The following is a 144179-nucleotide window of genomic DNA, read 5'->3' as shown; positions in this document are numbered from 1 at the left end:
TAAAGCGGAGTTTTAACTAGGATTCCTAGGCCTAGTACTCCGGGCTTATATAGGCGATATTAAATAAGAGCGCTAGGTTAAGGTAAATAATAAGCTCGCGGCGCTTATTAATTAGCGTATAGTAGTTAGTACGCTCGACCTAGTATATCGTTAGGTAGTCGCTAATAAAAAGGTCGGATAAAACTTATAATAGTAGACTTTTATATACTTATAGTCTTTAAGGACTTATAATAGGCTATCTTAGCGGCGTCTAAAGCCTTAGCTAAATACTATACTATAATAGTAAGACGGCGCCGATTAGCCTCCTTAAAAATAAGCACGCTTACGTTTAAGCTATCGTCCTTAGTATCCTTATTACTAGTCTTTAGCTTATTAAGCTCGCATAGGTACTTAATAATAGCGACTATATCGGCCTAGTTATTAGATATAAGAGTAGTAGCCTTAAGAAAGATTAGCTTATTAATTATAATATTTAAAGTTAAGGGGAAACTTACTTAGTTATAGGTCGTAGTATATTTATAGTACTACTTATAGCGTATTAAGGAAACCCCTAAGAAAATATAGCTAATTAAGAGGACCTTAATAGGCTTAGGCTCGGTTATATTATACTCCTTAACGACCGTCTTAAAATAATATATATACTAGAGCTTATAAGGGATAACCTTATAGGCCCTAACTAGGCGGGCTTTAGCCTTAGATTAGGTGCGCTTCTTTATAGGAGCGCGACCGCCTCGTACTACCGCCTAGGTGCCCTTATCTTTAGCGCCGCCGTTCTTAAGTTCGTTAGTAGGAGGAGTTAGATCGCGGCCGTCTTTATTATTACTATTATCGTTATCTTAGCCCTTATTCGGCTAAGTATTAAGATAGTCTTAGCCCTTATTTAGCTAGGCCTTATTATTAATATCGGCCTACTTATTTTAAGGAGCGGCCTAGGCAATAATCTCTTATTAGCTAGAGCTACTTTATTAAGATAAAGTAGCTAGGTTATCGGTACTTACCTAAGAGCGCTTAGGTATAATCTCCTTACTAGTATTAATATCGCTAATAGGGGTAATAGACTTATAAGTTTCTTAGCCTATAAAGGTAAGCTTATCGATAGCTAGAGCTAGGGTATTTAGCGGGGTAATAGGGGCATAACCCTTACTAATATTAGGTCTTAGACTAAAAGTCTCCTAAGACTAGGATTCCCTTATACCTTTCTTAGCTTTCTTCGCTAAGTGGGAACTAGCGTCGCTATAAGACTTTTAGGCCGATCGCTTACGCTTTAAGGGTAAACCTACTACTACCTACTCCTATATATAGTATAGGAAATTAGCGTTATAGTTCTTTATCTTCTTTAGCGTAGAAGGTATTATCGTTAATAAATTATCGATAAAAAGTAATATAAAAAGGTATAAGGGATTAATAAAAAAGGGCGTAAAACTCTATAGTAATTATAAGCGGAAGAGTTAAAAAAGAAAAGAAAATAGAAAAAGTAAGAGATATATATATACGCTCTTTATATTATAGTTACGCGGCCGATATATAGGCGATACTATAATAGTTACTCGGCGGCAACCGCTAGTATAATAACTATTAACGTTATAGAGCGTAGACTAACGTATACTTATATAAGCGTATACGCGCGATATATAACTAAAACTACCTTTCTTCTTAACCGAATATATATAGTATAGTAAAAGCAATATATATTAAAGATATAGCTAAGACGTCTATATAAGAGGGGAGATAATTATAAGAGCGCTACTAAGAGGTAAAGGATAATAAAGTACTTAGATATATAGTACTAATATATTAGTAGGGTATTAGTAGGGAATTATACCTACCCCGCTTATATATTATAGACCTCTCGCTACTCTAACTAAAAAGGAAAAATCCCTCTTTTAGTAAGCTTTAGTCTTATAATAAGGAGAATATAATATATATAGCGTAGTACCTCTAGCTATCTCTACTACCTAACTAATCGTACCGTGATATATATTCCCTTATATATTCCCTCTATACCTTTTTAAAGGACTAGAATTATAAAAAGGTATTATATATATCTAAGGAAGTACTAGAATTAAGGATAGCTAATTTTCGTAAGGGATATTTAGAGGGTCTTAATAGGTAGTCTTACTAATATATAGGGAAGATAAAGGCTAGATTTACTATACTAACGATTTTTCCTTAAATCTATAGCTTAAATAAGGGTAGCGGCATTAGTTACTATTTCTTAGTAACCTTAATCTTATCTATCTTCTTCTATAATAAGGGGTCCTCTTTAAGAGACTATTATATCGTTTCTTATAGCCTCTTTAAAGGGTTAAATCCTTTAGGTCGGTTTTCCTTAAAGACCTACTAGTATTATAATAACCTATAGCCTAGGGGTTTATAGGCTAGGTAGCTATTTTATTTAGTCTTTTATTTCCTTAAGGAATCCTTATCTTAGTCTAAAAGGTCTAGTTAAAAACCCCCCCTTTTTACCCTTTATTACTAATTCTAATAAGGTTTTAATTTAACTAGTTCCCTGATTTTTCGACTAACGGACTAAAAGGTCTATTAGCAGACTATTTAGGCCGGACGGACTAACGGGGCCGGGCCCGGAGCAGTAGGCGGAGCTAGGGCCGGGGTAGTAGTAGTTAAAGGTAGTATTAAAGCTCTTAAAAGAAGAGGAGCCGGAGGGGTAGATATAGTAGTAGCAGTAGTAGGGGCTATAGTAGGAGGGGCTATAGTAGCTATAAGGGCAGGAGGTCGAGCCGTCTAAGTCGAGTACTATCTATAAAGGAATAAGACTACTTATTATTATACTTTAGTAGCCTCTTTATCTAGTTCCTAGCTAGCTTCTCAAAAGATAGTTAAGTAACCGTTACTAATAGGCTTTATTAGTAGAGATATATCCCTTAGCTACTAGCTAGAAAGAGCTTCTATTAAGAAGTATTAGTTAGCTTCCTTAAGGATTTCTTCCTACTTAGCTAGTTATAAAGAGGCTAAAAGGTTCTTAGTAGAAAAGGCTCCGAGGTATACCGTATAGGTCTTCCTAATACGGTTAGTTATATAGCCCCTTAAGAGAGCTATTAAGGTCTCTAGCTTTAAAAGCTACTACCTAGGGGTCTCTTCTTAGCTTGCCCTTACTATAAGGGGGATATAGTATTAAGCGTGTTCGGGGATCTTATAAATCTTAGAGATAGGATCCCTATAATATACTTATTAAGAACGGCATTATAACGCATTTTATCTAATAGGTTTCAATGCTTTTAATTCCAATCTATATATTCTCTCTGGGATTCAGCCTAATGCTAGTAAGGACAGGAACCCGCTATCGGTCGGCCGAGCTTAAACTTCTACTAAGAAGAACTCCATGCAACGACCTCAAGCTTCCAATCCTCTATCAACTAAAGGTCTCATAGCGGCAAAGTATAGGTCTAGGTTCGTCGTTCCTACTAGTATCAGCCGTTATATTAGCGCGCCGCTAACAATCCGCCAACTTGTCCGCTAGATAAAAGCTACTTACTTTCAGTGCTTATTTCGTTTGTTTAATCTTGCATCTGGTCTGTTTGTTCCAACGTTAAATCCATTATCCGCTCCTGGTATATTAAATGCTGGTATTTTTGCTGCGGCTTTATTTGCGTCGTTGATAACTTGGTTGAATTCTGGTCCATTGTTTCGCTCCCCGTTCGGTCCTAAAAAGCCACCTCCTTGCCCATCGAGTCCGTTTGGATCGTTGGTTCCTGCGAGAGTTGGTTGGTCGATAAAGGGGCTAGCGACTACTAAATTCGTCCCAGACAAGCCACAAAGGCTAATATAAATAATCGTTAAGAGCTTCATATTTAGGTATATAGCGTAAGGGAAACAGTAATTTGTAGGATGGTAACTTAGGAAGATTTTTAGGGGGGTGAATGATATCGCATAGTTAAGAGTAGCTATGTTGATTTATATACATATGCCTACGGAACTGCTGAAGCTATTTAACAAGCTAACGTGTAGGTTTAGTATCAAGGGGCACATGCGTTATGTAACTAGTTTGAGAAGTCATGCACATAGGGGTAGGACTGAGACGGTATTAATTTAATAAAAACCTAGGTTGTTACAGAGATGGACATCTTACAAACGGGAACCGAATTAGATAGGTAGATTCAATCTATGCCAAGTATTACGAATGTCAAATGGAATTTCTTAGCGTTCGATTTCATGCAAATCGAGCGGGCCTGGGTCAGATTCGCATCGAATCGTACGCAGTTGGTCTGATTCGAGATTCGATTCCCCCTTACCCCTAATTCAATCTGATGAACTGGTCGACATTCCTCCAAAACTTCGATCTGTAATATTGTCGCTTGAGGCAGAAGCAGTAAGAAACCAGTCTCCGCACAACTATTAGTCTCTTCATTCGTGTTCCGCCTCATTCCTCCTGTTTCTCCGAAATTTGTGAGCTTGCTGCCGGTGGTGTCCTTGCGCAGGACCTCTAAGCCCTGCATTTGTTCTGCGGGGAATCTCGTCATTGTGCATTCGCTCTCGTGGCTGGGTGCCCCGTAACGAGTCTCGAGGATACTGGGAGAGTCATGCTGAGCTGAAGGGGCCGTCGAAGAGGGAGGATGAACTCCATTCAACCAGCTCGCCCTCTACGCTATCAATAGAACCTTCAACCAACGACAACCCACCGTCGGGCGTAGGAGAGCCGCCTCCGAGATCGACCTCGACAGCTCGCCTTTCCGAGGCCTTGCAGGCAGTACCGGGAGGCCTTAAGTAGCAGAAACTCTGGATAGTCTAGCTCAGCACGACCTGTGCTCCGTGCTGCGGATTTGAGCGGCCTGTCGGCAGCTAGACGGAAAATACACACACACAGACACACAAACCTCTGCCCGGTAGCGACCATCGGAGCGAAAAACCCGAAATTTGAGTTCAGCAGGGTAATACTTCTTCCTGTTACTGAAAGACACTCCTTTTAGCATAATAGGATCCTCAATTTTCTGACGGCTCACCTCCGGACTGTCTCGGAGGTCTGCCTTTAGCTGGAGTGTGATAGAATATGCCTAGCGAGGTGACGTGTGAAATGTTGGCATGTACGCTACATACCGTAGCTTAAAGCACTTGTTATGGCCTTTCTGACCAGGGTATCGCCATAGCCAAAGATCTCGACTTCATGCCCACAACTCTCACTCGATTCTTTGTCTGCCCAGGGTGGTCATCGAAGCCTGTGTCCAGTATCGTCCCGATCACCACTTTTAAGTGGGTCACCGAGTGCCTCGGGCGCCACGGGAGCCTCGGGCTCCACGGTATCAGCTATTGTAGTTTATATCCCGCCCAAAAAGAAGCACCGACCCATATTTCTTACGGGTAACCGTTAGCCTACTGGTGCCTCCTAGTACCCTTTTACTTAGTTCAGGCTTTATCAGAACTAGTCGGATGGTTGATGTAGGGAACTATTGCCATTGTGCACGTGTTAACTACTTTAGTTAGTTCTTGCAATAGTGGTCCCTGCAAGGGACTGCCTTCACCTTACCCCTGTCTTAACGTAATTACGAAAGGCTTCTATGCCCCGACCTTACCCTGAGTCTATTAGACAGGCAGCTAGGGCGTTAAGGGATGCCGACATTATGCCGACGCGTTTACCTAGCCTTTGTCGCTCCAATTGATTGACCACTGTGGCATGCAGGCAAAAGTGAGATGACACCTCGACAGGTGCGTGCAAAGGTCGCATTTATTAAAGTGTAACATACCCCCCAATCTTTGGCGGTGCGGAGCCAAAGATGCAAACTAGGCGACCGTTATTAATTGACTCTGGCTGACCCTACGAGCCCTAAATAGAGCGGGACTTGCTGCCTGTTATTAATTGCTTAGGCTAGCTCGAACGTTTGTCCATTGCCTACTAGGTCCGGGCGGCCTCGAATAGAGGCGGTATGCAAAGCGCGACAGCAACGGAAGTTATAGGTCTGGCTTAGCGCCTTCCCTCCCGGACTCACATCCGTCGCACTAATTGATTGACTACTATGGCATGCAGGCAAAAGTAAGGTGATAGCCGAAGAAAAGGAATAGGGTTTTCTATTTAAAGGGCCTCTTATTTTAATTAGGGTTTTCCCTTCTAAGAAGGCCCCCTTTCTTATAGGACTTTCCCCCTCTTTAGGCCCCTATTTCTTAAGTATATCTAAAAGAGCCTAGGGAACCGAAAGGGCCCTTGCTTTCCTTAAGTAAAGGGATAAGTATAGAGCTAAGAACCTTTTCTATACGCTTACTAGCCCGAAGCTATATTAGCTATACCCTTACTATAAGGGTAGGCTATAGCTAAGGGGGTATATCGTAAAGCGTAGCTTAATTTTATAGTTCTTAGAGATATCCCTTAGTAAGAGGGACTAAGGAAGCTAAAAACACTTAGTATAGAAAAAGGAAGAAGGAGCTAAAAAGAGGTATAGAAAGGAGGGTAGGGGTATAAGGGGAAGTAGAAGTAGCGATAGCTTCCTATAGAGGTAGCGAGAGATAAGGATCTATACTAGCAACGGCTAGAAAAGAAGGGAAAAAACTAGTAAAAAGCTTAGTAGTTAAAAAGATATTAGTAGCTTCTTTAAATAGGATCTTCTTTATTAATTAAGATACTATATAGGTATAAAGAGGGGCGTTAAATAAAGGGAAAAAGGATAATTAAGGTAATATAATAATTACTCCCTTACTATAATTACTGCTCTTATAAGAATTAAATATCTTTACCTTACTTATCCGACCTTTTACTTTTACTTTTACCTTTATATATTTTATATATACTTCTTATATCTTTCTTTACGAGAACTATAGCTTCCTAAGAATTAAGAGAAACTTAAGCTAGGGGACTATATATACTATTAATAGCTATAAAATACTATTAACCTCTATAGCTACCTAGGCGATGCCTTTAATAACCACGCTTTTTATTACGGCTAAAGCGCACTTTATATACCTAAGGTAAATCTTCTTTACTAGTAAGTATAGCTTAAGAGCTTTCGCTTTATTAATTATAGCGTAATACTAATAGCTTTTATCTATAAAGGTAAAAAGGAGGTAAATTTAATTAATAATAACTAGTATTAAAGTAGGTTTTTCTTTAAAACGCTTTACTAAGTCCTCTTTATCTAGTATTAACTTACTAAGCTCTAGGGCCTACCTTTATACTAGAGCTAAGCTTTTTCTTCTACCTTATATATAGTAGAGGTTCCCTTATCTCCCTTATCGTTAGATTTTAATAAAGCGCGGGTAACCTATATCTTTACTAGCCTCCTTATTAAGAGGTAAGGGTATAACCTAACTATATATATACTTATACCGTAATATATATAGTAGCCCTCTTTATATTATTTACTAATTTCCTTATCGGGCACTTACTTAGCTATCTTACTAAACTACGCTACTAGTAAAGCGGCTTAGGCCTTACTATTACCCTACCCCTTAAGGTATATAGCTGCTATTTAAACGTCGCTATCTATATTAACTACTAACTTAAGAGCGGGCTTAAGCGTAGATAAGCTAAGTAAAAAAGAACTATCTAGCTTATTAGTCCCGCTTAAAGCTAAGCGCTTATATAGCTTTTAAAAGTATAGCGTTTACTTATATCCTTAATATTACGAGACACCTTATAGTCGATAATCTAGGTACCTATAACGATATCTACTTTACCTAGGGAAGTTAACTTTAACTCCTTAAGGCTCCCTATAAAAGAAGGAACTTAGAAGCTACTAAGTAAACTCTAGGAAATTACCTAGAAATCCTAGAAATAATAACTAAGCGGATTATATAAATATTTTATAGAGGTTTCCCTTAGTAATATATTATATTAGGAATATACTACGATTTCCTAAGTAATAATAGCTCCTTAAGAATTATATTAAGATTTCCTTAAGAAGTTACTATAAGACTATAGTAGGGAAATTATAAAGAAATACCTATGCTTACCTAGGGAAAATACTAAGAAATACCGCTAATACGCTATACTACTATTATATAATTATAAGGTTAAGATATTACTTAGTTAAAGCCCTAAGTAAGGTCTTACGCTTATAATAGTATATATAGAAGATAGAGAACCTATTAGATCTTAAGCGGGTAAAGAAGAATATAAATAGTTATTACTACTCTTACTTTAACTTATAAGACTAGTAGATAGTCTATATTTAACGCGTATAATAATATATAGTAGCTAGTTTATATAATATATTTAATTATATATAGTAGCTAGTTTATTTAGTTACCTATTAGACCTTTATTAGATCTAGGTAGACGGCTAGGTTAAAGTACTAGCCCTATACTAAGGGACTAGTATATAATAAATAGTAGTAATTTTAATTCCCTTAACTATCTATTCTCTTAAGGTCTATATTTAATAGAATAAAAGATAAAGAATAAAGAAAGGGATAAGTTAACCTTAACCTATAAACCTTAATATCTTTTTAAGAAGAAAACTCCTACTTATATACTAATAAATACTAGCTTCTTAATTTCTTTTTATAGAAGAAATACTAAGGGAACTTTAGAAAAAGGTAGAACTTTAATATATTAAAGCTTAAGTAATATAGAGCTTTTATTAGCTATTAAAGAGATACTTATTTCTAAGATATTTCCTATTAAGTTCCTATAAAAACGGAAGATAGCTAGATCGCTTACCTTAGTAGTAGGAATAACGCTTAAAGGAATTAAGAGCGGAACTTTTATAATATAACTTACTAGCTTACTTAAGTAATCGTTAAGGCCTTTAAAAATAGATTAATAACTTAGAATATATTCTAATAATAAAGTAATATTAACTATAAGTAATAAAGCTATATAGAATTTAGTATAGTATAGCTTCCCCCGCCCTACCCTAACTACCTTTATTAAAAAGATAAAGCCTTAGAAGTTCGCTAAACTATAATAACTAAAATAAGAAAGAACCTTTAAATAATACTACCCTTAATAGTATATTCGCTATAATAACCTTAGTAAACTAGCTAGTAAGCTTAATTATAAAAGAAGCTCTTATAAGACTATTAATAAAAGCTATAGTAAGAGAAACTAAGGATAATACTACTATAAACCCTTCTTAAGTACCCTTAGTATATATTAAACTAAAAGATATAAGGAAGTCTAACCTTACTAGCCCTTTTAATATAATATTTAACGTCCTTAAAGAAACTAAGAAAATAATTATATTTAAAAACTTTAATTAATTTATTAATTCCTTAAAGTAGGGAGCTATTTATAGACTAAAATATATTAATAAACTAGCGATATTAATCCTTAGCTTACTTTATAAAACCGCTATTAAATAGTATTTTACCGATCTTAGTAAATCTAACTAAGCTATACTTTATACCTTAGACTAAGGATATACCGCTTAGTATACTAAACTATAAAAACGCTTTACTATTTAGCTAAAAGTAGCTTTAAGATCTTTATAAATAAAACGATTTCCTACCTTAGATATTATAAATAAAGCTAACTTTTATAAATAAATATTATTATTATTATTATTAAGATTACGCTAAGGACCTAGCTAGAGGTATCTAGAACTTTAATATTAAATAGGAGGGAAAAACTAAAGTGCCTAAGGGAAAACCCTCCCCTCTTTTAGTATAGGTCCGCCTTAAATAAAGTCGTAGTAGTAGTATATAGGAAATTTACGCTAGCTACCGCGGGCTCCTCCCGCGAAATCGCGTCTTAGCGCGGGCCCTCTCGGGCCATAGCCGCTACTATCCCGAGCGGCCGCGGCCCGGGCTCGCTAACCCGGGCCTAGGGTTATAGGCAATAGTCTCTCTCCGGGGGCCTAACTTACGGGCGCCTCTATTTACCCTAGCTCCCGCGTCGTAGCCGCGTAGCCGCGGTCGTATTAGCTTATCGGTCCGTTAGTTAGTAAGGTAGGTAATATCCGGTTACCGGGCCGGGCGCTAGTATAGGTCGCTCCTAGGTAGGGCCGGCTAATCGAAATTCGGTTAGCCGGCTCCGCTAATCGTAAATCGGTTCCCGTCTAGCTACGCGACTTCCCGATTAAGGGCGCGGCAGCCTATATTTACCCTCTATCTTATAGTTACTAATTACGCGCGCCCGGCTCGCGCCTATATATACCTACCCTTTTCCCTTAGTTCTATACGTGCCTCCTCCTATCCCTCTATTATCTATCTCTTTTATAGGCCTAACTACTACCTCGCCCGCCTTATTTCTATAACTCTAGGTCTCCTTAATACTATATCTAGTTCGCTTATCGTCGCGTCGTAATATCTAACTAAGAAGCCGACTTAGGTAGTAGCGGCTCGCCTCCTTTAAAACCCCCTCCTTATAAGAAAGTCGCTATAGTAGCGGGATTAAAGCGCTCTATCCTATATTTTACGTATATCGGGCGTCTTACTAGTAAGCTTACCTATAAGTCCTTCGCCGGCTATTAAAACTAGTCTTATACGTATTAATCCTAGCTTTATCTTAGGTCGGTCTTACTTTTAGTATTTTTACTAACTTTAATAGCTATAAAGGCTAAAGTATATATCGCTTACGCTAACTTTAATTAGTTTTATTACTAAGTAAGTAACCCCTTCCCGCTATAGTACTATCTAAGTTTAGTACTAATCTAAGTTCTAAATTACCTTTAAAGGTAAGGAGGCCGCTAATACCCTTTACTAAGTATAGTCTAAGGTTAATAGCCCTTCCCTTATTAAGGGTTTAGTATAAGAGCGCTTTTATCGTACTACTTTAGAAACTTATATTCGCGCTAGTTAGAAGGCCCCTACCGCTAAGGGTAAGGGCGCGTTAGGCGAGTCCGCCCTTAGTCTAGCTATAGTTACTAAGAATATAAAGACGCTTATATTAGCTTTTACCCGTTTTATAAATAATACCTACTATATATATAAGTCCCTAGAAAAGCACTTAGGTAAGTTTAGCGACGCTATTAAGACCCTAGCCTAAGTCGGGCCTAAGTCGCTCTTAGTTACTTAGAAGACTCTTATAGCGGTTAATAATCTCGCTAACTATTTCTATCTTATTACTAGCGATAGCCCTAATATAGAGGATAGCGGCTTTAATCTTACTAGTCTTACTAGGCCCGTTCTAGCCTTAATCCCCGTTAATAAAAGGAAGGGTAAAGGTAAGGGTAAGGCGGTAGCCGCGTCTAAGGCCCTATCTAAGGCTAAGGCTAAGGTATCTATACTAGCGGCCGTCGCGGAGCTAGCTTAAGAGCTAACTATATCTCCCTCTAACGCTAAGCTATAGCTTAGTAGTTCTCTTAGCGCTAAGCCCGCCCTAAAGCGTCCCTATCTTATATTGCCTACTAATCCTACTAACGCTCCTAACTTTATTTAGTAGCGTCTTTATAGCTATCGCGGTTCGGTCCCGGCTAAGATTATTACTAGTCTTAACCTTAATTAGATCTATAGTTATAGTATAGGCCGTAGCAAACGCCTCTATACCGCCGCTAGTATAGGTCTTGCCTTAGTATAGACCCCGGTCGTTACTCTATCTTATAAGCTAGCTATCTAGGCTAGCTCCGGTTTAGGTTTAGGGTTAGGTCTATTCGGTCGTTATTAGGGTTCTTATAGTAGTAGTAGTCCTTATACTCCTTATAAGCCTTAGGTTACTCCCTCCTATACTCCGCGTGCTACCTTAAGGGGGTCTTATTATTCCTACCGCGATAATAAGGTAGACGTTATTACTAACGGGCTAAGCTAGGGTTATAGTTTAGGGGGGGCTAGTTATTAGCTCCGTCTTAGTTCGGTTCTAGGTTAGGTCTTATTTAGTTATAGTCTTTCGATAGTAGGTCTTATTCTATAGCTATTAAGGTTAGTTCGGTTAAGTTATATTAGTTCTATTTAGTCTATAGTTTAATTAGCGAGGTTTACGCTTAGTCTAGGTCCGGTTTAGTTAAAGCTATAGTCCTATAATTATAAGTCCTCTTTCTTTCTAAGTCGCCTTAGTAAGGGAGGTAGTTAGCTAGGGTAGTCTTAGTTAAGGCCGCTTTATCCCTAGCGCGACCCCGGTTCTATTATCCGGTATATCTATATATAGCCTCTAAGCTAGGTTAAACTAGCGGAGCCTACTTAAGCGGAGGAACTATTATGCTAGCGGCGCCGCTATCCTTTTCCCTTAAAGGCCCGCTCTTACGTTACCTACGTCCTAGGCCTATATTAAGAGGGACTCCCTTACCTCTACTATTAGTAAATAGTCGATTATCGTATAGTAAATAGTATCCCGTTTTTATCTATAAGTATATATTAGCGAAACTATACTAAGGACCTATTAGTTAAAGAGGAAGTTATTAAGCCTGATCTTTCCTATATATATTTAGATAATTACTATACTAATATACTTAAGGAGGCCCTTATAATAGTTTAGCGTTATTACTTTATTAAACTAAGGTAGGAAGTTAGCGGGGTAGAGGGTAGTCTAGTATTATTAGATCACGTCTTCCCTAGCGTTCTATTAAGCGGCCTATTCCTTATTTAGCCTTTTAAGCGACTTAGCTTTATCTAGGAGGTTATTTATTCCTATCTAGCTCTAGACCCCCCTTATCTCCTCCGCGAGGGGGGGTCTACCTAAAGGTAGTACCGCTAGGGGTCTACCCTCTCTTTAGCGTCGCCTCCTTTTAAGTATGCCCGCGACCGCGTTAAACGCGCGTTAGATTTAGCCTAGGAGCCCTAAGTCTTCTAGCCTCTAAAGGGTATCTATTATTCTTTAGTTTAAGTAGAGGTCGATTAAGGGCACCTATGCCTCCGCTTTAACTTAGTAGACTAAGGTCGCGCGGTAGGCACCTATTACTACCTAGAGGTAAGCTAACTAGTCTTAGGTAAGGTCCCACGCGATTCTACGTAGTTTCCCCCCTATAGGCGTTATCTTATAGAATATAACTATAGTATAAGAGATTAAGGACCGGATTACCTTACTATAGACTTCCCTAGCGTATAGTAAGGTATAGCCCTACGTAAACGCCGCGAGCTTAGTTAGGGATATAGTCTAGCGCTTTAACTTTACTTAAAGTTATTTTAAGTACGCCTTTTAGTATAGTTTCCGGTATACTTAAACCCTTAGTAGGTAAGCCTCTTAGACCGGGGTTACTACGTTAGCCCTAAGGTAGACTAGCGTTATTATCGCTTATCTCCTTTATATAAAGTATAGTAATTCGCTCTTCGATAGTTTAAAAGTAACCGCGAACTTAGTCGCTTATTCCGCGTATACCCTCTAAGCTTCCTCTAAGCGTGCTACTATAATAGCCTTATTAGGTCTAATACTAACTATATTTATATTATCGGTAAAGCTAACGGTATAAATACTATATATTATACTAAGCCTTTTATATAGGGGGGTTATATAGTATAGAAATAGGATCGGGGATAGGGGGGAGCCTTAAGGGACTCCTATTAGCACTTAAGTTAGCTTTAAGGTCCTCCTATCGAAGTAAAAGGTCGATCTCCTATCGCTTATAAAGCTTTATATTAAGCTTATAAGCTACCTAGGGTATCCCTTAAGCTCTAGTTCCCTTATAAGCTTATTATAGTTAACTATATCGAATACGCCCTTAATATCTAGCTATAGGAATAATATAATGCCCCTTTAGGCCTACGTTACGCGTATTAGTTCCGTTACTAGTAGGATCGCCGCCTTTATAAAGCGTTCCCTCCTATTCCCTATTTATCCGTTTAATAAGATACCGTTTGCCTCTATTACTCCCGCGATCCTTTAGGCTAGTATCTACTTAAATACTTTTCCTATTATAGGTAAGAGGGAGATTAGTCTCTAACCCCCTACTATATAGTAAGTATCTAGCCTCTTACTTAGCGTTTAGATAACTACTATATTTACGCTATAGAACTAACCTAGGAAATATAAAAGTTAGGTATAGGCGTTAAAGATCGTAGCTAGTCGCTAGACTAAGGCTAGGCCGTACTTCTTAATAAACCCTAAGAGGACGCTATCTAGACCTACCGCTTTCTAGCTTACTATCTTACTTAGCGCCCCTATAACGTCGGCTAGCTAGATCTATTAGTTAACTATAAGGGTCGCCTTAGCTATAGGCCGGGGTAGCCCTTAGGTCGTGCCGGCCTCTAGTAGGAAGAACTTAGTAGCTAGTAGCTAGGCCTTCCTTTTAAAGGTTTCCGTTAGTTAGTCCTCGCCTTCCTTAACTAGTAGTAAGATATAGGTTAGTTCCGGTAATAGCTTACTATAGAGTCTTACCTACCTCTTTATATTCTAGAGCTTAGTATTATCGGCGCTAAATTCCTTTAAGAACTCGCGCTAGTAGGCCCTCCTTACCTCGCGGATAGTCTACTTCTAAGCTATAGACGCCTTATATAGGTCTTCTTAGTTCGCCTTATTCCTTTCCTACTTATACTTCCTCCTTACCCTCTTAGCCTCACTTATCGCCCTCTTTACCTCTAGGGTAAACTATATATTGCCCCTAGGTAATACTTACCCCTAGCGCGGAACTATAGCTATCGCGATCTACGCTAAAGTAGCGAAGATATAGTCTAGGTCCTTATCGATATCCTTAAGCGTCTAGAGTATTAGCTAATATAGTCTTAGCCGGGATATAGTCTTAGCTTTAACTAGCTTTACTTCTACTTCTTTTTACTTTAAAGCTAGTTTAGGTACCTAGGCCTAAGTATCGACTTATAGTATAATAGTTTAAGGGATATAGTCTAACCTAGTTAGGTCTAGGTTAGGCTTAGTATACCGTTTTCCGGTCTCTAGCGTTACCTAAGCTAGGTCGATAGTACTATCCCTTTAGCTATAAAAGAATCTTATATACTCCCCTCTTAAGGTAGCGAGTTTAAGTTATAGCCTTATCGCCTCCTATATAAGTTATATCGCGCTATCTAAGGTTCTATCGTATCCGTCTTAGAGCGGGTAATAGATATTAAAGTCCCTTACTATTACTATAAGGTACTCTAGTTCGATTACGCTTAGGTCGCGTAGCGCTCTTACCCTTACGGCCTCTAGTAGTAAGTAAATCGCCTATAGTCTAGTACTATCCCCGAAAATTACCTTACTTTAGTCTAGTCTAGACCGGGGCGACTAAGTCCCTAGCCTAAGCCTTTTATATATATATAGCGCGTACCTCCCCTCCCTATAAACTAGGCTATAAAGCGCCGCTTTAAGGGGGGGGGGGCCGCTTCCTAGTATAGCTTCTACTTCCTATAGTACTATTAAGTTAAAGCTAGCTTAATAGTAAAGCGCTAACTAAGCTAGCTCGTATCTCTTTTATATATTCTAGAATAGTACTTTTAGTTATATATAGGTAGGGTTAAGGTAAAAGAGGTTATCTATATAAGGAGGGAGGCGCTCTATCTCCTAGCGCTTCTTTATCTACTATACCTACGAATATTATTCGTACTTAGTTCGGCCTCCCTAGCCCTACTAGCTAGCGGGTGTCTTAAGCTTAACCTCTTATCCCGGCGCGGTCTACCTAGTCCTTACTTTTAGACTACGGTCGATTTAGGAACGCCCTAGGTTTTAACGGTAGGGAGCACCTATTACTCGGCGTATATCTAGGTATTCGCGAACCGTTAAGGTTAACGTAGGTAGTTTTCCCTCGCCTTTTCCTAGGCTTTATTCGCTATAGGGTAGGTCTAGGTCTACGATAGGTAGTCCCCTTAGTATAAGATATAGTTATAAGGGATTTCGCCCTTCTTAGCCTTATATTTATCCTTACCTCCGTTATATACTATACTCTTATATTAGCTATAAAGTTATATCGATATATATTACCTAGCGATATAGCTATATTTATAGTAGTTATAGTACCTCTATAGTTAGACCGACTTATTATAAGGTTTATATTAAAAGATCTATACTTTAAGGACTAGGCCTAGGTCGTAGAGCCTATTAGCTTCCTCTAAGCTACTAACCTTAATAAGTATAGTCGTCGCCGTCGATATCTTAGATCGGGGGTATAGCGCCCGGGCCTAGAGGACCTTAACTTTATTCGCCTTTATAATCTTATAGAGCAATCGCTCCTTATCTACTATCGCTACCCCTAAGGGGACGTTCTTTACGACTACTATATACGCGCGGTAGGAGATCGTAGCTTCCGGTTTAAACATAGCCTTAACCTAGCCTTAGTCCCTCTAATAGGCTCTCGCCGCGGTATTAAATATAACCGCGATATCTCCGCTTTAGAGGCGCCTCGCCGCTATAGCGCTTATAGCTTTTAGGGCTATATTTACCGCCTTTACTATATCCTTCGGTTCGCGGCTTAGGATTTCGGGCGGTACCCTAGTAGGGACTACGATAATCTCGCGTTTATAGCGCGGTAGGACCTATTTTACCGTAGCTTCGTATTAGGTCGGTCCCTTAGTCTCGGCTACGACCGCGGCCTAGGTTCGCTTAGGGCCCCCCGGGCCTAAAGCGATGCCTAGGCGGAGTTCTTCCTTAACTACCTCCTTAATTATATCCCGGATTATCGTCTTAAAGCTCTTATCCGCGCGAAGTACCGCCGATAACGCGCTGCTAGCGCGGCTCTTTACCTTAGAGAGCCGTTCGACTACTACCTATACCCTACCGAACTATACGCTTAGGATAAAGCCCGCGAGTTCGTTATATATATAAATAAATATTAAAGCTCTACTAAAAATTAAAAGTAGCGCTATACTTAAAAGATTACCTTACTATACTAGTTTATTAATAACTAAATATATTACTATAAAAATTATTCTACTAACTTACTAGTCTAGAATTATTTAATACTTAGATTAATAACTAAAAGTAACTTATCTTATAGTTAGAAACTAAGCTAATAGTTAAGTTATAAGGGAAGATAAGTAATATAGTAAAAGACTATATATAAAGCTGATTATATAAAACTAAGAATAAGACTATAGTAACCTTTACTTTATTTATAGCTAAACTAACTAATTAGAAACTATAGGAATAAGGATAATTTTAATAGAAAGAAAATATAATAACTATATTAAAATAAAATAATCTATACTAAGTAAATATAAGCTTAGTACTAAACTAGTTAATTAGTCCTTAAACTAAACTATAGCTATAGGATTTAAAACTAAAAGAGGGCTCTTAAGAAAACCTAATTATTATTAACCTCGCCCGTTAGCTTTAAGCTATACTAACTAATAACTAAGGCGGGATATATCTTCCCTAGGAAATATAAAACTAGATCTTATTTACCTAGGATAAAGGGCTAGAAGATAAAGATACTACTGCTAACGTAGAAGAAGAAACTAAGAAAATAAAAGATAAGATCTTATTTATTCCTAATATAATAAAAGTAAAACCTATAGGACTAAGTAGTTCGCTTAGAATACTAAGGAACTAGTTAACTATAAGAGCAGCTCTATAAACTAAAATATTAAATCTAATAAAGCTATCTTAGTTTACTTATACTTAGATATCTATCTTTAAGACTAAAAGCCTAAACTAACTATTAAATATATATATAGACTTTAGTATAGCCCGCTTTATAATTAAGGAAGACTAGCTTAACTACTTTAATAATATAACCCTTAATATAACTTAGTAGGTCTTATTATCTAGTATAAGAAAAAGGTAAACTAAGGGTTAGGTAATCTTAATAATTAATATCTTAGGGAAATAAAGAATAGGATTTAAGGTTAAGTAATTTACTATTAGCGCTTAGGTAGTTTAGACTTTATTTATAGGATTATTACTTAAATAAGATTTCTTAGTACTAAATAAAGTTAATATTTTAAACTTTAAGAGAATAATATTTATTAGCTTATATAGTAACTTAATAGTCTTAGCTCGCTTAACTTAATAGGGTTATATAATCTATCGTTAAGTTATATACTAAGCTAACGTTAACGTCTTTATATATAAGATAGAACGCTTATTAGTATAGATTAAGAACGTACTAAGGGATTATAACCTACTATTTTTTCTAAGAGACTTATTATTAGCTTATAACTTAATCTAAGGTATAACTTTAGTTATAGTAGTTAATACTACCGCTTACTATATTAGATTTAAGAAAAGATAGTACTTAGGAATATTAATAGACCTTAGCGATAAAATATAGTTTTTATAAATCGACTTACTTAAGGAAACCCTAGCTAAGGTAACTTTAACTAAAGAGCTAGCTATATAAAAGACTATAGAATATAGTAAACTATACTAAGATAATAACTTATTAGTAGAAACCTTAAAGGATAAGAGCCTTAAGTCTATTAAAAGGAAACTCTTTCTATAAATATATAAATAGACTTTAAACTATAAGATTAGGATTTTATAAGACTATAGCCTCTTAGAGATAACTACTTTAAAGGATATTAAAATCTATAATTAAGACCTTATATTTATAGAAAAGATCTAATATATAGTCGTATTCTTCCTAACCTTATAAAAGGACTAAGGTACTATTAAAGTCTACCTAAGCTACTATATATATATTCTACTAATCGAAAATTAATACTTATAAAAACTAGCTTTTAGAGCTTACTTACTTAGCTAAAAGAATAAGGCGCTAATTAACTAAATATATAAAACCCTATACTAAAAAAGGCGTATAAAATAAGCTATAAAGGTAACCCTATTTACTTACCTTATATTTATAGTTTAAAGAACTATATATAGTAACGAAAAGGGCTAAATAGTAATATACCTTTACGCTCTTAATAGTATAGCTATCTTAGACGCTTACTTAATACTACTTTAAGGAGATATAATTTAAAAGCTATAAGGAAAACGCTTTATTTCTACTATAAACGCTTAGTCTATCTTTTATTAGTTCTTTATCTATAAAGAGTATTAAGAAAGGTTTATAGTAATTAGCTATAAAGGCTTAGAACGACTAATAGTAGCTTTAATAAGATATAAGAACTTACCTATCTACGTTTAATAATTTATAAACTAAATCCTCTAAGAATATATAGAATATTCCTTTAAGTATATCGATAATATTATAATATACTTAAATATAAAAGATAACTATATTTATTACTATTAAGCTATCTTCTAACTCTTTATAAACTATAACCTAGCTTTAATAAGATCGAAATTATTCTTAGGCTACCTATCTATAAAACTATTAGGATTTTAAGTTAATAGTATTAGCTTAATAAATACTAAAGAATAAGTATAAGTATTATAAGATATAAAGTTTCTAAATACCTTATAGGTACTAGAAAGGTAGCTTAGCTTAGTTAACTAACTATAATACTTAGTAGCTTACTTTTCTTAAAGGGAAAAGGCGCTCTAAGTTTAAAAAATAGTAATACTTAAGAAAGTATAAGATAGTTAAGCGCTACTTAAAGGATTAGTAAGGAATAAATATACCTTTAAGGCAACGTACTAACTATCTTTAGTAAAGAAATAAGCCTTTTAAGATATTATAAACGCTCTTATAAAACTAATATAGCTATACTATTTTAACCTATAATAGCTATTATTCTTATAAATTAACGCTAGCCGCGAGCTAGGCTTTATAGTAGTAGCTTTCTACTTAGTACTAAGGGTAGACTAAAACCTAAAAAAAACCCTACCTTAAATAAGTATCTAGCTAATCCTTTACCTTAGTAAACGCTTAACTAGTAAAGAGCTTAAATACTAGCCTACTAAACTTAAAGTCGCTTATCTTTCTTAAGTATATTAAAAGCTCTAGTTATATATTATATTTACCTTACTACTCAAGGTTATTATACTAACTAACTATACTACTATAAGTATAATCTTAAAGTAAATATTATTATTTACTACTAATATAAAGATAAATTATTAGCTTATACTTACTTTATAGTACCTTAGCTAGTTTCCTTTAAAGGTCTACTATATTCTTAGAACTATAAATATCCTTACTAATATACTATCTCGACTACTATCTATAATACCTAGGAAATATAAACCTAGGGAATTAAACTATATTTAAGAAGATAAAGCGCTAGTTAAATATATATATATAGTTATAGAATCCTTTATTTAACCTAACCTATACTAAAAGATCTAAGAAGTATATATAGAAGAACCTAAGTAAGCTAGTATATTAAAGTAGCTTAAAAGCGATAAGTCCTAGGTCGGTCTCTTATTTATCTAGTAGTATAAGTTACTCTACTTAGTTAAGTTTAAAGGTCGTTATTAGCTCTATATTCTTACTACTTATACTATAGAAATTATCGCTAATAACTATACGCGTAAATTTTACCTTAAATAGTAAAGGATATAAGAAGAGTTATCTTTTATATTTACTATTACTAGCCTTAAGAAACTTATTAATAGCTTTATTAATAAGTATAACGCTTATTATAAGAACTAAACTAACTAGTTAAAGGCCCTTAATAAGTTAGTTTTAATTACTTCCTTAGCTTTACCTTTTTATATAATTACTATAGATTTTATTATAAGGCTTTTAAACGTCCTTATAAACTAAACTCTATAAATACTACTTATAGGGGTCTACTATTATATACTACTAATAGTAACTAATAAGTTCTGAAAAATAAAGCTCTTTATCTTAGGCTATAACTAGTTTACTATAAAGGACTAAGCTAAGGTACTATTTACTAAGTTAATATACTATAATTAAGGGATTTTTATTTAAATTATCTTTAACTAAGACCCTAAGTTTCTTTTAGCGTTTTAAAAAGGACTATAAATAGTATATAAGTTTAAGTTATTAATATCTATAGCTTAGTATCCTTAGACTAATAGCTTATTAAAATAATATAACTAAGTAGTTAAATCTATACTTTAGTTTTTTATAACTAACTTCCTATCTTAGTAATAGGTTAACGTATTACTATTACTTTAATTTACTTTTAATAACTCTTACTTCTTAGTAATTAATACCTATCTATATAAGCTATTAACTAGGATATAGATAGACGATAGTAGGTAATACCTTAGAAAAGGCCTCTTATAGATAGATAGGGAGATACTTTAAGACTAAGCTAGGATCTTAATTACTCTAGCTTAAGCGGGAATAAAAAAGCAGTATAATATAAAGTACTAAGCGCTAAAGTTTAAGTTTAGAGACTAAGTATAGCTCTAGCTAAGGAAAGGATATAATATAGCTAATAGATAGGTAGTAAGGTTAATAGAACGCTATATAAGACTATTTAAAGTCCTTAAATAGATCGGCTATTTAGCTTACCGCCTTAACTTAGCTAGATCCTTAAATATTTACGATACTATTTCCGTTATATAGCTATAACTAGCTAAATAACTAGACGCTTAACTTAGCTTAGAACCTAATACTAATTACTAGGAAGTTAAAAGAATCCTTAACTATAGAACTTATAAATATAGCTAAGGGACTACTTATATAGAATACCTTATTAGCTAAAAAGGCTAGCTAAGTAGCTATAATTCTTAGGTAGCTACTAAGGATATTATTACTAAAGACCTTATTAAAGAATTTAATATATAGTAAGGAGCGTTATAAGGTTATATTACCTATACTTAAAAGCTTTACGCGCGCGCTATATAATAGTATAAGCCGTTATAGCTAAGGGAGAAATAATAGTATATAGTATACGCTATTACTATTTATTCTTTTAAAAGTCTAAGGGTAGGTTAACTAGCTAATAAAGTATTAATAAGCTACTTATAATAAACGGTAATTTAATTTTATATTTTAGTACTTATAAAAAGATTTTTTAAGAACTTTATTTCCCTATTTTTTTACGCTTCTTTTTCTATATTAAACTATACCCCTCTTATACTTACTTTTAAGGTTCCTATTATCTAAGGCTATAAGTATTATAGTAAGGACTTTATATTACGCTAGTATTTCTCTAACTAAATTTACCGCTAACTATAGCGCTTAAGCCTTAAGGGATTCTATTAAGTAGTTTAATTATATAAGAATAAGGTAGAGCTCTTTTATAACCTTAAGTCTAATATAGCTATATTTACTAAGTAGAAATAAGATAATTATAGTATATATACTAACTACCGCGACCTCCTTACTAAAAAAGGGTATAATCTTAATATAGGCCTAGTAGAAAATAGTATATATTATACCCCTTTATCTCTTCCTTTATTTAAAGCCCGCGACCTATATAAACGTAACTAGCTATACTTTTCTATACTTTATAGCGCTACTACTTATTATAGTACTACTATAACTCCCGCGACTACTTAAATTAATAGGAATATAATATTAACTATTTAATTATAATAGGTCGGCGCTTCCTATCTCTTTAATCTTAGTACTCTTTTATATATTTACTTTAATAACTATACTTTATCGCTATTAAGCTTTAGTAATCTATTTAGTAACTTACTACTTTTAGTATTAAGTATTATAGGGAAAACCCTTAATACCCCTTATAACGCTTATAGGTAGTTCGCCTTATCGTTTAATAAGGATAAGCTTCTCTTACTTTTATTATATAACTTAGATAAGGCTATCTTTCTTAATAAAACTAAGATAATAACTAGCGCCCTTAAAACCGCTTAGATCGCTACTATCTTAGCTAATATCGTTAATAAGCTCCTATTTAAATAGGTCGCCTTTATAAACGCTAAGATACTTAAGATTATCGCTACTATTACTAGTATAAAGTGCCTCCCTACCTATTTAAAGATATTTAAGGCCGCCGCTATAAAAGAGCGCGAGGTAACTAGTATACTAAGAACCTATAAGTTTAGAGAGAGCCTTAAGTATACCCTAGCTAGGACTAAAGGATCTAATATAGTAGACCTTACCTTTAACGAGCTATTAAGGAACCTATTTACTAGGTGCTTACTTACTACCGCTATAGCCCTACCTTTTACTCCCTTTAAGTAAGCTAACCTATTTACTAAGGAATAGGCCCTAATACTAGTTTAATAAAAGCTTAACCCCTTTTAGGTTCTAAGCTATAAAAAACCTAGACTATTTCTTATTATATTTTTTATAGTATACTATAATAACCTAGCTAATATAGATAGCTATATAAGTATTATTTATTCTAGGTTAAAAGCGCTAGTTTATAAAGCCTTAAATATAGCTATAATCTAAGTAAATCTATTTACTACTATTTATAAGGAGGCTAATACTAACCTCTTACTTAGCTAGTACGCTACCCTTACTAAAGTACCTACTAGCTTTATTTATTAGTTTACCTTTACTACTTACCTCTTAAATAACTCGCCTAAGCTTACTATAATATATTAAAGAGCCGCTTATATTAGCCTTATATATATACTAGTAGCGGCCTACCTTTATATAGCTAATATAATAGCTTATTTTAACTTATTAAACTAGAAGTTTACTAATATATACTTAGGTAGGTTCTAGAACCTAGGCCTAACTATATAGGTACTAATAGTAGTAATTTATAACTAAATTCTAGCCTCTTATAATAAACTAGCTATAATACTCTTAGTAAAACTAGCCTTAAATAACGCTTATAGTATACTTATTTATAAAGCCTTTAATATATAAGATACCCTAGATAATATACTAATAAGCCCTAAGGAACTAATAAAAGAGGAAGCTAAGAAAGAGATTCCCTACCTTACCTTTACCCTTATAGTATAATACGGTCGGTTACTAGTTTAGCTTTATTATATCCCTAGTCTTATTTTCTTTTTTTACTAGCTTAGCTATAAAGCGCCCTTAGTTATAATTAGTTTTCCCTAGCTTAGCTATATTATACTCTTAGCCCTACTTATTTATTACCTTAGTTTAGCTCCTTAGCGCTCTTAGTTTTAATAGTATTTTACTCTTAGCTTAGCCGCCTTATACCCTTAGTATTAGTTATACTAAGTTATATTCTAAATAAAATATAAGTTATCCCTTATACTAACCTTAGAAATCTATATAACTTTATTATAATTCTTTATTAGCGCGACTCTTACTTAAATACTATAAGAGATTAATAAGGACGTCGGTTAATTCTTTTACCTTAGGTATTTATTATAAGATACCTTATAGTTAATATTCTAGGTACCTATAATAATATTTACTTTACTTAGGGAAGTTAACTTTAACTCCTTAAGGCTCCCTATAAAATAAAGAACTTAAAAGCTACTAAGTAAACTCTAAGAAATTACTTAGAAATCTAAGAAATAATAACTAAGTAGATTATATAGATATTTTATAAAGATTTCGCTTAAGGATATACTATATAGGGAATATACTACGATTTCCTAAGTAATAATAGCTTTTTAGGGATTATACTAAGATTTCCTTAAAAAGTTATTATAAGACTATAGTAAGGAAATTATAAAGAAATACCTATACCTACTTAAGGAAAATACTAGGAAATACTATTAATATACTATACTATTATCGTACGATTATAAGGTTAAGATATTACTTAGTTAAAGCCCTAAGTAAGGTCTTATACTTACTATAATATATATAAAAGATAAAGAACCTATTAAATCTTAGGTAAGTAAAGAAGAATATAAATAGTTATTACTACTTTTACTTTAACTTATAAAAGTAATAGCTAGTCTATATTTTACGCGCGTAATAATATATAGTAGCTAGTCTATATAATATATTTAATTATATATAGTAGCTAGTTTATTTAATTACTTATTAGACCTATACTATAATAACTAGTATTATTCTTAAAGGATAAACTTATTAAAGGGTTTATATTAATAGATATAATAAGGCGTAGTCTAAGTAATAATAAGTATATTATATTAATAATAAGTTAAAAGTTATAAACTATAGACTATAACTAAGTAATTAAGTAATTAAAATTAAAGATAAGATTATTATAGAGATTATAATAATTATAGTATTAAAAGCTATTAAGCTATCTATTTAAAGGAGTATTTTATTCCTTCCTTATATACCTTAAGAGCTTCCTTAGATCGCCGAGAGTACTAGGTAATCCTATAGCCTAAGAGCGTAAAAGTATTAGAGCGATCCTATAATCCTAGCTATAGAGCGTTAAAGCGCTAGAGTAACCTATTACTCTAAACTTAATTAGCCCGTTAGTCTATCCTATATTCCTTACTTCTTACGTTATATACCCTTATAACTTATATTAGTCCCTACGGTTTACTAAACTATAATTATAATAAGATACCTCCCTTTCTTTTAGTCTTACCTTTAAGACCTACTACCTTAGCCGCTATATATAAATATACCTTTATCGCGTTATATATAAGTATATTATTCCTTATTCTTTTATCCTTTTAGGATATACTACTAATAGTATATCTAGTTATATTTAAAAATCCTATTCTTATAATTCTAATAAATCGCGTTAATAATCAGAGCTAGCGTCTTAGACCGAGATCTATAGTATTAAAATTAAACCTTACTCCTATTATTTTTAGTTAGGCCTAACTTATAAGGTCGGCGAGCGTTTTAATCGGTGTTTTAAATATACCTTTATAGGCCGTTCTTATAATAGTTATAATATAGCGTCCGCTTATTTATTTTATCCCTTTCCTTCCTTATTATTCTTTTTACTAATATTCTTTTTTATCTAGTTTATTATATTATAAATTAATAGTAAAAGATTAATTTAAACGAATAGAAAGTAAAAGAAGCGTTAAAGGAAGTAATAGCTCGCTTAGCTTAGATTAAGAAATAAAAGCGTTTCTTAAATGACTAAGGTAGTAAGTTATCTTAGCGGGGTATATAAGCTATTAATAAAGATAATAGTATAACGCGTTCTCCTTAAGTTAAATTAGTTTATTTATTAAATAAGGAAACTATTACTATTAGTAAGGTTTAATTATTTAATACCTTAGATATATTAAACTAAGATACTATTCTTAATAACCTTATATTTCTAAGTAAGGGTTTACTTAATAGAACTATTAAAGTAAAGAACTATAGTAAGTTAAATACTTAAGTAGCTCTTAGGTATTTTCCTTTAGTCTATATCCTTTTTATTTAATAAGGTATTCTTATTACTAACCTTATTTTCTTATATTTAGTATTTATTTTATTTTATATTCTTAATTATTATTAACTTCGATTTTTTCCTATAGTTTAGTATTTTATAGCGCTAGTTTTAATAAAAAGATATAGAATATTAGGTATATCTATATTATTATTAGTAGCGTAAGTTTATAGTTAACTTTTAAAATAGTTTTCTTAACCTTAAATAGTCTAAGTTTCTTAAAATTTAATTTATTACTTAGTTATTTTATTTTAATATTTTATTATATAAGGTAAACTATATCTCCCTCTTAAATAATTAGTCCTTATAGTCTTTTCTATTTATAGTAAGTAGATATTTATTCTTTAATAAATTAAAGTTCTTATTATATTTATTTATATAATTTTTATAGCTAATCTACTTATTATATTATTTATTTTACTTATAGTCCTTATTAATTAACCTTAAATACCTTTAGGTTATATCTATAATTAGCGTATACTAGTAAGAGCTTAGTTATTTCTATAACTAAGCTATTATAAGCTAGTTACGCTATTAGTAGCTATTTAACTTAATTATTTTATTTATAATTAATATAGTACTTTAAATATTATTTAAGCGTTTAAATAAGTCGTTTTATTTATCTATTTATTTATAGGTAATAAGCTATACTAAGCTTATATTTCGTCCTTAATTATATTATAAGAGCTTACTAAAACTTAGTTATAAATATACTTCCTTTATTAAAGATAATCTTATTTAATAGATTATACTTACTAATAATTATTTATAGGAATATATATACTAGCTCTTTTATATTACTTACTTCTTTATATAGTAAGAAGTATTTATACTTTATTAATTAGTTAGTAATAATAAATATACTATTATACTTAACGTTAGTTATAGGTTCTTTTAATAGTAGTAGCTTTATAATATAATTAAAAGCTATTAAATCCTATAGTTTCTCTAGTACTAGTAGCAGTTATAATTCTCTATATAGCTTATATCGTTTAGCTTTACTTTATATATAAAGTTTATATTTTTTAATAACTTATTATACTACTTCCTTAAGCTATAAAAAGTTATATTATTATTTAATCCGTTTTATTATTCTTTAGATTCCTTAGTACCTATATATTAGATATTTATATATATCTTATATAACTTTATCTTATAACGCTAGTAGTATCTAGATTTTATTCTTATATATTAAAACTTCTAAATATTCTATATTATATTCCTTTAGTACTTTATATTCTTTTACTTATTTTAGGATCTTTTAATATATTAAGTTATTAAGTTATACTTTAAATATTATATTTAGCTATTATTACTAGTAGTTTCCGTTTTTATTAATTTCTAGGAGCTATTCTTTTATTATAAGTACTCTTATATTATAGTTACTTTATTAACTAAGAGTATTAGCTTAACTAAATTTTATTCCTTTTCTATAGATTATTTTATAGTTAAATTCTAATAAATATTTAGCTTATTAAATCTATCGTTCGTTTAACTATTATATTATTATAAAGTATAAGATATTCTTATAACTTATATAAACGTTAACTTTATACTTACTTTTAAGGAAGTAATATTAAAATTCCTTAAAAGCTTAAATAATTATAAGGAATTCTTTATTATAAATAGGATAATTAAGTTCTATACTATATAGCTTTTTTAAGTAGAATATAATTAGTTATAGTCTTTCTTTATTATTCTTTTATTTAATTTATACTCTTAAAGTAAAGTCTAATATATTAGTTTTAAGTTCGATTTATTATTTTAAATTAAAGGTAGTTAAGACTAGTTTTTATATAATTATAGTCTTAATATATTCGAAAGCTTTATTAACTTTATCGTTTTATATAAACCCTTTTCCCTTCTTTATTAAGTTATATAATAGTATTATAATCTTTCCGAACTCTTTAATAAATCGTTAATAGTAATTTATAAATCCTAGGAAACTTTATATATCCTTAACGTTCTTTAGCGTTAGCTATTCTTTAACTAAGTTAATTTTATCTTATTATATTTATATCTCTCTTAGTAAGATTATATATCTAAGAAGGTCTACTTCTTATATATAGAACTTACTTTTCTTTAGTTTAACTAGTAACTTTATATTCTAAAGTATATAAAGTACCTTATAGATATATTCCTTATATTCTTCTAAGGTATCTAAGAAGATTAAGATATTATCTAAGTATATTATTATAAAGATATTTAAGTATTTATATAGGATATAATTAATTATTTATTAAAAGGTAGCTAGTATATTTATAAGTTTAAATAGTATTACTAGATATTTAAATAGTTTAAATTTCGTTTTAAAGGCTATTATTTATTTATATCCTTTTTTTATATATATTAAGTTATAAGCGCCTTTAAGATTAAAGGCTATAAACTAATTTTTACTATATAGTCGATCTTATAGTTCTAATATAAGTAGTAATAGTATTTAGTCCTTTATTATAATATAGTTTAAGCGTTTATAGTTAATAACTAGTTATAGCTTACTATTTTTCTTTAAAATAAATATAACTAGATAGCTTACTTTAGATATTAATATTTATATATATCCTTTTTATAGATTCTTATTAAGGTAGCTATATAGTATTTATAGTTATATTTTATTTAAGTTATAGATTTTATAAAACGTCGGCGTTATTTTATCCTTAAGATAAATTTTATAGTCTTATTAGCTATATTTAAGTAACCTTATCTTAAGTTCTTCTTTAAAGAGTTTATTATATTTCCGGTATTCTTAAAGGATATTCTTTATTTTATTTTATAAGCTTTATTCTTTCTTTTAAGAGCTAGTTTCTCTTAACTTAAGCTCTTTATTAATTTATATAAGGTCTTTCCTTAAAGTAATAATAACTCTTTAGATCTTTATATTATATCCTTTATTATATTTATATTAAATACTAGGTTATATAGCTATATTAGTTAGTATATAGGTCTTATTAATCGATTTTATTATATCTATTAGTTTAGTTACTATTTTCGTTTATACTACTAAAGCTTATAATAATTTACTTAAACGGTTATCCCTTTTATCTTATTTAATAGCTAAATTATTATAAAATTTTACTTTCTTTTATATTTATTAGTCTTAAAAACTTATATCTTCATTTTAATATAGCTAGCTAGTTTTCTAGTTAATTAATAGGTTACTCTCTTATAGCTATAAAAGTCTTAATATAAGGTTATATTCTTTAATATCTAGAATATTAAAGTTAACTTATTTATTATAGCCTTAGATATTAATATTAAGGTAATTAATCTCTATATTAATAATTTTATTATTATAGTTAAAGGCCTCTTTTTTAATATTTATAAGTTTATATAAATCTATCTTATATCTCTATATAAGTTAGTAACGATTAATAACTTTAAGTAAAATATAATTACTTATCGCGCTATAGTTTAAAAGTATATATATATAATATCCTATAATTTAGATATTTAATACTATTTAGTTACTATAGCTTACCGTTACTATATATAAGGTCCTTAGATCTTATTATATCGTGCTAGTCTATAGCCCTTTTATAGATAGTATACCTTATTTTTTACTTAGTCTTTATTTATTTTATTTAAGTATTCTTCTTTAATTTATTATTAATATCGTTTCTTTATATTTTTATTATATAGTATTATATTAAGGCTTAAAAGACTAATTTCTTATAGCTAATTAAAGATTTCTTATTTCTTAACGCTATATTATTTATATTATACTACTTTATAGTTAATTATATACTATACTTTATAAATTTATTTATTTTTATACTAAAGGTTAAGTTTTCGTTTAGCGTCTTTTTATTTTTTATATAGTATTTTTATATTAATTTATCCTTAGTTAAATATAGCTTATAGCCTTTATATATATTACTAATAATCTTTTAATATACTATTATATTATTTATACTATACTTATACTTTTTTATATTTATAAACTCTATAGTTTAAGTATATATATTTATTATAATCTTATTTATTATATTTAATATATTATATAACTCTTTAAAGGATTAAGGGTTTAAATACTTTAAAGTAAGTAGTATTACGACTATAGCTACTAAGCCGCTAACGGTCGACCGCGTTAAGCACGTAATATAGTCTAATAGATAAATAGTTAGTATAACTATCTAATAGATATAAGATTAAGGGGATTATAGAGATCTAAGTAATCTAAGATTAATAGGATTACTATACTCTATATAATCTAACGTTAAGGATTATAGCTAGGCCTATAATCTAAGGATAGTCTCTATAAGTATATATAGCTACCTACTTTTACTCCTTTAAATAGATAGCTCTTTAGCTTTTAATATAGATCTTTATTATAATTTTATTTCTAATTTTAATTACCTAGTTATAGTCTATAGTCTATAACCTTAGACTTATTGCTAACGTAATATACTTATTATTACTTAGACTACGCCCTATTATATCTACTAATATAAACCCCTTAATAGGTTTATCCGTTAAGAATAATATTAGTTATTATACGTTAAAAGCTTTTATTTAGTATAATACCGCGTTACTTTAAGTAATATTATAACTATTAATATACCTATATAGTAAGCTAGATTAACTAACTCTAGAGCTACTATATCGCCTTAGGATATAATACGTAAGATTATTACCCTTTAATATAAGGTATAGTTACTTAAGAATAAAGGAGGTAATAGATAAGTTAGGGACCTTAGAGAAGTAGTTAAACTAAAATAGCTAGGACTATTCGACGGTACTTATAGTACGCTTTAAGACTTTCTTACTTAACTTAAGGCCTATTACTAGTTTTACCCTATAAAACTCTTAGACTTAGTCGAAAAGGTACTCTATATAGGAAATTATTTATCTAGAATAGTACTCGCTTAGTTTAGACTTATTATAAGGGATTTTCTTAATAACTAACTAGCGCGACGAGATAATAAGATAAACAAAGTCTTTATTAGTTTCTAAGGATTTAAAGAAGCTATTATAAAGGTATTTAGAATAACTAATAAGGAATAAGAAGCTAAATAAAAACTTTAAGAACTTTAATAAAGGATCTTAATATTAGATTATACTATAAAGTTCCGTTAAGTTACCTTAAAGCTTAATTAAGATAACGAACCCTTTATATTACGATTCTATAATAGGCTTAAAAAAGAAGTTAAGGACGATCTCTATATAATAAATAGAAACTAAAGTATAAACTCCTTAGTTAAACTATATACTACGACGATAAATATATAGTATACTTAAGCGATAAGAATAGTACTAGATAGTTCCTAAAGCTACTAAAGAAAACCCTTATAATAATATAATAAAGGGATCCTAAAATATAAAAATAAGTTAAATTCGTAGAACTAAAATACCCTTATCTTAAAGGAGTCTCTTAAGACTAGATTAAGAAAAACAGTAAACGATTCTAAGAAGATTTATAAAATAAAAATCGATAATAATAATAGGTAGTTTATAAGCAATATAATAAAGAAGATATAGATATAGCCCTTATACTTATAAAACTTAGATAAGAACTTAAAGAGGAATAATAAAGTATCGATAATATAAGCTTTAAAGAATAAGAAATACCTAGAGAAATAAAAGATAAGAGCGAACTTATACTACTACCCTTACTATTAAAGGAAAATACTACGATTAAAGAATACGCTCTATACTTTAAAGAATTTAAAGAAATACTTAAAATTAGAACTTAATAAATACCTTAAATTTATATAGAAAACTAATAGGCTATATTAATTCGATATTAACTAGCACTATATAAAGGAGACTATACTATAGCTATTACTATAGTTAATACCTTTATAGCTCTATAACGAGAATAGTAACTATAAAGAGAATTTAAAGATAATCTATAAATACTACTTACTTATAAGTACTATAAGTATATTTTATAGATATTATATATCTACTTAGATTATATAATATACTTCTAGTTAAAGGTATAATACGATGCCTTCCTAGTTAGGTTTAAAGGATAAGTACTTTTAAAACCCTACCTAAGTATAGAACTAAATTACTAGAAAACTAATTAACGCTACTTAAACGACTAAGTTATATTATTAAAACCTAATTATAGTATACTACTTAAATACTATAATAATTATAGTTTATTAATAAGATATCTTTTAGAGATATATAAAATCTATAAATACGCTAAAATAAAAGAATAGTATAACGCTACTCGCTTTAAGGTATCTAAACCCTTAATCTTTTAAAGACTTATATAATAAGTTAAATATAATAAGGAAGATTATAACGAATATATATACCTAAACTATAGAGTTTATAAATACGAAAAAGTATAAGTATAGTATAAATAATATAATAGTATACTAAAAGATTATTAGTAATATATATAAAGGCTATAAGCTATATTTAACTAAGGGAGAATTAATATAAAAATACTATATATAAAATAAAAAGATATAGAACGAAAACTTAACCTTTAGTATAAAAATAAATAGAATTATAAAGTATAGTATATAATTAACTATAAAGTAATATAATATAAATAATATAGTATTAAGAAATAAGAAATCTTTAATTAGCTATAAGAAATTAGTCTCTTAAGCCCTAATATAATACTATGCGACGAAAATATAAAGAAATAATATAAATAATAAATCGAAGAAGAATACCTAAATAAAATAAATAAGGACTAAGTAAAAAATAAGGTATACTATCTATAAAAGAGCTATAGACTAGTATAATATAATAAGATCTAAGGACCTTATATATAGTAATAGTAAGCTATAGTAACTAAATAGTATTAAATATCTAAATCGCGGGATATTATATATATATACTTTTAGATTATAGCGTAATAGGTAATTATATTTTACTTAGAGTTATTAATTATTACCGACTTATATAAAGATATAAGAAAGATCTATATAAACTTATAAATATTAAAGGAAAAGCCTTTAATTATAATAACGGAATTATTAATATAGAGATTAATTACCTTAATATTAATATCTAAGGCTATAATAAATAAGTTAACTTTAATATTATAGATATTAAAGAATACGACCTTATATTAAGGCTTCTATAGCTATAGGAGAGTAACCTACTAATTAACTAGAAAACTAGCTAGCTATATTAAGATAAAGATATAAGTTTTTAAGACTAATAAATATAAAAGAAAGTAAAATTTTATAATAATTTAGCTATTAAATAAGATAAAAGGGATAACCGTTTAAGTAAATTATTATAAGCTTTAGTAGTATAAACGAAAATAGTAACTAAACTAATAGATATAATAAAATCGACTAATAAGACATATATACTAACTAATATAGCTATATAACCTAGTATTTAATATAAATATAATAAAGGATATAATATAAAGATCTAAAGAGTTATTATTACTTTAAGGAAAGACCTTATATAAATTAATAAAGAGCTTAAGTTAAGAGAAACTAGCTCTTAAAAGAAAGAATAAAGCTTATAAGATAAAATAAAGAATATCCCCTAGGAATACCGGAAATATAATAAACTCTTTAAGGAAGAACTTAAGATAAGGTTACTTAAATATAGCTAATAGGACTATAAAATTTATCTTAAGGATAAAATAACGCTAACGTTCTATAAGATCTATAACTTAAACGAAAATAACTATAAACGCTATACGACTACCTTAACGAGAATCTATAAAAGGGATATATATAAACGTTAATATCTAAAGTAAGCTACCTAGTTATATTTATTTTAAAGAAAAATAGTAAGCTATAACTAGTTATCGACTATAGACGCTTAAACGATATTATAATAAAAGACCGAATACTATTACCGCTTATATCGGAACTATAAGATCGATTATATAGTAAAAAATAGTTTATAGCCCTTAACCTTAAAGGCGCCTATAACTTAATATATATAAAAAAGGGATATAAATAGATAATAGCCTTTAAAATAAAATTCAGACTATTTAAATATCTAGTAATACTATTTAGACTTATAAATATACTAGCTACCTTTTAATAGATAATTAATAATATCCTACGCGAATACTTAGATATCTTTATAGTAGTATACCTAGATAATATCCTAATCTTCTTAGATACCTTAAAAGAATATAAAGAATACGTTTATAAGGTACTCTATATACTTTAGAATATAAAGTTACTAGTTAAACTAAAGAAAAGTAAGTTCTATATATAGGAAGTAAACTTCCTTAGATATATAGTCTTATTAAAAGAGATATAAATATAATAAGATAAAATTAACTTAGTTTAAGAATAGCTAACGCTAAAGAACGTTAAAGATATATAAAGTTTCCTAGGATTTATAAATTACTACTAATAATTTATTAAAGATTTTAGAAAGATCGTAGTATTATTATATAACTTAATAAAGAAAGAAAAAGAATTTATATAGGACGATAAAGCTAATAAAGCTTTTAAATATATTAAAACTATAATTATATAAGAACTAGTCTTAATTACCTTTAATTTAAAACGATAAATCGAACTTAAAACTAATATATTAGACTTTACTTTAAGAGTATAAATCGGATAAATAGATAATAAAAGAAGACTATAACTAATTATATTCTATTTAAAGAAGCTATATAGCGTAGAACTTAATTACCTTATCTATAATAAAGAATTCCTTATAATTATTTAAGCTTTTAAGGAATTTTAATACTACCTTCTTAAAAGTAAATATAAAGTTAAGGTCTATATAGATTATAAGAATATCTTATACTTTATAACTATATAATAGTTAAACGGATAATAGATCTAATAAGCCGAATATTTATTAGAATTCGATTATAAAATAATCTATAGAAAAGGAATAGAAAATAGTCGAGCTAATACCCTTAGTCGACGAAGTAACTACGATATAGGGGCACTTATAGTAAAAGGATAGCTCCTAGAAATTAACGAAAATAAGAACTATTAATAATAATAGCTAAATATAATATTTAAAGTATAACCTAACGACTTAATATACTAAAAGATCCTAAAATAGATAAAAGAATATAAAGTACTAAAAGGATATAATATAGAATATTTAGAAATTCTAATATATAAAAATAAAATCTAGATACTATTAGTATTATAAGATAAAGTTATATAAGATATATATAAATACTTAATATATAGATACTAAGGAATCTAAAGAATAGTAGAACGGATTAAATAATAATATAACTTCTTATAGCTTAAAGAAGTAGTATAATAAGTTATTAAAGAATACGAACTTTACGTATAAAGTAAAGCTAAACGATATAAGCTATATAGAGAATTATAACCGCTACTAGTACTAGAGAAACTATAGGATTCGATAGCTTTTAACTATATTATAAAGCTACTACTATTAAAAGAACTTATAACTAATATTAAATATAATAGTATATTTATTATTACCGATAGATTAATAAAGTATAGATACTTTTTACTATATAAAAAAGTAAGTAATATAGAAGAACTAGTATTTATATTCCTATAAACTATTATTAGTAATTACGGACTACTAAATAAGATTATCTTTAATAGAAGAAGTACGTTTATAGCTAAGCTTTAGTAAGCTCTTATAGTATAATTAAGGACGAAAGATAAGCTTAGTATAGCTTATTACTTATAAATAGATAGATAAATAAAACGACTTAACTAAACGCTTAAATAATATTTATAATACTATATTAGCTATAAATAAAACGATTAAGTTAAATAGCTACTAATAGTATAACTAGCTTATAATAGCTTAGTTATAGAAATAACTAAGCTCTTACTAGTATACGCTAATTATAGATATAACCTAGAAGTATTTAAGGTTACTTAATAAGGACTATAAGTAAAATAAGTAATACTATAAGTAGATTAGCTATAAAAATTATATAAAGAAATATAATAAGAACTTTAATTCGTTAAAGAATAAATATCTACTTACTATAATCGGAAAAGATTATAAGGACTAATCTTTTAAGAGGGAGATATAGTCTACCTTATATAACGAAATATTAAAATAAAACGACTAAGTAATAAATTAGATTTTAAGAAACTTAGACCGTTTAAGGTTAAGAAAACTATTTTAAAAGTTAACTATAAACTTTCGCTACTAATAATAATATAGATATACTTAATATTTTATATCTTATTATTAGAACTAGCGCTATAAAATACTAAACTATAGGAAAACATTAAAGTTAATAACGATTAAGAATATAAAGTAGAATAAATACTAAATATAAGAAAATAAGGTTAGTAATAAGAATACCTTATTAAGTAGAAGGGATATAGACTAGAGGAAAATACCTAAGAACTACTTAAGCACTTAACCTACTATAGCTCTTTACTTTAATAATTTTACTAGAAGGTTTAGGAGGGATTAAAGGACTAAGATCTATAAACTCCTTACTAATACTAAATAAGGACTAATTCGCCTTATTAAGAACGCCTAACGATTATAAATTATTTACTACCTAATACTTATACGTATTAAGCGTAGGTAAAATACTATCCTTAGTATCTACTTCTTAAATACTATAACGAAATAACTTAGAACTCTTTTCCTTTATATAATTCTAAATCTTTTAGATATAAGCTAAATAATTAACGGTAATAGATATTTACGATTAAAGGTTTATAAGCTATACCTAAAGCTTTAATAAGGCTTCCTTAGCTTCCTCCTCTTTAGAATATAGCCTACGCTACTCTACTAATAATTTAGTTACTAAAGGAAATACGTTAGCTACTATATATAGAAAGAATTAAAAGATACCTATAAGAAGAAGCTACTAAAATACTATTATAATAAGGACGACTACTAGTAATATAATTATTATAGCGCGAAGAATTTTTAGCTATCTAATAATTCGTCTTTTTTGCCTTAAAGTATTAAGTATATAGTATACTAGTAGGATCTCTACTTAAGTTAATATATTTAATAAGAGTAGCGCGCTCGGAGGCTTTTCGGGAACGATTTTTTAGTATACGACTAGATATACTATTAGTAGTATATCCTAAAAAGATAAAGAAATAAGGAACGATATACTTACGTATAATATAATAAGGGTATATTTATATATAGCGGCTAAGGTAGCTATAATAGGTCTTATAGATAAGACTAAAAGGAGGGGAGATATCGTATTACGACTACGGCTACTAGGCCGCTAACGGTCGACCGCGTTAAGCACGTAATATAGTTTAACGGATAAATAGTCGGCACGACTATCTAATAGATATAGGATTAAGGGGATCGTAGAGATCTAAGTAATCTAGGATTAATAGGATTACTACGCTCTATACGATCTAACGTTAGGGATTATAGCTAGGCCTATAATCTAAGGATAGTCTTTATAGGTATATATAGCTACCTACTTTTACTCCTTTAGATAGATAGCTCTTTAGCTTTTAATATAGATCTTTATTATAATTTTATTTTTAATTTTAATTACTTAGTTATAGTCTACGGTCTATAACCTCTAACTTATTACTAACGTAATATACTTATTATTACTTAGACTACGCCTTATTATATCTACTAATATTAACCCCTTAATAGGTTTATCCCTTAGGAATAATACCGGTTATTATAAGTAGCGTTATACTATTCCTTTATTTTAGTATATTTATAGATTTTATATATCTTTAAAAGATATCTTATTAATAAACTATAATTATTATAGTATTTAAATAGCATGCTATAATTAAGTTTTAATAATATAACTTAGTCGTTTAGGTAGTATTAATCGATTTTCTAGTAGTTTAGTTTTATACTTAAGTAAGGTTTTAAAAGTACTTATCTTTTAAACCTAACTAAGAAGGCGTTATATTATACTTTTATCTAGAAGTATATTATATAATCTAGGTAGATATATAATATCTATAAAATATACTTATAGTACTTATAAGTAAGTAATATTTATAGATTATCTTTAAATTCTCTTTATAGTTACTATTCTTATTATAAAGCTATAAAGGTATTAACTATAGTAATAGCTATAATATAGTCTCCTTTATATAGTACTAGTTAATATTAAATTAATATAGCTTATTAGTTTTCTATAATAATTTAAGGTATTTATTAGGTTTTAATTTTAAGTATTTCTTTAAATTCTTTAAAGTATAAAGTATATTCTTTAATTATAGTATTTTCCCTTAGTAATAAAAGTAGTAATATAAGTTTATTCTTATCTTTTATTTCTTTAAGTATTTCTTACTTTTTAAAACTTATATCGTTAATACTTTATTATTCCTCTTTAGGTTATTATCTAAGTCTTATAAGTATAAAGGCTATATTTATATCTTCTTTATTATATTATTTATAAACTACCTATTATTATTATCGATTTTTATTTTATATATCTTCTTAGAATCGTTTACTATTCTTCTTAATCTAGTTTTAAGAGACTCTTTTAAGATAAAGGTATTTTAGTTCTATAAATTTAACTTATTTCTATATTTTAGGATCCCTTTATTATATTATTATAAGGGTTTTCTTTAATAGCTTTAAGAACTATTTAGTACTATTCTTATTACTTAGGTATACTATATATTCGTTATTATAGTATATAGTCTAACTAAGGAGTTTATACTTTAGTTCCTATCTATTAATAGCGTTTAGGTATTTCTTACCTTTTAAGGCTAGTACTTAGTAAGTTTTCTTCTCCTTATAAGGTTATTTATATTCTTTAAAGTAATATCTAAGTTTCCTATAATTAAAATACTTTCTTTTACCTTTTTATATTATACTTAAATCTATTAGTCTAGGATTTATTATATATACCTAGGCTATTTATATTTCGCGCTTTTTCTTATAGTTAGCGTATTAGCTAAAGTTATTTTTATAGGAAGGGTCTTAGTTTCCTCTTTCTTATTTCTTTTCTTAGTATCGCGTATACTATCTATTATTAATTTATACTACTATAGTAATATAGTCTAAGAGGTTATTAGGTTAATTTTCCTTATAGAGCTCGTCCTTAACTTCTTTTTTAAGCCTATTATAGAATCGTAATATAAAGGGTTCGTTATCTTAATTAAGCTTTAAGGTAACTTAACGGAACTTTATAGTATAATCTAATACTAAAATCCTTTATTAAAGTTCTTAAAGTTTTTATTTAGCTTCTTATTCCTTATTAGTTATTCTAAATACCTTTATAATAGCTTCTTTAAATCCTTAGAAACTAATAAAGACTTTATCTATCTTATTATCTTATTATACTAGTTAGTTATTAAGAAAATCCCTTATAATAGGTTTAAACTAAGCGAGTACTATTCTAAATAAATAATTTCTTATATAGAGTACCTTTTTAACTAAGTCTAAGAGTTTAGTAGGGTAAAACTAATAGTAGGCCTTAAGTTAGGTAAGAAAGTCTTAAAGTATACTATAAGTACTATTAAATAGTCCTAGCTATTTTAGTTTAACTACTTCTCTAAGGTTCTTAACTTATCTATTACCTCCTCTATTCCTAAGTAACTATACCTTATATTAAAGGGTAATAATCTCGCGTATTATATCCTAAAGCGATATAGTAGCTTTAGAGTTAGTTAATCTAGCTTACTATATAGGTATATTAATAGTTATAATATTACTTAAAGTAGCGCGGTATTATATTAAATAAAAGCTTTTAATATATAATAACTAGTATTATTCTTAAGGGATAAACCTATTAAAGGGTTTATATTAATAGATATAATAAGGCGTAGTTTAAGTAATAATAAGTAAATTATACTAGTAATAAGTTAGAGGTTATAGACTATAGACTATAACTAAGTAATTAAGTAATTATAATTAAAGATAAGATCGTAATAAAGATTATAATAATTATAATATTAAAAGCTATTAAGCTATTTATTTAAAGGAGTATTTTATTCCTTCCTTATATACCTCGAGAGCTTTCTTAGATCGCCGAGAGCACTAGGTAATCCTATAGCCTAAGAGCGCTAGAGCGCTAGAGCGATCCTATAATCCTAGCTATAAAGTATTAGAGCGCTAAAGTAACCCGTCGCTCTAAACTTAATTAGCCTATCGGTCCGTCTTATATTCCTTACTCCCTATATTACGTACCCTCGTAACCTATACTAGTCCCCGCGGTTCGCTAGACCGTAGTTATAATATATACTAGATCTAAGTAAACGGCTAGGTTAAAGTACCGGCCTTATACTAAGGGACTAGTATATAATACCTAATCTACCTTTATAAGGCGGGCTATATAGCCCTTATAAGTAAAGGGTATTATAATAAGGATAAGTAGCTCTTAAAGTACTAAGGAGATTAAGTTCTATAGCTAGGTAAGCTTAGCGCTATCCTTTTAAGCGGTATTACCTACTACCTAAGTTAAGGCCTCTTTAAATTTTAGTAAGAACTCTTTAAAGGACTACCCCTTTTATAAAGTAAAGGTCTATAGCCTATCTTATACCTTCTTTTACTCTTATATATTATTAAAGGTATAGACTAAGTAGTTAAAAAATACTTAAGGGTCTTTTATCTTTTTAGGCCTGCCCTACTCTTAGAAGCCCGCTACTCGCTATATCTAGGGCTCCGGTAGTATATAAAGGAGCGAGAACTAAGCTATCTCCTTATAGCCGTTAAGGCCTTATTTCTTATTAATATAGTATTTCGCTATTAAGCGGTTAAAGAAGAAGTAAAAGGTCTTAAGCTTACTATCCTAAGTAAGCTATAGTAGCGGCTTCCGTCTATTAAGGGCCGCCTCGCGCTCTAACGTCCTAGTAGTAGGGGGCGTAGCTATTAAAGCTAGCGTTAAGAGGGTATTAAGGATCTAGCGTAAGGTTACTTATTAGTCTAAGTCTAATAATATCTAGTAAAATAGCTTTATAAATCGCGCTTATTTAACTTATTACTACTAAGCCTCTTTTTATAGGTATTACTAATATAGCTCTTTTACTTATTACTATAGCTATTAGTACTAAGCTTCTTCCTATAATAGCTACTACTACTACTACCTTAGCTAGTACTACTAAGGTTTTAATATTAAGTCTAATATATTAATAGCTTATATTATTATAGGGTAGGTAGAGGGATATACTATAAGTGCCTTTTATTATATTATAATAATAAGCTATATAAGATCTAACTATATACTACGCTTACTACTATTAAATATATATTTATATATATAGCTTACCTTACCCTATAACGCTATCTACTAAGGTCTAAGCTAATACCTAGACCTATACTAAGGGGAAATACCCTTATATATATTAAGCTTATATTTTATTATATTTATAAGGGTTCCTAAGGAAGGGGGCTTATAAGAGTCTAGGCTTTACCTAGATAGTTAATACCTATATAGTTAATAAGTATAGTTAATTAATAAGCTAGGTAGCTTAGTTAATTCGTTACCTTTTATCGCGTACGTATATACGCTATATATAGTAAAGAAGGGGTAGTTACGTAACTATAGCCTATACCCTCCTAGGTCTACTCTATAATAAGGCTCTATATAATTATATTACTTAGTAGTTATATATTTAATAATAAAAGGGGTCTAAAAGAGACTATAGCTATACTTATAATTTAGGTTCCTTAAAGCTATAGCTATATAATTAGTTACTATATTAAAATATAAGATAGGTTAGAAATAAAAGTTACTATTTTTTTCTATTATTACTTATATATAGCCTTTAAGGCTATAGTAAGGCTAATAATAGCCTAGCGCCTTATTAGTAGTTATAGCTAGCTTTAAAGCTTAGGGGCTTATAACTAATTAAGGAAAGGTAGCTATAATAGTAAAGATAAAAAAAAGGTTTATTTAGTTCCTCTTACGCGGTATTTCCCCCCCCTAAGGGCCTTAGGGCCCCTAGGTTACTCCTTTTTAAGCTACTTAGCTATTTATATCTCTATTTTAGCTAAGAAGGTAAGAAGGGCTTCCCTTCCTTCCTTAGAGCTATAGAGAAAAGGTAGGCTAAGGGCCTCCTTCCGTCCCTTAAAGGACTAATAAAGGACCCCTCTTTCCCTCCTATAGTTTAGGCACCTTAAGATAAGGTGCCTAGCTATATACCTTCCTTAGCTATAGCGGTAGTCGTCTCGGTCTACCTTATTAGTCCTTTTTAGGATAGAAAATAAGAAGCCGCCCCTAAAGAAGAGCTAGTAAAAGGCCGAAAGGGTCGGCCTAGGCCTCCCTATAAGGTCCTTTTCCGGGCTAAAGGCTAGGCGGGGGGTCTTTCGAATAGATATATAGTATTTACCTAGGCCCTTAGCCCTAAGGCCTTTATCTACCTCGGTAGCCTAGAGGCTTATAGAAGTCGCTATTAAAGAAGTATAACTAAAAGGAGGCTTAAAGTTAGAATAACAGTTTTATTCTTAGAATTAAGTGCTATCGTTTACTTAACTGCCCTTAAACCTACGCCTGGTTATTATATCGAGTCCTAAGATTAAATTGTTAAATATGGGTGGTGGTTAGTCCCTCTGTTGCAATTACTTGTTTCTTATCTTTCTTTCTTTTTTGTTTCCTGGCTGACACTCGGCTTCTCGGCTCTCCGATTTGCGTCGTGTGTCCAAGTTCTGAGCACTGCACGGGTCAAACCAGAACCTAGGCCGGCGCCCTCTTTGGTTTTGGTGAAATAATAAGGCCCAATGATGTAGACAGCGCATATCCGCGTCTTTCCAGCCCGTCCTCTCGCACTAATCGTCCTCGGCCAGCGTGCTGCATCTCAGCCGCAGTTGCGTTGTTGACCCAGCGGGGTCCCTCGATGTTTGTCCAGCTCTATCTAACTTGCCAACTTCCTACAACCATAATTGCTTGGTGGTACGCACAATGACATGGTCAACGGCAGTAAAAGTTTTCGTTTACCAACAATCGTGCGCAGTTTCCTGCATTACGAAGCCATCCAAGCTGCATATGCATGTGGCGTGACGTGGCAACGCAGAGATTGCGTCTTTTCTGCCATAGAAATATGACATGGTCAACCGCAGTAAAAGTTTTCGTTTACCAACAATCGTGCGCAGTTTCCTGCATTACGAAGCCATCCAAGCTGCATATGCATGTGGCGTGACGTGGCAACGCAGAGATTGCGTCTTTTCTGCCATAGAAATATATAATCCGTAGTCTGTGCTTAGTTACAAATATATCCGTACGTCCGCCGCGTTTCACCTGTCACACGCTGGTCAATTTTTCCTACATAAACCGCCTGTAGGAAGAATCCATTGGACCAATCTCCGCAATTTTTGCCGTCATTCAAATATGTCGGAACAAACGTACGTAAACGTGACCGGCAACAAGGCAGAGATCTCCTTCGGAGAAAAATGGACAGGCCTGAATCTCAGGATCAAAACAAATTCCAAGGTCGTCCAACGTGTCGAGGTCAAGGCCGGGGAGGAGTCATTCGAGGCCACTGGCTCCGGCGAAGGCAACAACATGATCCTCCAGCGCAAATTTGATTCCCTTCAAAAAGCCGTCGCCACTTTCACGTATGAGTCTGACGGCTCATTCAAGCCCTCTAAACTGAGATCAGGAGGCCCTTACGATATCGGCACGTACCGCCTGCTGGTGGTTGTTGCCGAGAACGGAGACGATGCGGATTTCAACGACATCGTTTTCGAGTTCTCGGGCCATGGGCAGAAGTAGGAGTAATCCCCATCTCAGCCTGTCATGATGATGTCCTGCCAGGAGAAGGGTATTGGGGCGTGCGAGGGTTCATCTAGTAATTTTAGCATCCTGGTTATCCGAGACAGTTGCGGTTCGGGGGCCTGGGCCCTGGGTTGCGAACAAATGAATAGTTTCCAAATATATTCAAATCGAGTTAAGATTTAGCCAAATCAAATCAAATCAAATCAAGTGAGTTATACCTAAAGAGGTAGAATACAAAGCTTTACTAAGAGCCTTGTTTCTTACTGCCCCTTTCCTCCCTCATACAGGGGAAATTGCTGTCTTACCTCTCTATGTGACTTTATGCGTATTCTGTTATATGGCCGATAAACGCCCTATGCTTAGTGTTCTAACATTAACCTGGTTGAGAGTCGGGGGCGACTGTCTCCGGCAAGCTTCACTTTTACACACTCACACAAGAAATGCAGGTTAGCTGCGTAGAGGCTGGAGACGCAGAAAAAATATGACCTCGCCAGTGAATGAGGGTGGCCAGGCCCTTTAGCTAAGAATTTATATAATGACAGTCTGGACAGATTGAGAGGGAAGGGAAAGAGGACATAAACAAGGGGCCTTGCCAAAGAAAAGAAGGGAGATTAGAGCAGATGATAACGAGCAAACAACAGCTAAAGCCCACTTCACGTCTTCTATGCCCTATTTGCATGCCCTGTTCGCGAGACTTCAGCCACCTCACCCCCCTTTCCCCCCAACTCTTCCAGAGAAGCATTACAGCACTCTTTAATTGATCTCGCCGTCGAACGCCAAATCGTCCTTCACGGTCGTCTCCAGAGATTGTCACATTGCAGATATCGCATTATCGCGTGCAGTGAGACCAGAAGTTTTGGCCAGTAGCAACTATAAGAGCTCGCTAGGACAAGTTTAATGGGAGCACCGAGGAGTTTAAGCAGCGATGGCAGCCAGCCTTTTATATACCTAAACGTCTCCCCCCCGCTGCGGCCCGTACAGGATGAGTTACGGACCCTTCGAGCTTATCCGCTTCGTCCTGTTGCTTTATTACCCGCATTAGGATTTTGGACTCAGCCCTAAACACTAGTAACGGGTAGTGAAGAGAAATACCAATGCGAAACCTGGTCGCCGGCCGGCTCTCGGCCGACTAGATTTCACCTACCGACACAAGTGCGTTAAGCCATTAGTTATCACCGAGGCTAAGCAGCGGCAGTGAAGGTGTGTATCTATCAGCTTTACTTTATAATCGAATGCATCGAGACACCGCGAGCAGCTCCCTCCTCACCCAGTTTCTCAATGGCATCGTCTTTCCTATACTACTTAGACCATGTCACAACGACTAAGATGTTCCTCGGTGTTCTCCAACGTACTGAATCCTTTCCTGTATAATTATTGTTACAAAGCATCGTAGGCAATGCACTCCCGGAGCCTAAACTGTTTGCGCTGAGGGGAAAATTAGAAGGGAAAATGCCAACCTAACGGTATGGACTGACACGTAACTTAAGAGTGATATTCATAAGCCCATTCTCTATCCAAGACCACATGGAAGAAGTAGGATACCGAGCCACCGTTGGTGGCAGGCATCTTTCCACGGTGCTCATCAATTGTTAAACGGAGAAACCGCGTTAAATGAGTCGTGAGTGTTTGGTTCTTCGGAGAGCAGACACCACACCGGACATGGTTCCCCTAATCTACACGTAACACCCGCCCCCAGCCCCGTGGTTTGACCAAGATTGGTGCTGCTAATACTGGAAAAAAAAGACATAAGAAGCAAGATGAAAACGGCATAAGCCGAGAGACGGATAGCATTGTAGGAAAGAATCCGAAAGCATACGCGCCACGCCAAGTCTGCACTCCCTCCAGATACATCAGAAAGCCTAGGCCGCCAAAAAAAATCCTCACGCAACGACCATCTTGTCCAAGATCTTCAAAATGCTCTCTGAACGGCCCTGCCCGGCGTCCATCTCTAGCGCCATAGTGCGGGCTTTGTCTATATGAGTGTTGATGACGGCGCAGGTATAGGCGAAGCTACCGGTGCCCTCCATGTAAGAGATGGCGTAACGCTTCACTTCTACATCAGACGTCCGTTGCTTAATAATATTGACGAGTTGTAGACTTGTAGGGTCGGAACGAATACTGTGAATCACTGGGAAAGAAAACTTGCCCTCGGTTAAATCCTCGCACATGCCCTTATTATCCGTATACTCGGACGAGAGGTTGAGGAGGTCATCGCGGATTTGGAAAATCAGACCAACTAGATTGACAAGAGGCACGCAGTCGACAGCAGCAGTCGATTCGGACTGCATTAGCTTGATTCCGAGGCGGAAGAGGCCACCCGTTTTGTTGCCAACCATCTCGAGGTAGTCCTCCTCGGTAGGGCACGTGAGAGTATCGCGCCAAAAGAGCTCCATGCCTTGGCCACGATAAAGATTTAGAATCTCTTCGGCGTATATTGAGACGCATTCGGGGCTTTTCAGCCTCTGGAGCTCCTGTAGGGCAACGTGGCACATATAATTGGCCGAGTTGATAGTCTGGGGGACGCCGAAAATGCTATGCGCCACGGGATATCCGCGACGCAGCGCCGAAGAGTCCTGGACATCATCCAAGAGAAGTGAAGATTCATGCAGCATGCCGATGACCTTTGTGATGATCTGGAGGCTGGCCGGCGGGACCTGGAGCCAGGCATCGAAGGCCGCGATAAGTTGACGCCGGAAGTCTTTACCCGGGTGACTAGCGACATAGTCAAAGGGCGCCCTGACCACATTCTCTTTATCTTGTGTCCATTTGGGTGTGTAGTTGAGGTCGTCGTGCGCGTACGTGTCAACACTTAGCGGCTGCCGGGTCGGGTCCTCCTGCTGGAGTTTGTAGGGCTGCTGGAGCTGAGATGGCAGTTGCTGCGGCAGTTGCTGCACGAGGGCCATTGTGGCGGCGATGGCCATGATTTCCTACTCCTTGCGGTTGAAATAAGTCGACCCTGGAGATAGGATGGACGAAGTAGGAGGGCAATGTAAATGGTTGAGAGAAGCAGCTTAAACTTTGTTTTCGCCCTGACCTTGTTGGCTCGAAATCGCGAATGCAAATGCCGAAGCCGGGTGTTTGTAAGGATATAGGTTCAGGACAGGCCTAAAGGTCGATATAGGCAACAGCGAAGACGTTGTAATCGATATGGGGATCAGTCTCGCTAATGCTGCATAGGCGTGACGGGGACAAGCTAGAGCAGCAAATACAAGATCTCCATGCCGGTTAGCGATGAGAAAACAAGCCCAGTGCACCTTCAGGTGTCGATGGGAGGCTGAGAGTAGGACGTGTCCGGTAGTGAGCAGGTTGAACGAGCCTGCTTCTGGAGACCCATTAGATTAGGCGAGAGATATGGGGGGGCAGGAGGAGGCTCGGAGACAAGAGCAGTGTCAGATGTCAGCCCGCAAAGGGTGAACCAAGATCTTCCCCGACATGTGATGTCGACAAGATGGTTAGCTGTCGTGACGTCTGCGACATGCAGGTATACGACTGTGGAAGCGGGAACCGACCCGCCTGGCGCTTTCATGTGCCTTCGTGTAAGCCGGCTTCCCACGCCGGCCTCGCCACAAGTGGAGAGTCAGCTTTTTGTGGAGGACGCTGTAACTCTACGGTCGTCATGCATGTCCTAGACCCCAGCCCGTGTGTACAGCAAATGGTCTCTGCATTCTGTAACCGAGAAATCTCTCCTAATTTTGGGTCCGGATGCTCATGCAGGAGAGAAGTCACTGTTCCGTTGAGTGTTTGGCGTGCATGGTGGCGGCAGACACAATCACGCCGGAGGCCGGGCGGCCTCGCTTGCACCGTGTGCAGCAGATGCTACCTGGGCATTCTCGGAGACTGCATCGGGTAATGGCTGCTTGTAGAACCTTCTAATGATGATATCGACTCCTGCATGTGAACTCAAGACCGTGGCTTGCACGATTGACGTTGGTGGAAGCTTCCTTCAAGATGGCAGACGAAGTACACATTGTGCCTCATCCTGAAGTGTTCAAAGCACGGAGACTATCGAGTCCCCGCAAGGCAAATTTGGGAACGGTGCCAGCGGCTACATGTGGACAGTGGCCGAGATTTGGGAAATTGACAGCTTTTGCGGCGAGTTGAGGGCTCCCAGAACAACCAATGCATCAAGGAACAACACGGGGAGCTACCGCGCAGAGGATCCAAACTCTGATTACTTATGCCGTATACAGTAATGATTGAATGGTTCCCCCGGTCCAAATGAAATTTGTAAAAACCAGTTCATCCCCCTTGACGAGGGGGTGAATTTGAAAAGACAAACGTAGCATCTACAGTCGAACTACATCTCATCTCCTCCAACTGCACACCTAGTCCCTTGAAGCGGCATGCTGCTCACTAACATGCCCGAGCTCGCCTTAAGCCCCTGAGCTCTTTCATGACTCTATCAATCTAGCTAACGGCTATGATGCACCATGGCTTCTTTCTTGTCCCGCTTTGATAGGAGTTTCCGTGATACATCATACGCCCTGTAGTTGGTGAGCGCGGACTGACGTGCAGCATGTCCAAATATTCCATGAACGAACTATTGCTCTGCATTGTTCATTGAGCTTTACTGCACAACATGCGCTTCCCTCTCCCGCATGGTGAATCGTAGGACGCGGAAACTTGCCACTTTGTCTCCAGTCTATGCGGCTCAAGAATTCATCAGGTCGCCCCGCTACAGCCTTACAGGTAGATCGAAGGATCGTTCCATAAGGAACCTCATTATTCTTTTATATGGTCCATAATAGCATCGTGGTTTTCTTGACCTTGGTTAGTTACAGCCAAAGTAAGAGAGCAATATCAATGAAGTTCTCGGCGCCGAGAGCTACGCCCACCAGAATGATTCCGTTCGCGCATCATACCCTCTATCCGTTTCTTAACGTTTCCGAATGTAGCCGAACGAAGCAGTTAGCCTTTTCTTGTGCCAGCTTCTACTATCGCAGCCTCTTGCGCTGCCCCCTTGAAGAGCTACGTCTCTATTACGCCTTTCGTGCGGTCCGTCTTCTTGGCACCTTCGACCGTGTTTTACGTTTTTTTTCAATGTGTATCTCGTTCAGCATGTTCACCTGCGCGTTGCCTTTATCCAGAGGTCTCATTCTCGGGCAATGAGGGTGCCTGTTATGGACTGTGTTGTGTTCCCAATATCAGGCTAACAAGCATGAACCCATTGGCCAACGGCATTCACCACCGTCCTAGATTAGACTCTAGCCACATTTGCGGCCCTGGTAAGGTTGCCTCGAGTGTGATCTTCGTCCTATTGGATATTGTAATGCTATTTAGGTCATCGCTATTCGGCGGGAATTTGGCCGAGCTCTGCGTAAACGGGTTGACTTTTATCTAAGACAGGAAGGTCATACGTACTGATCGAAGAGCATTAGGACTAGGGGTTGGGACTAGCGATAATTGTCGTACGAGAACGCATTCATATATGTTTGGTTACCAATCAAGATGAGAATGTCCAAATCGACTCGACTTCAATAGAGTCCAGCTTTCAGCAAGGCTCGCACGCAAAACTCAGTGTCTGGATTTAGCACTATCAGCCAGAATCGTATGAGGCATAAATAGACGCTCTGCTTCGTCTCTCGGATCTATTGTCTGCCCAGCCTATGGCAAGAAGCATCGAGATAACGTCATCATTAATACATAGCTTGTCTCACAAATTGGCTTTGAGATGCGTTTCTGCCAGCTTTAACCCTTACGGCTACGGCGATGACCATCGCAGCTATCTATAAAGACAACATGCCAAGAGCACAGCCGCTCGAGGAAGATTCCAAGACTCACTTCTCCACGATTTTTAGCTACACAATGTAGGTGATAGAAACGGAGAAAAACAATCTAGCCATAGAAACAGCAGGCCACAGTGGCTGTCAGAGATTCAGCCATCGCTGCGGCGCTAATCACACGTACCCGCGTGAGAGGGTCCTTGAATCACCGACCCTTGATGGCATATTTCTCCGATGATCTGGTCGTCGGGAATTTGCACCCCCACGCGGGATTCTAGAAGACTATGCCCAAATAAATACGCCGAAAAAGAGTTCCAGACTCATAATACGACGCCATTAGAAGACTGGGAATCCTTAATGAATGAACCGTAGTGGTTTCGGAGAAAGAAAAATGACGATGGAGCTCATCAGTAAGCTAAACAAAGCAGTCCCTGTTTAAGTCAAGCTCTAAAATGAAGTGGTGCTGATTGTCAGGGCCAACACGACTGGTCTCGACGTCAAGAGGAATCTGTTGTTCAGAGACATCGAGGCCTTTCGATAGCTGATATCGATTAACGCCCAAATGCACTACCCGTCCCCGTATGTTCCATATGTGGCTCAGCCTCGAGTGAGGAGACTGACCAAAGGAAAAGGCAGACAGATTTGCATTGGAGTTTAAAAAGGGTTGAATGATTCGATATGGAAATTGGGAAAATCCTCCAAAGCTGGCCGCCGCTCCCTTAACCTGACCGCACTGAATGCCACCGATGATCCCCTGTTAATTACCTTCTGGACATTTCTGATCTGTTCCTTGCAAGTCGCCAGTTTTCAGGTACCCTCTGCCACAAGTACTTAAAGCGGCTTGTTTTTTTGTGATGGCCCTTTGAATTGGTTGAATTGCGCTAGAACATCCTCGATCCTAAAAGTAGTCTTTCGTCAGCCTATTTTTTTCTCCATCAGGCCTTCGAATTGAACTGCTCTTAGTCTTGGCGTTCATTATGCTGCACTGTGCCACTGATGGGTTATTTAGCACCGCCCAGAGCATACACGTTCGGGGGTGGACAAATACTGGAACTCGCTCAGGGTTACCAATTGGAACTACACACCGTCTGGGCATAGTTGAGCAAGGGGAAGGAGGCTGGTATACTCCAAGCCACTCTATTAGAGTCCGTGACGACTCAGCTATTGGTGTCCCGCTCTTGATGTAAGCCAATCAGCACTCACTTCAAGGAAGCTATTATCCAATCTATTGATAACCAAGAAATTGAGGCTGTATATGCATCCATCTTCCGTAGCTTGAAAGACCCGTTTTGCCTTGAAGGTGTGCCGTAGAAATAGTCGACTCAAGTTACTGTCCAGAGAGATGCCCCTGCAACAGAACACAGAGTCAGGTAGCAGCACCGTCTATTGCAACTAAATGATGCATGATGTACGGAATCGTCGCAGGGAGACCTGGATACGCAAGCAGGGTGCAGCAGCGGCATGTCGACGAGTGCAACCAAAAGCAGAGCCAACGTCAAATCCATCACTGCGACTTCAAGGGCTTCCTTGCCAGACTTTCGGCCCTAGACACGAAATACAAGCAAACCCCGTAAGTCGCATCAATCAGCAGAAACGCTGCAAGGCTCCAGAGGACCAGCGGACTTCCTAGCCACCCAAATGCCTCGGGCCAGAATTTCCACCGGAGCGAGGCAAAGCCCACGGTACAGCTGGAACCGAGAAATCGGCTTAGCCTGCATAGATCATATGTTAGGCTTCCATTATGTATCTTGACGACCTGTCACATACCATAGAGTCCATGACGTGCCCCTTGTGCTGTTTCTCTGCAGCAACTGGCAGAGCCCGCCGAGGCTCAACACGATTTGACATATGACAGCGCCCCAGGAATAGGCCAAGGCGGGTCCAATCTCAGCCGCCAAAGCGAGATGACCAGCAAAGCACATGAGAGTTCCTGCCAGAAAGATAAGGGGTGTGTGACGGGCAACCAAAGGCGAATGGCTCCACTCCGTCTTCGCCGCGCGGGTCGCGGCGACCATGATGATGACGTTGAGAGTGACACCGGCCGCGAAGACCGCCACCTCTACCCGGTTTGACGACGGGTAGACGAGTGTGTACACGAGCTCCCATCCAATATTATTGCAGAGCGGGATGATGGCCATGCTGTAGGTCTCGCCCTTGTATGAGTGCCAGATCATGCCCGCATAATTGATAAGCCAGCCGACGCCCATGAAAAAGACCAGAGTGTCGGCCAGCCATTGAATCTCCTCGTAAGCCTGAGGCGGCTGCAGATCAGTAAAGCCATCCATCGTGGTATCGCGGTGCCGCTTTGCCGTCTAATGGCAGCTGGCCCAGTAGGAAGCGAGAAAGAATATTGCCTTGCTTTTATAAGCACTCAGGGGCAAGCGGCTTGCGAGTGTGCGTATAGTGGGCGTGCGAGTAGGCTGCAAACAAGATGGACTTAATTTGCATACTTAGTCCGGTCTGAACACAAAAGGACCACGAATCGGCCACAGTGAGTAAAAGCATAAAACTGAAGGTGTCACGGGAGACCACAGTACACATGCGTATCGGTGTGTGCCGTCCATTGAGCTGCTAAGGAAAGACATATCAAGGCTTGATCTTGTTGCTGTTATACAGTCTCCTCAGAATACACTTCCATTATAATGATTTGAAACCAAGATATCTGTATCTGGGACCTGAACATGTGAAAGAGCATCCCGTCAAGGAAAAGAGTCCGAATCCAACCTGCATTTCTCTACGTCAATATATTGCTCGGTGAATAATGCGCGAGAACCCGGGGAGCCAATACGGGGCAATAACGAAATACACGATGCACGTGGATGTACTGTACGCATTTAAACCGGAACGTTTCCTTGCATAGCGTTGCGTTGCATATAAGCAGGCCCTCAGTAATTACTGTATGTGTGTCATGTCCGAACCATCCCATTGAAGGCCCAAAGGCTGCAATGGTGCATCTGTCAGGCATCGCAGCAACTTAGAACCGCACGCTTAGCAGTACAGTATATTGATTGCCGCCAAATCCACACCGTGGCAGACGTTTCCCGATCCTCGCCACTTACATGGCACACAACCGCTCTGGTAAGACAAATATTAAAGTATCTCCCCAAGTATATCGATATATATAGGGGGCATTTGGGAGCGAGTACTTACTTGCAGCCTTCGGACCTTCAATGGGATAGCCGATGCTATCGGACCTTTGGTCCTTTAAGGGGAGTCGGCTACTCCATAGAGCGAATTTGGCACAACACGTGCTTTCGACCGGGCGTACAACATATGCTATGAAGCCCATGGCTTTTTTAAAATTGGTCTAGATAGATATCGATGAATCACTGCTCGGGTAGCCGTTTGGGGTCATGTAAAAGGGCGGCTACAAGTGTAAATCCCCGGGGCAAACCTTCGGTAAAAAAGAAGCACGGCTACTAGAGGCGGCGGCGCCTCGAATTGCGATGCGACGCTGGTTCCGATCAGACGCACTTAATGCGTCAAAGATGTAACATGCAGTACATAGAATGCAGAGAGAGTGGGTCGAATCGCATCATTCATGTCATTCATGCACAGCGGTGCGGTCAGGCAAATGTCCGACCGGTCGAGGTTCTCAATATTCCATGGATCTCTCCGGAGCCTCATGTATGCGGACACTTTAGGCGCGCACACATGATGCACAAACGGAGGAAATGCCGCACTGGTTGAGCGCACCCGTTGATTAGAGAGATTGCTTTACACCTCAGGGAACTTGGGAAGATGCCCCCCCTAAACATGCAGGCAAGACGACATGTGGGAGCATTGCATACGTGGACGAAGTACCTCGTAGAGCGTAAGGTAGCATGTAGGTCGAAGAGACGGAAAGAGAGTGGCTCTCGAATTCACAGCCTGAGCTCTGGGGCGCCCATCCAGAGCGTGCTTGAGCATCACTGCGACATATTCAATCGGCAGCACCTCAGGCACTTCCAGTAAACCCTTGCCCCTGTCTTTCTGCTAGATGGCTGGGACCTGGAGCAAGGTACAATATGTTTCAACTCATCTAGGAAGACGCCTGACGATTTGGACACCGATGGCTTTGAAGCATGAAGCTATGGCTTCCCAAAGGAAAATGTGCCGGATGGACAAAGTAGAATACTGTGAACCCTTGCACAATATGTCCCCAGCCCTCTTGTTACGAGAGGCCTTTCGCTCTGTCTTGAGCACGAATAGGGGTTGAGGATCGAATGAAAACTACAAGCCCCACGTCATTGAATTTCTCCAGGTCATCAATTAAGCATAACAAATAGCAACCTTGGGGGGATCAAGCATTGGTTGAAGGCCTGGGGAGCCGGAGCCGGGTGACATTTGATGACTTCGAAATACAAAGCCATGCAAAACAACATAATTCCTCCACGTTCCCCGGGGTTCTCTCTCTGCAGTTCCGCCTCCGTCCAAAAAACAACCGCAGCTGCGAAAAAAAACCAAGATATCAACCCAAGGAGCCTGTCTGCATCTGTTCACGCCGTCCCCAGAGTCCGACAAACTTGTCTAATCCACGACCTGCTTCTTTGAGTGCTTTCAAACAAGCTTCCCTCACCCGCTCCGTCTGCAAGGCGTCCAAGGCTGCCTCGATGTCCTTTTCGGTGTGGCTTTCAAGTGCCCTCTGCATGATTGGTCCGCAGTCTTCTTCGTTGAGTGCCACGACAATGGGAAATGATAACTCTCCATTCCGCACGTCCTCTGCCACGGCACCTTTACTGGTCACATACTCGGTCGAATAGATGTTCTTGCAATCGTTCTGGAGCTGTGCGTACCATCTAAAACCACGAGTTAGTGCGTTCCGTCCAAGCATGGGAATTTGTGCGCCGATTTCGCTGGGAGCCCGCGTGGCAATGGGAGGTCTGATCAAAGAAGGACATACCCGAATCGCGTCATCAGATCATCCAGCTCCTCCCCGCCATCATTCAATAACCTCCCCAAGAGTATGAATAGAGTGCCCGTTTTCAGCAGGGCCATGTTCTTGTAAGCCCTAATCCGTTCATCGCCTTGGTATTGAAAGGACTCCAACCCATCCCGGCGCCAGACGAGAGACATGTCTTGGCCCTGGAGGATGTTCTCCAAGGCTTTCATGAGCTCGACCCCGAGAACTGGACGCTCACGTAGAGCGCGATTGATGACTGTCGTCAGCACCAGATAAGCCCTGTTTGCCGTTTCGCTGGCCCCATAGATCAGATGGGCCGTGGGTTGATTCTTGCGCTGACGGCTGTTGTCGGAAATGTCGTCGACCAAAATCAAAGCGAAATGAACCGCGTCCATGATGTCAAGAATCAGCGTGTACTTGACCGGGTCTTCCTTTTCCAGTGCAGGCCGAAACTCCCTGACAAAGGGCTCGAAATGATGTTTTCCATAAAGCTTGACGAGGTATTCGTAAGGACATTCAGTGTCCTCTGGCTTGCTTCGCTTGGCGGGCAGCTCTTTGCAGTATCCAAACTGCTCGACAGGCTGGGTCGAAGCAGGCTTCAGCTTGGCCGAGCCTTTGGCCAGGAAGCCTATGGAGAAGGCGACGAACAGCGTGGCAACATCGCTGATACCGATGCGGTCCTTGATGACGTCCATCATCTTCAAGAAAGGAGGCGGCATGCTGTCAAAGGGCCGAGGGGAACGTCAGAGTGAGGATGTCGAGATCTGGGTGCGAAGGAGTCGAGGTACGATCAGCCAGACGTCGCTGGGTTCCAGCGCTGACCAGTTATGCAATTTTATCAATACCAGCCTCTTCGGCATAGGCAGCAACGAAATCGGCTCTATTCTTACACCCAACAAAGGTCCTTCTCCTAGCCACTGCATGAAAGCCCTTGAGCCGATTGTTGCGGCCACAGCAATAACGTCTCCACATGGAAGCATTGATAAGCATTATTCGACGCTGGCCTCCCAGTGGCTGCAGCTCTGTTCGCCCAGACGGATGTTGGTTACAGCAGCCGCACCGCTACTGGTAAGATATCCGGCTCCGGCACGAATGCGGCAACGCATGTCGCTTATATACGCGGGTAATATGTGGCCAGTGGCGTATTTGAGAGTCGCTGTCATGCATTCATCCACATGTATGCGACAGGTGCCGGGCATTGATGATGATGCCCAGAGTCTGCCGACCGGTACGGGAAAGGTACTGGATCAGGAGCAGCAGACCAACAACTGTCACGGACCGAGGTGTAGGGATAGCTTAAGCCTTGACTAACAGACACACGGGATTGCCTAAACAGCGACACAAAAGTGGATAGCTCATGGGCTCAACATCATAGGTTAACGGTGACGGAAGCAGCCGGAGGCGCCGACGCCAGCAGTCAACGGTTAGACATCTATTTTCGGCGTATTCGATGAAGTTATATCAGCTGACTCCTTCTTTCGGGGAGATCAGTACAATCCATACAGTCACTTTTCAATGCAAGCCCCACATGGCTCAACAACCCTTGTTTTGTGCTACGGACCAAGGCGTAGGGATAATTTGTAGACTCAACGCCATGGGGTATGCCTACAGGTGGGAGGATAACGGTGCCGAAAGCGGTCAAAGGCTTCAAAACCGGCAGTCCATATATGGTTCTGGATATTTATCTATTACAGCCTCCTTTGCGAGGAATCTAGATAGTCTGGGCACATGCATACATCTAGTCACATCGGCTGACCTTCTCTTTTAGAGAGGTCAGCCCATTCCACACGGTTACTTTCTAGTGTAAGGTCCACATAACTAGCAACAGTCTTGCTACGTTAAATTCCCAAAACGAGCATACCCCACAATAGGGCTTCTTGGTAGTAGTTGTATACAGTCTAGGATCATAAAGGCACTGCTGCTATAAACCCTATAGGCATAATTTTTGTTGGCTATATCAGACCTACCGACTCCTTTCCAGTAAATTAGTAGCCGAAATACCGCCTTCTTGATTGAGAGGAGAGATCCTATATCATAGAGAAAATGGATATTTTCCCCAATACTAAGATATAACCCTATTTCTCTAGCTTTCAACTGAATTATTGTCCAGGTGCCTCTTTCCAACGACAAAATTGCTATTCTTAAAGACTCAGATGCCTGCCAACGGTCATAACAGCCTATTTGAAGCAGGCGGCGGCGTTGGTGCCTTAAAAAACAGCCGAGGGGAGATATACCATGACTGGAACTTAAGCCTAGAAAGCGACCACAGTCGTAGCCCGACGAGGGCATCGCCAATGCCAATTCGCTAGAGAAGTCATCGCTAGAGCTCTCTTCAAGAGCTACAGCAGCCAATGCAGGACAACCAGCAGGCAAAAGAGTCGGAATTTAAGCCCCACCCAATTATACTGATTGAAACCACTCTTATATCGCTATGGCACTAGGCTTTACAATAGGCCAAGTTGTAAGGGGCATTTACACTCTACTTGTACTATAAAGAAGCAAGCATCAAGACAGCTCTCTTGTAGACTGATATTTCTATAAGGTAAAGGAGTTTGTAGCTACCAATTATGATATTTATTGGAAGGATTTCCGAATCTTGACACCTGGCTTTAAGGGCACTACATTTATATCTATTATGCAAGCAATAAAGTAACTGAGCTACTAATAGCACCAGAAGAAGAGACAACTAAAGGCTAGCATAGCTATCTGGCAGAAGAGGGTCACAATGGTATAGCCCTACTCCAAGAGAGACTAAACCGAGAAGATTAGGCCAACGGCCTAATCCTCTTTTCGACGAGATATAGGTATTAAATTCAGCAATAGGCCTTAAATGGGCTATAATCTGTAAGACAGAAGACCCTGATTCCTTGGGAACTGTTACGTTACACTTCCAAAAGGAGTATGCTCCGTAATAGAGCTTCTTGGTGGTAGTTATATACTGTGACTATTCTGCCATCCCACCGGCCTTGGTGTTGTGGTGACAGCAGGGGGGGGGGGTGGGGAGGTCTGCCGGTCTGGGCCTCGGCCCTTCCACTATTGGAGTGTCGGGTATCGTCGAGAATCAAGGCCACACATGATCCCTGCGAAAGCTTGGGTTGGGGGTGTTGGCTAAGTGACGACCTTTTGTCACTTTACGACGGGCTGGCCTGTTCGTGCCAGGGCAGATATCCTGATCACAGCCGCCAACTTCCATTATAGGTCGCGTTGCCTTTAAAAGCCTTGATGCTTTTCAGCTTGACTTAGACCAGTGGTCAGAAATCCACTAAACTCCACTAGAATTAATGATGTAAGTAGGCGTGAGGGCGTAGTTGACGGGCTGCGGTCTTCAATGGCCGGAAAAGCATCCAGTGTCACCAGCCTTTCAAGTCAATAATACACCGCAGCAGGCCAACTTGGTATCTTGAGTCCACTAGTCTATACGCATTTACTGTGCCTTGGTGTTTTCCCTCGGGCCCTTTTCATCCCCCAAGATGTAGTCCAGAAGGAGTAAAACAGCCGCACCGCCAGCTGCGGGACCAGCGATCAAGCTGACAAGAAACATCCATATCAGCAGCTCCGGAGTCACATGCCGACCTCGGGATTCAAGCCCGCACCAGAGGAGCCCCGCTGCCAGGAAGAATCCGCTCGATGTCCCTGTCATCTCGTTGATGTGTCTCAGCCGAGCCTGCCTGACAATGGTGCTCGGGAGTTCGGAATAGGCAGGCGCAGGCACATCAAGTAGGCTGTTCATGATATGCAGTGGCCCGATAGCTTGAGTGGCAAACAGGGATGGTGCCCAGGTCGCGACAAGGGCCACCGAGAAGGCGCCAATGTGCGTGACCGTCGAGAAGAGCAGTAGAGACCCAAGGATTGCCCTCTGATGGGTTCTGGAGGCGCCTCGAGGTCGCAAAAGTCGGCGCCTGTGAAGAATCCACAAGGAAACGACCGGCATAGCCGTTGAAAACCCGCAGAGGGATGATAGCCCACCAAGCATTGCAACAATTCTTCCATGTCACATGTCAATTTCATGCACGGTCGCGTCATTGGCAATCCCACGTACCTCAGGGAGCTCCACGGTCTTGTTTCTAGTGGTGATTCAACCATGATGATGATGATGATGAACGGAATGAGTTGGCCGACGTAGAGAAATAGGTGAAGCGAGAACCACGGCCAATAATCTCTCAGCGCTTCTATAGGTATGCCTACCAGAACCTCGAGCCAGAGAGCTGGCCATTGGCGGCCAGTTTCCTCGCTTGTCGACTTGAAAAGACGTAAAGCGTTTGTTACGTCCAAAGGGGGGAAGCCTTCCTGCCATTTCCAGGCTATGCCGGCAAGGGCAAGAAACGCCTGGAGAAGGCTCATGAGCTTGATTGAGGACATGACCAAGCTTCGAAAAATAAAATGATTGGAGGAGTATGCTTGGGTTGAAGGAATTGAGCGGCAGAATTCAGTGCAATACTATGACCAACATGAAGCTGCCACGATTTCAGATCTCTCCCGCGGCCCAAGACTTTCCACAAGTTCACTAATCAGGAGGCCCTTGGTTATTTGCGGGTTCACGTTCAATAGCCAGGCAGTCTTCCAGGATTTCGATTCTGGCATCCCAGTTGACATTCCTAGCTGACATTGTGCTCCCGATAACCGGTGAACCCGGCTTCACAATTCCAGCAATTTGCAATGATATGTATCGCAGCAACTCGATGCAAGCACTTCTCAGCCGCGGCCGAGGCCCTCAGCCGAGGATTACCTGTTACCCACATGAAAGTGTGCAGTAGCGCTGCTTGTTTGTCCTCAACAGCTTCATGTTCTCCCTCGCGTAATTCCAATTGCCGTCATACAGCGCGAACAGCATCCGGAGGCGACTGGGGCCCCTGCCTTCGCTTGACGTGATGCTGATCGCTTATTTTTATGCGGCAGGCTAAAGTTCCCGGTTGTCCCTGCCATCCCGGACATGACGCCTTAGCCGGGCCACCAGGCGGCCGGTAGAGGCGGCTCCTTGTGACTAGTAAGAGCAAACAGCCCGTAGATCCATGCAGCCCGGGAACTCGGCGAGAGCAGCCCGTCATGACCTCTGTCATATGCACGATTGTACGTGCATGCATTTTACCGCCCCGTCAACGCTCCCCAAGGCACGCCGACGGCACCAGACATGGGACGGACTTTGAAACTTGGTTCAGGCGCGGCCGATGTCCGAGACTGGTAACGAGTAGGGAAAAGGGCGGCCAGCATTGAGCTGAAGGGAGGGGATATCAAAGATAAGGCTAGATTTCTGGCTTGTGACTGGTTCAAGTACTCCTCGGACGAAGTCAACACTGTGTAGGTAAAGGAAAGAAGCTGCAATGTCCAGATGGTCCGGTAATAACTCCGAAGTGAGCAAAGTCCAAGCAGGACTGGTTGCTACGCGAATGACTGGGCAAGATTCGGGCAACAAAGTGTTTTGCTTCGCTATACATGTACAAGAGCACTGTTATTACAGATGAAGCATCGAATAAGGGCTTTGGATCGTGGAAGCCGGGACACGAAGCTTCAGTGTATCATGGGATAGTGTACGGCTACCAATAAACCGTGACAAGTAAGGAAGACCTCGGTAGTATAATTTCAACTGCATCACCGGCACACTATAACGTAGAAACTCCCTAGCTGCGAAGTCATTGACAGATCTGGTCGGACAGACTGTCCTCCAAACTTTCAAAGCGCAGAGCTAGCCCCTGTGGACTCAGCCTGATTCGCCTTCTTCAACCACACCTTCGCACCCATATCCGGCAGCATGAATTTTCCAAAGGCCACGTTCTTTGGCCGCGGACCAAAGTTCTCTATGGCGAAGTCAAAGTTCAGGAGAAGATGGATCATGACGAGCTTGACCTCATCCGAGACCATGAATCGTCCAGGGCAAGCATGGCGTCCTATGCCAAAGTGCATGCTTTGCTCGCTTGTTGCTGTCAGGGGGCACGAGGCCTTGAGCTTGGAGTCGTCCCGCATCCGGGCGAAGCGAAAGCCGTCGAAGCGCGTGGGATCTTCATAAAAGCGCTCGTCCTGCAGGAGAGGTGAGTTTGGTGTGAAGATGTAGGTGCCCTCCGGGACGTGCAGGCCGTTGGAAAAGGTATAAGGCTTTAGAACGAGTCGAGCAAGGGCAGCTGAGCGCCGGTCAATAGGCATTCCAACTGGAGCTTCAGGGAGGGAGTCGAGAATCCAAGATATACGTACAGGCGTCGAGAGCATTGAACCTCTGAGTTTCCTTGATGAAGCTATCCATCTTGTGCATGGAATCAATGGCCTCTTTGCTACCCTCTCCGTGCGTAGCAAAGCGCTCCTTGATTTCCTCTCGGAGTGGCGCCACGTATTCGGGACGAGCGGCGAGCTCAAAGATGGTATGGACCACCAACTAAGACTTGTGTCAGCCCTCCTTCAGACTCGATGATAAGACGAAGCATATACCTGACTCGATGTATGCAAGGCGGCGAAGACGGTATTGGTCATCATGTCGGTGATGTGCCAGTCTTCCCAAGGATCTTTTTGCTGCTCGTCGACCCAGTTGATCGAGAAGTCGAGAAGATCCTGCCGGCAGACGTTTGAGCGTGCAGAAAAAATAAGTGGCGACAATTGCAGCACTCACTCTCATGGGATTCTTAATCCGCGAGTCTCTTCTCGATTTGATCTCGTCAAGTATCACATTCTGCAAGTGCTTTACGCGTCGTGGGGCTCGTAAGAACTTGGCAAGGTAACTGGAGGTGCTCAAGTCAACCCCCCATCCATGTGCGCCAGGATTACGACTTACGGCCTTGCGAATGCGGGAATACAGCGAAGGAGGAGAGCTACCCGGGGTACCGAGTCTCCAACCTCGCAACACAAATCAAGAAAGACGGGGTCTCTGCACAGAGGCTCCCCGAAGAGGGACTTTGTGGTGAGACGGGCAATGACCTTCAACGCCATCGGGAAGCAAGGAACTGCCATCCAGTCTGCGCTTCCAGGCTTGACGGAGTCGTTCGCATGGGAGAAGAATGGCAGACCAGATGACTTGGGAAGCCCTCCAAATGCCTGTAGCTCTTGTTCGAAGCCGTGCAGAAACTCGGTGGAGAACTCTTTGAAGAAGGGATCGGTAGGGTTGCTTGCTCGAGTCCTCTGCCAACTCAACGCCTTGGCTATTACTGAGTTTGGGATCCTGCGAATGTTGTGCTGCTGCCCGGGTAGCGAATATTTGAATTGGAACTCCTATGCCCTTGTCAGCCGTACCGCTTTCGCCTCTTCGAATCGCGAGGCATTTACCTCGGACATGACGGCCTGAAATGACATATGCTCTTCGTCGAGGGAGTAGTATTCCCTCGTCATCGCCCGGTCGCAAAGAAAGACATCCATCCGCGTCATCGTGGGTATCTGGAAAGCATAGTTGCGGTGCTGTTTCCATTGCTAGTTGGTAAATAAACCTCCACAACGGGCTCAAGATGACTTGCCTTGAAATAGCCTTCATGGACAGACTCGCGGGCACCCCATACGTTGCGCACGGCGGCAACCCATTTGGTCAAGCCGACTCCGGGGCCAACAACGGGTACATTAACCTCGAAGATCTCAGTCAGCCATGATAGCTCCATCTCGGAAAAAGCAAGCCCAGCTAACCTTTTTGTCGTAGTTGAAATACCTGATCAGTAGAAGGGCGAACACGAGGAGGCCAGCGACCGCGACCTTGGGCCACACCGGCCACATGGAGGTAAGATGTTCTGTCAACATGGCTACAAGTGAATCACAATGTTTGTAGAGTCGTCAGCTGCAACGGTGACCAAAGACAATTAGACTGAGCCACAGTTCCAACGCTGTGTCATTCTGGTGACGACCACACCGGTTATCATTCCCCACCGCCCCAGACAGCGGGCTTCACGTATGACGTGAGTCCAAGGCCAGAAGGAAACAGACCGTCAACGGTGACTTGACCTCGGGACTAGTCCACTCCCATACCGAGTCCTTGCAGCCGAGGCACGGCGCTGCGTGGCAAATGAGAGCACGAGGCTTACGCATCTTGTGTCAAGCATGTAGTCAAATACTAGGACAGCATCAATTTCCGATGTGCATGCTGCTTATCGCCTATGTCCACGTACATACATGTATGTACATGACATTCTCAAGTGGAGTGATTGCGTCCTCCTAAACGATGACATCCATCCCATGTTCAGATCCGTAATACCCACCAGATCGCCAAGGCCATGGTGCCGAGTAAGGCGGACACATGAGGCTTGGGCGCAAACGCGGAGAGAATCTTGACAAAGGTCCACCAAGGGTTCTGTTGGGCTGCTCGCGCAGGGAGGTCCACAAATGCAAGCCGCTGCTTGCCTCCGAGGACTGCAGCCGAGGAGCCCGCAGGTATGTCATGCAAAGCCGGGAGCACGTATCTGCCAAGCAGTCGCTTCACTAGCCCGTCGTTTGCCTGCAGGCGGGTAAGGAACTCTGACTGCTTGCAGACGCTTTGCGTGCGGGCCAGCCGAGTCGCGCTCACGATGCTCAGCAGGTCCTCCATGGCGGCCGTGTCCGCCATGGCCTTGTGGAGGTTGCCTTTCCACAGGGCGTTGACGAGAACCGCAACGTCCTCGATGGCCATGTTGGCACCCTGGCCAATGTTGGGTGTCATCTGCGCCGTTGCCGTCTGTCAATATTTGTGGCCCGCATGAGGGCATCAGGGGTTGAGGCTTGCCTTGCGCACTGCGTCTCCTACGCAGACCATGCGGCCAGAATGCCACGTCTTAAAACAGCCTTCCTCGAGCGGGGTCATGGTGAAGACATCACACTTGTCCCAAATGGCGCCGAATTCCAACGCCGAGTCGAGTTTCTTGGACCTGAGGCCATCGCAGATCTTTCGCGCCTCCTGGGGAACAAACTTGGGCCTGTCGACGTAGGCGTATGGTTTATCCGTCTTCACAATGACAAACCAAAAGGCTTTCTGGTCCTTGCCGTTGAAGACGTGGATTGTAAGGTCTTGGTCTAGGAGGCTCAGCTGGACCCCATCCTCCACCCCGGGAACTCTAGAGGAAATGCCATAAATGCAGGCATAGTCGACCCTTAGACCTGGTGCTGTTAGCCGATGAAAACAACTCTAGGACACCGGATCGTCTTACTCGATTTTTCCGCGTCCGTAATCTTGCTGGGCTCGGCTTCTTTCGCGTGTCGCCAGATCTCGGACCTCACGACGCTGTGCACACCGTCGGCTCCAACAACCAGATGCCCCCAGTGTTCCTTGCCATCGGCGGTTATAGCAACTGCGCGGTCTCCGCGATCCTCAATACGCACGACCTTTTGTCCCATGTGCACCCGATCTTTGCCATCAAGTTTATTATACAGGATTGCAAGGAACTTCTGGCGTTCAAGAAACGACAGCGGATATCCAAAACGGGATCGAAGCACAGAGGGATATTGGCTTTCGAAGAAGAAGCCGTCTGCAAAACGAATCCTTGCAAACGTCAAGGGCTCTATGGCTTTCTCGACGGCACTGAAGAGACCGAGCTGGTCTAGGATGAGAGCTCCGTTGGGAAGGATGCCTATCGACGCTCCAACCTGGGGGCTGATTTCCTCACCCTGCTCAAGGATATCGAAAGAGATGCCCAGTTTGTCCAGGCAGTGGGCCAGCGTGAGGCCCGCTATAGATCCGCCAATGATCAACACCTTGAACGACATTTTGGCTGTAAAGTTTGGCGTGGTTCAATGCGAGGCTTGATAGGAAAGTAGCCGGCGAAATCGAATCGACTCGGCTGTTTGAGGCCTCAACGATACGAGCACTGTAGCTTCTCTCGTAATTCTCTCCAGAGGCAGGGGTCGTTGGGGCATGTGTGATGTACGGATATGTACGCGGGCTTTTAAAGAACACTGTGTGTCGCACCCGGAAAGCCTGAGCAAGGTGAGGACGCAGCAGAGTATCATCGCGCTTGCTCCTGATCCAACCGTAGCGTAATGATCCTTGATGACAGAGCTGCTTTGATTGGGCCGGTTGCTTTCTCCATTAACATTAATCTGTACTCCCTGTCTCGCTGCGCAAAGCATGTGCTGCATGTGCATGCGGCCTGCGGAGCTTGATATCTGCGGGACTACTCCGTGATACCGGGCATCTTTATGCAGCCAGCCCCGTGTTAAGCTATCTTATTAGTCGGATGAAGCCTACCTTCTTGCTCCACAAGTGGATGGTGACATTGGTGGCCGTGGTGGGACGAGCCGCACAGCCGGCCGCTGCTATACGTTTCTTGTAGCGAGCAGACGGTTTCTCAACCCGAGGTCGGATGGCGTGAAGAACATGAGGTGAATTACGTCAAATGAGAGCGATTGAGGTCTTCCGGGGGCAGCCGTCGAGGCTGACTTCTACATGTACTTGCAACTTTCTGTTGCTGACCTTGGAGTAAATCTCACTCAACAATTGATCCATCGTCGCCTCTCTACGAGGCATCAAGAGCCGCAATCATGCCGTCGAATCTCCTGCTGATCCAAGCCCCCATCGTGTGCGCCTGGTTCTTCGTACTGTTTATGATTGACCGTAGACGCAAGAAGGGCGGCATTCCAACGGTCAGGCGTTGGCCAGCATTGTTCCCAGAGTTTCTCGACCGACTAAGTTACAATGGAAACGCCGTCGAGCTGGTCAAGAAAGGATATCGCAAGGTTGGATCTCCAAAGAGAACCACCTCTCTGCACCCGGCTCTCCCAAGCTGACCGCTATTGTAGTACAAAGACCGTCCGTTCAGGCTGCTCAAGATGGATATGGACCTGGTGGTCATCCCTTTAAAGTACGCTGCAGAATTACGCGCTGTCACGAGCGACAAGCTGGACCCCCTGACAGCAAGTTTCGACGACAATGCTGGGAATCTCACGGGCATCTTGCTGGGGAGCGAACTGCATTCCGACGCCATCCACCGGCGTCTGACCCCTGGACTTCGTAAGTTCTGGACGACGGCCGAGATTGACACACGGAATTTGAAGAATCGCTTGGGTCCTGACACGCCGCTCAGCACGTATCATTCCCGTCGTCGTAGACGAGCTCAAATTTGCGTTTGACCACGTTTTACCGCAGAGCGGCGATGCAGGTGAGTCCAAGTTGATGAGAGACTAGATGCAATCGTCCGAGACTGGAGCTTCGCTAATCTCCATGATGCCAACCATGAAGGCTCATGGATCCCGATTAACCCGTACGACATGGTGCTGGATCTGTCGACTCGTGCTGCGGCTAGAGTCTTTGTTGGTGAGCCGCTCTGCCGAGACGAAATCTTCCTCCAAACATCCGCCTCTTTCAGCCGCAACACCTTCAACACAATCGCCACCTTCCGCAACCTCGGCAACATTGTTGGCTTTTTTCTCAGACCCATGGTTTCGAGCGTGACAGATGCGCGCGAACAGCTAGCCTATGTGCAGCAGCTCCTTGGCTCCGAAGTGGAGAGAAGACGAGCTTCCCCCGACGAGAAGCACGAAGACTTTCTCCAGTGGTGCATGGACCTTGCGCGAACCGAAGACGAGTCAAAGCCGGAGGCCATCGCGCATCGCACCCTCGGCATCTTGAGCATGGCGGTCGTGCACACAACGGCCATGGCTACCACTCACATGCTTTTCGACCTCATCGCCAATCCTGAACTGCTGAAGGCACTGAAGCAGGAGCAGCAAGACGTCTTGAATTCAGGCTGGGATGGAATCAGCCAGAAAGCGATGCTTGATATGAGACTTCTGGACAGTCTTATGAGAGAATCTCAGCGTTTCAACCCAGTTGGTGAATGTGAGCTACGCCATTCCTGAGTCTAAAATGCGAAGACTACTGACATGACGTATAGTCACCTTCAGGCGAATCGTGAGAAAGCCAATTACCTTGTCCGATGGCTACAAGCTGCAGCCAGGGCAACAGATTGGCGTGTCAGCGAGAAACATCAACATGGACGAGAACGTGATGGGTGTTGCCGAGGCCTTCGATCCGACTCGATGGGCGGATGAAAAGCAGGCATCCGCATCGTTTGCTCACAGCAGCTCAACCAATCTTCACTTTGGGCTCGGTCGATATGCCTGCCCAGGACGCTTCTTTGCTTCTGTGAGTTGCTACCTTGCTCCGTGTTCCACTGTCATGACAAGACTTTGCTGCATGATCTCCACATACCTTGTCTAACGTGAGACTATCATCGTAGTATATGATCAAGGCCGTGGTCAGTCGAATCCTGCTCGATTACGAGTTCAAACTTCAAGGTAGCTATGAGCATCGTCGTCCTCCAAATATTATCTCAGGCGACAAGATCCTCCCGAATCGGGACGCAGTCGTTCTCTTCCGTCGTCGTGGCATTTAGAAAGTTTGAAGGCTCCCTCAACTGCTTGAAGACCACTGTCCTGTTCCAAGGCATTCACATGAGAGAGGGTTGTCGCGTCGTAGCGGGTTGGCTACGGCAAAGACACGATGTTGCTTTGGATATGTGATATGGATGGTTGGATGGTACGGCGCGTGCTATTTGAAGGTCTTGGGTTTCTTTTGTCGGGTCTCATGCTCACCGAAGACATTGCTATTGGTTCGATCATCGCAACATACTTTAATATGTACGTACAAAGTCGACGCCAACGCAAGGCTGAAGCTATGATCGAAGTAGTAGCTTGCATTATGCTGGAAATTTATAGTATTCATATGCAGTGGCTAATGTCAGAGTACGAAGCAGGACGTGGACACCCATCTACACGTTTTGAGATACTACATGTCGGTTGTAGTTGACTTTCCCCATCGAGTTATTTCACAGTTTTAGGATAAAAGGCGTTTTGCTTCCTCTCGTGATTCGTCGAGAAGAAGTCTGGCGCTGTCAATGGTATTGCTATTCGAGATGTCCAAACACCAATCCAGTCAAGAGCGAGACGCTCTACGACCCAAGGACTGGCGCTCGTCAAACAATGGAAATGTGGCAGGGTGAATTAAGGAGCTACCGTGGTCATCCAGGCCTCCCAAGGTACCAAGAAACACGGACAATCAACCGGCAGTCAGATGCAAAAGATGCTCGCCCTCGGAAGCGAGGAGATCGCCGCGACCCGTTCCAAGTAAAGCGTACCAGTCCGGGACCGGCCCGAACCTGGCAGATCACTCGTTAATGTGACATGATAATCTGCAGTATGCACGTTTTAGCCCCATGACCCTTTCCCGAGAACCGCGCCGTGGTCGCGAGCAGGCCGCCTGCGCCAGTGGCAATGCCGCATGCGGATCTGTGCATCGTCGGGTGCATTACTTTGGGAAGTGCTCCGGACCTCGTAACGCGCTGTGTTCTAGTTACGTTTTATGTAGCTTGCCTAAAGCACAATGGTACACTCAAACTTGATTATGCCGCTTGAAGGTCTGTCAACATGGCCGGGCCGCCACCTTGAAAGATCACGTTAAGCACATGTATTAGCCGGGGTACACCGTCTTTGGTCAAAGATACTGAAGAATGGGCGTGTCCCTAACGTACCCCTTGTGTCAGTCAACGAGTCTTAGACCTCTCTAAGCGAGGTAAGAAAGCACCTGGAACGGTATCAAAGCGTATGCTCTCCATATCGCTCCGCTCTCGCTTGCATGTCATGTATATCAGAGTACGAGGGGCCTGTCATTCTGGGCTTGATGGAGGCCCTCATGGACAGGGTGAAACAAGGAACGAGATCCACAGGCAGCATCCGCGTCCGGAGCCAGATTCATGAAGGCAACACAAGCTACAGGTACGCGAAGCTCCATGACACTCGGCATGATGACATTGACCCGAGTCATGCAGCAAGAGCATCATAGGCACTTCATCGTCAGCACTCGTCTCCCATAGATTAACGAAATGCTTACGGCCTTCATCTGTGCCCGGGAGACAACCACCTCTTGCTTCGGGTACAGCCGTTCTCCGTCTTAATGCATAGATTGCCCGAACTCATTACCCACGCTCTAGCTTATTCATGTGCGATATCTTGTCGTAGGTATCTCTTCACATGGTCTGCCGCTTCATCCCAGGTATATAATCACGTGTGGCATTTCCTAAAGCGCCGGTCGGTCGTTTGCCGGCTCTCGTCGAGGATCATCCAAGCTGCAACCCGCCCCTTGGCAAGTCATCTTACTCTTGTTCACACCCTCTCTCGCACATCCCCAATCCTCAGTAGAACGTCGAGGTTCTGCATCGCACCAGACGACAATGGCTACCAAAGTAATGACAGCCACCGCCCGCAATGGCGAGTCTGTGGCTGCCGACGCCGACTACACGTACTGGGAGAAGCACTGCGCCCCTATTCTGAGTTCTCTGCTGAAGTCTACTGGGAGTTACTCGCCCGCGGAGGAAGAGGCGCAACTCCGCCTACTGTCTGACTATGTGCTGCCGCACCTTGGTCCGCGGCCCTCAAAAGCCCACACCAAGTCTCACTTGACACAGAGCGGCTCTCCTTTCCAACCATCGATCAACTTCAGCGCCGTCAAACCGCGCGCGCGCTACTGCTGGGAGCCTCTGGGACCCCATGGCGGCAGCGAAAGCGACCCGTTTGCAGTCCAGGCAGGCCAAGAGATAATATCTTCCCTCTTCAAGACTTTTGGGTTCTACTCTGGATGGAAGGATTCGTTCATGACGACCTTTGCTCCGTCGCCCGACGAAGTCCAGGCGACTCAAGCCAAGCTGTCAGGATGGATAGCGGAGCAGCTGCCGCCAGGAGCAAGTTTCCCTCCTCTGGACAGAGTTCCCTTTACTTTTGTTGCTTTTGAATTGAAGGGCGCCGGGGCCGCTGTCAAAGCGTATTTCAACCCCAAGACAAAGGAAATCGCGACCGGCATATCGCCGAACGAGATGACTTGGAATTTGCTTCGCAACTTGAAGCCCGCCCTCAATCCAGCTTCATTGGACATGGTAGCGGAGTAAGTCTGACTCTGCTTGGGCCGATTGATCTTCTATAGACATCACCGCTGACCACTATGTACGAGACAGTTTCCTCACGAATCGCCCAGTGCCCTCGGCCATCGAGCTGCTGGGCATCGATTGCGTCGACGAAGCCAACATGGCAGACGCGCGCGTCAAGCTCTACGTCCACACCAGGAACAACTCGTTCAACACGGTCCGCGACTACTTGACCTTGGGCGGCCGTCTCCAAGACAAGCGCACCTTGGACGGGCTCGACGCCTTGCGGAAAATCTGGCACCTGCTCCTCCAGGAGCCGGAAGGCATCACCGACGACGACTATGACAAGCCTCTCTACAGTGGCTCCGTCTTCTACCAGAAGGCATATTTCAGCTTTGAGCTGAGGCCGAACAGCGAGCTCCCAGAGGTGAAAACCTACTTGCCGACGTGGCACTACGTACGAAGCGACGAGGAGACGGTACAAAACTACGAGGAAATCTTTCGCCTGTGCGGGCAAGAATGGGGACAGGACGGGAGGTACAAGATGGTCTTTGAAGATGCTTTGTACGTGCTATCCCCTTGTTGTGGATCCGTTCTCGCGCCGACCCTTCCCCCTCGTTCGTCATATCATTGGGAGATTGGATAAGTCAAGACTAACGTTGTTCTTAGCGGCCCCGTGAAGCACAACCGCCCAACGCCGGTCCATTGCGATGCGTCGTTTCTATACTCCGAGGAGAAGGGCATATACCAGACACTGTACTACAGCCCGCCACTCGAAGCCGAGAATTAGGGTTAGAGAGATAGTCCAGCTACCTATCTTGTGTTCGTAGTGCGCCGCCTACAAGCATTGTGTTGATAATACGTAGTTCGAAACAATGGTTCGTCTAATAGTTGAATTATATATCAAAGCAATGCCTTTAATAGTTGATGTTAAAAACGTACACATGCTGGACGTGAATGCACTCGATTTGGCAGCATTCGCAGGATCTGACTGGCAATCGGGATTTCATCATCTATTCTAGACAGCGGCATGGAAACCTGCACATTTCCAGTTCAGACCGGGAACGACTAACACTGGCGGCTTTACTTTCGACCCCTTGTGCAGTTTATCGTGTGAACAGGCCTCACAGTTGCGAGCCAAACGTGCTGTTAGATCAGTAATGTGGTGCAATCAATGCCGGGACTCTTTCCGATGCAGAGATATTCACATGCCTCGAGATGCAGGGTATTGTCCCGAAAGCAAACAGTAGAGTGAAAACAATCGGCCAAGAGGAGAGTCTCGTCTCGGCAGGCAAACTCTCAACTCTTCAGATGTGAGTTTTCAAGGGTACACTTACCGAGCACAGCATTGCATCTGCTCAAGAAGGGATGAGATAATGTCCAAGAATCGGTAACCGATCCAATCACGCAACAGCATGCCGGCTGCCGCCGGCCCATGGTTCCTATCGCGGCAGGGGCTTTGGCGTAATAATCGTTGGTTCTTCAGTTCTGCAAGTGTGGTCGCATCCGCTCATGCAGACCCCCCTGAATGACGGCACGAGCTTGCCTACTTGGGGACCTCCCGGCTGCGCCGTCTCCGAGTTTACAAAGCCCAGAGAACCTCCTTGCCCAACCTTCAAGGGCATGGGCAGGCCCTTGTCTTTGCCGCCATCTTTCTGCTCTTCCTTGCCCAGCCGCATTTCGGTACATGTCGATCACCTCATCCAAGGCTCGGCATAAACTATACAACAAGTGCCCATACTTGCCAGAGCGTGGCCGCTTCTCAATCCTGTTCAAAATGAACACTAGCAATACGCCTGGACCAACTCCGGGCGAGACCTTGCCTGGATTCCTTCAGACTGGCGTCGCCGGGCTCCCTTGGGGCCCGGTGCTTGTTGCTCTCCTCGTTCTCACCATCTGCACTTGGCGTTTCTTCCCCTCTTCTGACCGCGTCTCAGCTCCGTTTGCCGGGTTTCGCTCATCGCTTGAGCCAGGCTTCATTACTCGGCTGCGTTTCGCAACGGGGGCGTCTGGCATCATCGGCGAGGGATACTCCAAAGTATGTGCTCCGATCCTCTTGTCAAGCTCTCTAACCGCTCATCCCGCGCAGTGGAAGGACTCGAGGTTCCGAATCTCGCGGACCGATGGCGACTTGCTTGTTGTATCGCGCAAGTATCTAGATGAACTGCACAACATGCCGCTTGACCGGTTGAGTTCGATCAAGGGGTTGGTCAAAGTCAGCCAGCTGCCCAGTCTTCTCCGCAACAATCGAGAGCTAATGGAATCTCCGACGCATGCAGAACTTTGGCGGTCACTACAGCGGGATTGGACTTCTTGCTGAGAGTGATATTGGAACCCGCGCTCTTCAGGTACAGAAAGGGGAAGAAGTCTGTCGGCGCATCGTCCAACTGCTTACTCGTCCTCGATCAAGTCGAAAATCACGCCCAACTTGGCTAAGTTATCCGACGCCATGAGAGAAGAGCTCGAATACGCGCTGCAGAAAGAGGTCCCTAGCTGCGCAGGTAACTCTTCCCCTCTATTCTTCGCAGTTGGAGATTTGCGTCGTCCGATGTTAATGCCTGGCTGCGAACTCGCGTGTAGACTGGACATCGGTCTCCATTCAGCCAATGCTGCTGAATATTGCTGTCCAAATCTCGCAGCGCGTCTTGATAGGACTGCCGCTCTGTCGTAATCGGGAATGGCTCGACGCGGCCTCGACGCATTCGCACAACGGTAAGCGCTCGCCTCTGTCTCGATACGTGTTGCCTGTGGTCTTGAAAAGGGCATTGGTTAAACTGGTTGGTAGTGACCATGACGCAAATGGCGATGCGCACCGTTCCCCCAGTCCTGCGACCGCTCCTCGACCTCGTGCTTCCGACAGCTTGGAGATACAAGGCCGCTGTGCGCCGTGGCAAGGAAATCATCATCCCGGAGATCCAACGCCGGCGACAACTCGAGGAGACTGACACCGGCTACGTGAAGCCGGTTGACCTGCTGCAAGGAATGATGGACTTGGCCGCACCAGGCGACAAAGAAAGTGAGGCCGAGAACCTGGCCCATCGACAGCTCCTCGTGACTCTGGTCGCCGGCCACAGTACCGCGGCGGCTGGCTCGCACGCCCTGCTTGATGCCGTTGCGCAGCCTCACTATTTGAACGAGTTGCGCAGCGAGGCTCTCCAGGTCTTGCAGGAGGAGGGCGGCGAGTGGAAGAGACAGTCGGTGAGCAAGTTGTGGAAGATGGACAGCTTCCTCCGAGAGTCAGTATCTCCCGACGTCGTTGGCTTTGCACGTTGATGTCAGACATTACACGTACCTGCAAGCCCGTAGCTAACTCGTGGCTCTAGATCTCAAAGACTGAGCCCGCCCAGTCTGTGTAAGTCACCGCCCAAGAGCTTCCTCTCCCAGATGCTAACAGGAACAAGTGGGCTTCCACCGCGTCGTCCAGGACCCAACGGGCATCACCCTCCACGACGGCGTCCACCTCCCCCACGGCACGCACATCTGCATGGCGCCACACTCCGTCTCGAGCGACCCAGCCATCGTCCCCAAGCCCGACGTCTTCGACGGGCTCCGCTACTACGAGCGGCGGCGGAAGAACCCCGACGAGGCGACGAGGCACCAGCACGCCACCGCCGACAAGGACCACCTGCACTTTGGGTACGGCACGTGGTCCTGCCCGGGCCGCTTCCTCGCCTCGGCCGAGCTCAAGATGATTCTCGTCGAGCTGCTGCTGCGGTACGAGTTCAAGTATCCCAAGGGCAGCAGCCGGCCCAAGAACCGGAATATCGAGGAGTTTCCATACGTGGACACGGACACGCCGTTGCTGATGAGGCGCCGCGGGCAGGTGGAGGACGAAGAAGGGCTGCTGATGGCTGCTCGGGGGAAGAAGTGAGGTCAGCTCTGGGCGTGCATTAGGCCGTAACCGTTGGGCGGCATTGCAATACTCATTCCCTGTTCCAATTCATCCAGTATTCTATGTTACTGTACTTGAATCACCAATCCGCAATCTAAGTGCATCCCGGGGCCGGGAGCCAACCCGGATCATGCTTGAGACTCGGATGTAAGTGCATCCAGCCGCAGCAATATGATGGCGACTCACCTCTTTTTTGACCCTCGACATTTCAACTTGCCGCACAGCTTCATGTATCCTGCATGCGTTTCTCGCGTCGTTCAGAAATTCTACTGCCGAGCGAGACAGACCACCGCATTGATATAAGTCAATCGAAGCCTGATTACCAGCATGAGAACATGGCAACATGAGAACTCCGCTTCCCTTGTACGCAATAAACAAACATCCATCATGAAAATGCCAGGCACTCTGCAGCATGACAATGAAGCACTTGAATTCAACCTCGAGACATCAAATCCCAACCCACTACTCCCGAATGGCGGCACCGCTGCTCCTCCCCCTGGCTTCAGCCCCAGATGCCTGCCAGCTATCAGCTCTCAGTGGAGGAACACCACCTGCAGCAGTACTTTTCACTCCGTTCTTCATACTTTCCCCTCTCACCACCCACACCAGAGTTGCGTGGCGTCAGCCGCCTTCAGCTCACGGGATTCCGTGAGAATTAATGAATGTGGGGTCGATGATTCATCCGTCAGCTCCATTGCCCCTCAAGCTTCGCAGCCGGCAACGTGTTGTTTGAGTTTCAGTCTTCACACATCCGAGTGGCCTCCGGCATCCCCGTCGGACGGAAGCATCGTCGTGACTTGCGGCCGAACCCAACGCCAACGCCGAGATCGAGCTTGAGCCTAATCTGGAGGGGCCCGGATCCAGCAGAGAATATTGGTGAGCCGCCGAGCAGCTGCTCACGCCGCCATCGCCATCGCCATGGCGTTTACGATGCATTCCCACTCGGGCCAATTCTGCCCCGGACACGCCGTTGACCAGCTCGAGGACATTGTCCGCCATGCCGTCTCCGTGGGCTTCAAGACCATGGGCCTGACCGAGCACATGCCTCGGTACGAGGAGCGCGATCTCTATCCCGAAGAGGTGCGTGGGCGTTTCCTTGACCATCGCACCCTCCCAAGCGCAGGGCTGGTCTTCAAAGATGCCCGCTTACACACGCCCCATCTTCTGTCTCTCTGTGGTTTACATGCTCTGCTGTCGTCCCTCACTCCCATCTCCCAAGTCCATCATCTGGCACAAACCCACGCACGTATATACACAGCAAGTAAGAGAGTAGGTAGTAGGTAAGAGAGTAGCTTACACCATCTTCACAACCCCCGTTCACCCCCTAGAGAGACGACCCCCAGAAGAGCCTCGACGCCCTCCCCCCCCGGCATGAAGCCTACCTCGCCGAGGCCCAGCGCCTACAGGCCAAATACGCCTCCTCGATCCACATCCTCATTGGCTTCGAGGCCGAGTTCATCCGGCCCGACTTTGCCCCCCGCGTCCGCGCCCTCGCCGCCCCGTCCTGCGTTGACTACTTCATCGGCTCCGTCCACCACGTCCACGGCCTCCCCATCGACTACGACGCGCCCACCTACGCCGCCGCCGTCGCCGCCGCCGGTGGCTCCGAGGAGCGCCTCTTCGAGAACTACTATGACCTGCAGCACGACATGTTGCTGGCACTTGAGCCCCGCGTCGTCGGCCACTTTGACCTTGTTCGCCTCTTGAGCCAGAGGCCTGGTAGAGACGTGAGGCAGTGGGAGGGCGTGTGGGCCAAGGTCAAGCGCAATCTCGAGCTTGTCGCCCGTCAAGGCGGCTGGCTCGAGTGCAACACAGCAGCGCTCAGAAAGGGCCTCGACGAGCCGTACCCGTGCCGCGCCATTGCCGACGTCAGAGGCCCCCGATGGCGCTGAGAGGCTCGTTTGTACGCTGACGCTGTCCAGGAATGGCTCAAACTGGGCGGCAGGTTCACACTGTCCGACGACAGCCACGGCATCGCCCACATCGCGACCAACTACGCCCGCGGCATCGCCTACCTCGAGAGCCTGGGCGTCGAGCACGTCTGGACCTTTCGGCGCTGCCCGCCCCCGGAAGTCGAAAGCTCGACGACAGCGGCGACCCTGGAGGAGACGGCAGTGTCCCTTGGAGAGTTCAGGAAACACTTCAACTAAGGTGATCCTGCCCGTGGCCAGCCCCCTCGCACCACGAGACGTGACAGCATGTAAGGCATGTGGAGGGCATAGCCACGGCGTCCAAATAGCAAACACATGTATATACCGTGTCGATTCAGGTCAAGGGCAAGTGGGTATCATACAGCAAATCCATCGCCTCAAAGTAAACAAACAACTTTCACCTCAGCTCTATGCCGGGGTGAAGGAGCCAATTCGTACCGCCGGAATGTGTTAGGACTCCATTTGCCTCACTCCCTGATCCTACTCCCAATATCCCATCGCGGAGCGAATAAGCTCATCTCTGAGGCGTTTCGGGCACTTCCCAAACCGAAGACAGGCCCTGATCTGCCCCCGTTCTGTCCGTCTGGGCTGTGCTCGCCGGATCATCCACTGCCGGCCGTGTCGCGTCCGACTCCAGTCGCGGCGCGAACGGGATGCCGGACGTGTAGTGGAACAAGGCGTCCTGCCTCTTGGCTGGGCTGGGCGTTGCCACCGGCGTGTTGGCAGTGGGCGTTGGCACGTTGGGGGGCATCCATTTCAACGGCTCCTGCTGAGAAACCGCCACCGGCGTCGACCCTTCGGGCTGATAGGGAATAAACATGGCACCCCCATTGCCAGATTGCTGCGTGTTCCTGCGTAGCACGTCCAGAGGGCTCTCGGGCTGGGCCGGTTCACGTTGTCGAGGATCGGGTGTGGCCATGGGTGGCGGGGAGGATTCTTCAATCGGAGACTGGAGACTGGGAGACGACATCGCCTGATGCGACAATGGCGCAGTTGCTGGTGCTGGTTCTGCCACACCGCCAGCCCCGTTCGCAATAGAGACCGATGGGATGTCGTCGTTTTCGGCCTTTGGACCGGCCAGGGGCGGCTGGCCTGTCGATGCAGCAATCGAAAGGCTGTCACTGCTAGCCGCCGACGCGGCCTTCTCGGCTTCGAGCCGCGCCTTTTCCTTGGCCTCCCGTTGGGACTGCGTGATGAGGTTGATCCTAATCTTCTTCATCCCTGTTGTGATGCCGTCCATGGCCCCGGCGAGATCATCCGACGGCGCATCGGGACCTGTCGAGGGTCTGGAAGCCTGAGCAGATGCAGCCTCTGCACCGCCATTTCTCGCTGGAGAGGAAGACTTCTTGGGGGCGCGAGAGGCCTTGGGCGCAGCTTCTTTGCGAGAGGCGGCCGTGGTTCGGGTCCTCTTCACCGTCAGCTTGCCGATGCCCTGGGACCGCGAGCTCGTTGCCGAAGCCGGACGATCGACGTTGCTGACTGTCTCCAGCTGGGGTGACTCCTGGCTGGCCGCCTTGACGGAAGTCGATGACACACTAAGACGTCGATTGACAGTCTTGGACGGAAACTCATTGGAGAGGGAGGATTGTGCGCGAGCCAAAGGCTGACGCAGGGTAAAATTAGTCTCGTCACGTCTACTTGGCCTTGGGATCCTACCTCGTCTTGGGAGGCCATGGGTACCCCAACGGTTTTCCGGCGCGACTTTGGCCGCTGCTCAACGGCCTCTTCATCGATGGGAATGATTATTTTGGGCTTTCGCCCGCGCAGAGCCATCCTCGATGTAGGTCGGCTCGATGGCTCAGGGGGCGGCGGCGGCAGGATGCCCATGAGGATCGACTGGCGATCTCGCCGAGCCCTGGTGGCTTCCGCGTTGAGGTCTTCGGGTCTGCAGCTGTCGGTCTGGCGTCCGGCTGGGATGATGAGCTTGGAAAGCTCATGAGCTGCCACCACCCATGGGACTTCGGGGGGCGGGGGCGAAGGCGGGCGCGAGACCGGCCTGGCGGTGGACAGTCCTGACAAGCTTCGTCGCATCTTATCAGGATCCACCACCTTTGCCGTTGACGCCTGCGTGGGCGACGAGTATGTCGGCGGCGTTGAGTTGCGCGGCTTGCGCGGAGGCGAAGGCGGTTCTGGAGGTCGTTCCAGCTTATCAAGTTCTGCGCTCGCCCACCACGCAGGATCGTGGCGATGGACCGTCGCTGCAAAACACTCCCTGTCAAATCCGGCGTCGGCTTCGGCCACAGCACTGTTTCCCGGGTCCGTTCCCGAGGCGGCTCTTCCAGGCGTCCGCACCGGGTCGCCGACGAGCCCGCTTAGGTGGCTAAAGATGCCCGAAAAGAGGGCTCTGTCGCTGTAGCCGCCCTCGAGGACGCTGATGATGCGCCCGTCCACGTGCAGGTCCTCTTCGGCCGCAAGTTTGACCACGTCCCGGCTGAGTCTGGCGTAGAAATCGGTGGGAACGTTGACTTGGTGGCGCTGCATCCCCACGCTCTCCCATTCGCTCGCGTCGAAGCCAGCCGAGAAGAAGATGGCGGCTTTGGGGGTCTGATTGGAGGCCCTCAGTCGGTCGGCCTGCTGCCGGAGGTATTTGCGCGTCTTTTCGAGAAGGACAGTGTACTTGGAATCGTACAGGCGCCAGAACTCGTCATCACTCTTCCACGACTCGAGGTGAACGTTCCAGACCGACTGGCCATGGGCGTTGTCGATGCAGAGGCTGGCGTTTTTGACCTTTTCGTCGTCGCCCATCTCACATGGGTACGAGTTGATGTCGTGGATGCTAAAGTAGCCTATCGACGTCTTCTTCCAGGCCGAGGCGTTCTTCGAGGCCGTCACGGCTCGGGAGTTGTGCTGCCAGGCGATTGCTTGGGAGCCGTCGCCGTGGTGGAGGTCAAAGTCGATAATGGCGGCATGCGTGAGGCCGTGGGCCAGCACCGCGTGCATGATGCCGACGTGAACGTTGTTGACCCAGCAGAAGCCAGACGGATGCGAGGCCGAGCAGTGGTGCCCGGGCGGTCTCACGCCGACAAATGCCCGCCGATGGCCCGAGGTGAAGACTGCGTCTACAGCGTCACAGACGGCGCCGAGCGCGCCCTCAATGGCCTCGAGGGTCTCAGCGCAAAGATAGAGATCGCCTTCGTGGAGCTTCTGTGCAGGCCCCGCGTCTGAGCCTCGGTTCGACTCTGGACGCTGGAGTTCCTTGCCGCCCATGGCAAGCTTGGATTCGGCTGAGTCGCACATGAGCTTGAGGTCCTCCATCCACTTGGTTCCGTGGACGTTGGTGACGGCGGGGGATGCGAGTGGCAGTTTGCGGTCTGTCTTGCAGATGCGAAAGGGTATGCTCGGCACCGAACGCACGTCCGCCTTAGGATGAATAGGCAGCATACCGTGGCTGTGACGGCCGCCAAGGCGCACGTAGGCCGTCGAGATGCCCAGAACGCTCGCTTTTATCCTTTCGGGCCGCTCGACAATTGTGCTCAGGGCGCTGCGCGAGGTTCGTGGGCGGGAGAATCGGTGGCCGTAGACGGCGTCGTTGAGGATGACGATGGTCTCGGTCGAGAGGGTGGACTCTGGGCCATGGAGGGCTTCGAGCTCGGCTATGAAATGGTTTCTCGCTATCGAATGCGCAGTGGGCCGTGGTTTCCCATCCTCTTGGGCCGTCATTACCGCCCTGGTTGTCGGAGACATGACTCGGGCGGAGCTCGAGCGGCGCGAGGCCGACAGCGTCGCCGCGGGGCCATTTGCCGTGTGCAACGAGTTCACCGACGCCTTGCGAATGAGGGTAGGCGTGCCGTTGCGAGGCGTGCCGTTGCGCGACGCGCGAGAGTCTCGCCCATTCGAAGGGCTACGCGAGGGCAGTTGAGAGCGAGCCGACGTGGTCGAGGAGCGTCGCGAGGATGACGGCTGCAGGGGAGACGAGGCAGTCTGCAGACGGGGGGATTTGTCCGGGTTGGCCGTCTGCGAGGCGAGAGACAGCTCTCTGAGCGACTGCGTCAGGCCGCCGTCGTCGTCATCGTCGTCTTTGGTGACGTTTGCAGCCGACTGGCGCCGCGTCGCTTGAGAAGGGGACAGCATTTGGAGGGCGCGCGGTGGTTCATGGGTCGAGCGCCGTTTACTCCGCGGTTTGCGACGGCAGGGGCAAGATGGAGGCCAAAGATGTGCGCGGGCGTCTGCTCATGTATCGGTGTTCTTTGTGTTCTTTGCAGAGGTCGTTGGGCATTACGATGGTGCGGCGCGCATAAACAAGTGCCGAGTTTAAGGGGTCCACGCCAGTCTAGCGCGCGTCTCCAGCTGCCGTCGCGTGGCGTTGCGCTGTCACGTGACGGCGCCCTTGTCCTCCGTCCCTCTGCGAACCGTCTCTCAAACTTCAGTCCTCAGAAATGCCTCCGCATAGACACCGCCTCGCGCTTCCTTTTCTTCTGTTCGAATCTCTTCAGTGAAGATCCAATGGCTATCGTCACCTGCGCCGGCTTGGTAGCATATACGCGGCACATCTCGTTGGCACGCAGCTTCAACTGTTCCCCAGCTTGCCCAGTCACAGGTTAATCGGTCTACGGACTACGTTGAGAGGTTTTCTTTACTGAATCCCGCTGCCCATCGTCAGGAATCATCATCGCAGTTACATGTTTGCAGACACCAAGTGTTTCCGGAATGACGCATCTCCACGACTCAAGCGAGGCAGAACCCTGAACTCGACAGCTACAGTACTGCGCCCTCTCAAATTCGACCATTTCACAATGCACGTGGCCGTCAAGACAGAGCATGATCCAATAGACCAGGCTAAATTCCACGTCGACGTACTGACGCCCCATGGCAGGGTAACGGCGTGCGAGACGTCGTCACGCGGGACCGCCAAAGTTGAGCCAAGTTTTCGGTTCCAAAGGAGACGAAGAGAAGCAGGAAGCAAAACCCAATAGATAGTAGCGTCGTCCATCATGTTGTCTGTGTTGGTGCGGCGCGCAGCAGAACATCAGTGATTGCGGAAGAAAGTAGAGACGATTCGATTGCACTTGATGGAGGACGTGAGACCCGTCTCCTCGCCGCTCTCGGCGGTGGGTGTGAGCAGGGCGAGAGTGGTGTTGGACACTGAATTTCCTTGTCTTGGTCTGCAAGCTCCTAGAGTCCTAGCAGCCTTACCGCAGTTCACAAGTCCACGGCCGACATGGGTATACCTCAACGGCGGCTCTCCACGTCATTGTTGCATCTCGGGCAGAGCGGCAGCAAGATCAAGAGCCCGGCTGTTGTCATGGCTCGTTGGGAAGCGAGGCGACCTGTCACCTAATCGAAAATGCCCCTGTTCACCTCCCCCATGGGCCCATATCATCCTGGCGTGGATGCTGCTCACCCTTGACCCCATGCGGGGACGGAGCATCGTCCAGGTGTGTTACCACATTTCAAGTCAGACCTCTCTCGCAGATGTCTATCGAATCGGCCAAGTATGGGTGTGGCATGTCAATGGAAACTACTGACATACGTTATCTTGTCAGACATGTCCCCTGTCCATGAGCCCTATCGAAATCATCAGGTCGGAATGGTGAGCTCAGAAAGGTTAAGACGGCCATCGACGTGATAATTGCAACAGACATGCTCGAAGAAAAACGGAATCACAACATGATGAGCGTCGGGGTGAGCCAGGCCACGAATGACATGCTGGGTCTGGAAAACGCAGCACAGGTTATCGTTCGTCCAAGAGCAATGGCTTAAGGAGCATTTTCCCGAGCGGCTAGAGTTCGTCATTATCAGCCTGGAGTGCCTTTTCCAAGCCTGCAAGAAAAGGAAGCACTTGTTAAGTCCAATATCAAGAAATTAAGAGCCCAGTGCCGGTGTCTCGGCCTGCACAAAAACTACTGAGAACGGCCAAGATATTCGACAAGAAGGATGAAAAGAAGCAGTAGATAAACCAAAGAAAGAAGACGACAAGTCCCAAGTCGTGGTGGTCGAGCGCCTTGGTCAACCCCCTTTCTTTCTCCTCGGCTCACAACGCCTCACTTCCTACAAAGAACTTGACCCTTCTACTTTATACCTTGGTGGTTTCTCTTGTTGCCAGCGAGCATACCGGTGTGCGAGGTGCGGTCAGTCTTGCATGTACCTTACCCTTTGACTGGACGCCGGCGCCGGGGGTCCTAACCGACGCCAAGTCACAGGTCAGTGACGATGTGTCGATTCCCATTACTGCACCAAGACAGCCATCTAGCATACGTGCATGCATCAACATGGATGTACTCCGTACGCTAGCAGCTATTCGTCCATCGGGGATGATGCAAGGTACAGGATGCCCTGAGCACGGCAGCCATTGGTTTCTGGCGGCTGACAGGCTTGACCATGTGGCTGCCTTCGATGCATCCCCGGTCAGCGAGCACACTTGCATCTCGAGCTGCGAGACCCCAGTGCAGATGCCGCTGCATCTTCCTGGCGCTGCACGACCAGTGCGTCTGTGTCATAGTCACGATCGGCACTCCGTAATTGCAGGCAGATCGATGCGTACATGCATGGCCCCATGTCCTCGAAGAGTCCCCCCCCCCCGAGCTCCGACGTGGTTATTGCTGGTTGGCGGGCCCTGCCACCGACTACGGCTACAACAAGTTGCCCTCCTCGGCAGAGCAAGCGGAGCGCAACAGCAAGGCTCTGGTCGGGAGGGGTAGGTCCTGGATGCATGTGCTTTGGGAGAGAAGAGAAGATAGCGGAGGCGGCACGGGAAGCGTGGCTGGCGCCGCCGATGATGATACCGCCGAGGCGCTTGACGTGTCAAGGGCAAGACAAGATGCGACTGGGGGGGAGCCACCACCCCTCAGAGACAATGTCCGCCGCAAAGAACCCGGACGAAGCAGCAGTCCCTATGTAGTCAGCAAGTTGAGCTGACGATGGTAGATTTTGCTTGCTTTCCCCGCTTACTCTTGTCTTGGTCGTAAATCAACCACGTCGGCGTCCGGCCCGACCAGGCACGGCTTGGGTAACGGGATACATGTACGGCCGTCTCGCGGCAAAGTAATGCCTGTCGTAAAGGCTATAATACGTTGAAGCCAGGTATTCACCCGCTTTCTCCCGCCCCTTTAGTCTCTCCCCAGCTCGAGCCTCCTTCCTTTTACCTGATTATTGACCTTGTTCTCCAGTGCCGGGGTCCAGTTGGCGAATCAAAGACGGCGGCAACTGATGCTATATGAGAGCCGGCGGTGCGAGGTAAGCGGCACGGGCAAGCAGTATGATGTTTAATCTATCCACCGAGGGTCCAGGCAAGCACTCAATGCAGGTAAATGGCACGAAGCCATGCAAGATGATGTGTCCGAGGATTTGATTCGCAGACAAGACCTTTCAACCAAACTGCGGTCTACATGCAGAATCACGGGCTATCTGGCCGCTGAAGGCTTCCGGCAGACCTACAAACACGCCGTCGAAGTTTGCCAAATGCCATCCAACCTTGGGAAACGCGGCTATCTCGCCTTGGCATTCTCTTGTCATTCCAAGCCTCCCCTTCAAGGCTGCCGGTTGATCGCGGCTTGCTTGCTCCCCTTCGGTAGCGACTGGGGCGCGGGCAGTAAGCCTGACGCTGGGTCCTCGATGGTTGGCTACCTCATGGCTGTCTCTTGAAGTCACTTGCTCTCTCATACACATCGTCGACTTCTGGCAGCCGTCCCGCTGAAAATGAGGAGTCTCGCTTTGAGGGAGACATGTCGATGCCCGGGCCCCCCACCCCAGTGATTCCAGTCAAGCGTCTTGCCACAACGCCAAGACCGCAACGCTAAGGTCAGTGTCATAGGGAGCAAGCATATCGGCCGCAAGTTGGCCCGAGAAGGGAAGGGGGACGCTTTCGATACCTGACCTTGCGAGTCTCAATGCGTGTGCGAGAACACCAGGCCTTGATAACATGAAGTCAAAGTACTTACTCGACCATGCAGAGATGATGAGCTCTACACTAAAGAGAATGATGCTGAGCATGACTTCCGGCAGAGACCCCGGCCGCCCTCTTCGATGAGCCTGCACTGCTATTAATCACGTACATTCCATATCCCTGACAGAACAAGGGATTTGGAACCGTGGGGGAGGGTAAGCCGAGATTTCATGAGATGATACGACCGATCGAAGATGAATGATACGGCGGGGAAGACAAGATCTCATCACTCCATGCTCGGAGCAACAGACACCTACCAAACAAAAGCTCTCCCGACAAGCTCTTCATTCCCCCGCCCGTGAAGCCTCTAGATTTCACGCACCGGGGAAACAGCCGGGACTGCTTTTGTAGGACGTGGCGCAGCATAGACATGGCGGCTCATGCACATGTCGTCCGGCCAGCTGTTCGAGCGTCATGCTCTCAGCCGGCAGCCTTGGCGACAAGTACAGTGTGATGATGCCCCAAACGTAAGGCGGTCCCATTGCATGAGACGCAGTCGTCCCCCTCGCTTGTGTGTCAACGTGGGCAATCGCAGGCTAAAAGCGCATCTAGGAAAGGGGATCCGGAAGATCGATCGGCTCGCCTTGCCTGCCAACCAGGATGGAACTTCTGCATAGCGTTGGGGAAGTGGGGATAGTAAAAAGAGCAGCGGGAGGAGAAGCGTCTGAGCAGGGCAACGTAGTGCAAAGACCGGAATGTCATATGCCGGCCGGCGCTCTGCTGTGCTCCGTACCGGGGATATGCCAGGGTGACGGCCGGCCGCCACCCACGGCGGAGCAGTAAAGGTAGTCGCTCCAAGGGGCTGTTTTAGCCTCGATTGTTTCAGTCTTTGCATATCTGTACCGGGCCAGTTATTGACATGAAGCTCGATATCCAACATGGGGTGCTTCAATGCTTGCATGTATGCTTTGAGGCATGCCTCAGGTGCCGGGCTTTCCTCTTCGTTTCTTTCCCTTTTAAAATCGGCTCTTCGGTCCGTCATCCTCAGTTGCGCCGGATGCTCGGATATAGAAAAAGACACGCAGACAGGGGTCGTCTGCAGCAAGGTCGTGGCCCGGTGGTGCCACTCCACAAGCCGTACTACACACAGTTGTCAAGTACGAAGTGCGTGATGCGATTTATTAGGCGCTTTGGCCTGCCCCCCTCCCCGGCAACGGGCGTAACTGGATACGTGCTGCACGTATGCAGATGCAGACAAGCCTTTTGGGCCGATGCGCAAGTTCATGGAAACGATGGACAAGGACTGGCTGAGTGCACGAGCGCCCGCTTCCAGCTACAGCATGTGCCCGAAGACAAACACTGCCACTGACGGCCGACGGGCAGCGCCTCGAGGGCCACGGGCCAATGGCCGAGAGGCGAGCGCCGGGCTGCAACGGCAGCGCATCTTGGGGCGTGGCCCGTGACGACAGCGGCGAGGAATATGAATGTGGGGAGACAGGATACGCAAAAGCAGGGAGAGCAGGCAGCTTCTCTAGGAGGCGGCGGCTGGAAGCAAAGCAGAGTCCGCTGGCGCCGGTTCAAGTCACGCGTTCTGCATCTCCATAGCTTCAATAGTAATTAGGGGGCCCAGAAAAGGGGCAAAGAGGAAGGTTGTTCATTGTCCACTGCAGCCACGGAGGAGCCGACCTTTTGTTGACTCTCCTCGCCAGTCTCCACCTTTCCGATGGAGAAAAATGCTAGTTAGTCGATGGCTAGCAAAAAGACCTTGGCTTCTCGCCCGTCTATATGCGCGCGATAGCATGGAACCTGTGTGCATACTGTACATGGGCTCAACTCACACGTCATGTGTGTACATACGCGCCGCACGTCACGCTGCTACAGTACACATCTTCGTTACCTACATGAAGTAGTCTGCAGCATCCAATCCCCATGGCACTTGATTGGCCCTGGGCGGGGGTTTGGGGATTGCCCCATCTGCTCCGACGCCGGCGCCGGGCTTCCGTCCGCCGTTCCCGGGGTCTTGGTTCTGAGTGCGAACAAGGACGAACGAGACGTTGGCCCACTTGGGGGCATTGGCGGGCTCTCGCCAGCCATGGTGAGTGAGACCGAGACGGGGCTGTTCTCATGTTGCCATGGTGTCTTGAGTGATGTGCCCTCGACTTCTCCAGCCCCTAGTGCAAGTCGTTCCTTGCCCGTAAGGACGGAGCAAGCATCTTTTCGATCCCAGGCTACATGCGAGGCCGCAATAAGGCCCCGGTGGGCCGCGAGCTGGTCATGCTGTGCTTCACTGGCCGGTCTCCACACTCTGCTACTCTCGACTGTCCCTCCCTCCTCCATCCAGCGCCTCTCCGGTCCTCACTGCTGCTCTCACGCTCCATCCGGGGGACTTTTCTTGCCCCCCTCTCTCTTCCAGGTCTGCCTCTACGAAGGTACATAGACCTTTCGGGTGCCGCAGCCGACCATGTCTCTCGGGCACAGGCTACTCGAGTCCCAGTCCTGCCCCGACAAGACTCGTCTACGGCTATACGAGGGCTAGATTGCTGGAGTAGTTCTGGTACTGTACCACATCTCATCTACAACGCCTGGTGCCCCGAGTCCCAGTCTTCTTCCGGCTCTCTCTTGGCTTTTTTTGTTTTATCTAATTTCATTTACCGATTTTCTTTCTCTCGGCAGTGGCCCCCCTCTCTGTTTGTCTGCACCTCTCTCCATCCCCACAGTGGCTGCGGGGCCCGTGGTTCGGCGCTCTCGCCCCCAACTTGTTACCAGGGCCCGGTCACGCTGCCGCCGCACATGTGAAGACAACCAAAATAGGCGCCGAGGCGGGGAGAGAAAAGGCGAGAGTGAGAGTGGAAGAGACGACTGTTGCTCTCCGTGCTGCTCCTCCGTCCAGTTTCTCCACGATTTCGCTTTTGCCTCCGAGGAGCTCAGCCGACGTCCTCATCAAGGATACACGAGTCACCTCTACTGACTGATCCGCTCACTTCACTACACACATATATATGTATTTCGAGCTGCAACACGTATCACATACCCACATACCATGGCTTCACTTACGGGGTAGTTACTCACATAGGGCGAGACAAGACCGGGGGGGGATGGCGCGGAGGAGCCTGGACGGGGGCCACAGGGCACATAAATGGGGCAGGAGACTGGGGGGCGCAAGACCAGCAGCTCGGGGAGCCGGCGGGGGTGGTTCGAGCAGCTCGCCACCATGCAGAAGTTGCCGATGGCCGATATATCTCATAGAACGTGCGTGCTGCAACGTGGGCTTGCTCCACGGCCCTCGCTACCCGCCCTGTCTGGCACTGGCCACTGATGCTGTATTTCATCATCACAATCATCTATTCCGCCTCCCGTCTTCTTGTTCTTCTGTTCTCTTAATCTTCCATGCCTTACCACTCGCTCTGGATCCCTTTTCATGGTTACTGCTCCCTTCATCCTTCTCAGCTCGACTTTGCTTTGAATGTAGTCGATCAGAGCCCGCGCCTTCCATCCCGGCTTTCCCTTGCTCTTCTTACATTATGAGCATGGCCGAGGCCTGGTTCTTTTCGGGCCCAGCCGCCTTCGCAGACCATTCCGCCATATCAATGCAAGTTCTTGCTACTCAAGACCTCCTCCCCTCCTCCCAGGGACCCTCGTCGACCTCTCCGACCCCTTCAAGCGCCTCGGGCGCCTCCTCTCCTCACAGCCCTCCGGGCGTCGGCGACTGCATTACCGCCAGCAGCGGCAACACCAGAGGCAAGGTCCGCAAGGGTCGCAAGATGCCTGGGTCTGACTTGTCCCTGCCGAGTCCGAAGGAGCTGAGTAAGGAAGATGACTGGACGCGAGTCAAGGACCCTAAGGAGAAGAAGAGAATACAGAACCGCGTTGCCCAAAGAACCTATCGTGAGTTATATTTTGCACGAGCTTAGTCCACCCGTGCTTCTTGGAACTCTCCCGTCGTCTTCTCTCAAATCACACTGCTCTTCCATTCCCTTTGGGCTTCTCTCTTGTCCCTCTAGGCGGATTCGTCTGGCCAGCACACCCACCCTCTGCCATCAGGTTACCTGTCAATACTAACGAGCGCTCTTCTCCCACGGAACAGGCAATCGGATGAAGGCAAAGCTCGGTGAACTACAGGCAAAGCTTGACAGTCACGAGCGACGGAGATTCCAGCACAATTCCCATGAAAGCAATGAGCCATGTGGGGGCGTCAAATACATGACCCATGCCGGCCCTTGCGCCGTGGCAGAATCATTGCCGTCGTCTATGGCCGGTAAGAAGCCGCTTACGCAGACACCTGTGCTTCAGCAGAGCATTTATGAGCCGCCCCCCGACGAATCGGGTTCCTCCCTCTATGGCCAGGACTTCCGCTATCTCAACAGCCCGCCCAACTCTCACACCTCTCCCCAGCCTCCCAACGGAATCCTCTCCTCGCCGCCGCGGCCCGGCGCCGACGGCTCCATTACCGTGTCTCAGGACTTCGTTCTCGACTGCCTTCGCTTCCAAACGCAGCTCCTCAACCGGCTCAACAGCATCCAGAACCCCGAGACCAAATCGGTCGCCCCCCCGCCGTACGGAGCAGATGACGGCTTGGCCCCGAGTAGGTGCCCTCTCCTTCTCCTGTGCTCACCGTCATCCCCCTCACTTACCTACTCTGCTTGCCGTGGGCCGTTCCTTGTGGCAAATAGTGAATCGCGATGACTGACAAAGGAGACTCAGCCATCGCCTCAGGCGGCCTGGGCCGCTCGCAGAATGTCGACTGCACCAGTGCCTACACACCCAGTCACACGGCTGGCCTGGACTTTGCCTTTGAGGAGCCTGTCGAGGATTGGAAAGGCGACTTGCTGGACCCCAAGATGCGAGACCACTCGCCGCCTGCCGACGGCCTCCATTACCATTCTCTGCCAGCAATGCCTCCATTCTTGGGGTCAACCGTGGACGCCCATACCAACGTGCCACACGTGGCCCGCCCCACCTTGTCCGGCAACTCTTCGCTGGACGAGCGTGTGGGGGGCTTCATGCAGCACGTCGAGGCGGCGGGCTTCAACTGCTTCGAAGACCTAGTGACGGCCTATTACAGCGACGCCTTTGTCGAGACGTCGCCCCTGGCCCATGAGCAGTACCTGAGCCGCAACCGGCGCCTACCCAAGGTCATCTCTGATCTTTTCAGGGCCACCAACGACTGGTCCACGTGGGAACGTCGCGGCTTCCACGACGAGATTCTCAAGACGGCTGAGTCCTTGCTCATCTCCGAGACCTCGAGTGCTCATGAAATCATCATGTCGCGTCTCAAGCCTTTGATAGAAGTCCAGGACGGCATTGTCTCGCCCCACGCGGCCGAGGCCCTACTCGACGTGAGGAAGTCGATCCAACAGGATGTGAGTTGCCTTCAATCCCGACCAACATTGTCTCATGAGAAGGCGAGGGGTCTCGGTGCTACGTTACGCTTAGAGAAGTTAAAAATGACTCAAAGGCTAACTTGAACCCATTCAGCTGCCAAACTCCTGGTCGTTCGCCATGGCCCTGGCTGCGGAAAACAGATCTCCGTGGCAGCAGGACCGCTCAAACACGGCCCTTGCAACCATTCTTTTATTGCAGTTTGCCGGTCGCATACCACATAGTCAGCTCCTTCAACTAATCGGCATTTGCCTGTGACTGACAAGGGCCTTCCCGGTCACGTCGGTTGTCGTCTGAGAACGAGCAGACTTACACCAGAGATAAGCCGCGGTAGCAAATACGGCGAACACGCGCTTCGGGGGTGGTGCTGAAGAGTGAGCCATTCCTATCCTGTCTACATGCAATGGAGGTCCGTCAAGGATGATTCCAACGGTGGCCCCTTCGTGAGATAACATCGATGGCTGAAACGCATCGTTTCCCCCTTCGTTGCAGGCACGATCACTCCACCGTCCACTCGACCTCCATTGGAGAAGTCATTTAGCTCAATGCAGACCCGAGTCTCGTCTATCAACTCGCCATTCTTCAGAGCTTTATTAGGCCCAGGTGTAGTCTGATGGCACGTACTGTTGGAATCGACGCTGAGTGAGGAGAAAAGAGTGTCTCATGCTTTGGAAACGGGTCGTTGCCCGCGCAATTACAGAACCCTCCGGCACGTCGGTAGGGAATTTAAGAAGATCAAGGACAGTCTAGAGAGGGGGAAGATTCGTTTGCTACTGACTGTATGTGCGGGTCACTAATAGTGGTCGGCGATCGGAGTGAAAGCATGACGGCCACGAGATATAATTAGGATGGTTTAGCGTTGTCCTTTTCTTTCTCTAGAGCTATAGTTATAGCTCTCTACCTCTTTGCTAGCCTTCTAGCTAGTATAGCCTCTACCCTCTTCCCGACCTAGGACCTAGCCTTTAAGCGCTCTTAGAACCTCTTAGGCCTTACTAAGTAAGCTCCTTAAGTACTATCTTAAGCCTTCTATAGTTTTAGGTAAGTATAGCTTTACGCTAGGTATATATTATAGTAGAGCGTATATTAAATAGGCATCTTTTTAGTCTTTAAAACTAATATATATTTTTACTACCTTTATATACTAATACCTTATATTACTTATAGAGCGCCTTTATATTATAGTACTTAATAATATATTTACTTTAATAGTACTTAAAGTATTAATATAGCTATATTATATTATTATATAATTTAGCGTTAAAGATCTTTAACTAAATTACTAAGCTTTTATTATAAAGTTAGTTTACTTTCTTTATACTTTTTATAGTTAAGATAAAAGCTATCTAAAGTATATATTTAATATAAGGTTTCTTTATATATAGCTAGATAATCAAGATATTATTAGCCCTTACTATCCTTTTTAAATTCTTTTTTTTTAGTATCTTAACTTAGACCTCTTTATTAATAATTATAAGGCTATTACTTATAAAAGCTACTTTTACTTTAAATATAGCTTAAAACTAAGCTTAGTTATATCTTTAAAGTATAGTATTCTCCTTAAATATAATAGTTATATTATTACTTAAAAGCCTTTATACTATTATTAATTTTCTTTTACTTTAAAAGTTTTATCGTATTATATATACTATTTCTTTTAATCTATATAAGAGTCTTTAACTATTATAAGTTATAAGCTTAGGCTTTAGCTTAAGCTATATAGTTATATATAAAGGGCCGGATCTTATATATATATATATATATAAGCTAGCTATATATAAAAGAGCTTTATATAGCTTATTAATATTATCCTATAAATAGTACCTATATATACGCCTCTACTTACTTTATAATAGTATAAGCTATTTATTAATTAAGATTATACTAGTAACCTATCTAGAGGTATCTAGAACTTCGGCGTTAAATAAGAGGGAAAAACTAGAGTACTTAAAAGAAAACCCTCCCCTCTTTTATAGCTAGTCAGCCCTTATACCGGGTTACGGTTATAATATATAGGAATCTTATACTAACTATCGTAGGTATCGTTTTAGTTAGTCGGAATCGCGTTAGCCTTACTATAAAGTAACCTTAGAAAGTAACTCCTTTATATATATAAGGTATATAGTATTAATCGGTAGTACGAGCGTTTTTAGTTAATAGTTAATTATATAATTATCCTTAACCTTATCTTATAATAATATCTTCTTAGGCTCTACTTTATTTTTCCGCTATAAGGCTTAGCGGGCTATTTTTATTAATACCGGCCTTTAGCCGGGCTAGTAGTTAGGTTATTATACCGGCTTTACGTTATACTTATTAAGTTACTAGTATCGGCCCTAGGTTTTTATTTTCCTAGTTAGGGGGCCTAGACTAAGGTTAAGGGGAGGTCCTAATAAATTTATTACTAGGTTTAGGTAAGCGAGGTCTAGGCCGGCCTACTTATAGTAGGGCTAGACTACTAGTATATTTATAAGCGCTTTTAAAAGCGCTAATTAGCTAATTAATAAGTAGGTTAGCGTAGTCTATTAGTTTACCTAAAAATTAATCGTGCCCTTAGCTATATTTAAATCGACTCTAGCGTTATAGCTAGTAGTCCTCCTAGGTATATAACTACTATACTACGAGGGTAGGTATAAGCTATTAACTAATAGATCTAATAGATATCTCCCTAAAAAAGGTACTGCTTTTTTAAGGGAGCACCCTACTACCTCTTAAGTAGATAGAAAGTATTATAGCTATCCTAGAAGCGATTAAAAGTATAATAGCTAGCGAGAAGAATAAGGTTCTTACTATATTAAGGGAGCTATCTATAAGACTAGTATTAACCCTTATAACCTTTATAACGCTAGTTATAGCGGCGGTACTACTAATATAAAAGCCGCTTCCTTAGCTAACTTAAGATAGTAAGCTTAAGTCCTTTTACTTCTTCCTTAGCTAGCTATAAATAAAGTTTATAATAAATAAGAAATAGGGCCTAAATAGCTATTATAATATAGTATAGTATTTACTTCTTTATATACTACTTATAAGGGCTTTTACTTTATATAGGCTTAGACTAAGGTCTAGGCTAGGTCTATATATAAACGGCCTCCGTGCTTATATAAGCTATGCCTATACTTCTCTTTCTTTTCCCTTTTATAGATTATTAACCTTCTTTTAATAGACCGTACCTAAGCCTATACCTTTACCTACTTTATAATAGTATAATCTACTCTTTATTTTACCCTCTCTATATCCCTATATATAAAACAGCTACTTTTAGCGACCTTTAAAACTAACGTTTAATTACTTAGTTTAGTTAAACTACCTACGCTGGTATATATATATATATAAATATCTCTGCTCTATAGTTATAAAATTAAAGCGAACGTAATACTTAGTTTACTTAGGTAATTAAGAGTATAAGAGCGCTACTAAGAGGTATAGGCTAATAAAGCGCTTAGGTATATAGTACTAATATATTAGTAGGGTATTAGTAGGGAATCGTGCCTACCCCGCTCGCGAGTTATAGACTACTCGCTACTCTAACTAAAGAAGAGAACTTCCTCTTCTTATAAGCTTTAGTCTTATAATAAGGAGAATATAATATATATAGCGTAGTACTTCTAGCTATCTTTACTTCCTAACTAATCGTACTATAATATATATTCCCTTATAATTTCTAAAGCTTCCTTTTTTAGTTACTTAATAGAGATAGCTACTTAAAGAAGACTATATAATACTCCTATAAGGCGATATAGTAGTTAACTAGTTAAGGCCTCTTTATTATATATATTAAGTATTTACTTAAGAGATAAAGAATAAGAAGATATATCTTTAAAATAAACCCTTACTATAGATAGTATTATAACTATATCGAAGATATTACTACTTATAAGTATAAGATAACTATCTTTTAAGGAAAAGCTTATAGCTCTATAAGCGCGTATTAAGGAGCTAAAGGAGATAAAATACCTATAAGACTATATTATATAATTAAAAGAGGAAATTACTAAACGCGCTAATACTATCGCTATCTATTTAAGAAAGCATCGATAGTCTTACTCCCTTAAATTAAATAGTAGTCGCGGTAGTAAGGTTAAAATTAAAAATTTCGCTTAATTATCTTAACCTATTAATATATAGAAATATCTAAACTAAACTTATAATCTAAAAGACGATTTTAGGATAGCGCTTAGATATTTTCGTCGCGATAAAATAAAGATCCTTTATATACTAGATTATATATATAGCAACTATAAAGCGAGATAGCGCTAATACTTTAAAAAATAAACGATAATTAACTAGACTAATTATAATATAGATTAAGTATACTTTAAAGAATAAATACTTATCTTAATTAAGGATACTATAAGTAAGGAGATACTATTAGCGATATAATTAAAGGAGGCTTACTAATAAGAAAGCTAGTCCCCCTTAGAGTTTAGCTTATACCTTAACTTCTTAAAGAGGTATTTTAAACGCCTATTAAAAAAGGCGCGTACTCTTATATTTTTCGCTAAGCTAGAGCTATAACTTTAAGACTAAATTAACCTTTATTTAATACCTATTTATACTTATTAATAGGAAGAGCTTATATAAGTCGCTTAATAATATTAAGATATTATTATTAATAAGAGGTAATATACTAATATTACTTTTACCTTTAAAGGAGCTAAGAATAAAAATAGTATTATACCTTAAGGTAGTATATATAAAGGGAGGAATTAAAGAAGCTAATAAGCTAAGCTAAATCGTTAAGGAAATACTACTAATTCGACTAATAACTAGTAAGCTAGTAATATACTTACTAAGGGCTAAACTAAGGGACGTTATTAAAGAAAAGGATCTTTTACTTAATTAGGAATTATATATTTTTAATATAATAAGCTAGGATACTTATCTATAAAGTATACTAATATTTTAAAGGTAAATACCTTAGTAAAGACTCTTAGATTTAATACTAGAAACTAAGGAAAAGGTAAGATATTAAGGTAAACGCCTCTCTTTTAGTAAACTTAATTATTATAAAGAGAGATATAAGAAGTATTTATAAAATATATAAAGGTAAAATTAAAGGTAAAGGGTTAAATAGTTTAACGGGGACGAGGGTATATACCTAAAGTACGCGTAGTATATAGCTAAGGATTAGTAGAGTAATTAACTACGTAATTATCTAATTATCGGTCCTATATATAGCTCTAAGGGCCTTAGGTTATAAATATAAGTCTTAGAGATTTCTTTACTTTATGCTTCTTTATCTCTACTAAAGTCGCGTAACTAGCGGCCTTTACTTTAAAAGGGAAAAATAAAAATTTAAATTAACTATAATTAAAGAAGATACCTAATTAGATAATTAAGGTTATTATAAAGCCTTTAAGTATACTTAGAAGTAAAATAAAAGGGGAGTACTAAGGGTCTTATCTCTTTAACGGGCTAATATCTATAGGGGTGCGATCTTACTTATTAAACTCCTCCCTAGTAACTTTCCGACCTAAGATACTAACGGAAAGGGCGCGATAATAACGGGTAAGGCTCTCTTCCTAAGCACGTAAGTAAGTAAATAAACCGTTAATAGAACTTTTCTCCTTTACTATAATCCCTTCCCTTTACGTTATTTATTCCTCCCTTTACCTATAAGCTACTTATTTAGCTCTTTCTTATCTTTACTCGCGTACTTCCCTTTTTAGATAATTATCTACTACCCCTTATATATACTCCTAAGTATTCGCGCTTATTATTCCTAAGGGCGTTAGGGAAATAAAGTAGTTAATATCTTTACTAGTTTATAGCTTTAGGTATAGCTAGATTAAATAAGCTATAGAGTCTTATAGACTAGTCGTTATTATATCGCTAGTAGTCCTATATAAATATATAGAATTATAGTCGTTAATATCCTAGCGGTAGTTTTAATATATTCCTAGGTTTTTAACTCCTTTAACTTAGGAGGGTTTAAAGCCTAGTATAAACCTTATAGGGACTATAGCTAGAGAGGCTATTACTATACTTTATTTCTAGGGAGTAATAGGGCGCGCCGTAGGCGTTACTAGAGTCTTCGGCCTTAGGGTAATTAACCGAGCGCCTAGTAATTTCGGAGTCCTAGGGCGAGTTAGCAGCCGCGCTATCTACCTTTCTTCCCTACTAGCTTCTTATCGGGCTATTAGCGGGGGTATAGTTATAAGTCTTTCGCTCCTTTATATATTTAAAGGGGTCGTTAGTAGCGGGCGAGGAGTAGGCTTAATTAGCTATATATTTAAGGGGGAAAATAAAGGCGTTGTTTCTATATAGATAAAGGGACTAGTAGGGGCGCTTAGCTCTCTCCTTTATAGATTCTAGGGTAGGGATCCTATCTTAAGGTTACTTAGGGAAAGGCTACTTAGTTTAGATAAGGAGCTTAATTTAGTTAACGCTTAAGGTAATAAAGGTCTAGGCCTATTCTCGATTCCCGTTAGCGCGATTAAATAGTTAGGGGTCTTTTTAGGGAGGAGTCTTTTAAAGAAACCGCGTATAGCTTAAGCGATTAGGTTAGGTTGCTCTATAAGGGTAGCTAGCGTAGTTAGCTCTTTTCTCGCTCTCCTTACTATATAAGCTAGTTCTATATCTTTTTAGAGCGGTAGTTTCTATCTACTAGGCCTATCTTAGAGGTTAACTACCTCTAAGACTTCCTAGAGGTCTTATTCTTCTTAATCTCCTAAAATAATACGGTTATATTAGTAAATCCGTTTATACCTAGGAATCCTTATAAGAAAGACTCCGCCGAAAGTCGTTAAACCCTAATTAAATAGTATCCTTTATAGTTATCTAACCCCGCTATTAAACTACTAGGAAACTCCGCTAACCTATAATATCGCTTATATATAATTAAGTTCGTTCGCCGCGATAGCTTAGATTTTATATATTAGCCTATCGATATAGCCTTTTATACTTATCCTTTTATTTAGCTTAAAGAAATACTAGTCTTAGTATAAGATTTTATCTATTTATAGGGCTTCTTATATTACCTTATACCTTTACTTTAGAATTACTTTAACCTTTAAGCATCGCTACTTAATTATCTTAAGGTATAGCCTAACTATTCCTTTAACCTAGTATTAGATTATTATTAAGGCTAAGTAGCTATATTCCTACCCTTCCTACTAAGCGGTATAAGGGACTAGCGTATAAGTAAAGTTATAAGGAACTTAGAAGATATAAAGAAACTATATAACGACTAATATTATTCTTAAGGGATAAACCTATTAAGGGGTTTATATTAGTAAATATAATAGGGCGTAGTCTAAGTAATAATAAGTATATTATATTAGTAATAAGTTAGAGGTTATAGACTATAGACTATAACTAAGTAATTAAGTAATTAGAATTAGAGATAAGATCGTAATAGAGATCGTAATAATTATAATATTAAAAGCTATCGAGCTATCTATTTAAAGGAGTATTCTATTCCTTCCTTATATATCTTAAGAGCTTCCTTAGATCGCCGAGAGTACTAGGTAATCCTATAGCCTAGGAGCGCTAGAGCGCTAGAGCGATCCTACGATCCTAGCCATAGAGCGTTAAAGCGCTAAAGTAACCTATCGCTCTAAACCTAATTAGCCCGTCGGTCCGTTTAATATTCCTTATTCCCTACGTTACGTGCCCTCGTAATATATACTAGTTCCCGCGGTTTACTAGACCGTAGTCGTAATAAGATGCCTCCCCTCCTTTTAGTCTTACCTTTAAGACCTACTATCTTAGCCGCCGTATATAAATATACCCTTATCGCGTTATATATAAGTATATCGTTCCTTATTCCTTTATCCTTTTAGGATATACTACTAATAGTATATTTAGTTATATTTTAAAAAAATCCTATTCTTATAATTCTAATAAATCGCGTTAACGATCGGAGCTAGTATCCTAGACTAAGATCTATAGTATTAAAATTATACCTTACTTTTATTATTTTTAGTTAGGCCTAACGTATAAGGTCGGCGAGCGTTCTAATCGGTGTTTTAAATATACCTCTATAGGCCGTTCTTATAATAGTTATAATATAGCGTCCGCCCGTTTATTTTATCCCTTTCCTTCCTTATTATTCTTTTTGCTAATATTCCTTCTTTTTTAGTTCGTTATATTATAAATTAATAGTAAAAGATTAATTTAAACGAACGGAAAGTAAAAGAAGCGTTAAAGGAAGCAATAGCTCGCTTAGCTTAGATTAGGAAATAAAAGCGTTTCCTAAAGGACTAAGGTAATAAGTTATTTTAGCGGGGTATATAAGTTATTAATAAAGAAGATAGTATAACGCGTTCTTTTTAAGATAAATCGGTTTATTTATTAAATAAGGAAACTATTACTATTAGCGAGGTTTAATCGTTTAGTGCCTTAGATATATTAAACTAAGATACTATTCTTAGTAACCTTATATTTCTAAGTAAGGGTTCGCTTAGTAGAACTATTAAAGTAGAGAACTATAGTAGGTTAAATACTTAAGTAGCTCCTAGGTATTTTCCTTTAGTCTATATCCTTTTTATTTAATAAGGTATTCTTATTACTAACCTTATTTTCTTATATTTAGTATTTATTCTATTTTATATTCTTAATTATTATCGACTTTAATTTTTTCTTATAGTTTAGCGTTTTATAGCGCTAGTTTTAATAATAAGATATAAAATATTAAGTATATCTATATTATTATTAGTAGCGTAAGTTTATAGTTAACTTTTAAAATAGTTTTCTTAACTTTAAACGGTTTAAGTTTTTTAAAGTTTAATTTATTACTTAGTCGTTTTATTTTAATATTTCGTTATATAAGGTAGACTATATCTCCTTCTTAAAAGATTAGTCCCTATAATCTTTTCCGATTATAGTAAGTAGATATTTATTCTCTAATAAATTAAAGTTCTTATTATATTTCTTTATATAATTTTTATAGCTAATCTACTTATAGTATCGCTTATTCCGCTTATAGTCCTTATCGAGTAACCTTAAATACTTCTAGGTTATATCTATAATTAGCGTATATTAGTAAGAGCTTAATTATTTCTATAACTAAGCTATTATAAGCTAGTTATACTATTAATAGCTATTTAACTTAATCGTTTTATTCGTAGCTAATATAGTATCGTAAATATTATTTAAGCTTTTAATTAAGTCGTTCTATTTATCTATCTATTTATAGGTAATAAGCTATACTAAGCTTATATTTCGTCCCTAATTATACTATAAGAGCTTACTAGAACTTAGCTATAAATATACTTCCTCTATTAAAGATAATCTTATTTAGTAGTCTATAATTACTAATAATTATTTATAGGAATATATATACTAGCTCTTTTATATTACTTACTTCTTTATATAGTAAGAAGTATCTATACTTCGTTAGTTTATTAGTAATAATAAATCTACTATCGTACTTAACGTTAGTTATAGGTTCTTTTAATAGTAATAGCTTTATAATATAGTTAAAAGCTATTAAATCCTATAGCTTCTTTAATACTAGTAGCGGTTATAATTCTCTATATAGCTTATATCGTTTAGCTTTACTTTATACGTAAAGTTTATATTTTTTAATAACTTATTATACTACTTCTTTAAGCTATAAGAAGTTATATTATCGTTTAATTTATTTTATTATTCTTTAGATTCCTTAGTATCTATATATTAAATATTTATATATATCTTATATTACTTTATCTTATAATTCTAGTAATATCTAGATTTTATTTTTATATATTAAAACATTTAAATGTTTTATATTATATCCGTTTAATACTTTATATTCTTTTATTTATTTTAAGATCTTTTAGTATATTAAGTTATTAAGTTATACTTTAAATATTATATTTAGCTATCGTTACTAGTAGTTCCTATTTTCGTTAATTTCTAGGAGCTATCCTTTTACTATAGGTGCCCCTATATTATAGTTACTTTATTAACTAAAGGTATTAGCTCGACCGTTTTCTATTCCTTTTCTATAGATTATTTTATAGTTAAATTCTAATAAGTATTCGGCCTATTAAATCTATCGTCCGTTTAACTATTATATTATTATAAAGTATAAGATATTTTTATAATCTATATAAACCTTAACTTTATACTTACTTTTAAGAAGGTAGTATTAAAATTCCTTAAAAGCTTAGATAATTATAAGGAATTCTTTATCGTAGATAAGGTAATTAAGTTCTATACTATAAAGCTTCTTTAAATAAAATATAATCGGTCGTAGTCTTCCTTTATTATCTTTTTATTTAATTTATACTCCTAGAGTAAAGTCTAATATATTAGTTTTAAGTTCGATTTATCGTTTTAAATTAAAGGTAGTTAAGACTAGTTCTTATATAATCGTAGTTTTAATATATTTAAAAGCTTCGTTAGCTTTATTATCCTATATAAATTCTTTTTCCTTCTTTATTAAGTTATATAGTAGTACTATAATCTTTCCGAAATCTTTAATAAATCGTTAGTAGTAATTTATAAATCCTAGGAAACTTTATATATCCTTAACTTTCTTTAGTATTAGCTATTCTTTAACTAAGTTAATCTTATCTTATTATATTTATATCTCTCTTAGTAAGATCGTATATTTAAGGAAGTCTACTTCTTATATATAAAACTTACTTTTCTTTAGTTTAACTAGTAACTTTATATTTTAAAGTATATAGAGTACCTTATAGATATATTCCTTATATTCTTCTAAGGTATCTAAGAAAATTAAGATATTATTTAGGTATATTATTATAAAGATATCTAAGTATTTACGTAGGATATTATTAATTATCTATTAAAAGGTAGCTAGTATATTTATAAGTTTAAATAGTATTACTAGATATTTAAATAGTTTAAATTTTATTCTAAAGGCTATTATCTATTTATATCCTTTTTTTATATATATTAAGTTATAAGCGCCTTTAAGATCGAGGGCTATAAACTATCTTTTACTATATAGTCGATCTTATAGTTTTAATATAAGCGATAATAGTATTCGGTCCTTTATTATAATATCGTTTAAGCGTTTATAGTCGATAATTAGTCGTAGCTTACCGTTTTTCTTTAAAATAAATATAACTAGGTAGCTTACTTTAGATATTAACGTTTATATATATCCCTTTTATAGATTCTCGTTAAGGTAGTCGCGTAGTATTTATAGTTGCTTTTCGTTTAAGTTATAGATCTTATAGAACGTCGGCGTTATTCTATCCTTAAGATAAATTTCGTAGTCCTATTAGCTATATTTAGGTAACCCTATCTTAAGTTCTTCCTTAAAGGGTTTATTATATTTATAGTATTACTAGGGGATATTCTTTATTCTATTTTATAGGCTTTATTCTTTCTTTTAAGAGCTAGTTTCCCTTAACTTAAGCTCTTTATTAATTTATTTAAGGTCTTTCCTTAGAATAGTAATAACTCTTTAGATCTTTATATTATATCCTTTATTTTATTTATATCGGATACTAGGTTATATAGCTATATTAGTTAGTATATAGGTCTTATTAGTCGATTTTATTATATCCGCTAGTTTAGTTATTATTTTTATTTATATTAGTAAAGCCTATAATAATATACTTAAACGGTTATTTATTTTATTCTATTTAGTAGCTAAATTATTATAAAATTTTACTTTCTTTTAAATCTATTAGTCTTAGAAACCTATATCTTTATTTTAATATAGCTAGCTAGTTTTCTAGTTAATTAGTAGGTTGCTCTCTTATAGCTATAGAAGCCTTAGTATAAGGTTATATTATTTAATATTTATAATATTAAAGTTAACTTATTCGTTATAGCCCTAGATATTAATATTAAGGTAATTAATCTTTATATTAATAATTCTATTATTATAGTTAAAAGCCTCTCCTTTAATATTTATAAGTTTATATAGATCTTTCTTATATCTCTATATAAGTTAGTAACGATTAATAACTCTAAGTAAAACGTAATTACTTATTACGCTATAGTCTAAAAGTATATATATATAATATCCCGCGATTTAAATATCTAATACTATTTAGTTACTATAGCTTACTATTACTATATATTAAGTCCTTAGATCTTATTATATTATACTAGTCTATAGCCCTTTTATAGATAGCGTACCTTATTTTTTACTTAGTCCTTATTTATTTTATTTAAGTATTCTTCTTTAATTTATTATTAATATCGTTTCTTTATATTTTCGTTATATAGTATTATATAAGGGCTTAAGAGACTAATTTCTTATAGCTAATTAAAGATTTCTTATTTCTTAACGCTATATCGTTTATATTATACTACTTTATAGTTAATTATATACTATACTTTATAATTCTATTTATTTTTATACTAAAGGTTAAGTTTTTATTTAGTATCTTTTTATTTTTCGCGTAGTATTTCTATATCGATTTTTCCTTAGTTAAATACGGCTTATAGCCTTTATATATATTACTAATAACTTTTTAGTATACTATTATATTATTTATACTATACTTATGCCTTTTTATATTTATAAACTCTATAGTTTAAGTATATATACTCGTTATAATCTTCTTTATTATATTTAATTTATTATATAAGTCTTTAAAAGATTAATAGTTCGGATACCTTAAAGCGAGTAGTGCTATACTATTCCTTTATTTTAGCGTATTTATAGGTTTTATATATCTCTAAAAGATATCTCGTTAATAAACTATAATTATCGTAGTATTTAAGTAATATACTATAATTAGGTTTTAATAATATAACTTAGTCGTTTAAGTAGCGTTAATCGATTTTCTAGTAGTTTAGTTTTATACTTAGGTAGGGTTTCGAAAGTACTTATCCTTTAAACTTAACTAAGAAGGTATTATATTATACCTTCGTCTAAAAGTATATTATATAATCTAGGTAGATATATAATATCTATAAAATATACTTATAGTACTTATAAGTAAGTAGTATTTATAGATTATCTTTAAATTCTCCTTATAGTTACTATTCTCGTTATATAGCTATAAAAGTATTAACTATAGTAATAGCTATAGTATAGTCTCCTTTATATAGTACCGGTTAATATTAAATTAATATAGCTTATTAGTTTTCTATAAGAATTTAAGGTATTTATTAGGTTTTAATTTTAAGTATTTCTTTAAATTCTTTAAAGTATAAAGCGTATTCTCTAATTATAGTATTTTCCCTTAATAGTAAGGGTAGTAGTATAAGTTCGTTTTTATCTTTTATTTCTCTAGGTATTTCTTATTTTTTAGAGCTTATATCGTCGATACTTTATTATTCCTCTTTAGGTTATTATCCGAGTTTCGTAAGTATAAGGGCTATATCTATATCTTCTTTATTATATTATTTATAGACTGCCTATTATTATTATCTATTTTTATTTTATATATCTTCTTAGAATCGTTTACCGTTCTTCTTAATCTAGTCCTAGGAGACTCCTTTAAGATAGGGGTATTTTAGTTCTATAAATTTAACTTATTTTTATATTTTAGGATCCCTTTATTATATTATTATAAGGGTCTTCTTTAGTAGCTTTAAGAACTATCTAGTACTATTCTTATCGCGTAAGTATACTATATATTTATTATTATAGTATATAGTCTAACTAAGGAGTTTATACCTAAGTTCCTATCTATTAGTAGCGTTTAGGTATTTCCTACCTTTTAAGGCTAGTACTTAATAGGTTTTCTTCTCCTTATAAGGTTATCTATATTCTTTAGAGTAATATCTAAGTTTCCTATAGTTAAAATACTTTCCTTTGCCTTTTTATATTATACTTAAATCTATTAGTCTAGGATTTATAATATATACTTAAGCTATTTATATTTCGCGCTTTTTCTTATAGTTAGCGCGTTAGCTAAAGTTATTCTTATAGGAAGGGTTTTAGTTTCCTCTTCTTTATTTCTTTTCTTAGCGTTATATATACTATCTATCGTTAATTTATACTACTATAATAATATAGTCCGAGAGGTTATTAGGTCGATTTTCCTTATAGAGCTCGTCCTTAACTTCTTCTTTAAGCCTATTATAAAATTATAATATAAGACGTTCGTTGTCTTAATTAAGCTTTAAGGTAACTTAATAGAACTTTATAGTATAATCTAATACTAAGATCCTTTATTAGAGTTCTTAAAGTTTTTATTTAGCTTCTCGTTCCTTATCGGTTATTCTAAATACCTTTATAATAGCTTCTTCGAATCCTTAGAAACTAGTAAAGACTTTATCTATCTTATTATCTCGTCGTATAAGTTAGTTATTAAGAAAATCCCTTATAATAGGTCTAAACTAAGCGAGTACTATTCTAAATAAATAATTTCCTATATAGAGTACCTTTTTAACTAGGTCTAAGAGTTTAGTAGGGTAAAACCAGTAGTAGGCCTTAAGTTAAATAAGAAAGTCTTAAAGCATACTATAAGTACCGTTAAATAGTCCTAGCTATTTTAGTTTAACTACTTCTCTTAGGTCCCTAACTTATCCGTTGCCTCCTTTATTCCTAAGTAACTATACCTTATATTAAAGGGCGATAATCTCGCGTATTATATCCTAGGGCAATATAGTAGCCCTAGAGTTAGTTAATCTAGTTTACTATATAGGTATATTAATAGTTATAATATTACTTAGAGTAACGTAGTATTATATTAAATAAGAGCTTTTAACGTATAATAACTAATATTATTCCTAAGGGATAAACTTATTAAGGGGTTTATATTAGTAGATAGAATAGGGCGTAGTCTAAGTAATAATAAGTATATTATATTAGTAATAAGTTAAAGGTTATAGACTATAAACTATAATTAGGTAATTAAGTAATTAGAATTAAAGATAAGATTATAATAGAGATCGTAATAATTCTAATATTAAAAGCTATCGAGCTATTTATTTAAAGGAGTATTCCGTTCCTTCCTTATATATCTTAAGAGCTTCCTTAGATCGCCGAGAGTACTAGGTAATCCTATAGCCTAAGAGCGCTAGAGCGCTAAAGCGATCCTACGATCCTAGCTATAAAGTATTAGAGCGCTAAAGTAACCTATTACTTTAAACTTAATTAGCCCGTCGGTCTATTTAATATTCCTTATTCCTTATATTACGTGCCCTTATAATATATACTAGTCCCCGCGGTTTACTAGACCGTAGTCGTAATAAACTACCGCTATACTTATAGGAATATATAGAGTCTAGTATACCGTCCCTCTTTCTAAGCATTAAAAACGACTAAGTTTCCTTCCCTATAGTCTTAGAGGAACGCTCCTTAGTAGAGTCCCCCTTTATCTTATCCTACTAAAAAGTTAATAACTTTAGTTATATACTTTTATTTATATATAAAGCGACTAAGGTTAAAAGTAGGAGCGGTAAACTTAATTAAATGCTCCTTATTATTTAGGTATTTATAGTACTTTATATATCTATCTTTTATATCTTTAATAGGTTCCCCTTAGTAGTTAGTATAAACTAATAGTAGGTAAGGTAAGGGGTATACCGCGTTCTTAATACCTCTTATTAAGATCTTAATTATTATACTAAGGCTAAAGCTCGTAGCTTATCGTTTATCGATAGCTCTATAAAGAAAGTTATATATATCGACGATATACTCTTCTTAGTAGGCCTTATTCCTAGTAAATCCGTTTATCTTTTTAACGCCCTTATATATTATCTAAGCGTTTTTAAGGGTAATATCCTACTATTTAATAGGGCCCGTTAGTATTAAGTACTAACGATCTCTATAGATATACTTAGGAGGTTGCTTTTACCTATAAACGTCTCGTCGGTCTTAGTTTATAAATATTTCCTTATCTTTAGCGTAGAAGCGCCTTTTACCGCCTTTTACTTTAACTTTACTATAGTAAGTAGGCAAAATAGAGCTCTTACTCTTAAATAGTAGTACGCTAAAGAAGATAGCGGTATTCTTAGGGAGGTCTATAGCTAGGCCTAGGATACTATTTAGGTTCGCCGCTATATCTTAGGAAAGGGTAAAGTAAGCGAAAGAAAGGGAGAAGATAAGATTAAATAGTTAGGGTAAGTAGTTCTAAGTTATAACGCTAAGAGGCTAAGAGGGTATTATATATATATATAAGAGTTATATTAGTAAAGGGGATCGTTATAAGTAGGGAAGTATATAGAGTATATATATATATATATATAGAAAGAAAAAGAAGGAGGGTATAGTAAGAAGAATAAATAGTTATTAAAACGCGCGGTTATTAGTTACTTTAGCCGGCCTCTATAGCGGTAAGGTCTTAGGCGTATTTAGGGGTTACGCTTAAATAGCTTCTTTTACTAGTTATCGATTAATAAGCTATTTAATCTCTGCCCTTTTCTTCTCCTTTTTACTCTTTCTATTCCTCTTCTTTCTCTTCTCTCCTCTATCTTTTTTATTTTTCTAGACCGCTACCTTTTATCTTCTCCTTTTACGACTACCTTTTCTTCCTTATTATATCTCGTAGGACCGCTAAACTTAAAACTAAAGAGCTACTAGATATCGTTAACCTCTCTTTAACTACTCTTCTATAACCTTCCCTTATTACTACTACTCTTCTTACTTAGAATTATTATACTAAGGTCTTTCCTTTTTATATAGAGTACTTTTAAGTAATAACTATCTAACTTATTTAATCTTACTTAGCTCGTTCTAACTATCTTCTTTTATAAATCTATAGTTACTTTAAGACCTAGGTCTATAGTAGAAATAATATTAGTTATTAAGGGTTTCTAATTTATATAGAAATTGCCTTTTAGTTATAGGTTCTATTAAAAGCTCCTAATATTATTAGGATTAAAGCGCGCGGTCGCTCTCCTCTCTCTTACTTTCTTAAGAGCACGCTAGGTCGGTATAATTAAATCGTCTTCTATACCCTTTATTATAGACGTCGGCTAGTAACTTATATCCCTATAGAAATTGCTTATTTACGCGGATACTTCTTTTCTTAGCTTAGTTTAAGGCGGTAAGAATACTCTAAAGTAGTCTTAATTACTTTATATAGAACTTATAATCCTCGCCTTTATTAAGGGTATATTCGAACTTATTAGATAACTATAACTTTTACTTATAAGTATATTATATTTCCTTTTTATAAGTATATCTTTCTTTTAGGTACTACTAGCGGTTCTTATACTAACTTCGTCTAAGATTCGACTAAGGCGCTTATTTATAAATAGTAGTACTTCCTTAGATATTATAGGGCTACTTATAACCTTAATAGATTCGCTAACTATATATATAGTTATAATTTCCGCACCGACCTTAAAACTAATAAATTTTACGATAAGTATATTAGTAATAAGACCGCCTCTTATTTTCTTTATAATATCCTTAATCCCTTTAGTCCTACTAAGGATTTAGAGGAAGGGGAGGAAATTAACCTTATACTTATTTTACCTAAAAAGAGATTATATAGGTTTAACGAGCTCTCTCTTAAGTAATAATTAAATAGTCTTTAAGTTTACTTTATAGTAGTTTATAATAGGTTTACTAAGAGTAGGTAGCCTTATTTAGTCGCTATCTTTAGTAGTAAAAGTTTTTCTCTTAAGGTTATATACGTTTAATCTAATAAGTCGAAAATATATTAAAATTTATCTTATAAGCGCGTTTATTTTCGCTATAGCGGGTCTCCCCCTTTATAATAAAGAATAAACGTCCTTATTTATAAAGTAAAAAATCCTATTCTTAAGGAAGGTAGGTAGTAAGAATATTTATTTTCTTACTTTATTATTTAATTATATCTCTATTTATCTTCTTTAAGGTAGTAAAGGGTAGGTTATTATTAAGGAAAGGTAGGAAATATTATCTTTATTTACTTAGGGAGCTTTAAGTAGAAAATTTAAAACGATAAGGTAGTAGGTAAAGCGCTTATAAATATCTCGGCTACTATAGTTATCCTTTAATTAAATAGTTAGACGGTACCTTAGTTACTAGTTAGGTTCTAGCGTGCTTCTTACGATAGTCGTAGATTTTTATCTTTACCGCCTTTTCCTTCCTAGCTCCTTTTTACCTTTTCCTTTTCTTATTAAATTAGCGTTTTTAAGGCTCTTATATAAAGATCCTTTTTTACTTTACTAAGTTATAGTAGCTAAACCTCGATTATATACCTTAGGCCTTTCTTAGGTATCTATAGTTACTCTTTTTCCTCTTCTTAGCTTTAATCCTTCTAAGGTTTATTAAGGAGTTATTATAACTATAGTACTATTTAATCTAAAGCTTCTCTACTTAGTAAGAGTAGTAAATTATCTACTTTATCTATTATTTTTTCCTTCCTCCTCTTATTAAGAGTAATCTTATCCTAGAGTAACTAGTTATCTTTAATAGAGCACTACTAACCTTCCTTATCCTTTTTAAACTTCTTTAAATACTCTCCTAAGATTATCTTATTAAGTATAATTCTATTTAAAGTCTTAATCCTATATACCTTAGACTACTCTAAGCGCGATACTACTTAAAAGGGACCGTTCTACCTTATCTAATACTTAGCTTACCTCCTTAGATTATTTAATTATCTTACGTCGAATAATAAGATAAGGTCTTTAGGTTATAGGCTTTCTTTCCTTATTATATACTTATTAGCTTTATCTATCCTCTTTATTAATCGATTCCGATATCTTATTACTCTTTTCTTAGCTTCTTTTATATCTTTTTCTTTTCTTTCTAAAACTTATACTTATACTTTAAATAATTCTTCTCTTATCTTTACTTTATCTTAGTTAATTAGTCGCTAAGTTAAATATTCTACCTTAAGAAGTAGTACCGGTTCCTATCTATATAGTAGGTAGAAAGCTAATATTCTATAAGACTCTCTAACTACTATTTAGTCTATAAGGATTACTTAGTTAAGGTATCTAATCTACTTACCTTTTTTCTCTGCTATTTTTATAAGTGCTATTATTAACCTTTAGTACCTTTATACTATATTTAAGTAGAAGTTTATAAATTCTTTAATATCGCTTTTTATTTCCTTATTTAATATATTAGAAGGTCCTTTAGGCTTTCTTAAGAGTCTATTAGCTACGTTATTCTTTTTACCTTTAACGTATTATATAGTAAAGTTAAAGAGGAAAATATAGCTTATCTAGTAAGTTACTATAGCTCTAAGGACGTCTTTAAGGGCACCTTTTAGTTAATCGACTAGGACCTATATATTAGTTTCTAAGATAAAATATACGCTATATAGGTATATTCTTAGTCTCTTAAGCGTACTTAATATAGCCCTATACTCCCTCTTTATTATATTATATTTAGTTTCTACTAGTAACTATATTTTACTTTTAAACCTTATAAGGCGCTTCTTTCTATTAACGATTTATATTAGGACTGCCCCCTAGCTAAGTAGACTAGTATTATATATTAGTATAATATCTCCTCTTCTTAGGCTAATATCGAGGGATACTAGAAAGACTAGATTAGTAATAGCTTTCTTAAGGATAGCTATCGCTTTTACTTATTTATCTCCTTATTCTTAATAAACTTCTTTCTTTAATAGGTCTATAAGGGGTTTTACTAAGATAGCGAACTATTTAATTTAGATTTAATAGTATCTTATAATAATAAGGAAAGCTCTAATATATATTATATTAAGGCATCTTATCTATTCCTTAATTTTAATAACTTTAGCTTTTATAGGGCACCTTTTATTTATTCTATAAATATAACCGATAACTTTAGTTACTTACTAGTAGAATTTCGATTTAGCCCTTATAATCGTATAACTAAAGAGTTCGACGTTAACTAGGACTTTATCGAGGTTAATAAGGTATTTAAAGATAAATCTCCTTACTCTTAGCGCTACCTCTTTATAGTTATACGTCGTATTAGGCCCCTTAATACTTATATTATTAAGGAAATTCCTATAGATATTCGGTATAAGGTCTTATAGGATTCTTTATATTATCCTTATAAATTAGCCGACTAAGTTTATAGCCCCTTAAGGGAGTATATATATATATAAGAGGGTAATAAGTATCGCGAATATTATTAAGTTATAGCTTTTAATATTAAGAGGGATCTAATTATAGCCTAAAAAAAGGTCTAGGAGGGAAAGGATCTTATATATTAAGAAGTAGTCGCTAAACTTATTTATATTTAGCGGTAGATTTATATCTCTTATTATAACGGTATTTATATATATAGCGGAATTAATTAAGCGTAGTCCTTTATCTTTCTTTACTACTAGGAAAAAAGGGTTCTTATAGGGCCTATGCCTTTCTTTAAGGACTCTTATTTCTAGTTTAATTTTAAGGATATTAATAACTTTCTACTATTGCTTTTAAGATTAAGATTAAAGCTACTTACTATGCCTTATATTTTATTATCCTAATAACCTATAGGGGGGCTATAGCTAGGTCGACTTTACCTCTTTTTATAAAGTCCTAGGATAACGCTACTTCCTTATTAAATAGAATACTATCGAAGATCTAGATTTTTACCTTTATAAGAAAGTCCTTAAATTATTCGTAAACTACTTTAAGTCTTTCTTATATTAGCTGCTTTCCTTTCTATATACTTAAGAATTTTCCTATTAAGTATTCTAGGTAAGGTCTAGGCTATATCTTATCTTTAATAGTATTCTATTTAGTCTTCTTTTAGTTAGGGTCCCTATCTAGTATCGAGCCGTTTAATAGAGTATCGTTAATAGGGTTAATCTTATTTACTTTTCTTTTAAAGAGAGTATTAACTCTTAGATTATATAATATAATAGGCCGTTTCCTCCCTATCTTAACTTTAACCTTCTAGATCTTTCTAAACTTCTTTCTAGCTCTAATAAAGTTTTTCTTAAATTCTCTTATAGCCTTTATAACTATAACTTTAATAATCTCTTCTACTATTTTAGATTTAATAGCTAGAATCGCCTTATCTCCTTTATCTATAATTAATTACTATTATACTAATACTATTAAGGGCTTATTTACGCTAGCGTAGGCTAGGTTAAGGACTTAGTTAGCGCCCCTTTTATAACTAAGGATCTTGCCTCTTAGTAAGAGAATCTCGGCTATTAAGGTATCTATAAGGGGTTCTTTCTATAATTATTAAGTATCTCCTAGGTTATCTTCTTTAACTTCTATTACTAAAGCCTAAAAAGAATTTCTTAGGAGCTAGGTAGTTATTTCTTATATAGTCTCCTTAAGCTTTAGTCTTTTATATATATCTTTATTAACTATTAAGGTTATAGTCTAAAAGGATTTTACTATATTAACCTCGTTTAAAAGCTCTTATTTAATAGCTCCTACCGCTAGCGTAATTACCTAGATAGTACTAATATAATATTTAACCTATATATCGCTGTTCCTTAAAGAATAATTAAATAATATACGCGCGGCTTTAATAAATAGTATGCCTAGGATAAAGAGGACTAAGACTCTATCTAGTATAATATAAAGATAGATTAGTATCTAGGCTATACTTAAATAGAGATTAGTCTCTACCTCCCTAACTATATCTATAAGGGACCTAGTATACGCTATTATTAATACTCTTATTAGTAGGATTTTAAGCCTATATATATTTATATATCTTTTAGTAATAAGGTTTACTTTAGACTTAGTATTAATTAAGGCGCTTAGAACTTTAGCTTTCTAGCTACTAAGCTATACTTAAATATAGGGTAGGTCTTATATATACTTAAGCGAGCGGAAAGGTATAAGGACTATATTTATACGTATTATAGGAATCGCTATAAGGTCTTTTAAAGTTATCTTTTAGTATCTTATTAAGAGTACTACTTCCTATATAATAAATTTATCTTTCTTTAGTCTTATTACCTTTAGAGTTTATTAATTAAATAGTCCTTAAGCTAGTTATATTACGCTAATTATATTAGTTATAAACCTAACTTCCTTTAATACTTATTAGACTTCGAGGTACTTATAATCCGATTCTTTATAAGTAAGGTAAGTAAGCTTAATTAGTTCGACCTAGTATTCTTTATCTTATTTATTAACTTATATTAAAGCTACTATGAGTTTTCCTTATAGATATTTAAGGAGGAGTAAACTACTCTTTATATTATCTTTAGCTACTTTTATAACTATTATTATAGCTTTATAAGGTCTTATATTACTCTTTACTTTTTCTAGGGTCTAGAATTTAGTGTTTTCTATACCTTAGGCTATATCTATATATCTTATACTAAGTCTCTTGCTTAGTTAGGGAATAAAGTTAATTAAGTAATTTAAAGGGATTAAGATTCTTTTATATATAATTTCTCTAATAATTTTATTTATTAGTTTATCGAACTTTTTATCTAGATCTACTTTATATCTATAGTATATAGGGATAACTTTTAGGCTAGTTTTTACTATTCTTATTATCTCGATTTCCTCTATATTTTCTTTAACTCTTTATCTTTTCCCCTTATAGGTATTAATCACTATTATAGTTATATAGATTATCTAATTATATATATTACTTAGTTAAATATAGCTTATAGCCTTTATATATATTACTAATAACTTTTTAGTATACTATTATATTATTTATATTATACTTATACCTTTTTATATTTATAAACTCTATAGTTTAAGTATATATATTTATTATAATCTTCTTTATTATATTTAATTTATTATATAAGTCTTTAAAAGATTAATAGTTTAAATACTTTAAAGTAAGTAGCGCTATATTATTCCTTTATTTTAGTATATTTATAGATTTTATATATCTCTAAAAGATATCTCGTTAATAAACCGTAATTATCGCGGTATTTAAATAGTATACCGTAATTAGGTTTTAATAATATAACTTAGTTATTTAGGTAGCGTTAATCGATTTTCTAGTAGTTTAGTTCTATACTTAGGTAGGGTTTTAAAAGTACTTATCCTTTAAACTTAACTAAGAAGGCATCGTATCGTACCTTTATCTAAAAGTATATTATATAATCTAAGTAGACGTATAATATCTTTTAAATATATTTATAGTACTTATAAGTAAGTAGTATTTATAGATCGTCTTTAAATTCTCCTTATAGTTACTATTCTTATTATAAAGCTATAAAAGTATCGACTATAGCGATAGCTATAGTATAGTCCCCTTTATATAGTACTAGTTAATATCGAATTAATATAGCTTATTAGTTTTCTATAAGAATTTAAGGTATTTATTAGGTTTTAATTTTAAGTATTTCTTTAAATTCTTTAAAGTATAAAGTATATTCTTTAATTATAGTATTTTCCCTTAGTAGTAAGGGTAGTAGTATAAGTTCGTTCTTATCTTTTATTTCTCTAGGTATTTCTTATTCTTTAAAGCTTATATTATCGATACTTTATTATTCCTCTTTAGGGTATTATCTAAGTTTTATAAGTATAAGGGCTATATCTATATCTTCTTTATTATATTATTTATAAACTACCTATTATTATTATCGATTTTTATTTTATCTATCTTCTTAGAATCGTTTACTATAGTCCTAAGAGACTCCTTTAAGATAAGGGTATTCCGGTTTTATAAATTTAACTTATTTCTATATTTTAAGATCCCTTTATTATATTATTATAAGGGTCTTCTTTAATAGCTTTAAGAACTATCTAGTACCGTTCTTATCGCTTAAGTATACTATATATTTATTATTATAGTATATAGTTTAACTAAGGAGTTTATACTTAGGTTCCTATCTATTAATAGCGTTTAAGTATTTCTTACCTTCTAAGGCTAGTACTTAGTAGGTTTTCTTCTCCTTATAAGGTTATCTATATTCTTTAAAGTAATATCTAAGTTTCCTATAGTTAAAATACTTTCCTTTACCTTTTTATATTATACTTAAATCTATTAGTCTAGGATTTACTATATATACCTAAGCTATTTATATTTCGCGCTTTTTCTTATAGTTAGCGCGTTAGCTAAAGTTATTCTTATAAGAAGGGTTTTAGTTTCCTCTTCCTTATTTCTTTTCTTAGCGTCGCGTATACTATCTATTATTAATTTATATTACTATAGTAATATAGTCCGAGAGGTTATTAGGTTAATTTTCCTTATAAAGCTCGTCCTTAACTTCTTCTTTAAGCCTATTATAAAATTATAATATAAGAGGTTCGTCGTGCTAATTAAGCTTTAAGGTAACTTAATAAAACTTTATAATATAATTCGATACTAAGATCCTTTATTAAAGTTCTTAAAGTTTCTATTTAGCTTCTTATTTCTTATCGATTATTCTAAATACCTTTATAATAGCTTCTTTAAATCCTTAGAAACTAATAAAGACTTTACTTATCTTATTATCTTATTACGCTAATTAGTTATTAAGAAAATCCCTTATAATAGGTCTAAACTAAGTAAGTACTATTCTAGATAAATAATTTCCTATATAAAGTACCTTTTTAACTAAGTCTAAGAGTTTAATAAGGTAAAACCAGTAGTAGGCCTTAAGTTAAGTAAGAAAGTCTTAAAGTATACTATAAGTACTATTAAATAGTCCTAGCTATTTTAGTTTAACTACTTCTCTAAGGTCCCTAACTTATTTATTACCTCCTTTATTTCTAAGTAACTATACCTTATATTAAAAGGCAATAATCTCGCGTATTATATCCTAAGGTAATATAATAGCTTTAGAGTTAGTTAATCTAGTTTACTATATAAGTATATTAATAGTTATAATATTACTTAAAGTAACGCGGTATTATATTAAATAAGAGCTTTTAACGTATAACGACCGATATTATTCTTAAGGGATAAACCTATCGAGGGGTTTATATTAATAGATATAATAGGGCGTAGTCTAGGTAATAATAAGTATATTACATTAATAATAAGTTAAAGGTTATAGACTATAGACTATAACTAGGTAATTAAGTAATTAGAATTAAAGATAAGATTATAATAAAGATCGCAATAATTATAATATTAAAAGCTATCGAGCTATCTATTTAAAGGAGTATTCCGTTCTTTCCTTATATATCTCGAGAGCTTCCTTAGATCGCCGAGAGCACTAGGTAATCCTATAGCTTAGGAGCCCTAGAGCGTTAGAGCGATCCTACGATCCTAGCTATAAAGCGTTAGAGCGCTAGAGTAACCCGTCGCTTTAAACTTAATTAGCCTATCGGTCCGTTTAATATTCCTTATTCCCTACGTTACGTGCCCTTATAATATATACTAGTCCCCGCGGTTTACTAGACCGTGGTCGTAATAGCTAGACCCGGAATAAGATATATAGCCGGGGCCGGGGCAGCAGCTATAGTTAACGACGGCGTTAAGGCTCTCGAGGGAGGAGGAGCTAAAGGGGCAATAGCTATAATAGTAGTAGTAGCAGTAGCGGGGGCCGTAGTAATAAGGGCTATAGGTCGAACCGTCTAGGTCGAGTACTAGCTATAAAGGAATAAGACTACTTACTATTATACTCTAGTAGCCTCTTCGTTTAGTTCTTAGCTAGCTTCTTAAAAGATAGTTAAGTAACTATTACTAATAGGCTTTATTAGTAGAGATATATCCTATAGCTATTAGCTAGAAAGAGCTTCTATAAAGAGGTATTAGTTAGCTTCCTCGAGGATTTCTTCTTACTTAGCTAGCTACGATAAAGCTAGTAGGTTCCTAGTAGAAAAGGCTCTTAGGTAGGCCGTATAGGTCTTCCTAATACGGTTAGTTATATAGCCCCTAGAGGGAGCTATTAAGGTCTCGAGCTTTAAAAGCTACTACTTAAGAGTCTCTTCCTCTTAAAGAGAGATTAGCTTTATAGTACTAACGGATTCTATTATTACCGTATAAGTAGTAGTTAGTAGCTTTATCTTATAGAGGTATTCCTTTTAGTAACTCTTATAGTCGCCTAAGGTAGTAGAAAAAGCTCTTTACTATATAGAGGTTAGCTTAAAGAAGAGGGTTACTCCCTCTATAAAGTCCGTTGCCCTAGGATAAAGAGGGGGCTTAAGAGGGTCCTATTTATTAAAGAAGACTAAATTATAAATAGTTCTATTTATACGAGCCTATAGCTCCTTTACCTACTTATCTTAATCTTAGGGCTCTACTAGAATCGTCCTATAGACCGTAGGGATAGTAAAGGAGTTCGTTTTCGTTATTATTATAGGGAAGGGTAGAAAGGTTAAGTAAAAATCGGCGTTTCTAATAAGAGGGGTAAAAGGAAGCTATAAAGGATATAAGAAAGGTGCCTTTTATAGTAGCCGGAAGGTATAGGAATATTATTCCTCCTAGGCTTATAACTCTTATATAAAGAGATATAAGAAGTATATATAAAATATATAAAGGTAAAATTAAAAGTAAGGAGACGGATAGGTAGGGCTAAGCTATTTAATTCTTATAAGGGTAGTAATTAAGGTAGGGGAGTAATTATTATATTACCTTAATTTTTCTTCTTTCTTCTATCTAACGCCCCCTTTTATACCTATCTACTATCTTAATTAATAAAGAAGATCCTACTTAAAGAAGCTATTAATATCCTATTAACTACCGAGCTTTTTACTAGTTTTTCCCCTCCCTTTTAGCTATTGCCGGTATATCCGTCTTATCTCTCGCTACTTATACTTCCCTTTATACTCCTACCCTCCTTTCTATACCTCTTTTTAGCTCCTTCTTCCTTCTTTTATACCAGGTATTTTTTAGCTTCCTTAGTCCCTCTTACTAAGGGATATCTTTAAGAACTATAAAATTAGGCTACGCTTCGCGATAACTATCGTATAATTATAAGGTTAAGATATTACTCGGTTAAAGCCCTAAGTAAGGTCTTACGCTCGCTATAGTATATATAGAAGATAGAGAACCTATTAGATCTTAGGTAGATAAAGAAGAATATAGATAGTTATTACTACTCTCGCTTTAACTTATAAGACTAATAGCTAGTCTATATTTAATACGCGTAATAACGTATAGTAGCTAGTTTATATAATACGTTTAATTACGTATAGTAGCTAGTCCGTTTAGTTACCCGTTAAACCTATATTAGATCTAAGTAGACGGCTAGGTTAAAGTACCGGCCCTATACTAAGGGACTAGTACTTAATAGGCGCCGTAGCCTCTACCTCTACCTAAGGCTTATAATACCTTTAACGGTACGGCGATCTCTATAAGCCTAGCACGGCTATACTATAAGTATATTAATAAGCTATATATACGCTGTTTTTTAATAAGGAGCTCGCCGGCGAGCCTACTAACGAGGCTATTAATAATACTACTAATAATACTACTAACGATACTACTAACGATACTACTAATAATACTACTAAGTTATATTACTAGCTAATCGATCTTATATAAAAGGAAATTATTATCGCGATGCCCTTATAATAGGTTTTATAAGAAGCTTTATAAGAAGAGCTCTTATAAGATATAAAGTATAAGTTATTTAAGCCGGCTAAGTAGGAGCGTATAGTAAAGTAGTAAGATAAGATAAAAGTAAACGTCTAAGAGAAAGAAGAGGTATAGCTTAATTTATATATAGACGAACTTATATAGAGATATTATAAGGGAATATATATTATAGTACGATTAGTTAGGTAGTAAAGATAGCTAGAGGTACTACGCTATATATATTATATTCTCCTTATTATAAGACTAAAGCTTATAAGAAGAGGGATTTCTCCTTTTTAGTCGGAGTAGTAAGTAGTCTATAATATATAAGCGGGGTAGGCACGATTCCCTACTAATATCCTACCGATATATTAGTACTATATACCTAAGTACTTTATTAGCCTATAACTCTTAGTAGCGCTCTTATAATTATCTCCCCTCCTATATAGATATCTTAGCTATATCTTTAATATATATTACTTTTACTACGCTATATATATTTAGTTAAGAAGAGAGGTAGTTTCGGTTATATATTACGCGTATACGCCTATATAAGTATACGTTAGTTTACGCTCTATAACGTTAATAGTTATTATACTAGCGGTTACCGCCAAGCAACCGTTATAGTATCGCCTATATATTAGCCGCGTAACTATAATATAAAGAGTATATATATATATCTCTTACTTCTTCTATTTTCTTTTCTTCTTTAACTCTTCCGCTTACGATTACTATAAAGTTTTACGCCTTTTTTTATTAATCCCTTATACCCTTTTTTATTACTTTTTATCGACGATTTATTAACGATAATACCTTTTACGCTAAAGAAGATTAAGAACTATAACGCTGATTTCCTATACTATATATAGGAGTAGGTAGCGGCGGGTTCGCCCTTAAAGCGTAAGCGATCGGCCTAGAAGTTTTATAGCGACGCTAGTTCCCTATTAGCAAAGAAAGCTAAGAAAGGTATAAGGGAATCCTAGTCCTAAGAGACTTTTAGTCTAGGACCTAACGTTAGCGAGGGTCGTGCCCCTATTACCCCGCTAAATACCCTAACTCTAACTACTAATAAGCCTACCTTTATAGGCTAGGAAACTTATAAGTCTATTACCCCTATTAGCGATATTAATACTAGCGAGGAGATCGTGCCTAGGCGCTCCTAGGTAAGTGCCGATAACCTAGCTACTCCGTCTTAATAGGGCGGCTCTAGCTAATAAGAGGTCGTCGCCTAGGCCGCTCCTTAAAATAAGTAAGCTAATATTAATAACGAGGCCTAGCCGAACGAGGGCTAAAACGATCCTAATACCTAGCTAAATAAGGGCTAAGATAACGATAACGGTAATAATAAAAACGGCCGTAATCTAACTCCTCCTACTAATAAACCTAAGAACGGCGGTGCTAAAGATAAGGGCACCTAAGCGGCGGTATAAGGCGGTCGCGCTCCTATAAAAAAGCGCACCTAATCTAAGGCTAAAGCCCGCCTAGTTAAGGCCTATAGGGTTATCCCTTATAAGCTCTAGTATATATATTATTTTAGGATAGTCGTTAAGGAGTATAGTACGACTAAGCTTAAACCTATTAAGGTGCTCTTAATTAGCTATATTTTCTTAGGGGTTTCCTCGACGCGCTATAAGTAGTATTATAGACGTACCGCGACCTATAACTAGGTAAGTTTCCCCTTAACTTTAAATATTATAATTAATAAGCTAATCTTTCTTAAGGCCGCTACTCTTATATCTAGTAACTAGGCCGATATAATCGCTATCGTTAAGCACCTACGTAAGCTTAATAAGCTAAAGACTAATAACGAGGATACTAAGGACGATAGCTTAAACGTAGGTATACTTATTTTTAAGGAGGCTAATTAGCGCTATCTTACTATTATAATATAGTATTTAGCTAATGCTTTTAACGCTACTAAGACGGCCTATTATAAGTCCTTTAGGACTATAGGTATATAAAAGTCTACTATTATAAGTTTTATCCGACCCTTTTATTAGCGACCGCCTAACGATATACTAGGTCGAGCGTGCCGACTACTATATACTAATTAATAAGCGCCGCGAGCTTATTATTTACCTTAACCCTACGCCCTTATTCGATATCGCTTATATAAGCCTAGAGTACTAGGCCTAGGAATCCTAGTTAAAACTCTACCTTATCGACAGCGATATAGGCTATACTTCTTAGTAGTACGCCTTACTATTTACTAAGGCTAAGGTAAGTGCCGTACTAATAGAGATAGGTCTCGACGCGGAGGATAAGGAAAGAGCGGAGGATAGGGTAGTTTTAGTATTTCTAAAGGTATTTAGTATAGCGGAAGGGGCGCCTTAGTTAATCCCCGCTACGCCGGTAAAGAAGAGGGGTAGTCGGAAGTAATAGATAGGTCTTATCTTTCTTTTATTTAGTTATAACTATCCTTCTTTCCTTTATTATTAGGGTCTTAATAGAGTTATAGTTTAGTTTTATTTTCCTTAATAATATTTAATAGGTAGTATAGATAGTTTTCCCTTATTCTCTTATTTTACTATTTTATATATAGTTATAAGATATTCGGGCGTACTAATACGTTAATAAGTTAGTAGCGATTTAATAGGGATTCGTTACTAATTTAATAGCGTCTCCCTACGCTAGTAGGTTTCCCTACCTTACTTAGTCTTACGCCTCTTTTTCCTAGTTAAGTAAGTAGTATATTCTTTAATAAGGTCTTAGCTATTTACTATATCTTTAGCCTCGACTTATTAGTTATACTTAGCTAGCTATCCTTTCTATTTAATAAGGAAAAAGGTATTACCTTTAAATCTCTTTCGGTCTTTAATCTCTTAGACTTCCTATTTACCTTTATCGTCCTCTAAGTCTAGTATTAATAGGGTTTTACTATCTTTATAGGTGCCTTTACGCTCCTTCTATAGCTTTAAGAGACTAATATAGAAAACGTTATAAAGGCATAAGTACTTCTTAGGGAGTATAAGACGATATACTTACTTTCTAATAGCTTATAAGACCTAAAACGGTCTAATATACTTAGGTAAGAGTTTTCTTTTTTCGTCCTTAAGGCGTAAGTTCTTTATCGATAATACTATAAGGTCTCTTACTTTTAGTATAAGCGGTTAGTACCTTAAATCGTAGTATTTTACTTACGATTTAATAGCCTTTTCTTAGTATTCCTTAAGCTTCTTTTATAGCTCTTATAGCCTAGTAACTCTTACTCTTACTTTAGGTACCCCCCTTTAAATAATATCGTCCTTAGTATTAATATAGAAGTTTAGTTAGTAACCTATTAACGCTTCGTTAAGTAATAACCTAGTTATCGCGTTCTTTATATTATTATATATAAATTAAGCAATATATAGGAGTAACGCTTAGTTAGTTTATTCTAAGTTAGTAAAGTATCTTAAGTAGTACTATATAGCTTAGTTTATTTATTTTATTTACCTATTAGTTTATAGGTAAAATACCGTCGATAGCCTATGTTTTACTTATAAGATAAAATAAAGATCTAACTAAAACTTACTTATAAATAGGGACCCTTTATCTAAGATAATGCCTTTCGGAGGTTTATATACTAATTTAACTTAGTAATAGAATAATTCTACTAGCTCTAGGGCTATTATTATCTTAGAGATAGGAAAGAAGAGGTAATACTTAGTATATCGGTCTATAATTACTAAGATCGTATTAACGTCTTATTTATTATACTATACTTTAGGTAGACCTATAGTAAAGTCTATTAATAATTCTTCCTATAGTTATATAGGATATAGTAACGATTATATAGTACTATAAGGGCGATGCCTCTTAGATACTATACCTTAATATACTAAGTATAACTAAACGTATTTATTTATATCTTTTATTATTCTATCTTAGTAAAAGTTCCTTATTAGTAGTTCGCTAGTATATTAAGAGCTAAAGTATCCTACTAACGGATCGTTATAGAAGAGCTATATTAGCTCTTACTATAAGGCTGCCTTTAAAGGCACTACGATATAACCCTTTTATAGTAGTAGTCTATCTAAGCGTACTAACTAGAAACCCTTTCCTTTTAAGAAGTCTTTAGTCTTTTTTAGCCTATTAATCGCTACGGTAACTAACTAAGTACGTTTTAGTAACTCTAGTAACGGTTCTAGAACTTCTACTATATAAACCTTTATATAGTAGGCCGCTTCTTTAGCGGTCTTCCTTAAGAGTAGCTATTTATAACTAGCTCTTTCTTTAGCTTAATCGGCTAATCGTTTAAGTCTTACGCCCGAATTATTATAGTTTCGCTATAGATAAGCTTATATATTTTCCTTATATAAAGGCACTTTACTACGCTTATATTAACTTAAGGTTAAGTATCTCTTTACTTATAAAAACGCCTTATTATTTCTTTATATAGATACGGTGTTAATAGTAGCTAGCTTCGCTTATAGCTCTAGTAATAGTTCTATAAATAAGGGCTTCTCGCCCTTATATCTAGGCATTCTCGATAGCGCGTCTACTAGGTTTAATTTACCTATATAATACTTAATCGTAAAGTTAAATAGTACTAAATATATATACTATTTTACTTACCTCCTATTTAGGGAGGTCTAGTATATAAACGTTTAGAGGCTATAGTAGTCCGATAATACCTTTACTTTATACGCTGCCCCTTTAATATAATATCGCTAGTATTTAAATAACTTAACGATAGCGAATAGTTCTTAGTCTAGAATACTATAATTAAGTTTAGCTCTAGTAAACTTCCTTAACTAAAATACGATTAGATAGTAACGTCCTTTATTATTAGGTTAAGAGATAATCCTTACTATCGCGAATTATAATATATCTATTTCGATATAAATACGTCTTTCTAGATCGTAATATCGGAGGAGTAGGGCTCCTTAAAAAGCATCCTTAAGAGCCTAAAACGCTGCCTTTTTAGTAAGGTTTAGCTCTATACTCCCTAGCTTCTTCCTATTCTTACTCCCCTTTAGTAATATAGTTAGGGGCGCTATAACTCCTAAGTACCTATATATAAATCGTCGGTAAAAATTATAGAACCTAAGGAAAACCTAAATATTATAGTAGGTTATAGGTTTAGGCTATTAAGCTATTACCTCTACCCGTTAAGGGTCTATCGATACCCTATCGATAGATAAAATAAACCTAAGGAACTTAACTAACTATTAATAGAAGATATACTTTAATAGTTTTATATAGAGCTTTATAGCCTTTAACCTTTTTATTACTTATTCTAAGTATTTAATATATTCTTCTCTTATTTTAAAGTATATAAGGATATCGTTGAGGTAGACTATATAGATTATATCTATAAGCCCCTTAAGCGCTTAATAAATATAGCTCTAAAATATAGCTAGTACGTTAGTAAGTCTAAAGGGCATTACTAAGTATTCGAAATATCTATAATATATTCGGAAAGCGGTCTTTTATTTATCTCCTTCTTAAATTTAAATACGTTAATACGCATTCTATATATTAATCTTAGAAAAATACTTAGCTCCTTAATAGCGGTTAATAATCTCCGAAATAAACGGTAAAGGGTACCGATTCTTTTATATAACCTAGTTAAGTCCTCGGTAGTTTATATATAGCCGTAAGGTGCTATCCTTTTTTAGAATAAAAAGGATAGGCGCCCTAGCTAGGCTCTTTAACTCCTAGATTATTTTCCTTTTTATTACGTCTTAGATCTAGTCGCGTAATACTTAGAGTTCCCTTTACGATAAAGGGTAAATCGGTCTATAAAAGGGTTCCGTATTAAGGATTAAATTAATTAAGTAATCCGTTCCTTTTCTAGCTAGTAGTAAGTCGGATTTATTAGCTAAGAAGGTATCTTTAAACTAATAGAGAGTTAGTAGGATTTTAGCTTATTCTTCCTATAAAATCCCTTTATCCTTATCTTTATCTAGTAGCGGGATTAGCTTAGGATTAAGCGCTATTATTCTCGCGAAGAGAGATGCGAGAAGTGCATGAAAATGCACGAAGGTGAAATTGGAAGTAAGGGGTCAGATAGGCAGGGCAGAGGGATTTGATTCTTGCGGGAGCAGCAATTGCGGCATGGGAGTGATTGTTGTATTGCCTTGATTGTCTTTCTTTCCTCTATCCAACGCCCCTCTTTATACCCTTCTAGCATCTTAATTAACAAAGAAGATCCTGCTTAAAGAAGCCACTAATGTCCTTTCGACTACCGAGCTTTTGCCGGTTTTTCCCCTCCTTTCCAGCCGTTGCCGGCACATCCGTCTTATCTCTCGCCACCTCTATAGGAAGCCATCGCCACTTCTGCTTCCCCTCTTGCCCCCACCCTCCTCTCTGCACCTCCTTTCAGCTCCTTCCTCAAAACCTGTTTTTCAGCTTCCTAGGTCCCTCGTGCCAAGGGATATCTCCGAGAACTGCGAAATCAGGCCACGCTTCGCGACACACCCCCTTAGCTATAGCCTGCCCTTATAGAAAGGGTAAAGCTAAATACCTAGGCCGGTGAGCGTATAGAGGAGGTCTCAGTCTACACTTATCCCCTACTCGAGAAATCCGGGTTTTGGCCCCGGGCTCTTTTAGACCTACTTTAGGAAAAGGGGCCTTAAGGAGGAAATCAAGTCCTGCAAGAAAGGGGGGCTTCTCTAAGGACAAGTCCTAAAAGGGGCCTTTAAGAAGAACTAGTCCCAATCAAGCTAGGGGCCCTCCTCTAGGACAAGTCCTAATTCCTCTCTTCGGCTGCAGACGTCTCCTTCCTCCTGCGTGCCATTAGCTCCTCTCGTAGACTCTCAAGGCGGGCTTCTAAGGACAGCTTCTCTCGAACGTCTTCTAGCCCAATTTGCTATAAAAAGACAGCTAGCTTCTGCTTCGGCAGGGGCTTCGTAAGACCGTCGGCTTTCATCGATGCCGTTGGAACCCAACGGACGGAAATAAGTCCCCTTTAGACCTCTTGGCGTAACCAATGCTGGTGGATATCGATATGCCGTAGCCGGGTCGACAGCTTGCTGTTTTCCTCCGTAAGAATTCGTATAGTCTGCGTGTTATCGCATTCTATAGCTAACGGGGACGGAATTTGCAGTCGTAACGATATTAGTAGCCGGCTAAGGAAAATCGCTTCTTTTGACGCTTCTGAAAGAGCTAGTAGCTCTGCCTCCGTGCTTGATGTAGTGACGGTAGCTTGTTTCGAAGCTCTCTAAGCAATGGTTCCTCCAAAAAGGGACATGATGTACCCCTATGAGCTCTTTCTGTCTAAGGAATTGTCCGCAAAGGACGAATCGCTCGAACAAAGGAAGATTTCGGCAGCTTGTTTCCTTCCCTGCCCTCCTAGGCGCAGACCATGTGATCTCGTTGAATAGAGATAAAGGATATCTCTGTCTGCTGCTTCTTGATGCCTAGGGCTAGGATTCTGGTTATGCCTAGCTAGCCGGGAGACCGTTAAAGAGATATCCGGTCTAGTAGAAATAGCTGAAAAAAGCAGGGAGCCCACCTTCTGTTGATATTAGTGTTTCTCTTGCTCCCTGGCTTGAAAGGACGGATCAGGTAAAAGCTCTTCGTCTGACATAGGCGTAGAGGGAAGCTTCTTATCGAGGGAATTAGGGAGGAATTTATAAGCGACCTTATCGATATAGGCGTCTTAGGTAAGCCAGATTGTCCGTTGGGACCTATTCCTAAGGATTCGTATCCCTAGGAACCACTTTGGCTCCCCTAGCCTGGTCATCTTATACCTTTGTTGCAGGCCTCGTATAGCCTCCCTAGCAGCAGCTTCTTCCTCTTTCGGGTAGGCCCAGATAATGTCGTCGACGTAGAAGAAGACCGTGATTTTACCCTTTTGCATTATACACGGTTCCTAAGGGACTTTCGTGAAGCCTAGGGCTTCAAGGGAACCTATTAAATGCTGTTGCTAAAGAAGGGGTGATCTTCGTAGTCCGTATAGAGCTTTCCTAAGCCGTAGAACCTTTCCTGGCTATTGGAAGCCTGGTGGAAGGCGCATATAGACAACTTCTTCTTCCTCGAGTGGGCAGTTAACAAAGGCGTTAACTGCATCTATCTGATCGAGCTCGAGGTCGAATTCTGCTGCTATAGCTATAAGGGTCCGAAAAGACATCCCAGCTAGGGTGGTTGCCCTAGTAGGTAAATCCCCTTTTTCCTGTTGATTCCCACAGACAACTAGCCGGGCCTTGCACTTTTGAAGGAAGCCGTGTTTATTAGTCTTATAGATAAAGACCCACTTGCAGCCAAGGACCTGTTTTCCTCTTGCTTTTTCCTTAAGGACCTCTTCGAAAGACCCCATCTCTTCGTGTGAGGCTAGGTGGTCTTTCTGGGCCTGGAAAAACTGGTCTCTAAAGGGGTGTCTTTCTAGCTGCTTCTGGTTTGCTGGTGGGTCCGGGAGGTCTCTTTTATATACCTTCCTTGCTAATAGCTGTGGCTTAAAGAGCCGGCCTGCTGTAAACGCTCCGTGGGAACCGTCTTCTATTAGCGTTGGGTAGAAGTCGAAAAAACGGTCGAAAAAACGATCGAAATAGGGGAGAGGTTAGTCTTCTTTAGTATCCGTATCGGGCCCTATACCTTCCTTTGCTTCTCGAAGCAGGGATAAAAAGGCAGCCGGGTAATCCTTCGAGAGAGGTGCCTTTCCCACCCCCTTAGGGGCCGAGACGGGAAGACTGACTAAACAAGCTGCTTCTAGATCTTCTTCTTGCGTAGGAGGAGGCGTAGGTAGGTAGGCGTATTCTAGCTCTACCGCTTTCCTATAGTCTCCTTCTTCGTCTAGATCATCTGATCTAATAGCTTCCTCTTCTTCTTCTTCGAAGTCGGCGTTATCCTCGACTGCTTCGACGTCGGTTTCTTCTTCTGTTTCCTCGTCTAGGGCCTCTTCTTGAGACTGTTGGGAAGGGGGAATTTGGATCTTCTAAATTAGCTGACGTTGAGAGAGTAAGAGGGGCTGTTGATCCCTCTTTCCGTCGAAGAAGCTAGATTCGTCGAAAATCACATCCCTAGTCGAAATAACCTTCCGTAGAAGAGGAATCTAGATCCGGAAGATATTCGTAGAATTATAACCAACGAGGTAACCAACAAAGGCTCTAGGATTAAGCTTTCTTTTCTTCTTCCTTTTTAGCTGTGCATCGGCAGTCATTGCGTATGCCTTGCAGCCGTAGGCACGAAGGTGGGCTAGCGAGGCCCTCTTCTTCGTGAAGAGCTCGAGGGGGGATTTCCAGTCTATTCCTTGGTTTAGTCCCCTAGGGTCCTTAGGGTCCCTCGGGGTCCGGTTCCGTAGGTAACAGGCGGTCTCAACGACTTCCCTCCAAAGGTCGTGTGGAAGCCTTGCAGCAAGTCTCATCGTACGGGCCCTTTCTATCACAGCACCCCCTGATCTTTCTGCCCCTCCGTTCTGGGCCTGGGTATTTGGTGCTAACGGGAGGGGTAAAATGCCCCTTTTTCGAAGCCAATTTAAGATATCCTTCGTAAATAGCTCTCCGTTAGACCGTATCTTCTTTACCTCGTAGCCAAAGTGGGATTTCATCCAGTTAACGAAGTCCCGGAGAACAGACCAGTTGTGCTTGCTTAGGTAGGTCCGTAAGAAATAGGGGAAAACCATCCCTGAAAAAGCGTCTGTGAAAAACATCACCCTGACGAAGCTTTCCTGATCCCTAGAGACGTCGGTCCAATCGACCCAAATTTCCTCACACGGCTAGTCCGGCCGTAAAGGCGTTCGTCTGGAAATTCGTCTCCTGGTCTTTCCTTGGCCGCAGTGTTCGCATTCGACGGTCTTTGGGCCCCTTATTCGTATGCCTTGTTGTTGACCTAGCTTATGTAAAGCTAGGGGGCCCGGGTGACCAAGTCGTGCGTGCTAAAGAATGCCGTCTCCTTGGGCTGCTGGAAGAGGGTCCTTGGATCCTACCCTCCTAGCAGGGAAAGCTGACTTCTCGAGAGATTCCTTCCTAAGGATAGGTCGGAATTCGAGAACAAATTGACCGAATTTCTCCTCGATAAGCCTAATAGTCTAATTCTTCTAGACTAGCCTCGTAGGCTCAGACGTCGTATCCTAGAAGATTCCTTCCTTTCGAAGAAGGCGGAAGGAAATTAGGCTCGTTGAAAATCGAGGGCAAAAAGCTACCCTTTTTCGTCGAAGAATTCGTATAGATCCGTTAGGTAATTTCATCGTAAAATTTACCCTTCCGTATCCCTCTATCCGTACGGTTGATTCCCCGGCAATAAGGTATTCCCTCCGTGCCTTCTTAAAGGACCGGAATCGTGAGAGTGTATTGCAGATGTCGAGGGAAGCACCGGAGTCAAGGATAGCTGATTTTCGTAGGGGATAGTCGGAGGGTCCTAACGGTTGGTCTTGCTGATCCGTGGGGAAGACGAATGCCGGATTTGCTATACCAACGATTTTTCCTCGAATTTGCGGCTCGAATAAGGGCAGCGGCGTTAGTTGCTATTTCTTAGCAACCTTCTGCAACGAGGGTCCTCCTTAAGAGACTGTTGTATCGTTTCTTGTAGCCTCTTTGAAGGGTTGAATCCTTCGGGTCGGTTTTCCTCGAAGACCTGCCAGCATTGTGATAATCGATGGCCTAGGGATTTGCAGGCTAGGCAGCCGTTTCGTCTGGTCTTTCGTTTCTTCGAGGAATCCTCGTCCCGATCCGGAAGGTCTGCTTGAAAACCCCCCCTTTTTACCCCTTGTTGCTGATTTTGACGAAGAGGTTCGATTTCGACTAGTTCCCTGATTTTTCGACTAACGGACTAAAAGGTCCATTGGGGGACTAGTCGGGCCGGTCTGACTAACGGGACCGGGGCCGGGCCCGGAGCAAGAGGCGGAGCCGGGGCCGGGCCTAGGGCAGCCGTTGATGACGGTGTTGATGCTCTCGAGGGAGGAGGAGCCGAAGGAGCAATAGCCGCAGCTGCAGCAGCGGGAGCCGCAGCAACAGGGGCTGCAGCAGCTGCAGGGGCAGCAGATCGAGCCGTCTGGGTCGAGTGCTGGCCACGAAGGAATAAGACTGCTTGCTGTTGTACTCTAGCAGCCTCTTCGTCTAGTTCTCGGCTAGCTTCTCGAAAGATAGTCGAGTAACCGTCACTAATAGGCTTTATTAGCAGAGATATATCCCGTAGCCACTGGCCGGAAAGAGCTTCTGTGAGGAAGTATTGGTTAGCTTCCTCGAGGATTTCTTCCCACTTAGCTAGCCACGAAGAAGCTAGCAGGTTCCTAGCAGAAAAGGCTCCTAGGTGTGCCGTATAGGTCTTCCTAATACGGTCAGTTATATACCCTCTCGAGGGAGCTGTCGAGGTCTCGAGCTTTAAAAGCCACTGCCTAGGAGTCTCTTCTTCTCGAAGAGTAATTAGCTTTGCGGCACTAACGGATTCCGTTATCGCCGTGCGTGCAGCAGTTAGCAACTTCGTCTCGTAAAGGTATTCCTTACGGTGACTCTCGTAGTCACCTAAGGCAGCAGAAAAAGCTCTCTGTTGTGTAGAGGTTAGCTCGGAGAAGAAGGAAGCTCCCTCTGCAAATTCCGTTGCCCTAGGACGAAGAGGGGGCTCGAGAGGGTCCTGCTTGTTAGAGAAGACCAAATTGTGGATTGTTCTGTCCACACGAGCCCGTAGCTCCTTTACCCACTTATCCCAATCTTGGGGCTCTGCAAGAATCGTCCTACGGACCGTAGGGACGGCAGAGAGTCGGTTTTCGTCATCGTTGCGGAAGAGGGGCAGAAAAGTCGGGTATAAATCGGCTTTTCTAATAAGAGGGTAAAGGAAGCCACGAGGGATGCAAGAAAGGTGCCTTTGCAGCAGCCGGAAGGTATAGGAATTCTATTCCTCCCGGGCTCATAACTCTCGCGAGATGCGAGAAGTGCATGAAAATGCACGAAGGTGAAATTGAAGTAAGGGTCAGACAGGCAGGGCAGAGGGATTTGATTCTTGCGGGAGCAGCAATTGCGGCATGGGAGTGATTGTTGTATTGCCTTGATTGTCTTTCTTTCCTCTATCTAACGCCCCTCTTTATACCCTTCTAGCATCTTAATTAACAAAGAAGATCCTGCTTAAAGAAGCCACTAATGTCCTTTCGACTACCGAGCTTTTTGCCGGTTTTTCCCCTCCTTTCTAGCCGTTGCCGGCACATCCGTCTTATCTCTCGCCACCTCTATAGGAAGCCATCGCCACTTCTGCTTCCCCTCTTGCCCCCACCCTCCTCTCTGCACCTCCTTTCAGCTCCTTCCTCAAAACCTGTTTTTCAGCTTCCTAGGTCCCTCGTGCCAAGGGATATCTCCGAGAACTGCGAAATCAGGCCACGCTTCGCGACAATTATATATACCCTTACCTTATTCTTATATTCTTAAAGGAATTTATAGGGATTTTATAGGGTTTCGCTACCTAGTTAATATATAAACTACTACTATCGTTTCTATAGGATAATATAAATACGTTTATCCTTTAAGGTAATAACTAATAAAAGGATTAATACTTAATCGTTTAGCGTTAACTTATCGGTACTAATATAAAAATAAGTAATTATCTTTTTAATACCCCTTATATCTATTATTTAAAGCGGCACTAACTATACTCTATACTCCCTTACCTTACTATTATTAAGCCTTAATAACTTAGGGTATAATAGCGCTACTTATAGTAATCCTTACTATTAGGTAAAGTATATATCTATAAGGTTAATAGTACTATAAGTATCTAAGTATATAGGGACTTTAGTAGGGTTTCGCCTTAATATCGTTATAGGAGTTTTAAGTAACTATCCTATAAGTATTAAGTTTACTAAGGGAGAGGCGTTTACCTTAATATCTTACCTTTTCCTTATTTTATAGTATTAAGTCTAAGAGTCTTTACTAAGGTTTCTACCTTTAAAGAATTAGTATATTCTATAGATAGGTATCCTAGCTTATTATATTAGAAATATATAATTCCCGATCGAGTAAAAGATCCTCTTCCTTAATAACGTCCCTTAGTTTAGCCCCTAGTAAGTATATTACTAGCTTACTAGTTATTAGTCGAATTAGTAGTATTTCCTTAACGATTCGGCCTAGCTTATTAGCCTCTTTAATTCCTCCCCTTATATATACTACCTTAGAGTATAGTACTATTTCTATTCCTAGTTCCTTTAAGGGTAGAAGTAGTATTAATATATCGCCTCTTATTAATAGTAGTATCTTAATATCGTTAGGCGACTTATATAAGCTCTTCCTATTAGTAAGTATAAATAGGTATCGAATAAAGGTTAATTTAGTCTCGAAGTTATAGCTCTAGCTTAGCGAAAAATATAAGAGTATACGCCTTTTCCGATAAGCGTTTAAAATACCTCTTTAAGGAGTTAAGGTATAAGCTAAACTCTAGGGGGGACTAGCCTTCTTATTAGCGAGCCTCCTTTAATTACGTCGCTAATAGTTTCTCCTTATTTATAGTATCCTTAATTAAAATAAGTATCTATTCTTTAAAGTATACCTAATCTATACTATATTTAGTCTAGTCGATCGGCGTCTATTCTTTAAAGTATCGGCGCTATCTCGCTTTATAGTCGCTATATATATAATCTACTACGTAAAAGATCTTCGTTTTATTATAACGAAAACGTCTAGGCGCTACCTTAAAAGCGTCCTTTAAATCGTAAGTTTAGTTTAGATATTTCTATATATTAGTAGGTTAAGATAATTAAGCGATATTTTTAATCTTAACCTTACTACCGCGACTACCGTCTAATTTAAGGGAGTAGGACTATCGACGCTTCCCTAAACGGATAGCGATAGTACTAGCGCGTTTAGTAATTTCCTCCTCTAATTATATAACGCGATCTTATAGGCGTTTCGTCTCCTCTAGCTCCTTAACGCGCGCTTATAGGGCTATAAGCTTTTCCTTACGAGATAGTTATCTTATACCTATAGGTAGCGATATCTTTAATATAGTTATAACGCCGTCTATAGTAGGGGTCTATTCCGAGGATATATCTTCCTATTCTTTATCTCTTAAGTAGATACTTAATATACGTAATAAAGAGGCCTCGACTAGTTAACTACTACGTCGCGCTATAGGAGCGTTATATAGTCTTCTCTAAGTAGCTATCTCTACTAAGTAACTAAAAAGGGAAGCTTTAGAAATTATAAGGGAATACGTATTATAGTATAATTAGTTAGGTAGTAGAGATAGCTAAAGGTACTACGCTATATATATTATGTTCTCCTCGTCGTAAGACTAAAGCTTACGAGAAGAGGGATTTCTCCTCTTTAGTCGGAGTAGCGAGTAGTCTATAACATGCGAGCGGGGTAGGCACGATTCCCTGCCGATACCCTGCCGATATATTGGTACTACGTACCCGAGTGCTTTATCAGCCCGTACCTCCTAGTAGCGCTCTCATAGATATACGCTTTATAGCGCGGCTAGACCGCCGCCGGCGGGCCTATTAGGGCGGGCAGGGCGGGCAGGGCTTAATTCGACGAAATAACGTATCTTTAAGTCTTAAGCTCTATATATATATATATAACGTAAGCAGCCTGCCTATATACAAATAGCTTTACTTTACGATATATACGTTAAAGAGTAATATATACGTTAAAGAGTCTACTATATAGGCGCGGGGAATATACATACCTAATTATACGGTCCTACTTATTTTATATGCTCCCTATCTATATGTGTATGCTCTCTAGTCAGGGCCTAGATATATATATATTTATATACACCGCTAGGAGCAGTATATGCCGTAATAATCTTCTTTTCTCTCGAACCACCTCAACGCTCTCAGGTGACGCCCTCGGAAATGCTTCCGACTGAGTGCTGTCTTTAGAACTTACTAGCCGTTGCAGGCGAGGGATACCCAATCGTTTCTCTAACCCTTTTTTTCCCCGCTCGAAAACATGTCATTTTATACCTCGCTTTCCTCGGTTATGCCCCGGCCTTTTGCCAAGCTATCACGCTATTTTGCGGCTTCCCCAACCACAAAAGATACCGAAGAAGCGACTCTCCCAGACGTGGCGGCACGCGTCCACTCGGCATGGGGTGGACAGCCCAAGGCACCGCTAGAGGTGCTGTGGAACCGCAAATCCGCTGACGATAGCCCGTTGGCGAGACACATTTCCCGGATCAAGGAGAAACTCTCCGGGACGGGAGAGCTCACTGAGACCGGGGACGGCCGCACTTACACCCTGGCGCTCGGGCTCAGCCAATTGCTCACCCAAGAGGCGCAGAGCGGGCCGTTCGGGGCCTGGTCGCGGGACTTGGCTGAGATGACGGAGAATGGACTCGGTCTACTTCGAGAGATTATTCAAGCGAGGGCTGACCCTAAGTCGCTGTCGGAAAAGCGCAGCCGGCGGGTTTGGGCACAACAAGTCACTGTCGGAGACGATGCCGTGGGGCCATGCTTCGCCGAGCACGGGCGGGAGCCAACGGCAGCCGCAGTACCAAGTCAAAGGTCGTTGCTTGCCCTTCGCCCGCCTGTGCCGAGGTCATAGACGAGTTCGGCTTGACCGGTGTCGCGGCCTATCCTGTCTTCCTCGGGTCCTGGTGGATGGCCTTGCTGCTACACGACTTTGACGACTGGCGCCTGGATTATCTTTGCATATTGGACTACTCCTATTTTTTCGAATACAATGTCGACAAGGCCGTCGACGGGAGCCCGTCTCCGTCGCCCCTGATGCAGAAAGTGATGGCCCTGTGGGACATGCCAAACCTGTCAGACGAGCTCAAGGTTCGCAGGTCGCACATGCTCTGCGACATGACCTTCTTCGACCTCAAGCGCACACACGAGGCCTCGATGCGCAACCAGACGACCGACGGGCTGACCTCCTGGGTCCATGTCGAACGGGATACCTGGCGCGACTTCAAGGCTGTCGACGCGGGCGGCTTCGCGCACTACCTGTCGTTTGCCGAACGAGTCTCCGGGCGTGACGACTTGATGCTGTCCGGGCTGGTCAACGACTGGGTCGACATCGGGCCTGATCTGCGCTACCAGGAGTGCAGTCAGTCCGTCTTGGCCCTGACCCGCGGATCCCTGGCCATGGGTGACCTGCTGATCTGCTATGAGCGGACCTTGTGGATGCTCAACGCCAACTTCATCTCGGAACAACGCCATGTAGGTTGCATGACCATTGTTGGGGCATGCATATGGGAGCTGTGCAACCACCGTCAGGACGTGTGGCGGTATTACTCGCTAGCCCATGACCTGTGCTCGAGCGTGCAGTCGTTGGATCTCTACAACATGGCCGACCTCGCCGACTGCTACACCCCTGACCTGATCCCGAGGCACATCCCTGACGACGCCAAGGTGCTTCCCGTTCCTCGTCGAAGCCATCCCTACAAGGTCCACGTCGCCGGAACCGAATACACGGGCTCCGTCATGCTCCACACAGCCGTCTGCGACGCCGTTGACTCTGGTTTGCTCCCGGCAACTGTCGTCAACTACCAGATCATCCTTCCCCTTCTCCTGCGCCGCGGAGAGATGGACAGTGGCACCTTCTTGAGCCACATGGACCGTCACTACTGCGCACACTTCGCCGACATCATGCGATCTGGGCACACGCACGACTTCAGCCGTCTATATGGCCGAGCCATTGCCGCCCTCGTCATGGAAGATTGGTGGTCGGGGCTTTACTTTGCCATGGGTGTCGGCAGTCTGATTGAGGCTCAACCCGACCGCATTTCCAACGACCGCTCTCACTGATTTCACGTGTCAACGCCGATGCAGGGCGGCGTCAAGTCGATGAGAGGCTCTCTTTGAGAGATTGATTGGCTAGGCCCAGGGTTGCAAACGATATTAAGACAAATCAACTCGATACATGTACGAATAATGTGGGGTGGCATGGTTTGACTTGATCGATCTGAATTTTACATGAACTTACCGTCTGTCCTATGAGGTTTCTGCCCTATGAGGCTGGATAGGGGAAAACGCATCTCAGCCGCAAACCACTTCTCGGCTCGCCCTGCCCATCCCAGAGACCCTAAGGAGCCTAGACGCCCCTCTTATCGTGCCGAGGCATCATTCTACGACATCAATACTACCAAGTTTGAGCCTGAAAGTACAGTAAGTTGACTCCTCAAGGTAACCACCCTGCAGCGCGTGACCGGGATGCCAGCAATCCCTGCCAGTCAGCTTATGTACCTTGAGGCCCAGCCGTTGTATCTAGTGGGCTTTGTGCCCAATGGGCAGTGATACGGCAGAATCTATCGGCTTGGCTTGCATGTGATTAACTCCCATACAGTACTAGAATGCCACGTCATTACCTTGGATTCATGAGATTTATGTACATACTCTGTACATGCTCTCAAAGACGCATACATATATATCCATATAAGAAGCGAAGGGACCTCCTACAGGGCGAGCCCCCTCCTACATATATGTACTGTATGTGCCCAAGGCAACAACGTATCAACCAGTCGCTACTTCGGACGAAGTACTTCGGATACGAATGCACATTGAATGTTATTCGTCTATATGCGGCGTACAGGTTAAGGTGATTTGAGTTCTGACAGATACCGCAAACCGAGGTGTGTATTATTAAACCCTCCCCCCCGTACCGGTATCAAGGTCTCATCCACCCACTCTATGGCAACATGAAAGCTTTTCTGACAGCAATTGGGGTTTGACTTCTTCTTCCCAGTCGCTTCCATCCTCACTGAAACCGCCACTCTCGAGAAATGACGTCGCATGCCCCAAGAGGTCAGGTTGGAGACCGGGTTTGCGTCATTGGGGCTGGGGCCCTCGGTCTCGTCGCCATCAAGAATCTCCGAGAACAGGGCCTCAAGGTCACGGCTTTCGAGCGCAACGAATACTTTGGCGGGCTGTGGCATGTCTCCCAGGACCCGAGGCAGGTTTCCGCACTCGTTGAAACCGTGATGAACACTTCCAAAGAGACCGTGAGTCTATTCACTTGCACATGTCCAGATCCTTTGGCGCAATTTACAGTGCCGATCTCATAGACCTCGTTTACGGATTTCCCCATGCCCGATGGTGGGTTTCTACGTAGAGCTGTCCACATCTAGTCAAGACGGCTTACAGACTTGAATTAGAGTATCCGACTCATCCTACCGCGAGCCAGCTCCAGAGTTATCTCGAGGGATACGTCGAGCATTTTGATCTTTTGCGGCACATAGAACTCTGTACGGTCGTTTCTTGCGTTCGGCGTGACGATACCGACAACACCTGGCTCGTTCATCTTAAGAGCACTAGATCCGGCAAGGACGACATCAGGCAGTTTGATCGCATCGTCGTCGCCACCGGCATGCTTAGCTCCAGGAACCAACCGACAGTCAAGGGAATCGACAAGTTTTCTGGCGAGATCGTTCATTCCCGTGAACTCAAGAATCCAGGTCGGTTCACAGGAAATAATGTCCTCGTCGTCGGCATCGGCTCCACGGGCGCCGACGCTGTTTGCGCCTTGAAAAGGGCCGGGGTTCAGAAGCTCCATCTCAGCCATAGAAGCCAGTACTGCGTCGTAATCACTCCCAACTGCCTCCACTTATGTCGTCAGGTGTATGCTAACGGCCATAGCTACCTCGCATGTTTAGGGGTCGCGCGTTTGATCACCGGCTCACCCGTCGGTCGAGCACTATTCTCCGTTCCGCCGCAGCCCTATCCCCACGCATCGTCAGCTCTCTGATGGGCAAAATCATGCGTCTTGTTCAAAACATGGCGTTTCCCTGGCTGAAGTCGCACGAATCGTTCCTTTCCCCACGAGTCGCGGACGGCCTTTTCCACCGCCAGCCCATTTTCTCGGATGATCTGCCAACATGTCTCAAGGGCGAAGGCGTTGAGATATTCCACGGGATCAAGGAGGTTACTGATGCTCGTTCAGTAACTTTTACGGATGGCGCAGAGATGACGAACCTGGATGCCATCATTTTCTGTTCGGGTTATCATTATGATTTGTCCATTATTCAGGGTCCCGGCTACCCAGCAGATCCAGCTTATGCGCCGGATCGATATGAAAGACTAAATTCGGCGCTTTTCTACAACCCGCAAGACCCGTTTCCGCGTCTATACCAGGGCATATTGTCGGAACGATATCCCGAGTCGCTGGCAGTACTCGGCCACCTCTTTGCGATGAAGCCGATATTGGCGTTCAACGACCTTGCCACAATGGCGCTGGCCAGCGTCTGGTCTGGGAACTACTTGTTACCTTGTGCAGGGGAGATGAAAGCAGACATTGATGCGCACTACAACTTCGTAGTGAGCATGCTACGACTGAGGCCGGTTCCTCACCTGGGGTTTCGAATCAACCATAAGTCCGTGTATGAGTGGATGAATCAAGCGGCCGGCACGGCAGTCACAGAAAGGCTGGGGAGTTGGGGATGGGAAGCATGGAAGTTCTGGTGGAGCGACATGAGACTGTACAGCCTGTTGATGGACGGGATCGATGTACCGGCTGTCTATCGGCTATTTGATATCAGCCGAGGCAGGCTGCCATGGAAAGACGCCAGGGGTTGCATCGAGAAGGTGAATAGGAACGCTGAGGCATTGGCCGATAGGTGCGGAAAGAAAGAGTAGACGAGGCAAGTTGCAGCGGCAAGTTTCCTCACCACAATCCGTTTCTCGAATCCGAAAGGCATATAGCAGCACAGTGGAAACCCGCTATTATAAATTGATACAGTCTTGGGGCTGCGCGAATTATGCCACGCGAGGCCGTTTTCTGAGGCCATTAGGGAGGCGTTTCTGCGATGCATCGGCTCTCAACACGGCACCGGCAGCTTTCTCCTTGTCGTATAACATCGTGACGGCTTAGCTCTATTACCCAGCCGTGATGGGAGCCTTCCTTAACGCTGTTTTGGCCCCTGAGCTACAGGGCTCGCCGTATTGAAGACGGTATTCCTGCCTAACCTCGAAGCGGGCAACGGCCTCGGAGTCGTCTGTAACGTCTGACGAGTCCTCGGGGCAAGCACTCAACGCCCGTAATAGCGTCAACGATGCCTGCAAGAGCCATTTTCCATAATCGCGATGGCTGTATAGTTAGTCTCAAGCAGGGGCTTGAGAGCATGGTAGAAGAAATAGGGGCATAGAAAGGTGAATTTAGTAATATATATCTTAGTCTATCTATTAGGATAAGGGAGGGGCTTATATAGGTATAGTGACTATATATAGCTAGCTAAAAGAGGGCATTAAGATATTCCTATACCTAAGTTAGGCTTATATAATATCCTTAGGCTAAGGGAGTTATATTAGTTAGGCAGGCTTCCTTATATATAACTATTAGGTCTATTAGGTATAACTATAGCCTCTTATACCTACTCTCCTTAATATACCCCCTTACTACCCTAGCTTCTAGATAGTAGGGTAATAGGTAGAGGAGCGTTCGGTCTAATAAATATAAAGCTATTCCGATATTAAATTCAGCTACTTTATTATCTATTTAAGGAGGTTATCTAAAAATAAGGGAGGCTCCTAATTATATCCTATAAAAAAGGGAAGGTAAATATAGTAAAAGGGAAGTTTATTCGGCGGCTAGTACTCCGTACTATATAGGTACGTCGTACTAGCCGCCCCCTCTTACCTAAGGAGGGTTCGAATATTAGTTAATTAGGGTTATATAACTTACTCTTACTACTTAACTTAGTAGTTAAAGGCTATTATTATTAACCCCTCTTATAAGGGATATAGCTATTATAGGGCTAGGTAAAAAGAATAGTATATATAAAAAGGTAAAAGCTAGGACTTAGGGGAGAGGATATAAGGAGAAGCCCCTTATTTTCTCTCCCCTTAGGTCCCTAAGTTTATTGCCCGCGCCTGCCTTAGGGCGTAGTTATATAACCTACTCTTTTACCTTAAGGGGAGTCGAACTTATAATTAATAAGGTTATATAACCTACTCTTACTATTTAACTAGTAGTTATAAGTTATATTTATAACCTTCCTTATAAAGGAGGGTATAGTAAGGCATCCCTTTAAGTAGCTTAGGTACTATAGTATAAGGGAACACGTATCACGGTATAATTAGTTAGGTAGTAGAGATAGCTAGAGATACTACGCTATATATATTATATTCTCCTTATCGTAAGACTAAAGCTTACGAGAAGAGGGATTTCTCCTCTTTTATCGGAGTAGCGAGTAGTCTATAATATATAAGCGGGGTAGGCACGATTCCCTGCCGATACCCTACCGATATATTAGTACTACGTACCTAAGTGCTTTATTAGCCCGTACCTCCTAGTAGCGCTCTTATATATAGTACTTTTACTAGTAGCGCTATCTTTTAGGATAAAAGTAATCTTAAAGGTAGGCTTTCTAATAATATATTCCTTATATTAATTAGTCTTAATTTAGTAAAGCTATTATAATTATTATAAGTTTAAGCGCTATAGTATTATACTATTTAAGGGGTAGTTTAGTAATAGCTTTACTTCTTAGTAGTAAATAGGGCTAACGTCTTACTATTAGATCTTTAATAGTTTCTTAACTAAATTAAGATCTAACTATACTATTAGAATCCTTTAATCTTAGTATATATAGTAGTGCTCTTATTATTAGGATCCGGCGATTATTAAGTTCGCTATAATAAGGAGATATTACGCCTTAATATAGTAGTTAGGTATATTATCTCTTAATATATCTTCCGGCTATATTACTAGTCTTAGTTTATCGCGAAGCGTAGCCTAATTTCGTAGTTCTTAGAGATATCTTTTAGTAAGAGGGACTAAGGAAGCTAAAACACCTGGTATAAAAGAAGGAAGAAGGAGCTAAAAAGAAGTATAGAAAGGAGGGTAGGAGTATAAAGGGAAGTATAAGTAGCGGGAGATAAGACGGATATACCGGCAACGGCTAAAAAGGAGGGGAAAAACTAGTAAAAAGCTCGGTAGTTAAAAGGATATTAGTAGCTTCTTTAAGTAGGATCTTCTTTATTAATTAAGATGCTAGATAGGTATAAAAAGGGGCGTTAGATAGAGGAAAGAAGGATAATTAAAGCAATATAATAATTACTCCCTTACCTTAATTACTGCCCTTATAAGAATTAAATAGCTTAGCCCTACCTATCCGTCCCCTTACTTTTAATTTTACCTTTATATATTTTATATATACTTCTTATATCTCTCTACGCGAGAGTTATAAGCCTAGGAGGAATAGTATTCCTATACCTTCCGGCTACTATAAAAGGCACCTTTCTTATATCCCTCGTAGCTTCCTTTTACCCTTCTTATTAAAAAGCCGATTTTTACTTAACTTTTCTACCCTTCCCTATAATAATAATAAAAGCCGACTCCTCTACCGTCCCTATAGTCTATAGGACGATTCTAGTAGAGCCCTAAGATTAGGATAAGTAGGTAAAGGAGCTATAGGCTCGTATAGATAGAACTATCTATAATTTAGTCTTCTTTAATAAGTAGGACCCTCTTAAGCCCCCTCTTTATCCTAGGGCAACGGAATTTATAGAGGGAGCTACCCTCTTCTCCGAGCTAACCTCTATATAGTAAAGAGCTTTTTCTACTACCTTAGGTAACTACGAAAGTTATTAAAAGGAATACCTTTATAAGATAAAGCTATTAACTACTACTTATATAGCGATAATAGAATCCGTTAGTACTATAAAGCTAATCTCTCTTTAAGAGGAAGAGACTCTTAGGTAGTAGCTTTTAAAGCTTAAGACCTCGATAGCTCCCTTAAGGGGCTATATAACTAACTATATTAAGAAGACCTATACGGTATACCTAGGAGCCTTTTCTACTAGGAACCTACTAGCTTCTTTATAGCTAGCTAAGTAAAAAGAAATCCTCGAGGAAGCTAATAAATACTTCCTAATAAAAGCTCTTTTTAGTTAATAGCTACTAGATATATCTCTACTAATAAAGCCTATTAGTAATAGTTACTTAACTATCTTTTAAGAAGCTAGCCGAGAACTAAATAAAGAGGCTGCTAGAGTATAATAGTAAGTAGTCTTATTCCTTTATAGCTAGCACTCGACCTAGATAGTTCGACCTATAGCTGCTATAGCCCTTATTACTATAGCCCCCGCTACTATAGCTGTTGCTCCTTTAGCTCCTCCTTCCTTAAGAGATTAAACCCTGTCTTTAACGGCTGCCCTAGTCCCGGCCCCGGCTCCGCCTTCTACTCCGGGCCCGGTCCCGTCTATTAGACCGGCCCGACTAGTCCCTTAATAGACTTTTTAGTCTATTAGTTAAAAAATTAAGGAACTAGTCGAAATCGAACCTCTTCGTTAAAATTAGTAATAAGAGGTAAAAAGGGGGGGTTTTTAAGTAGACCTTCTAGACCGGGTTAAGGATTCCTTAAAGAAATAAATAAGGAGGAATCGACCTACTTACTAAGTATATAAAAAGCCCTATTAGCTAAAAGACTGCTAGTAGGTCTTCGAGGAAAACTAACTTAAAGGAGTTAACCCTTTAAAGAGGCTATAAGAAATAGTATAATAGTCTCTTAAGGAGGACCCCTTATTATAGAAGAAGATAGACGAGATTTAGGTTACTAAGAAATAGTAACTAACGCCGCTACCCTTATTTAAGCTATAAATTCAAGGAAAAATCGTTAGTATAGTAAATCCGGCCTTTATCTTTCCTATAAATTAGTAAGACTACCTATTAGGACCCTCCGACTATCCCCTATAAAAATTAGCTATCCTTAACTCTAGTGCTTCCCTTAATATCTATAATATACTCTTACGATTCCGGTCTTTTAAGAAGGTATAAAGGGAATACCTTATTACTAGGGAATTAACTATATAGATAGAGGGATATAAAAAGGTGAATTTCACGATAAAATTACCTAATAGGTCTATATAAATTCTTTAATAAAAAAGGGTAGCTTTTTACCCTTAATTTTTAACGAGCTTAATTTCCTTTTACCTTCTTCGAAAGGAAGGAATCTTCTAGGATATAACGTCTAAGCCTATAAGGCTAGTCTAAAAGAATTAGACTATTAAGCTTATCGAGGAAAAATTCGGTTAATTTATTCTCGAATTCCGACCTATCTATAAGAAGGAATCTCTTAAGAAGTTAGCTTTCCCTACTAAGAGGGTAGGTTCTAAGGACCCTCTACTAGTAGCCTAAGGAGACGGTCTTCTTTAATACGTATAACTTAGTTACCTAGGCCCCCTAGCTTTATATAAGCTAGGCTAATAATAAGGCGTATAAATAAGGGGCTTAAAGACTATCGAATATAAATACTATAGCTAAAGAAAGACTAAGAGACGAATTTCTAAACGAACCCCTTTATAGCTAGACTAGCTATATAAGGAAATTTAGGTCGACTAGACCGACGTCTCTAAGGACTAAGAAAGCTTTATTAAGGTAATGTTTTTTATAGACGCTTTTTTAAGGATAGTTTTCCCTTATTTCTTACGGACCTAGCTAAGTAAGTATAACTAGTCTACCTTTTAGGACTTCGTTAACTAGATAAAATCCTACTTTAGCTATAAGGTAAAAAAGATACGGTCTAACGGAGAGCTATTTATAAAGGATATCTTAAATTAGCTTCGAAAAAGGAGTATTTTACCCCTCCTATTAGCACTAAATACCTAGGCCTAGAACGGAAGGGTAGAAAGATTAAGGGGTGCTATAATAAAAAGAGCCTATATAATAAGACTTACTATAAGGCTTCTATATAACCTTTAAAAGGAAGTTATTAAGACCGCCTATTACCTTTAGAACCGGACCTTAAGAGACCCTAGGGGCCTAAGGGACTATAGGGACTTAGAGACTTTTATTAAGACCTAAGGAATAAACTAGAAACCCCCCTTTAAGCTCTTTATAAGAAAGAGGGCCTTACTAGCCTACCTTTATACCTATAGCTATAAGGTATACGCTATAACTACCGATATATAGCTAAAAGGAAGAAGAAAAGAAAGCTTAATCTTAGAGCCTTTATTAATTACCTCGTTAGCTATAATTCTATAAATATCTTTTAGATCTAGATTCCTTTTCTATAGAAGGTTATTTTAACTAGGGATATAATTTTTAATAAATCTAGCTTCTTTAATAGAAAGAGGGATTAATAGCCCCTCTTACTCTTATAACGTTAGTTAATTTAAAAGATTTAAATCCCCCCTTCTTAATAGTCTTAAGAAGAGGCCTTAGATAAGGAAATAGAAAAAGAAACCGATATCGAAGTAGTTAAGGATAACGCCGACTTTAAAGAAAAGGAAGCTACTAGATTAAATAATCTAAATAAAAAAGGAGACTATAGGAAAGCGGTAGAGCTAGAATACGCCTACCTCCCTACGCCTCCTCTTATATAAGAAGAAGATCTAAAAGTAGCTTTCTCCGATAGTCTTCCTATCTTAACTCCTAAGGGGGTAAGAAAGGCACCTCTCTTAAAGGATTACCTAGCTGCTTTTTTATCCTTACTTTAAGAAGTAAAGGAAGGTATAGGGCCCGAAATAGTTATTAAAGAAGACTAACCTTTCCCTTATTTCGATCGTTTTTCCGACTTCTATTTAATGCCTATAGAAAACGGTTCTTATAAAGTATTTATAGTAGGCCGGCTTTTTAAGCTAATATTAGTAAGGAAGGTATATAGAAGAGACCTCTTAAACCTACTAGTAAACTAAAAGTAGCTAGAAAGATACCCTTTTAAAGACTAGTTTTTCTAGGCCTAGAAAGATTACCTAGCCTTATATAAAGAGATAGGGTCTTTTAAAGAGGTCCATAGGGTCTTTTAAAGAGGTCCTTAAGAAAAAGGTAAGAGAAAAATAGGTCTATAGCTATAAGTAGGTCTTTATCTATAAGACTAATAAATATAGCTTCCTTTAAAAGTATAAGGCCTAGCTAGTTATTTATAGGAACTAGTAAGAAAAAGGGGATCGTCTTACTAGGGCAACTACCTTAGTAGGGATATCTTTTTAGACCCTTATAGCTATAGTAGTAGAATTCGACCTCGAGCTCGATTAGATAGATATAGTTAACGCCTTTATTAACTACTTACTTAAGGAAGAAGAAGTTATCTATATATATCTTCTACTAAGCTTCTAATAGCTAAGAAAGGTTCTAAGGCTTAGGAAAGCTTTATACGGACTATAAATATTACCCCTTCTTTAGTAATAGTATTTAATATGTTCCCTTAAAGCCCTAGGCTTTAAGAAAGTCCCTTAGGAACTATATATAATATAAAAGGGTAAAATTATAGTCTTTTTTTACGTCGACGATATTATCTAGGCTTACTTAAAAGAGGAAGAAGTAACTACTAAGGAGGCTATAAAAGGCCTATAATAAAGGTATAAGATAACTAAGCTAAGGGAGCTAAAGTAGTTCCTAGGGATATAAATCCTTTAGAATAAGTCTTAATAGACTATCTAGCTTACCTAGGACGCTTATATTAATAAGGTCGCTTATAAATTCCTCCTTAATTCCCTCGATAAAAAGCTTCCCTTTATACTTATATTAGATAAAGAGCTTTTACTTAATCTATCCTTTTAAGCTAGGGAGTAAGAGAAATACTAATATTAATAGAAGGTAGGCTCCTTACCTTTTTTTTTTAGCTATTTCTATTAGACCGGATATCCCTTTTATAGTGTCTTAGCTAGCTAGGTATAACTAGAATCCTAGCCCTAAGTATTAAGAAGTAGTAAATAGAGCTATCCTTTATCTTTATTTAACGAGATTATATAGTATACGCTTAAGAGGGTAGAAAAGAAAGAAATTAGCTATTAAAATCTTCCTTTATTTAAGCTATTCGTCCTTTATAGATAATTCCTTAGATAGAAAGAGCTTATAAGGGTATATTATATCCTTTTTTAAAGGAACTATTACTTAGAGAGCTTTAAAGCAAGCTACTATTATAACTTTAAGTATAGAGGTAGAGCTACTAGCTTTTTTAAAAGCGTTAAAAGAAGCGATTTTCCTTAGCTAGCTACTAATATCTTTACGACTATAAATTCCGCCCTTATTAGCTATAAAATACAATAATATATAAACTATACGAATTCTTATAAAGGAAAATAGTAAGCTATAAACCTAGCTATAGTATATTAATATCTACTAGTATTAGTTACGCTAAGAGGTCTAAAGGGGACTTATTTCTATCCGTTAGGTTCTAATAGTATTAATAAAAGCCGACGGTCTTATAAAGCCCCTACTAAAGTAAAAGCTAGCTATCCTTTTATAGTAAATTAAGCTAGAAAACGTTTAAGAGAAGCTATCCTTAAAGGCCCGCCTTAAGAGTTTATAAGAGGAGCTAATAGCCTATATAAGAAGGTAACGTCTATAGCTAAAGAAGAAGGAAGAGGTTTTTCCCTTTAAAGGGCCCCCTATTTAATTAGGTTTTTCCCTTTTAAGAAGGCCCCCTTTCTTATAGTACTTTCCCCTCTTTAGGCCCCTATTCCTTAAGTAGGTCTAAAAGAGCCTAGGGACCTAAAAGGGCCCTTACTTTCCTTAAGTAAAGGGAGAAGTATAGAGCTAAGAACCTCCTCTATACGCTTACTAGCCTAAAGCTATATTAGCTATGCCCTTACTATAAGGGCAGGCTATAGCTAAAGGGGTATATTGCGAAGCGTAGCTTAATTTTATAGTTCTTAGAGATATCCCTTACTAAGAGGGACTAAGGAAGCTAAAAATACCTAGTATAAAAAAAAGAAGAAGGAGCTAAAAAGAGGTATAAAAAGGAGGGTAGGAGTATAAGGGGAAGTATAAGTAGCGAGAGATAAAACGGATATACTAGTAACGGCTAAAAAGGAAGGGAAAAACTAGTAAAAAGCTTAGTAGTTAAAAGGATATTAATAGCCTCTTTAAGTAGGATCTTCTTTATTAATTAAGATATTAAATAGGTATAAAAAGGGGCGTTAGATAGAGGAAAGAAGGATAATTAAAGCAATATAATATTACTCCCTTACCTTAATTACTACCCCTATAAGAATTAAATAGCTTAGCCCTTACTTATCTATCCCCTTACTTTTAATTTTACCTTTATATATTTTATATATACTTTTTATATCTCTTTATATAAGATAGTTACTTAAAAAAGCTTTAATACTTTTAGTATATAAGTGCTTTTATTATACTATTAGCTAGGTTATTTATTAATATAATCTAGCTAACTTATATCCGGTTTTACTATACCTCTTAATAAAGCTAGTATCTATAAACGTTAATATACTTAAGGTTTATCTTAAGCTTTACCTTTAATTTAGTTAGAAGCTTAATAGTCTAAAGGTTATTATATTAAAGCTCTATAGTCCCTTTAATACTAATACTAAGCTCCTTAATTAGCTAGCTAAATACTACTTATTCCTTAGATATTTATATAAGTACTAATAATTTAGCTTTTATAAAGGATATTATTATAGTAGCTTACTTAATAGCTTTCTAGTTAATTAGCTTACTAAGGAATAAAAATATATATCCTTATAAGGACTTTTTAGTCTTTAGGTTATCGGTATATAAGGAGTTAAATATATATATTAGCTGCCTTATTAGGTTTTTTACTATAAAGTAAATATAGCGGTCTCTTATATAATAAAGGTAAGCTAGGTATTTATATACTTTATACTTATAGCGCGGCCTAAGGTTATAATTATATTAAGCTAGCTTTTTAGCTATAAATATAATATCTAGCTTAATATAAATTACTAGATAAATAAGCAACTTAATTAAAGAGATATATTTATATATCTCTCTCTTTAAAGCTTACCTTTTATAAGGGATAAGCTCTTTTATTATTAGCGGGATCTTAGGCTTATAAAGGATATTATTATTAAGGATATAATATTTCTTTATAGTCTTAAAGATATAAGAAGCTTATAAGAGCTATATTTTCTTAAAAGCCTTATCCTTAATAATCTTAATACTAAGGAACTAATATAGCTCTCTTATATATATAATAGTATATTTCTTTATAATAGCTTTATATAGCTCTTTATAAAAGCTTTTACCCTATATAAGCCTAGACTAAGGTCTAGGCTAAGTCTATATATAAGCGGCCTTTATGCCTATATAGGCTAGGCTAATACTTCTCTTCCTTTTCCCTTTTATAAATTATTAACCTTCTTTTAATAGACTATACCTAAGCTTATACCTATACCTACTTTATAATAGTATAATCTACCCTTTATTTTACCTTCTTTATATCCCTATATATAAAATAGCTATTTTTAGCTGCCTTTAAAGCTAACGTTTAATTACTTAGTTTAGTTAAAACGCCCGCGCTAGTATATACGTACGCGAAATATCTATACTCTTATAGTCGTAAAATTAAGGTAAAAGTAATACTTAGTTCGCCTAGGTAATTAAGAGCCTCTTATAATAGTAGGGCTCTATATAACTAAGAGCGGTACTACTATACCTTAGTAAGTTCGATAGCTCCTCCGCGGAGCTTAAGCTATAGCTACTTTATATAGAAGTAAAGCTCTATATTAATAGCGCTATAATAAGAGATATCCGCGCTTAATTCGACTATCTTTATATAAGCTTATCCCTATACCTATAAAGGTATCTCTTACTATTTATATATATTAATATAAATAAACTAGCTAACCTCCTTACGAAGCTTTATACTAATTATAGCGAACTTA

At 39.6% G+C, this 144179-nt stretch overlaps 15 protein-coding genes across 15 annotated transcripts; 8 read left to right on the top strand and 7 right to left on the bottom strand.

Moving 5' to 3' along the window:
• Positions 1-42879: 42879 nt before the first annotated feature.
• On the top strand, positions 42880-43263 carry HRG_08126 (uncharacterized protein; the record flags this gene model as incomplete). The annotated part of the gene is made up of 1 exon (XM_044866597.1): positions 42880-43263. One exon carries the CDS (start codon positions 42880-42882, stop codon positions 43261-43263), a length of 384 nt encoding a protein of 127 aa, XP_044718486.1.
• Positions 43264-45146: 1883 nt separating this feature from the next.
• HRG_08125 (polyprenyl synthetase domain-containing protein) lies at positions 45147-46187 on the bottom strand (the record flags this gene model as incomplete). Its single annotated transcript, XM_044866596.1, has 2 exons — positions 45147-45978; positions 46066-46187. 2 exons carry the CDS (start codon positions 46185-46187, stop codon positions 45147-45149), a joined length of 954 nt encoding a protein of 317 aa, XP_044718485.1.
• A 4306-nt stretch (positions 46188-50493) lies between these two features.
• On the bottom strand, positions 50494-51274 carry HRG_08124 (terpene cyclase atmB; the record flags this gene model as incomplete). The annotated part of the gene is made up of 2 exons (XM_044866595.1): positions 50494-50701; positions 50757-51274. 2 exons carry the CDS (start codon positions 51272-51274, stop codon positions 50494-50496), a joined length of 726 nt encoding a protein of 241 aa, XP_044718484.1.
• A 2165-nt stretch (positions 51275-53439) lies between these two features.
• Positions 53440-54590, bottom strand: HRG_08123 (polyprenyl synthetase domain-containing protein; the record flags this gene model as incomplete). The annotated part of the gene is made up of 2 exons (XM_044866594.1): positions 53440-53767; positions 53872-54590. The coding sequence occupies 2 exons, from the start codon at positions 54588-54590 to the stop codon at positions 53440-53442; spliced, it is 1047 nt and encodes a 348-aa protein (XP_044718483.1).
• A 4948-nt stretch (positions 54591-59538) lies between these two features.
• Positions 59539-61176, bottom strand: HRG_08122 (cytochrome p450 domain-containing protein; the record flags this gene model as incomplete). The annotated part of the gene is made up of 7 exons (XM_044866593.1): positions 59539-59984; positions 60055-60232; positions 60286-60405; positions 60464-60572; positions 60626-60806; positions 60858-61059; positions 61114-61176. 7 exons carry the CDS (start codon positions 61174-61176, stop codon positions 59539-59541), a joined length of 1299 nt encoding a protein of 432 aa, XP_044718482.1.
• An 832-nt stretch (positions 61177-62008) lies between these two features.
• HRG_08121 (FAD binding domain-containing protein) lies at positions 62009-63504 on the bottom strand (the record flags this gene model as incomplete). The annotated part of the gene is made up of 5 exons (XM_044866592.1): positions 62009-62464; positions 62528-62898; positions 62949-63266; positions 63321-63333; positions 63385-63504. 5 exons carry the CDS (start codon positions 63502-63504, stop codon positions 62009-62011), a joined length of 1278 nt encoding a protein of 425 aa, XP_044718481.1.
• Positions 63505-64278: 774 nt separating this feature from the next.
• HRG_08120 (cytochrome p450 domain-containing protein) lies at positions 64279-66131 on the top strand (the record flags this gene model as incomplete). Its single annotated transcript, XM_044866591.1, has 6 exons — positions 64279-64473; positions 64537-64747; positions 64821-64895; positions 64976-65575; positions 65631-65881; positions 65976-66131. 6 exons carry the CDS (start codon positions 64279-64281, stop codon positions 66129-66131), a joined length of 1488 nt encoding a protein of 495 aa, XP_044718480.1.
• A 1833-nt stretch (positions 66132-67964) lies between these two features.
• HRG_08119 (tryptophan dimethylallyltransferase domain-containing protein) lies at positions 67965-69441 on the top strand (the record flags this gene model as incomplete). Its single annotated transcript, XM_044866590.1, has 3 exons — positions 67965-68671; positions 68742-69215; positions 69321-69441. The coding sequence occupies 3 exons, from the start codon at positions 67965-67967 to the stop codon at positions 69439-69441; spliced, it is 1302 nt and encodes a 433-aa protein (XP_044718479.1).
• A 987-nt stretch (positions 69442-70428) lies between these two features.
• On the top strand, positions 70429-72522 carry HRG_08118 (cytochrome p450 domain-containing protein; the record flags this gene model as incomplete). Its single annotated transcript, XM_044866589.1, has 8 exons — positions 70429-70689; positions 70741-70866; positions 70931-70999; positions 71062-71152; positions 71232-71363; positions 71437-71887; positions 71975-72003; positions 72053-72522. 8 exons carry the CDS (start codon positions 70429-70431, stop codon positions 72520-72522), a joined length of 1629 nt encoding a protein of 542 aa, XP_044718478.1.
• Positions 72523-73461: 939 nt separating this feature from the next.
• On the top strand, positions 73462-74693 carry HRG_08117 (PHP domain-containing protein; the record flags this gene model as incomplete). The annotated part of the gene is made up of 3 exons (XM_044866588.1): positions 73462-73623; positions 73872-74411; positions 74466-74693. 3 exons carry the CDS (start codon positions 73462-73464, stop codon positions 74691-74693), a joined length of 930 nt encoding a protein of 309 aa, XP_044718477.1.
• Positions 74694-74988: 295 nt separating this feature from the next.
• HRG_08116 (histone deacetylase domain-containing protein) lies at positions 74989-78545 on the bottom strand (the record flags this gene model as incomplete). The annotated part of the gene is made up of 4 exons (XM_044866587.1): positions 74989-75049; positions 75107-76077; positions 76155-77785; positions 77858-78545. The coding sequence occupies 4 exons, from the start codon at positions 78543-78545 to the stop codon at positions 74989-74991; spliced, it is 3351 nt and encodes a 1116-aa protein (XP_044718476.1).
• A 7338-nt stretch (positions 78546-85883) lies between these two features.
• Positions 85884-87933, top strand: HRG_08115 (uncharacterized protein; the record flags this gene model as incomplete). Its single annotated transcript, XM_044866586.1, has 4 exons — positions 85884-86181; positions 86381-86878; positions 87010-87656; positions 87772-87933. The coding sequence occupies 4 exons, from the start codon at positions 85884-85886 to the stop codon at positions 87931-87933; spliced, it is 1605 nt and encodes a 534-aa protein (XP_044718475.1).
• Positions 87934-122390: 34457 nt separating this feature from the next.
• Positions 122391-122591, bottom strand: HRG_08114 (reverse transcriptase (RNA-dependent DNA polymerase) domain-containing protein; the record flags this gene model as incomplete). Its single annotated transcript, XM_044866585.1, has 1 exon — positions 122391-122591. The coding sequence occupies one exon, from the start codon at positions 122589-122591 to the stop codon at positions 122391-122393; it is 201 nt and encodes a 66-aa protein (XP_044718474.1).
• A 7509-nt stretch (positions 122592-130100) lies between these two features.
• Positions 130101-131402, top strand: HRG_08113 (uncharacterized protein; the record flags this gene model as incomplete). The annotated part of the gene is made up of 1 exon (XM_044866584.1): positions 130101-131402. The coding sequence occupies one exon, from the start codon at positions 130101-130103 to the stop codon at positions 131400-131402; it is 1302 nt and encodes a 433-aa protein (XP_044718473.1).
• Positions 131403-132376: 974 nt separating this feature from the next.
• Positions 132377-134182, top strand: HRG_08112 (flavin-binding monooxygenase-like domain-containing protein; the record flags this gene model as incomplete). Its single annotated transcript, XM_044866583.1, has 5 exons — positions 132377-132595; positions 132659-132689; positions 132749-133173; positions 133230-133907; positions 134159-134182. 5 exons carry the CDS (start codon positions 132377-132379, stop codon positions 134180-134182), a joined length of 1377 nt encoding a protein of 458 aa, XP_044718472.1.
• Between the last annotated feature and the right edge of the window lie 9997 nt (positions 134183-144179).

The sequence above is a fragment of the Hirsutella rhossiliensis genome (genome assembly GCF_020360975.1).
Source record: "Hirsutella rhossiliensis strain HR02 chromosome Unknown scaffold00009, whole genome shotgun sequence".
Taxonomy (NCBI): Eukaryota; Fungi; Ascomycota; class Sordariomycetes; order Hypocreales; family Ophiocordycipitaceae; genus Hirsutella; species Hirsutella rhossiliensis.
This window is presented reverse-complemented; position numbering and strand designations above follow the sequence as displayed.